Source organism: Heptranchias perlo, chromosome 1 (genome assembly GCF_035084215.1).
Source record: "Heptranchias perlo isolate sHepPer1 chromosome 1, sHepPer1.hap1, whole genome shotgun sequence".
In the NCBI taxonomy this organism is placed as follows: domain Eukaryota; kingdom Metazoa; phylum Chordata; class Chondrichthyes; order Hexanchiformes; family Hexanchidae; genus Heptranchias; species Heptranchias perlo.
In genome coordinates this window covers 118873651-118998021 of record NC_090325.1, presented here as the reverse complement: position 1 = coordinate 118998021, position 124371 = coordinate 118873651, and the positions used below count along the sequence as shown (strand labels likewise).

The 124371-nt window shown below is 43.8% G+C and overlaps 1 protein-coding gene across 1 annotated transcript; it reads right to left on the bottom strand.

The window, feature by feature from the left end:
- Window positions 1–8367: 8367 nt before the first annotated feature.
- On the bottom strand, window positions 8368–116558 carry prkg2 (protein kinase cGMP-dependent 2). The gene is made up of 19 exons (XM_067990614.1): window positions 116471–116558; window positions 107430–107978; window positions 92174–92340; window positions 90338–90451; window positions 88280–88385; window positions 86518–86581; window positions 83807–83884; window positions 79031–79125; window positions 73512–73580; window positions 70760–70858; window positions 56730–56877; window positions 53922–54058; window positions 49315–49404; window positions 49053–49194; window positions 34637–34800; window positions 22517–22639; window positions 21167–21229; window positions 15820–15886; window positions 8368–8571 (listed from the first exon to the last, which is right to left on the bottom strand). The coding sequence occupies exons 2-19, from the start codon at window positions 107963–107965 to the stop codon at window positions 8476–8478; spliced, it is 2358 nt and encodes a 785-aa protein (XP_067846715.1). The 5' UTR covers window positions 107966–107978; window positions 116471–116558; the 3' UTR covers window positions 8368–8475.
- Window positions 116559–124371: the final 7813 nt, after the last annotated feature.

Here is a 124371-nt window from a genome sequence, read left to right as displayed (position 1 = left end):
CAAGGGCAGCAGGTACATGGGAACAACACCACCTGCACGTTCCCCTCCAAGTCACACACCATCCCGACTTGGAAATATATCGCCATTCCTTCATCGTCGCTGGGTCAAAATCCTGGAACTCCCTTCCTAACAGCACTGTGGGAGAACCTTCACCACACGGACTGCAGCGGTTCAAGAAGGCGGCTCACCACCACCTTCTCGAGGGCAATTAGGGATGGGCAATAAATACTGGCCTCGCCAGCAACGCCCACATCCCATGAACAAATTTAAACAAAACTAATTCTGTATGAAGTTCCTCCAGGATTAGAGACCAGAATACAGCTGCTGGTAATTCTAAAATCTCATTTAGATCTAATCACAGGGAACAATTTAATTTAAGTAAGAGAAGCTATGTGGGGCATGTAGTCTGGGCCGGTGGAGTGGGGCGCCCAAAACCAGAATGTGGGCACCAATAATCGAATTTGTATGGGAAATTTATTCTCTAAGTGCCAGCAAGTAAACTCAACAATTTGGTCATTACTGCCAATTAAAGAGTTGATGTCCTGTGGTTTCAAGCGAATCAGCAGAAATCAAAACATTGGCAAGCAGTCAGAGAGCCTCCCCTACACATCCTGAGCCTGCCGATGGAGGATTTTTTCCAAGCCCAGGAGCAGTTTCACCAGGAAGTCCTCCAATTTGTTCACCCTATACACGGGGTGACCAAAAATGAAGAGCCTATGGGACAGGCGAAGCCAGAAATTGAGGAGCAGCCCCTGCAGGTAGTGGACGAGAGGTTGCAACCTCGGGCACTGAGCAGATGTGGAACACAGCTAGGCCGAGGGCAACAGAGTGGGCATACGGCCAAGACATTGGAAAAGTGCCTCAAGTACTGATTTGAGGCCACTGTGCAGTGCAACATGCTCCACTCAAAGATGCCCAGAGGTGCTGAGCAGGATCCCCTGCACAGCGCTTTCCACTGGGTGTGCAACAGCAATGACTACAGGAAATTTCCCCATACAGAAGGAATTCATGTGGGGTATGTAACAAGAATCTTAAAATGCTTCCATGTAAATACCATCATAAGGCCAGCTGGGGTTTGGCAAAAGGCACTGCAAGTTAGGCTGGGCCATGTATATGTCAAGTCCCAGCCTCCTGTGGCAGATACCATTCCACCAATGTTTGACTGAAATCTCTGCCCATCTCAAGCAAGAGCACCAAGTGTATGAAGGGCCATGACTGGGATAAGCTCTGCCAGACTGGGAGTTTCTTCATCCTTGAATTGGAGTATCGGCAGGCCGGGTCAGAGCACGTGTACCAACCTGCTGAATGACAAATGTGGGGCCCACCTAGGATATAGGCATCAGATGTGGCCTGGACCCCTGGAGATCAGCAATACTTTGCCAACATTTTAATCACTCCATCATTGATGGCCTAGGCAGCTGAAGGCATGGCCCAAAGTTTTGACATTCCCTCCCTAAACCTCTCCTCCTTTATGACACTCCTTAAAACCTACATCATTGAACAAGCTTTTGGTCACCTGCCCTAATATCTCCTTATGTGGCTCGGTGTTAAATTTTGTCTGAAAATACTCCTGTGAAGTGCCTTGGAACATTTTACTACATTAAAAAGGAACTATATAAATGCAAGTTGTTGTATGCGTTTGTATGATAATATCACAAAGTGTCACTTCCAGGCTATAAAAGCAGAAAGCATGGCTTTGGGCTCCAGCACAATCTTTCCATTTGCACAGCCCTTTAACTTCCAGTGAGGGGTGTGTCGGCAGATCTTCTGCCTGCCCTCCCTATATCATGGGGATGTCTCTGGGAGAGTTCCCATCCACCTTCCAAAGGGGTCAATGAGTATGTCAGTACTTTGGGGGGCCCAGCAATCCCTGGCTCAGCACTTCACTCAGCATTTTGAGACCTCTGCCCTCTAGCAGGCACCTAACATGTACCCCAAGTAGTGGGAGTGTCTGCCCAATTTTTTAAGGAGAAGGTGTAGCTTCCATTGGGTCCAGCAGGAGGTGGAGCAGGCAGAATTTCTAGGAAGCCTGGGAACTCTCCCAGAGACATCCCCATGATATAGGGAGGGCAGGCAGAAGATCTGCCTACACACCCCTCACTGGAAGTTAAAGGGCTGTGCAAATGGAAAGATTGTGCTGGAGCCCAAAGCCATGCTTTCTGTTTTTATAGCCTGGAAGTGACACCTTGTGATATTATCATACAAACGCATACAACAACTTGCATTTATATAGTTTCTTTTTAATGTAGTAAAATGTTCCAAGGCACTTCACAGGAGTATTTTCAGACAAAATTTAACACCGAGCCACATAAGGAGATATTAGGGCAGGTGACCAAAAGCTTGTTCAATGATGTAGGTTTTAAGGAGTGTCATAAAGGAGGAGAGGTTTAGGGAGGGAATGTCAAAACTTTGGGCCATGCCTTCAGCTGCCTAGGCCATCAATGATGGAGTGATTAAAACCGGGCATGTGCAAGAGGCAGGAATTGGAGGAGCGTGAAGATCTTGGAAGATTGTAGGGCTGGAGGAGGTTACAGAGATAGGGAAGGGCAAGGCCATAGAGGGATTTGAAAACAAGGATGAGAATTTTAAAATTGAAGTCTTCCCAGACCAGGAGCCAATGTAGGTCAGCGAGCACAGGGGTGATGGACTTGGTTTATGGATCTGGGGGTCAGTTTTGATAATATACACAGAATAATTTCCAGGCTTAAATTTTGCATAGTGAAACAACTTTATGAAAAAAAAGTCACAGAAGAAATAAACTATTAACCTCTGGTTAAACTTACTCCTTTAGGGAAATGACTCCTCATATTTTTCTAATTTTTCTCTGATGATCCGAAGGTTAGCTGGCAGTCTAAGTAACACTCATTCACTTCAGTCATAGGTACATGGAATCTACCTGCATTTTATTCATATTCCATTTTTGAAACATGAAAAGTATTCAGTATGGATCCTGATTAAAAATACTAGTCACAATTTTTATTTTTGTATATCTAAAGTTTATTAAAAATATATAAACAAAACTTCCAGTACAAAAGCATCAATTTTCCTTAACACTGACAAGAGGAAATGACTAAATGTGTACTTTATTATGATCTATGAACACCAGCTACAGCTTGTGTGAACAGATTTGTACTTTATTTATAATTTATTTTTGAAATAAAAGCTTTTTTCTAGCAATTTTCATTTGAACATTTGAAAGTAGCACAAAACATCGTGGGGTAGAGTTTCTGTTAGATTGTGCTGCTTTTACCAGCACAAAAGATCACGGAAAATCAAGCACAATTTACGTCAGGTGTAAATTGAGTTTCTGCAATCTTTAACGCTGGTTCAAAAATCATCATGCCCGAAGCCGGCCAAGCCCACAAAACTGGCCATGCCCCCAAACTGAAATAACAAGGATGGTGAATTTCCACCGATTGCGCCAGCCTGCAGCCATTCAAGGAGGGTCTTCAAATTAAACTCTCTTTCCTAAGCGCACAGGCACTAGGAGGCACATTTTAAACATTTTTATATATTAAAAAATATTTAATTCACTAAGAAACTGACCAGTGTACACCAATGAAAGTAGTAAATGTTTCAGTATAGTTTTTTAAGTCATTTTCAGTGATTTTAAAATCAGGTTAGTCACAGGTGGAGGACTAGACACTCATTAAAAATGCTTATTTTTTGTGATAAACACATTTTTAGCTATTAATGAAACTGCACCTGGTTATCACTCTATACATCAATGAATATTTTTTAATGCAAAGAAAAAAAAAACAATTATGTTCTATTATGCTGACCGACTGCGCTGGTTCATGGAAGATTTTACGTTTGTGCAAATGTATTTGTAATTATGCAAATGTGTTTTAACAGAAACTTGAACTGTAACCTGACTAGTGCAATTTCAAGCACCATTTGTGCTCAATTTGACAATTGCGCCGAAAGTGGAAACTCTTACCCATCCCCAATCTCTTTACACTAATTCCATTTTGATTCTTTGTTGATAATCATTTATGTGCACAACTGGAGTTTATTCTAAAAACTCTATCAATGTGAATTCAATAAACACTGGTAATATACTCCATACTGCACCAGTGGATCATTTGCCAACATACTTACACTACGTGGTGTACAACCTTTTTCTTGCTCCATAAAAGTCATGTTTACAAAACACAGAACTTAATGTCTAGGAATCTCTTGTGAACAATATTCATGAACAATATTCTGAAGGTCTGTTATGTCTTTTATACACTGAAAGTAGCTACATAATATAACTGATTGATTGTGGCCCTATAATATCTGAACAAACACACACCTAGTTTGATGAGTTATTGGGAAACAATATGCTGAATGTGCACATGAAGTATCATCATGATATAGTGAATCAATGGTGCTACAACAAGGTAATTTTCATCTTTAATCATAGAAAGGTTACAGCACGGAAGGAGGCCATTCGGTCCATCAAGTCCATGCCGGCTCTATGCAAGAGCAATCCAGCTAGTCCCACTCTCCGGCCCTTTCCCTGTAGCCCTGCAATTTCTTTCCTTTCAAGTACTTATCCAGTTCCCTTTTTGAAGGCCATGATTGAATCTGCCTCCACCACCCCCTCAGGCAGTGCATTCCAGATCCTAACCACTCGCTGTGTCAAAGTTTTTCCTTATGTCACCTTTGGTTCTTTTGCCAATCACCTTTAAATCTATGTCCTCTGGTTCTTGACCCTTCCGCCAATGGGAACAGTTTCTCTCTATCTACTCTGTCTAGAACCTTCATGATTTTAAATACCTCTATCAAATCTCCTCACAACCTTCTCTGTTCCAAGGAGAATAACCACAGCTTCTCCAGTCTATCCATGTAACTAAAGTCCCTCATCCTTGGAATCATTCTAGCAAATCTCTTCTGCACCCTCTCTAAGGCCTTCATATCTTTCCTGAAGTGCAGTGCCCAGAACTGGACACAATACTCCAGTTGTGGCCGAACCAGTGGTTTATAAAGGTTCATCATGACTTCTATACTTTTGTACTCTATGCCTCTATTTATAAAGCCCAGGATCCCGTATGCATTTTTAACTGCTTTCTCCTCCTGCCCTGCCACCTTCGATTTGTGCACATATACCCCCAGATCTCTCTGTTCCTATACCCCTTTTAGAGTTGTGCCCTCTAGTTTATATTGTCTCTCCTCGTTCTTCCTACCGAAATGTATCACTTTGCATTTTTCTGCATTAAATTTCATCTGCCATGTGTCCGCCCATGCCATCAGTCTGTCTGTCCTCTTGAAGTCTATCACTATCCTCCTCATAGTTTACTACACTTCCAAGTTTTGTGTCATCTGCAAATTCTGAAATTGTGCCCTGTACACCCAAGTCCAAGTCATTAATGTATATCAAGAAAAGCAGTGGTCCCAGCACTAATCCCTGGGGAACACCACTGTACACCTCCCTCTGGTCTGAAAAACAACTGTTCACCACTACTCTGTTTCCTGTCCCTTAGCCAATTCTGTATCCATGTTGCTACTGCCCCCTTTATTCCATGGGCCGCAATCTTGATGATAAGCCTACCGTGCGGAACTTTATCAAATGCCTTTTGAAAGTCCACATACACCACATCAACTGCATTGCTCTCATCTACCCTCTCTGTTACCTCATCAAAAAATTCTATCAGGTTTGTTAAACATGATTTGCCTTTTAAAAAATCTGTTCTGGCTTTCCCTAATCAATCCACACTCATCCAAGTGACTGCTAATTCTGTCCCGGATTATCACTTCTAAAAGTTTCCCCACCACTGAGGTTAAATTTACTGGCCTATGGTTGCTGGGTTTATCCTTACACCCATTTTTGAACAAGGGTGTGACATTTGCAATTCTCCAGTCCTCTGGCACCACCCCCGTATCTACGGATGTTTGGAAGATTATGGCCAGTACCTCCGCAATTTGCTCCCGAAAATTGGGGGAGGGTGGATTATGTTCTTGAATTCCTGACATGCGCTCCCAGAATACGAAGCTCTCAAAGATGAAAATTTACCCATGGTTTCGTACTCTTGTATCGTATAAAGCCCCAGGTTCCCTGCCGGGTGCCAGTTTGTTTTTCCCCATTAAAAAGTTATTTGCTCCTCACACCAGATTTCTTGCTGGAACAAAGTCTCCATCCTGTCGAAAGGAGTAGGTTAGAATTGTCAGACATTAGAGTGTCAAATGGTTTCTGGATCAATCCAGGTTTTTGTGGTTTCTTCTTTAGCTTTTGGGGGCTTAGCATATTATTACAGGGTGATGAACCTCCAGAAAATACCACACTGGATTGTGATTATCAGGACAGTCAATAGAAAAGAGAGAATAGCTATTTAGATCAAGGTAATAACAGCAACCAATCCTCTGCTCTTTAGACAACGCCAGTGAGAGCAAATAAAGCGGGAAAGCAAAAGAAAAAGTACATTAGCATACTTCAGGCTAAGACACAAATTGATAGTATTTTATGCTCAGCACAGCTGAACTGTGGTCATATGCTATGCCCTTCAGCACTGACCAATGCAATCCACTGCCTCGGTCAAAACACAAACTAAGTGCCTCCACAGTCGGATCAATATGTCTACATTAGCATCAGCCGAAGGCTTTCAAACCATGCAAATACAATAATCTATTCATGGTCACTGATGTTGATAATTGTTACACAAAATGCTTAGGCTCTGAAAATCCATGGGCCATGATCCCGGTTATTTTGTCAGGATCGATCCTTCCAGTGCTGACCCCACTGGAGTTTGCGGGACCAGAGGACAGACACCTCATTTGCATGGGGCCAGCGGGTGCCCGTGCCTTTACAGGTCCCTATGCCTTTACGAGCACATCTCTGGCACCCACCTGCCGCATGTGGCCTGAAAGTCCAGTACCTGTCCACCATCGAGGTGGGGGGAGGGGGGCGGTGGATGCCCTGGCACCCCACTCCACGAGTCTTCAGCCATCTTCCCTTCACTCACCTGGACTGCCCTCCCACTCTCCCTTCCTCCCCCCCCCCCCATCTCCTGCACCAGAAAGAGCCCACTTGGGTCCATCAGAGGCCAGTATGCCTCATCTCTTAAAAGGGAAGTGAGAAATCCCAGCATAGGGAAGTGCTTTCTCCAGTCCACAGCCCTTTGGTGTTGGCCTTGTAAGGGGTGGACAGAGGCTCCACCCATTACAAGGCTGACCGGGAACTTCTGGAGTTGGTGGGGGCCTGGCGTAACTGGATCCCTGCCTTTTTCCAGTGGGTTCTGTTGAACTCCTGCTGGAGTTACGACTTAGGTGGTTTAAGTGTAACTAATCATTGACCTGTTGACACTAGTTAAACACTGTTAAGAGGTAGCAGAGAATTTGGTTAGACAATGTGAAGTTCTTGCCTATTGGGGTGGTATCTAAGTCCTTGGAATAAATTGAGCAACTAAGAATTTGCGGATGTTTTTTGTAAGTTTTAATTGAAATTCCAGTCTTTATGAAGATTGATTGATTGTTCAGGCTTCCTGAAGTAATGCTTTAACTCTGACAAAGGGAACTACTTAGAGAAGAACTTTAGAACATTTTAGAAAAGTGTGGAGCAATGTTAGAAATGTGATGATGGAAAGAGAAGTGCTGCAAATGTTTAGCTAGAAGTGCTTTGTGTAACATGTGAAAATACAGTTAGCTCAGTAGTATAAGCTGGTAGAAGCTTAAGAGTAAATCATTGAAGAATATGTGGATAGTGTTGGGAAATTATATCTACAGACAAACCAGGAAGGAAGAAGATTGCACACAGCTCACCGCAGACATACCCTGAAGGTGAAATCAGCACCATGCAGAGGAAACCTGAGCAGTCTTGATACAAAGGCTGAACTGCTGCCTGATTGAAGAGGTGATCGTTTGGCAATTTCTGAATGTGTCAATCAGGAGGAAACAGTGCAAGTGCTACTGCTGACTGCACCTACACAGCTGTTTCCTCTGGCTATTCTGGATTTTCCACCTGAGCTCCTATCCACACACTGCAAACACTTCTTCACAGCCTGAACAAGGAGCATGTTGACTTAAAGGGCTTCAGCAGCCATTTAAATAGAAAACTTGTTTTCAGATAAGATAATACTAAAATAAAATGTTATTAAATTTTAAGCTTTTCGAAGTTATTTCCTTTCTCCTTCAGTGTTTACTTTATTCAGTAGATGCTCACACTGACCGATTGATGACAAAGCCACATGTTATAGTATTCATATAACAGGAAATTGTCCACTTCTCACAGGAACATAATTCCCATCAACTATTCTCGCAACTTGGTGCGGCATAAACTGAAATTTAGCTTTCAAATAAAGATTAGAGTGCTGGGCTTTATTTGACTACAGAATTCAGTGGGCAACCATGTACCCAAACAATCAATTTTAAACTGTGTTGTGCTGGTGGTGTACACGGAGAACCTAATCACAAGATAGATCAGATTGCTTTTTGAACATTTAATAAAAATAGCTGCAATTCTTCTTTTCCTCACTCTGTAGATGACTTGTCATTGATCTAGAAATCCTTGTCCCAGCCTGATAGTTCATCTGGGGGAACATCCTTATCAGGAGGATAGGTGTCAAAATATCTATAATCTGTAGGACCTTTAAGCTTAGAAAAAAGAAAAAATGTTATTCAGCTTTTTTCTCCAAAAATACAGGCCTTTAAATTATTAGTTCTGATGAAAGGTCATCAACTTGAAATGTTTCTTTCTCCACACTTGCTGTCTAACCTGCTGAGCATTTCCAGCATTTTCTGTTTTTATTTCAGATTTCCAACATCTGCAGTATTTTGCTTTTGTTAAATTATTACGTTGGTTATGAACGGTTCTCATCAATGACTCATGAGAAAAGTTAGGGTTGCCCACTTGGCCCTTCAGAACTCTTCCCTCTGTTACCTAAACTCTCCCATCACCCCATCGAACTGCAACTTCAACAATCGCAGTGCTTCTGCCTTTACCAAATATGTTGGTCTGTTGCTTAATTCATTTAACTATTACATATTTACAGCACGGAAACAGGCTCAATAGGTCGGTGCCGGTGTTTATGCTCCACACGAGACTCCTCATACACTTCATCACCTTCTATTCCTTTCCCCTGCATGTGCTTATCTAGCTTCCCCTTAAATGCATCTATGCTATTCTGCTATTTGCCTCAACTACTCCATGTGGTAGCAAGTTCCAATTTCTAGCCACTCTCTGGGTAAACAAGTTTCTCCTAAATTCCTTATTAGATTTATTAGTGTCTATCTTATATTTATGACCCCTAGTTTTGGACTTCCCCACATGAACTACAGAAAGGGAGTATGAAAAGAAATTTGCAAGGGATATTGAAATCAACACAAAAAAAATTACAATTATATTAGGAAAAAGAGGGTGGTCAAGAGCAATGTGGGCCCCTTAAAAACTGATAATGGTGATATTGTAAATGAAAATAAGGAAATAGCAAACATGTTAAATCATTATTTTATGTTAGTATTTACTGTAGAAGAAGAGGATAACATGCCAGATGCCTCAAGGAAACTAATTTTGAATCAGAGACCAGGGACTCATCATAATTAACGTAAGCAAATTAACAGTAATGAAGGAAATAACAGCACTAAAGAGTGATAAATCCTCAGGACCAGATGGTTTCCATCACAGGATTTTAAAGGAAGTAGGTGAGAATATTGCAGATGCCCTAACTATAATCTTCCAAAGTTCTCTTGATTCAGGAACCATTCCTTTAGTTTGGAAAATTGCACATGCCACTCTGCTATTTAAAAAAGGTGAGAGGGGGAAACCAGAGAATTATAGACCAGTTAACCTAACATCAGTTGTCAAGAAATGAGTAGAGTCTTTAATTAAGGATAGAGTGACTGAACACCTTGAAAATTTTCAGCTGATCAGAGAGAGCCGGCATGGATTTGTAAAGGGTAGGTCGTGCCTGACAAACCTGATTGAATTTTTTGAAGAGATGGCTAAAGTAGTGGACAGGGGAATGTTGTTATATTGACTTCCAGAAGGCATTCGATAAAGTCTCTCATAAGAGACTGTTAGCTAAAGTTGAAGCTCATGGAATTGAAGGCGAATTATTTACCTGGTTAAGAAATTGGCTGAGTGGCAGGAGACAGAGTAGGGAAAATGGGCAGGTACTCAAATTGGCAGGATGTGACGAGTGGTGGCCCACAGGGATCTGTGTTGGGGCCTCAACTATTCACTGTATTTATTAACGACTTTGATGACGGGATAGAGAACCATATATCCAAGTTTGCCGACGATACAAAGATAGGCAGCATTGTAAGCTGTGTAGATGGAAGCATAAAATTACAGAGAGATATTAATAGATTAAGTGAATGGGCAAAACTGTGGCAAATGGATTTCAATGTAGGCAAGTGTGAGGTCATCCACTTTGGACCTAAAAGGGATAGATCAGAGTACTTTCTAAATGGTGCAAAGCACAAAACAGTGGAGGTCCAAAGAGACTTAGGGGTCCATGTACATAGATCATTAAAATATCATGGACAGGCACAGAAAATAAACAAAAAGGCTAATGGAATGCTGGCCTTTATATCTAGAGGATTAGAATACAAGGGGGTAGAAGTTATGTTACAGCTATACAAAGCCCTGGTTAGACCACACCTGGAGTACTATGATCAGTTCTGGGCATCGTACCTTAGGAAGGATATATTGGCCTTGGAAGGAATGCAGCATAGATTTATTAGAATGATATCTGGACGCCAAGGGATAAATGATGAGATTACACAAACTGGGGTTTGGAAGATTAACTGGAATTTAGAAGATTAAGGGGTGATTTGATCGAAGTTTTCATGATATTAAGGGGAACTGATAGTTTCTTTCTATCTACCCTATTTCTGCTGGTTTGGGAGTCTAGGACTAGGGGACATAGCCTAAAAATTAGAGCCAGGACTTTCAGGAGTGAAGTTAGGAAACACTTCTACACATAAAGGGTGATAGAAGTTTGGAACTCTTCAGCAAACGGCAGTTGATACTAGCTCAATTGTTAATTTTAAATCTGAGATTGATAGATTTTTGTTAACTAAAGGTATTAAGGGATATGGGGCTATGGCGGGTATATGGAATTAGGTCCCAGATCAACCATGAATGGTGGAACAGGCTCGAGGGCCTAAATAGCCCACTCCTGTTGCCATGTTCCTATAAGTGGAAATATCTTCTCTACGTCTATCCTTCATAATTTTAAAGACCTCCATTAGATATGAGTTTAGGGGGATAGACAGGTATCTAGGGGGATAGATAGGTGTTTCTGCAACTGCCGCCAAGAGTTCCCCATGGTGTGTTGCCCCTCTGGTAAAGGACATCACTGAGAGGGTGCAGAACATTTTAAGGGGGGAAGGCGAACAGCCAGAAGTCATGGTCCATGTGGGAACCAATAACATAAGAAGGAAAAGGGTGGAGATCCTGCAGTCAGAGTTTCAGGAGCTAGGGAGGAAGTTAGAAAGCAGGATCTCAAAGGTAGTAATCTCTGGATTAACCCCAGTGCCATGAGCTAGTGGGTATAGGAATAGTAGGATAAGACAGGTTAATGCATGGCTGGTGGAATGGTGCAGGAGGGAGGGCTTCGTATTCCTGGGGCTTTGGGACCAGTTCTGGAGCAGGAGGGATCTGTTCAAGGTGGACAGGTTGCACCTCAGCAGAGCTGGGACCAATGTCCTCGCGGGGAGGTTAACTAGTGCTGTGGGGGAGGGTTTTATCTAATTTGGCAGAGGGATGAGCACCAGGATGAAACATTAGAGAGGAGAAACAAGATGTGCAGGGACAAATAGCACTAGAGTAAAGAATAGGTCAGAAATAGGAGGGATCAGACAAGGGGCAAATGTGAAGCAATCTAAGATCAGTTTAGAGTGCATGTGCGTATATCATAGTCCCATGTGCACAAGTCGCCACATGGAACTATGATATAGTGGCAATAACAGAGACCTGGCTCAAAGAAGGGGAGGATTGGGTATTTAATATTCCTGGCTACAGGGTATTCAGGAATGAAAGGAGGGGGAGGGTGGCAGTATTGATCTAAGAAACTATTATAGCATTGGAATGGGATGATGTGGTTGAGGGGTCAAAGACAGAATCTATTTGGTTAGAATTAAGGAACAACAGAGTAGCTATTACACTACTGGGTATATACCATAGGCCGCCAATAGTGGGAAGGAGATAGAGGAGCTAATCTGCAGGCAAATTACAGAATGATGCAAGAACTATAGAGTAGTGGTAATGGGGGACCTCAATTATCCCAATATAGACTGGGACAGTACAGCTTAAAGGGCAAAGAGGGGGAGGAATTCCTGAAATATGTTCAAGAGAATTTTCTGGAACAGTGTGTTTCTAACCCAACCAGGAAGGAAACAGTGCTGGATCTAGTTCTGGGGAATGAAGTGGGACAGGTGGAGCATGTTTCAATGGGGGAGCATTTGGGGAACAGTAATCATAATATCATTAGGGTTCGAATAGTTATGGAAAAGGACAAGGATCAATAAAATGTGAAAATGCTTAACTGGAGGAGGACAAATTTCACTGAGTTAAAAAAGGATCTTGCCCAGGTGGATTGGAATCAAAAATTGATAGGCAAAACAGTTATTGAACAATGGGAGGCCTTCAAGGAGGAGTTGGTTCAGGAACAGAGTGGACACATACATAATCAGGGAGAAAGGAAGGGCATCCAAAGCTAGAGCTCCCTAGATGACTAAAGATATAGAGATTAAAATGAAACAGAAAAAGGAGGCTTATGACGAATGTAAGGTTCGTAATATCGTAGACAACCAGGCTGAATACAGAAGGTACAGATGAGATCTAAAAAAGGGAATAAGAGGGGCAAAGGGAGAATATGAGAATAGATTGGTGGTTAACATAAAAGGGAACCCAAAAGTCTTTTTAAAAATATATAAATAGTAAAAGGATAGTCAAAGGCAGGGAGGGACTGATTAGGGACAAAAAAGATCTTCTTGTAGAGGCTGAGGGCATGGCTGAGGCACTAAATGAATACTTCGCATCGGTCTGCACGAGAAGAGGATGCTGCCATTGGAGCAGTAAAGGAGGAGGTAGTAGCAATATTGGATAAGATAAAAATAGATAGAGGGGGGTACTTAAAAGGTTGGCAGTACTCAAAGTAGAAAAGTCACTCGGTCCAGGTAGGAAGCATCCTAGGTTACTGAGGGAAGTAAGGATGGAAATTACGGAGGGTCTGACCACAATCTTTCAATCCTTCCTAGATATGGGGGTGGTGCTGGAGGATTGCAAATGTTACACCCCTGTTCAAAAAAAGGGAGAGGGATAAACCCGGCAATTACAGGCCAGTCAGCCTAACATTGGTGGTGGGGAAACTTTTAGACAATAATCCAGGACAAAATCAATTCGCACTTGGAAAAGTATAGGCTAATAAATGGAAGTCAGCACGGATTTGTTAAAGGAAAATCATGTTTGACTAACTTGATTGAGTTCTTTGATGAAGTAACGGAGAGGGTTGATGAGGGTAGTGCGGTTGATGTTGTGTATATGGACTTTCAAAAGGCATTTGATAAGGTACCATATAATAGACTTGTTAGCAAAATTAACGTCATGGGATTAAAGGAACAGTGGCAGCATGGATACAAAATTGGCTAAGGGACAGAAAGCAGAGAGTAGTGGCGAACAGTTGTTTTTCAAACTGGAGGGAAGTATACAGTGGTGTTCCCCAGGGGTCAGTATTAGGACCACTGCTCTTTCTGATATAGATTAATGACCCGGACTTGGGTATAGAGGGTATAATTCAAAGTTTGCATATGAAACTCGGAAGTAAACTATGTGGGGGATAGTAACAGACTTCAGGGGGACATTGACAGATGAAATTTAACGCAGAGAAGTGTGAAGTGATACATTTTGGTAGGAAGAATGAGGAGAGGCAATATAAACTAAATGGTGCAATTTTAAAGGGGGTGCAGGAACAGAGAGACCTGAGAGTGCACATACACTAATCTTTGGTGGCAGGACAAGTTAAAAAGACCTTTAAAAAAGCATATGGGATCCTGGGCTTTATTAATAGAGGTATAGAGTACAAAAGCAAGGAAGTTATTTCAGCTGGAGTATTGTGTTCAATTCTGGGCACAACACTTTAGGAAGGATGTCAAAGCCTTAGAGAGGGTGCAGAAGAGATTTATTAGAATGGTGCCAGAGAGGAGGGACTTCAGTTATATGGAGAGATTGGAGAAGCTGGGGTTGTTCTCCTTAGAACAGAGATAGTTAAGGGGAGATTTGATAGAGGTATTCAAAGTCATGAACGGTTTTGATAGAGTAAATAAGGAGAAACTGTTTCTAGTGGCAGATGGGTCGGTAACCGGAGGACACAGATTTAAGGTGATCGGCAAAAGAGCCAGAGGTGACATGAGGAAACATTTTTTTGCACAGTGAGTTGTGATGATCTGGAATGCACTGCCTGAAAGGGACTAGTAACTTTCAAAAGGGAATTAGTTAAATACTTGAAGGGAAAAAAATTATAGGGCTATGAGGAAAGAGCAGGGAAATGGGACTAATTGGACTGCTCTTCCAAAGGGCCGGCACAGGCACGATGGGCAGAATGGCTTCCTCCAGTGCTGTACCTAATATGATACAATGATACTATTAGGTCACCCCTCAGCCTTCTCTTTTAGTCCCAGCTTGTTCAGTCTTTCCTGATAGTTACAAGCTCTCAGTTCTGGTATCATTCTTGTAAATCTTTTATTACAGTACAATAATTTCAATTTCCAAAGTATTCCCTTCATTGAACAGTATTTTTCAGACAGGTATACATCATTAAAAAATCATTGTACAATTAAACTTTTAATTTGTTTTCTGTAAATTTAAGTGTATATATGTTTGTTTTGGAAAGTCTGAATTTTTGTGTACATCAAAATGGGGGATGTTAGTGTTGAGAATGAGATCTTTTCTACTTTGGCTACCAAGGGGTCGATTTTAACTTGGCCAAATTGGCTTTAATGGGGCAATAACGACCTCAAAATGGGGTCAGTTGACTTACTGCCCTGTTAAAGCTGATGTTTGGCCTCCCCATCCATGTTCGCTCTCCCCCCAAAGACCTGCCTGCGGCATGACATAGCGTCCGAGCCACCTGATATTGTGCTGGTCTAGAACCGGCAAGCTGCAGTGGATTGTTTGTTCGAGGCATGCAGCTCACAAGTGGCATGGAAATGAGGCCAGAGTCATTTCAAGGCAGAAACTGACAGGTGACCATTGCGCTATGCTGATTGGCCACCCAAAGGTTAAAATCGATCTGCAATTGTCGGTATCAGATACTCTCTTGGGTGGTATGTTGCAGCTGGATGAAGAGTAAATCTCTCTCTGCTGTGTTCCAGCAACACACAGTTACCCTGAACCCAACAGATTACCCTCTTATACATCACTGCGAGTTCTCCAATATCCTACGCAAGTCACCATTACAGCTTCTCTGAATGAGAATGCCAATTTCATTAAAAGATAGTGTTGGCAATTTTTCATTTGTGGTTTGGTAGCGAGGAATTTCTGCTACTGCCAGCAATTTTTTTGTTCAATGATGTCAATGGAATTAGAAAACTAACCCCAGCGTACCATTTTTGTATTATCTACCTAAACTGTGGCCAGATTAGACAGCTCATCCCATCACAGGGGTTAACTATCGTTAACAACAGTAGGATAATTCTTCTTTATTATTACCAATATGTTATGGGGTATAGAAAAAAAACATAATTGATTATGAATAGGTAGAAATCTAGTTCTGTATTGAGCTAGAAGCTCCCAATTGAGCACCATTTATTTTGAAGGAAACAGTATAACAGAGCACAATAAACTGCAAAATTATTACATTCTTACATCAGAAGTAAAATAATAACAAGCACAAATACCTCTCTTTTTAATGGTGATGATAATGTTCTGGCTTTCAATCCTTCCCAGTTAAAACCACTGAACCATCTGTAGTTGAGGAAAATTAAGTATTATTTAAATGCATCCTTTACTTAATAGGACTACACAATTTTAGCTCACAAATGAAAGTTTGGGGTATAAAAAAACAGGAACTAAAGTTCAAGGAGGGGTCATTTTCTGAGTATGTGGTGTATAAGAATGGGCAATAGTGCCTATATATGGCTCATTATTATTATTACAATTGTTCTCAGGTATATCAAATTGCCATCCATTTGTATATTGTTATTTTATACAATGTATATGGTTCCATGTATAATGGAGAGCTATCAATCATAGGCTACATATAACCTAGGAGGCTGGTTCTGGTGCGTGGCCATTGCTTTGACTGCTGTGCCTATCAGTTGCACAGTATATGTTTAATCTTTATGACAGTGTCACTATTATAAGTCTGCCTTAGATACGCTGATCACTCCTGTAAGCGGTCCAAACATCTTATGTTCAGGAAAGTGCCTGTACTAACCAATACCTAATTATGTAATAATCTATAATTAGAGGGTGTAACAATATGATCTCCTTATTATCTGAACTGGATATTGTGTCTTTCGCACATGCTCTCAACAAGCACTTTTCCGAAGGTGGACATAAATGCTTTAATGAGACAAGGCCAGATATGAATTGTTAAGCTGCTTTATTTTACAGTCAGCAAGTGAACATACAGAGTAACAGTAAAAGTAAATTCCATTTAATCTCACTCAATAATAACCACATGCTCTGAGCCTTTTGGGAGTTGGTGTACTTGTTTTCGGCATTACCTTTCTTTACAGACAACTTCCAACTGCAAACACTGACCTCCTGCAATTTAACTTTCCGTTCCAGGCCAAAGATTGCAGCTTAGAGTCTCTTGTTAACAGTCTGACTATCCCAGAATATGTATTATCCTCACCACAATGGGTGTGAACATTTGTTGGCCAACTGAGAAGAGATAATGAATTGTTTAATGTCCCTGGTCACTCTGGCTAATAAACCTGGGATGAGACAGCAGACCCTCACTGTATCAATTTGAAATAGACTGCGAGTCATTACATTCCACAAACTGGTTTGTCTGGCTTTAATAGACATGTTCAATGCCTGTGGCCTTTTTTGTTAAACTTGTATGAATTTAAATTTGTTTGAAATCACAATACTTAAAACATAACTCCATCACAAAATCTTTTCTATGGAGGAAAAAAAGAATGAAAATCCCAAAACACGACAATCACAGCAACTTTGTGAATTTCCACAGTTGAGTCATGGATGCGGGCCTTTTGTGTGCTGCCTGGGCTCTGTGGCAAAGTTGTTGATGTTGCAGCCAACTGTTGGCAGTCAGCCAAAAGTGGTTACCAGCTTTAGGAAAATTTCTCCTGGTTCAGCCTAAGTAATTACATTTTTTTTGTACTGGGCTATTTTCCATATTGACTGGGTGAGGGAAGGAGCCCACATGATATCACCTAAGACTATCACTGTCAGACTACAGATATGATGTGGAGATGTCGGTGATGGACTGGGGCGGACAAATGTAAGGAGACACACAACACCCGGTTATAGTCCAACAGCTTTATTTGAAATCACGAGCTTTCGGAGCTTTGCTCCTTCGTCAGGTGAAGTGAACAGATGCATATAGACAGTGCCTATATGCATCTCTTCACTTCACTTGACGAAGGAGCAAAGCTCCGAAAGCTCGTGATTTCAAATAAAGCTGTTGGGCTATAACCGGGTGTTGTGCATCTCCTTACATTAGACTACAGATAGGAAGACATTCAGAAGCTTGCCCATGTCTGCGCCGAGGTGGACTAGTTTGGGGAGGACCAGTAACTTGTCCCTTCAAATGCCATTTGCTAACTGTGTTTCACAATGACTTCTATGTACTGGAGGTTGCGCTAGGTATATTGAAAAAAAAAATGAATGCAGCATTGATACAACCCTGAGAAATATTACAGTTGATTCTAGCCCAAGAATGCAGGAATTAATCCTTAGAGTTTCCAGAGACTCCAGAAAATTGTGTTCTTTTGGCAGGTCATTTTTTACAATGTGGGGCCATGTATCGTGATGCTGAAAAATTGACTTATATTACAATAACAATACCATGAGATGTTACATGTAGCTTTCTTACTGGTACATTAATATATTACTAAAAAACTTCTAAATATTTGAAATAAAAATGAAATGGTAAAATCGTTTGCTCAAATTTCCTCAACTCACTTATTTCATATTCTTCTAAAATTAGTTCAACTCTTTATTTCTGCATTTTTTTCTGAAGTTTAAATAAGATCTGGTTTCCATTGCCTTAGCTATCCTATTATTCCCGGTTGACTTGGGCCCATGTAAATACAACTTGATTCTTGACTGGCTAAAACCTGTCTTTTGAAACTAAGTCAAACAATGATGCAATTTTTGACTTGGCAATTGGCAGATCAAAGTGACATATGTTCCGACTGAGATTTAACAAAAAATAGTGAGTTAAATATTATCTCATTTGTGGCCCTCAAGGGCTAAGTATTCCAGAGCTTTATTTTTGATTAGTGGTAAAAACCATTTGCTGCAAGAAATAACATTCAAATGCAAATTGAAGCAAAATACATTGATGGAATAAATATGTAAAAATTCTTGAGGGAAAGGATTTTACCTAAACATGCCTCTGATTAGTATAAATTTTGTGTGGTGTTTTAAGTTGAGTGACGTTCAGTCACTTACTTTACAACCATTTTTATAGTGATAATGTCACCTGGTCTTGGGTCACGAGGGATCATGGCTGTTGCCAGCAATTAAATTTTCTTTTCTTATTACGGTAACATTCACAGATGCAATAGAAACCATGAAAATAATTCAGTTTATCACATTGGGAAGCACATAACTTGTTTCCTTTTTGAACTTGTTACAGTTTTCTTAAGATACTCAGTAATTATTTAATTGTTCTTGTGTACTCCTCTTACTTATTCCTACATAAAATGGCAGGAAATGATGAAGAAACATTTGTGAATGCAATGATCGATGGAACAATTTTCTAAACGGCATTGTGTTTTCTAGAAAAAAATCCTTTTCATTGCAGCATGCTGACAAGCAGTCTGCATACACAAGTGAAAAACCCCGAAGGAGGGTGGTTGACAGCTAAGCACAACATAGAGCTTTTCATGTTTATGGTCCAACACTGACATAAATCACAAAGATATTGAACCAATGTCACAGCAATAACATCACTGCTGTATCCCACCTAATTTAGTTATCACTCCTCGCAGCTTGAGGTAATCCAAAAAGGGAAGCGTATCAGTACAAAATACATTCTATACTTCTTTATTGTTCAAATAAACTTTTATTCTTTCATCTAATTTTTGCTGTAATTATTTATCTCTCTATCAACTTAATTTTGTATTAACAGCAGAGACCACTCCATTACAAAAGTATTGATTACCACATTGGGTACAAAATGAATGGAACTAGCCTATCGAGGCTGTCAAAATCAATACCTCTGCTGGCTGAAGAAACAAGCAATTTTTCCTCTTGAAGTAACTAGCTGCATTAGTTACCAGTAGGATTATTCTTCATTCTCACTCCCACTGTACAATCTCTACCTTGTACTGTTTTATTGGATTACTTCTCCTTATGAATCTATTGCCTGTGTTTTAATATCCTCCATCCTTAAGAGAAAATTAATGAGAAAAAGTAAATATGACAATGAGAGGGACTGTAGAAATGATTTCCACAAATTATGTACCTTTGTTATAATTGATTTATTGTATAAAAATGGAAAAGGTAAGATTAACTAAGGGAGACAATGCCGGAAGGGACATCTGAGCATCACCTATTTATTTAAGTGCTTAACTTTCAACAGAAAACATAAAAAGCTAGCTGTCCAAAACGAAAGTAGATGACCACTTCCAGTGACGTCGTACACATGATATCCATAAGCTGCAGTTACTATTCCTGCTCAAATAATAATCTTTCAGTTTAGTTTTAGAAAGACACCAGGCGGGGGCTCTGTTCTCTAGAAAAGAGAAAGCTAAGGGGTGACCTGATAGAGGTCTTTAAAATTATGGAGGGGTTTGATAGGATAGAAGTAGAGAACATGTTTCCTTTTGTGGGGGAGTCCAAAACTAGGACAGAAATATAAGAATTTATAGGAATTCAGGAAAAACGACTTTCCCAGAGAGTGGTTAGAATGTGCAACTTGCTATCACATGGAGTAGTTGAGGTGAATAGCGTAGGTGCATTTAAGAAGAAGCTAGATAGGTACACAAGGGAGAAAGGGGTAGAAGGATATGCTGATAAGGTTAGATGACGTAGGATGGGAGGAGGCTCGTGTAGAGCATAAACCAGTTGGGCTGAATGGCCTGTTTCTGTGCTGTAAATACTATATAAGTTCAGAGATTTATCTTCACTAGAAATGGATTCTTGGTTTTTGGTGCAAGGAGCGGTGCTAATTTCAAAGTATGTGCACTGTTTCATTTATACCATCTTGGACCTGGGCACTGCTCTTTTTAATAGTACTTTTCTGAGTTGATCAGCAAAACTGTCAATTTGCAGAGAGAATGGGCATGATTTTGACCCCGAGCCGGGAAGGGGGCTGGGGGGGTCAAACAGCGGACGGGAAACCTGGAAGTACTGGTTTTGACATAAGGACGTCTTTTTATTATTTTTTGGTCAGTTTGCCATCTGACTGACTGGCCTGTTTGACAGGCTGGTCTCAGTCGGACGGAAGAGCAGCCAGGGAGAGGGCATCTTCAGGTAAGTCTTCAGGTAAGTCTTTGATTGTATGGATGGCGGGCCATGGGGGGCACGGGGGAATGGGTGGACACGAGGGCACCGGTGGGCATGGGGGGGGATCGGAGGTCAGTCACCGGGGACCGGGGGGGTGCTGTCAGGATCAGGGGTCCGCAATTGTTGGGTGGGGAGTCGTGGATCGGGGGGAAGGGGGTCCATGATCGTTGGGTGGGGGGATGTTGGAGATCGTTGGGGGGTTGCTGCAGGTAGGCTTGTTGGGCCTGGGGGAAGCACTCCTGCTCCTCTGGGCCCACAAGCTGTGCCAGAAAGGCACTTACCTGTAGTTTTGGACCTTCTCGCCTCCTTTCACGTGGCGTGAAGGTGAAGGCCCAGGAATCCCAGCCCCCAGGGGTTGAAATTGCAAATTCTGCAAAAATGGAGGCCGGCAGCCTCAGTGAAAACTGGAAATGGGCGGGTTGGGAGCGTGTCAGAAATGGTTGCGATTTTGAATGCCCCCAACCCACCCGTTTTTCAATGTTAAGATCATGCCCAATGCCCCTAAAAGCTTGGAAAGCATTAATGGATAAAAGTTACCTGTGCTTCTTTATGTCAGTTATTCCATTTTTCAGATTTCCCAGACGTTCGGTTGGATTTTGTCTGCAGTAAAGAATATCACAGAAAAATAAATATCCAATCTTTTTTCCAATTTTCTCACTTTAATTCCTCTCCCCTGCCCCCCGCGCCCCCCCCCCCCCAAAACAGTGGAGTCCTTCTTTAAATATGCAGATCGGGCTCTGGTGATGTCAGCCAATTTTAATCCAAGGTCAGGGCATGAAAGTTGCTGTGGCTTCCCCGGCAAGCCAACTTGGCAGCAAGAGGAGCTGAGGCCAGAAGAGGCCCACAAAGTTAAATTAGATTATTTTTTTTGTTTCCTTGTGAGCCAGGAACAGCAGGAGTGCTCCTCCAGCCCCATAAAGAAACCTTGGGCCTCCCCTGCTCTAAGCTTCCCTGCCCTCCCCCTGACCGTGCTACCCTCTTGACCCCCTCACAACCACTTATCTGAGGACGGTTCCTTCAGGTCCCCAGCGGTAACCTCCTGCCGCCCAAAATTCCACTCCTGCCTGCCAGCCAGCTAGCACTTCCCACCGGGTTCGAGCGGGAGATTGACGGGCAGGGTACAGATGAGGCCCTGGAGTTAAAATCTCCCTGGCCTCTCACTGCAGAAGGCCTGACATTTTGACGCCCGCCTTACCACCATCCCTTCGCACAACCCCGAGCCGGGAGTTAAAATCGGCCCTCTGATTTGCATGTATCACTGAGTTAGCCCCTAATCCAAAAGTACTGGGAGGTGTATTTACCCAATGAGTGATTAAGGGACTTCATTGTCTTAAAATATGATGAACATAACTGAGGCAAGGCCAGCACTACTTATAACTCTAGCTGGGAAATAACAATGAGTTAAATTTTGAATAAATCCACTGTACCATGGAATAATAGACATGTCCTTAGAGTCCATAATCTGTTTCCATTGAAGTGAACATAGGCATGATTTAATTAACATCGGCATTTTTTTCTCATGTGATACAGAATCAAAGAATCGTACAGCACAGAAGGAGGTCATTCAGCCCATTGTGCCTGTGCTGGCTCATTGAAAGAGCTATCCAATTACTCCCAATCCCCTATTCTTTCCCCATAGACCTGCAAATTGTTCCTTTTCAAGCATATATCCAATTCCCTTTTGAAAATTTCATATTGAGAGTAAAATACAACTGACTGGTTACTTTAATATTACAGTTTATGATAACGACTCAGTGGTTGATAAATAGTACTTTCTGAATTATTAATTTCCTCATTGCTCTTTTATAAAATACACAAGGCTGGAACAAAAGCCGGTTCCATGGGTGCATACAACATGATTTTTTTTTAAAAGATTTTTCTTCCTACTTGCACAGCCTACGAATCACGTCTTCTGGACGCTTTGTTATTTTCTTGGGAAAATCCATTTTTTCTACACCTTTGAGAATCAAGTTGTAGGTCATCATCTGGTCAAAGCCAGAAAATGGAGGGCTGTTAAAGGTAAAAGATAATGTTAGGGCAATGTACCAGTTATATCTTCTGCAGGAATCCATAACTGATGAATTTCCACAAATACCCACTGGCTTTCAATAGCCAGAGAACTTCTAAAATGATCCCCAATAAATAAACCAAAAATATTGAAGTTAAATATTGAAGTATTTGCGATAACAGTTGTGTTTTATATGGCTCTTCATTCAGTGAGTGGGAAATTCAACATTGTTGCGCCTGTTTTTTGGGCATAAAATCAACATGGAGGGAGAAATTTCAGGTCACTATCTCCCCCGGAAGTGCACCCGCTGCCAAATTGGAAGCGACTTCTAGGTGTGCAGGACGTCTACCTGAAACATCATTAGGCATACTACACCAGTTGTAGCAACCAGATTGAAATTGGCCTGAAAAGGGACAGAGCTTGTGTAGCGCACGCTCCACCCAGTTGTTCCAGGTTTTGAGTGAGCTAATTAGCAGTCCTTAAAAGGACCTCTGGAGGCGTCTCAAAAACAGCCAGAACTCTTTTTAAAAGTTACGTTTCTGTGGAGCCAGGAGTACAATGAGAGCCGTGCTGTCACACGGAGCATCAGCAAGCACACCATAGGCGTCCACAAGCAACACTTCCGCTGCCTGGACCGCTCTGGAGCAGCCCGGAGGTACTCAGCTGAGCAGGTATCGTGATTTGTCGTTGTATCCTGCACAACATGGCCATTAATAGGGAGCAGCCCTCGCCACCACCTATCAGGCGACAACCCGAGCAACAGGCAGAGGAAGAGGCGCAGGCGCTGGCGGAGGAGGAAGTGGAGGAGGAGGAAGTGGAGAAAAAGGCAGGGAGGCAACAAGGTAGACAGGCCCTGTCTGCCAGGGCTCTGCGTGATCAGATTATTAATGAGTGATACCAGTAACCTCAATGACACCTCCCCGTTCTCCAACAGTTCCACGCTCGTTACCTTTCCTCTCTCACATGACCATCAAATCATCCTCCTTATGATTACATATTGCTTCCTCCCTTAGCTCATCGCAGAAATGAAAACCACCACCAAATACAAATTGAAAAATACATTTACACATGAAATGATTCAAACAAACTGATACTATTCACCCTTGTACATTCGCTCAGTGTCTGATGTTCGTGTGCCTTTACCTTTCCTAATGTTCCTACGAGGTGCTTCCCCAGTGGCTGGAGCATGGGTGGAGGAAGGCTGCTGACTTTCAATTGAGGACATTGCAGATGGCCTTGGAGGACGATCACGAGCAGCTCTGGGCTGGGAGGACCCGGCTTCAGACTGCACCATCTCGGCCTGGTTTGCAGCCGGCTGGCTGACAAGCAACAGTAAGGGCACTGGTGGAGTGGCAGGGGTGGGAGCAGGAATACTGCTCTCCTGAGAGAGGACAGCAGGTTTGTCTTCCATGGCGCCACTGCCACTCTCCTGGGGTGGCGTCTCAGCAATCCTGATCAGCAGGAGAATGAATTGCTGGAGTGCTGTGACGCCCTGGAAGCCCCGTTCCACAATGGAACCCAGAGCCATGATAGCAGCAGTCTGAGCTCTAAAAGCACCAGTCAGACCTTGGATGGCAGATGTTTGTGCTGCAATGGAAGCTATGACATCAGTCATCAGATGTTGCATCATGGTGGGTTCCACAGGTGTGCTGATGGAGTTGACAACCCTTTCCATATTGGAAAGGATAGACGCCAAGCTCTGTGCAAAGCCCTGTGCCAAGTTGGAGCTGGACTCCTGACATTGTGCAGAGCCTTCCTGGCAGGCTTTTCAGTGCACCAAGCATTTGGTTGTGAACGCCCATCAGCCTTCTCCTGTAGCTTGGCCCATCAAAGTCATCATCTGATTCCTCTGCAGCAGAACTAGTGTGCGATCACGCCCTCCAGTGAGCTGGCACTTGCGGTAAGTCAAATTTGCAATTTTGGTCTTGTTAGCGCCTCCTTCCCATTTAAAAAAATGGGGCAGTTGAGAGACTATAATCAGGGCCACTGAGCAAGAATTAGCTTATTTGCACGCAGGGGAAAAAATGACCAAGGGCAACATTTTCTGAGACCCCTTGCCACAGGCAGAGCCTTGCATGCTGCAGGCAGGCTTTCGGAACATCATGGATGCAGAGCCCCATGGATTCCCATGTCATGATATTAGGATAAGTCATCCACTGCGGGTGAGGCCCTGCACGGGATCTCAGAAAATTTTGGCCGATGAGTGGGTGAATCAGTTAAAGGTGCTGAAACTGAAGGCTGAGCTTGAGGCTGACGAGAAGGATTGTCAGCACTTATGCAAAACTGATGAGAAGGAATGCCAGCATGGACTTGAAGCTGATGAGAGACGGTGGCAACACATAGATGCTCTACACAAATTCGAGCTTCAGGAAAAGAAGCAGCAGTGACGTCACCAGATGGAGGAGGAAGAGAAAGAGCAACAACATGCACTTGAACTATCATAGACAGGCATATTGTCAATGAGGTTGGTAAGTGAGTGTAAGGTTACTCTAGCCCAAACGGAATAATTTTGTTAAATACAGTTTGAAACTAAATTTTAAAGAGGGGAAAAAACAAAGGTGGATTTTTGTGGGTATTTGTGTTATTGGTTAACCACCGCAAGTGGAACAAAGATATCTGGACAGAATAGCTTGTATCATCACTTAGCAGTAAAGTGCTCATAGAATTTTGTAAGAATGGATCCAATAGATAGTGTGTGCTATGAAATAGTAAAGCATACCGTTCTCACCCCTTATGATTTAACATCTGAACCCAACAGACAAATGTTTAGGCAGCTATTGAAAATACCCTATGGAACATACACAGAATAAGTAAGGAGAAGGGGTGGGTTTCTGGAAGCAGTTCATGATGATTTGAGAGTGTGATTTCCTGGACAGGCCTGTGCAGGCAGAGCCACTGCAGCATCAGAAGAGGGGGCTGTGCATTTTAAGGGGCAGAAAAGCCCCAAAGATCAAGGGAACTGCAGCCTTGTAGACCTCAGCAGAGTTTGAGGCCTGCACAGGTAAGTGAATAGGGACCTATATGTTGGAAGAGGAGGCCTCTACCGGGCCCTCTCCCTCCATTCCCTGACCTCAGAGTCATTATTGCTGCTACCCTGGGCTAAACACCATTTTCCATGTAGTGGTCCCGGGCGGCAGGAGGGAAATTGAGGTCTTTGTGGTGATTCAGTGATGGGCCACATCGCCAGATTTTGCCTCATTCTCCGCTATACCTTCCCACTTTGGGGAGGATCATGGAGCAGAATCCAGCCCGCATAGTGAGGGAGAAAAATTACATGAAGTAAAATTTAAAGGACAAAAATTCAGCTAGCTTCTAGACAGCATCTCAACTCATCAGCAGCTTTTGCCAAGCCTCAAAAGGGCAGGTGATTAAGAATTAGGAGGCAAAACAGAACAGAAAGGGAGCCTAAGGTCAGGCGTGCGTCTGTAGACAAGAGGTGGAGTAGCCTAGCGTCCAGCCCTGTGTTGATGCTGCTGAAGCCGAGATGGTGCTACCTGGTGTACTTGTGTGGAGGAATTCCCTCTGTGCCACTCCATGGCACCATCCCCATATGACATCCTTGCGAGCAAAGAGGTGCAGCCAAGTTTCTGGCCACAGCTAACTGTTACGGTCTCTTCATGTACCCGCATAACCTTCCAGCATAACAATTAGTTAGGCACTTGTATCTCAGTGATGCCACTTAACAGGCTGCTGGCACAGTGTCCTTCAGGGAGAAAAGTCTCCATCAGCACAGTGTTCCCAAAACAAGGTCATTTCACCTCCCTCTGCAGATGAAGGGGTAGAGATGATGAAGGGAAGGCATGGAGTACTCCTCAGGCAGTCTGACCTGCCTGATTTCCTCCCTCTGTTCTCCCCTTCCTCCAAACATGGCTCGGTGGTGCCAGTAAAGGCATATGGAGGCAAAAAATAAATCTGTAACAACTCTGTAAAGGCTTGTGAAAGCCTGTCACGAGAAAAAAACCCTCAAAATAAATTAACAAGAAGGGCCATGACAAGACCTAAAAATACTTCAAAATTTGTGGGTCTTTTAAAGGCCCTCCCCGCTGAAAGTCCACACCAACACCCCTTCGTAACAGGTTTGCTGGGCATGTTGGGGACTTGGCAATCAGAATGGGACAGGAAATGGAGCGGTGTCCTTCCCCGCCCTCTTTTGAATAACCTGATTAAGCTCCTGTTTACTATGGATGGGAGCTTCAAATGCCCTTTGCAGGCCAGACCACATAATGGAGCCGAACCCAATTTAGGCAACAATCTTCCAGAGCTGATTTATACTGGAATTCAAGGTCTGGTACATTCTGTTTGTACTTGAAATGAGGTGTTCCAGACACTAAAATGGCCCAAGGTCTTTTAAACACAATAGTCACTTTTTGTTTTAAATTTTCTCCCCCTCTAACCACCCCGCCCGCCCCACTCACACATACACACATACATACATACTCTGCATAAATTTCTTTTGATTGCCTTGGGAAAGATCATCACTGGCAGAAAGGTGATTTTTTTTCCCATTAATTTCTGAGAACCCATTTTAGGATGGCAGTGTAAAAAGTCAGATAGCCAGATGGTGAAAGATAGAACACTAGAACTTTGTGTTTAATTGCTTTCAAGTCTTTATTCACACAGATCATCCTTACACATCCAGCACCCCCGAGATAAGCTCCCTCCTATAAATGGATACGAGAGTCCCCAATTGATACCCACCACCTAAATACAATAAACACTGTGCTATAAATCACATGGATACAATTAACAGGGAGCACCACATAGAATAGTGGTACAAATGGATGAATAGTCTGTTCCAGCATTCAACTGCAGTAGGCATTCTTTGTGTGAGCCTAGACAGTGAATGTCAGCAGGTTATTCGATAGTGGAGGGCACCACAAGCCATAAACAAGCATTTTCCACTCTTGGTTATTGGGCTAGCAATCAGAAGCAGGATAGGAAAATAAGAAGTGCTAAAGGAAAAAAGAATAAGGTCCAATAATAATGGAGTTGTTGACTAATCGTAGCAATCAATCTCTGTCCATTAATCTACAACAAATCCAGAAATAACATGAGGAAAACCCCAGTGGTGGAAAGCTTTGGGAATCTCAAGTCTAAAGTTAACTTTTTCCTCCAAAGTATGCTGCAATTACCACGTCATGTTTCAAATTATTCATATATCATAGAATCATAGAATGATATAGCACAAAAGGGGGCCATTCTTCCCATTGTGCCTGTGCCAGCTCTTTGGAAGAGTTATGCAATTAGTTCCACTTCCCTGCTCTTTCCCCACAGTCCTGCACGTTTTTATCCAATTCCCTTTAGAAACGTATTATTGAATCTGCTTCCACCACTCTTTCAGGCAGTGCATTCCAGATCATAACAACTTGCTGCGTAAAAAAATGTTTTCCTCATGTCGCCTCTGGTTCTTTTGCCAATTATGTTAAGTCTGTGTCGTCTGGTTACCAACCCTTCTGCCACTGGAAACGATATATCCTTATTAACTTAATCAAAACCATTCAAGATTTTGAACACCTCTATCAAATCTTCCTTTAGCCTACTCTGCTATAAGGAGAACAAACCCAGTTTCTCTAGTCTCTATGTAACAAGTCTTTCATCCCTGGTACCATTCTAGTAAATCTCCTCTGCACCCTCTCCGAGGCCTTGATACCCTTCCTAAAGTGTGGTCCCCAGAAATGAACACAATACTCCAGCTGGGGCCTAACCAGTGTTTTATAAAGAATTAGCATAACTACCTTGTTTTTGTGCCCTATATCTCTATTTATAAAGCCAAGGATCCCGTATGCCTTTTTATCGGCCTTCTCAACTTGTCCTGCTACCTTCAAAGTCTTGTGTATGTACACTCCCAGGTCTCTCTGTTCCTACACCCCCTTTAGAATTGTACCATTTAGTTTATATTGCCTCTCCTCATTCTTCCTACCAAAATTATTCACTTCACACTTCTCAACGTTACATTTCATCTGCCCATTTTACCAGTCTGTCTATGTCCTCCTGAAGTCAGTTACTATCCTCCTCACTGTTTACTACATTTCCAAGTTTTGTGCAATCTGCAAAATTTGAAATTATACCCTTTATACCCAAGTCCAGATCATTAATGTATATCAAAAGAACAGTGGTCCCAACACTGATCCCTGGGGAACACCTCTGTACACTTCCCTCCAGTCTGTAAAAAAAAACATTCACCACTACTTTTCTGCTTTCTGTACCATAACCAATTTTATCTTTAATCCTTTAATCCCATGGGCTTCAATTTTGCTCACAAGCTTATTGTGTGGTACTTTATCAAATACCTTTTGAAACTCCATATACACATCAACTACACTACCCTTATCAACCCTCTCCATTACTTCATCAAAGAACTCAATCAAGTTAGTCAAAACATGACGTGCCTTTAATAAATCCGTGCTGGCTTTCATTTATTAACCCATATTTTTCCAAGTGGCAATTAATTGTGTCCCGAATTACATTGTCTCAAAGTTTCCTCATTAGGTCTTTCGACATTAGGCTGACTGGTCTGTAGTTGCCGGGTTTATCCCTCTCCCCTTTTATGAACAGGGGTGTAATATTTGCAATCCTCCAGTCCTCTTGCACCTCCCCCATACCTAAGGAGGATTGGAAGACTGTGGCCAGAGCCTCTGCAATTTCTACCCTTATTTCCCTCAGCAATCTGGGATGCATCCCATCTAGACTGGGTGACTTTTCTACTTTGATCACTGCCAACCTTTTAAGTGCCTCTTTATTTTTATCCTATCCAGTTTCTTTACTACCTGCTCCTTTACTGTGACATTGGCTGCATCCTCTTCTTTAGTGAAAACAACTGCAAAATACTCAGGAAAGAGTAGGGCCTATTAGAGACCAAAAAGATAACTTATGTGTGGAGGCGCAAGCTGTGGGTATGGTGCTTAATGAATACTTTGCGTCTGTCTTCAAAAAAGAGGGGGATGATGCAAAGATTGTAGTTGAGGAGGAGTGTGAAATATTGGATGGGATAAACATAGTGAGAAAGGAAGTATTAAGGGGTTTAGCATCTTTGAAAGTAGATAAATTTCCAGGCTGGATGAAAGGTATGCCAGGCTGTTAAAAGAAGCAAGGGAGGAAATAGCGGAGGCTCTGACCATCATTTTCCAATCCTCCCTGGCTACAGGCGTGGTGCCGGAGGATTGGAGGACTGCTAATATTATACCATTATTTAAAAAAGGGAGAAAAGGATAGACGAGTAATTACAGGCCAGTCAGTCTAACCTCGGTGATGGGCAAATTATTGGAATCAATTTTGAGGGACAGCATAAACCGTCATTTCGAAAGGCGCGGATTAATCAAGGACAGTCAACATGGATTTGTTAAGGGAAGGTCGTATCTGACTAACTTGATTGAATTTTTTAAGGAGGTAACAAGGAGGGTCGATGAGGATAGCGTGCTTGATGTTGTACATGGATTTTAGCAAGGCTTTTGACAAGGTCCCACATGGCAGACTGGTCAAAAAAGTAAAAGCCCATGGGATCCAAGGGCAAGTGGCAAATTGGATCTAAAATTGGCTCAGTGACATGAAGCAAAGGGTAATGTTCGACGGCTGTTTTTGTGAATGGAAGGCTGTTTCCAGTAGGGTTCCGCAGGGCTCAGTACTTGGTCCCTTGCTTTTTGTAGTTTTTTTTTATTCGTTCATGGGATGTGGGCGTCGCTGGCGAGGCCGGCATTTATTGTCCATCGCTAAATGCTCGAGAAGGTGGTGGTGAGCCACCTTCTTGAACCACTGCAGTCCGTGTGGTGAAGGTTCTCCCACAGTGCTGTTAGGAAAGGAGTTCCAGGATTTTGACCCAGCGACAATGAAGGAACGGCGATATATTTCCAAGTCGGGATGGTGTGTGACTTGGAGGGGAACGTGCAGGTGGTGTTGTTCCCATATGCCTGCTGCTCTTGTCTTTCTAGGTGGTAGAGGTCGCGGGTTTGGGAGGTGCTGTCGAAGAAGCCTTGGTGAGTTGCTGCAGTTCATCCTGTGGATGGTACACACTGCAGCCACAGTGTGCCGGTGGTGAAGGGAATGAATGTTTAGGGTGGTGGATGGGGTGCCAATCAAGGGGGCTGCTTTGTCCTGGATGGTGTCGAGCTTCTTGAGTGTTGTTGGAGCTGCACTCATCCAGGCAAATGGAGAGTATTCCATCACACTCCTGACTTGTGCCTTGTAGATGGTGGAAATGCTTTGGGGAGTCAGGAGGTGAGTCACTTGCCACAGAATACCCAGCCTCTGACCTGCTCTTGTAGCCACAGTATTTATATGGCTGGTCCAGTAAGTTTCTGGTCAATGGTGACCCCCAGGATGTTGATGGTGGGGGATTCGGCGATGGTAATGCCATTGAATGTCAAGGAGAGGTGGTTAGACTCTCTCTTGTTGGAGATGGTCATTGCCTGGCACTTGTCTGGTGCAGATGTTACTTGCCACTTATCAGCCCAAGCCTGGATGTTGTCCAGGTCTTGCTGCATGCGGGCTCGGACTGCTTCATTATTTGAGGGGTTGCGAATGGAACTGAACACTGTGCAATCATCAGCGAACATCCCCATTTCTGACCTTATGATGGAGGGAAGGTCATTGATGAAGCAGCTGAAGATGGTTGGGCCTAGGACACTGCCCTGAGGAACTCCTGCAGCAATGTCCTGGGGCTGAGATGATTGGCCTCCAACAACCACTTCCATCTTCCTTTGTGCTAGGTATGGCTTCAGCCACTGGAGAGTTTTCCCCCTGATTCCCATTGACTTCAATTTTACTAGGGCTCCTTGGTGCCACACTCGGTCAAATGCTGCCTTGATGTCAAGGGCAGTCACTCTCACCTCACCTCTGGAATTCAGCTCTTTTGTCCATGTTTGGACCAAGGCTGTAATGAGGTCTGGAGCCGAGTGGTCCTGGCGGAACCCAAACTGAGCATCGGTGAGCAGGTTATTGGCGAGTAAGTGCCGCTTGATAGCACTGTCGACAGCACGTTCCATCACTTTGCTGATGATTGAGAGTAGACTGATGGGGCAGTAATTGGCCGGATTCGATTTGTCCTGCCTTTTGTGGACAGGACATACCTGGGCAATTTTCCACATTGTCGGGTAGATGCCAGTGTTGTAGCTGTACTGGAACAGTTTGGCTCGAGGCGCAGCTAGTTCTGGAGCACAAGTCTTCAGCATTACAGCCGGGATGTTGTCGGGGCCCATCGCCTTTGCTGTATCCAGTGCACTCAGCCATTTCTTGATATCACGTGGAGTGAATCGAATTGGCTGAAGACTGGCTGCTGCGATGGTGGGGATATCGGGAGGAGGCCGAGATGGATCGTCCACTTGGCACTTCTGGCTGAAGATGGTTGCAAATGCTTCAGCCTTGTCTTTTGCACTCACGTGCTGGACTCTGCCATCATTAAGGATAGGGATGTTTGCAGAGCCTCCCCCTCCCCTTAGTTGTTTAATTGTCCACCACCATTCACGATTGGATGTGGCAGGACTGCAGAGCTTTGATCTGATCCGTTGGTTGTGGAATCGCTTAGCTCTGTCTATAGCATGTTGCTTTCACTGTTTAACATGCATGTAGTCCTGAGTTGTAGCTTCACCAGATTGGCACCTCATTTTTAGGTACGCCTGGTGCTGCTCCTGGCATGCTCTTCTACACCCCTAATTGAACCAGCTTTGATCCCCTGGCTTGTTGGTAATCGTAGAGTGAGGAATATGCTGTGCTATGAGGTTACAGTTTGTGCTGGAATACAATTCTGCTGCTGCTGATGGCCCACAGCGCCTCATGGATGCCCAGTTTTGAGCTGCTAGATCTGTTCTGAATCTATCCCATTTAGCACGGTGGTAGTGCCACACAACACGTTGGATGGTATCCTCAGTGCGAAGACGGGACTTCGTCTCCACGAGGACTGTGCGGTGGTCACTCCTACCAATACTGTCATGGACAGATGCAGTTGCGACAGGTAGATTGGTGAGGACGAGGTCAAGTAAGTTTTTCCCTCATGTTGGTTCGCTCACCACCTGCCACAGGCCCAGTCTGGCAGCTATGTCCTTCAGGACTTGGCCAGCTCGGTCAGTCGTGGTGTTACCGAGCCACTCTTGGTGATCGACATTGAAGTCCCCCACCCAGAGTACATTCTGTGCCCTTGCTACCATCAGTGCTTCCTCCAAGTGGTGCTCAACATGGAGGAGGACTGATTCATCAGCTGAGGGAGGGCGGTAGATGGTGATCAGCAGGAGGTTTCCTTGCCCATGTTTGACCTGATGCCATGAGATTTCATGGGGTCCAGAGTCAATGTTGAGGACTCCCAGGACTACTCCCTGCTGACTGTATATCAATGTACCGCCACCTCTGGTCGGTCTGTCCTGCCGGTGGGACAGGACATACCCAGGGATGGTGATGGAAGAGTCTGGGACGTTGGCTGAAAGGTATGATTCTGTGAGTATGGCTATGTCAGGCAGTTGCTTGACTAGTCTGTGGGACAGCTCTCCCAATTTTGGCACAAGTCCCCAGATGTTAGTGAGGAGGACTTTGCAGGATCGACTGGGCTTGGTTTGCCTTTGTTGTGTCCGGTGCCTAGTGGTTTGATGCCGGGTGGTCTGTCCGGTTTTATTCTTATTATGACTTTTTTATTAATGATATTAATGATTTAGACTTAAATGTAGGGGGCATGATTAAGAAGTTTGCAGATGGTACAGAAATTGGCCATGTGCTTAATAGTGAGGAGGAAAGCTGTCGCCTGCAGAAAGATATCAATCGACTGGTCAGGTGGTCAGAAAAGTGGTAAATGGAATTCAATCCGGAGAAGTGTAAGGTAATGCATTTGGGGAGAACAAACAAGGTAAGGGAATACACAATAAATGGGAGGGTTCTGAGGGGTGTAGAGGAAGAGAGGGACCTTGGAGTGTCTGTCCACAGATCTGCGATGCCCACAAGCCATGAACGAATAAAAAAAATCCTATCTTTGAACTCTCAAATACATCATCCCTTTCTAGTGATGTAACAGTATCTTTGATTAATATTGCCACCCCCCATCTTTTTTCCTTCCCTATCTTTCCTGGTATATTGTAGCCAGGAATATGAAGTGCCCATTCCCCCCCCCCCAACTTGTTTGAGCCAAGCCTCCATTATTGCCACTATATCATAATCCCATGTGACTACTTATGCCTGCAGCTCACCAACCTTATTTACCATGTTCTGTGCGTTTACATACATGCACTCAAAACCCATCTTAGTCTGCCTTGTATGTCCCTCCTATCTGATCCCTCCTATTTCTGAACTACTCTTTATTCTAATGCTGTTTGTCTCTCCCAGTCCTCTGTGCACCTTCTATCTCCTCTCTAATGCTTCATCCTGGTGCCCCTCCCCCTGCCAAATTAGTTAAAACCCTCCCCCACAGGACCGGTTAACCTCCTAGCTAAGACATTGGTCCCAGCCCTGTTGAGGTGCAACCCATCCATCTTGTAGAGATCCTTCCTTCTCCGGAACTGGTTCCAATGCCCTAGGAATCTGAAGCCCTCCCTCCTGCACCATTTCTCCAGTCACGCATTAACCTGCCTTATTTTACTGCTCCTATTCTCACTAGCACATGCCACTGGGAGTAATCCAGAGATTAGCACCTTAGAGGTCCTGCCCTTTAACTTCCTCCTTAGCTCCTGAAATACTGACTGCAGGACCTCAACCCTTTTCCTGCCTATGTCCTTGGTTCCATGACCATGACTTCTGGCTGCTCCTCTTCCACCTGCAGAATGTTCTGTACCCATTCCGTGATATCCCAAAATGTTATTTTCTGAAAGAAATCTATCCAAATTTGCATTTGAATGAGCTTTCCTCACACTGGCCCATGGGCACATAGTCAACTATATCACCCAACTGCTATCCTGGCTGAGATCAGCGAACTCAGCACAGACCGAATAGTTTTTAAAGGTTTCTCGTTTTACTTTTTGATTTGTGTTTATCTTGATACCTAGTGATTACTGATAGAATAGGGAAACTTGGTTATACAAAGGGGCATTTACCTTCCAGTGAGAAGCTCAAAGACAAGAATTCCCAGTGACCAGAAATCCACACTGAAGTCATGGCCCGTATTCAGAATGATCTCAGGTGCCACATATTCAGGAGTTCCACAAAATGTCCATGTTTTCTGACCTCTGCCAATCTTCTTAGCAAATCCAAAGTCAACCTGAAAGCAGAGGATCAGTGAAATATATTCTTCCAATTATCTACACTACTTATTCTGAAAATATGATGGCCATGAAAAGACGCAGGCCTGCGATCCCAGCAATTACGCTGAGTTCACATTGGCCAGAAACCTTCACCATTGCCCTCGATGGGCTTTCTGGATTATTTTGCATGGCACTGATAGATGTCCACACCAATAAGGCATATCTGGTACACCCATCATGGAGGAGAGGCCAGGAATTCTGGTGCAACTTGTTGGTTCCTTAAAAAGGGATTGCGGTTAAATAATTTTTTTTTAAATTGCCTGATTTCAAATGGCAGTTGATGCTAGCTCAATTGTGAATTTTAAATCTGAGATTAAATCTGAGTTAACAAAAATCTATCAAAGGTCAGAGATCAGCCATGATCTCATTGAATGGTGGAACAGGCTCGAGGGGCTAAATGGCCTACTCCTGTTCCTATGAAGGGCCCAGGCCAGCATCCTGGCCTGAACCCCAGGTGGGGCCCATGTGCTCTCTTTGGCAGTCTGGTATGCCTGGTCCTATCAAATATACTGCTGTTGATTTGATGCCAGTGACGTGGGAGCCTGGTCCTGCCCCCACCCCCCATGCTGCTGGCCTTCTAAGGGGCAAGCAGAGGCTCTGCCCCTTTCAAGACACCACGGAATCTCCCAGGTAAGGCCAGGACCCAGCATATCTAGATGCCAGCATAATTTCAGCCTGGAATTGGGTTGAGCCTGTACCAGAAGTGCCAAGGAATATTCAGCCTTAACATGTCTAATTATTTTCCACCTACGAAGCAGACTTTGAGAATCCAGAATCATTCCAATAGACCCCCACTGCAACTCCAGCGGAAGCATATTGGAACTGCTGGAAACTAGGCGGGGGCCCAGGTATGTTAGATTTTGGCCTTTATGGCCAAGTTTCCTAGATGGCCAAGTTGGGGCAGAGCTTCCATCCACCCGTTACAAGGCCACTGATTTAAGGGAGGGTAAAGCTGAGGGCCGTGTAAAAAAAAAGGTTCAAAACTAGGAATAGTCAAATATCCCAGCTTGCATAGCGCCAAAACATTTTAGCAAGTGGGAGAATGTTAGAGGGGGCGGAGTTTAGCATCTCTGTGAGAACAAGGACAGCTTACACAGCAAAACATCAGGGAGCCCATAAAATAGATAACATTAACGTCAGAAGGTGGTTTACATCAAACCAAGAGATATGGTTACGACGAAACTGACATTGGTGGGGCCGTCCAAGGCCGACTAGGGGGCTGTTCGCAGATAAGAAAGGCCACGCATTCCTCAAAATGAACAAACAGCCTGTAAACAGAGATGAGGGTTGAGGTCGTTAGCTGTTACGTAAAACAGCTTATCTTGAGTTGCTGACATGGCGTCAGAACGGTTGGATGATTTACGACTAGGAGATAAGACCAGAGATCCTTCTGTGCAGAACAGCGCAGCCGAATTGTATAAAGATACGGCATGCTCCCTCTCAAAAGTTAGAGCTCTTGAGAGGATGGTCGGAAGTCCAGCCCAAGGCAACCTAGGAGGTCAGGCCTGATCAGTTTGAATCTGGAAAACCAGGTTGTGTTGATTGCTTGTCATTTAATGTAATCTGAAGATAGTTGTATACTGTTATGAGTCAATATATTAAAGCTTGTTGTTTAATAACCACTCATGCCCAAATCACACGTGGAAGTTATTGTTGAATGATTAATGACCCTTTTGTAGCAACAGTAATGGGGAAAATCCGCTAACAAATGGTGTCCCTAGGTGGGCCCGAGAATTAAAGGTTTAAAAATAACTAGTGTTAAGAGATTGACTGAGTAATTCCAACGACTCGGAGAAGAGGGATAAGTGGTTGTGACCAAGTGAGCTAAAGGTAGCCACCCACCACCCCCAAAGCAGTGTTTTGATATTGCTGAATTAATATTGGAGTTATTGAGGTTAACCAACCTATCAAATTGTGAAAACCAGACTTTTATTGTGGCCACGGTGAAATTCTGGTTCTTATAAATTTAAATGTGAGAGTCTCAAATTCCGGACGTGCGATTATCACGTGAAAATTGGCATTTTGAGTTTCTTAAATGCTTAATGTGTTGAGTATTGGTGAGCGTGAATTGATATATTTGGAGTTATGTTGAGAATCGGAGAGCATGAATTGATCTGATTGGAGTTCTGATTGGAGTTGTGTTGAGTATTGGTGGGTGTCAATTGATGTGTAAGGAGTTAATGTTGTGTGTATCTGTAAATCGAAGAACGGTGTCTTGTTATCTAGTACAGGGCATCAATTTTGAAAATTTTGAGATAATCATCTTGGTTGTACTGAAATGTGATAGCTGTTAGCTCTGACAGCACCCCTCTCTACCTCGTGATTGGCTGTGGTCAAGAAAAAGTGACCGAGAAAAGAAAAGATTAAATAACGGTTATCTCGTATCTCTAGGACAAGAACTGGGAAATGTCGTGTAGTTGGACTATCTAAGCGTTAATACATTTTGAACACCTTTTAAATAAATGCTAAATGCTTTAACAACAATTGGAATTTAATCTGCAACATTTGTAGATTAAAAGGCCAGGCACAAGCACTCTTTTTAAAAAAAACTGACATTAACGAACTGAAATGCTATCTCCCGACACAAAAGGTTTTTTTAAATTTACATGAAAGCTACATTGAGGTACACTGGGAAGGCTGCGTGCGTCTGATGATATCTGGCTCCGTCATTTTGTTTCTGCAAAGAAGTTAACCCCTTCCAAGCACACCGACATTTGTTTTTAATTCTCATCAAGCAACAACCTTTGCATTTATTTAAAATAATTGGCATAATTTAATTGGATATTTCCCTAAGGTGACAGAATGAAATCATAAAATCATGAATTGACAAATTAACCTCTTGGGCTCTCAAAAAGAGCCACAATGGATTTTCTGTGTTTCTTTTTAAACAGCGGACCATGATTTTCGGGACCGCATGAGTGCAGGATTACTAAGAGTATTTCTTTGACATAAAAATGGTTTCACAAAGTTACGGAGCAACCTATGCTGGAGAAATGTTGGTGCAGGAAACGATCCAGTGCTGTGAAGAATTTAAGACCTTATTTGAAGACATCGGCAGATATCAAGGGGTAAATTTCAACATACCGGTGGGAACTCAGCAGGGGGGGGGGGGGGGGGCAATACGCGCGTGGGAAACCCTGAAAAATTTTGCGTGCGTTGCCTCAAGCAATCGCGGCTAGCCCTTAATGTGACTTGCAGGTTTTGCGTCTCCAAGCTGCGCAGCGGGCCTACTGCACACTCAAATGGTGTGCTGGGAGCTGGAGTATTTAAAGGGACATTGCAACCATGGAATTTGAGGTAGAAAGGAGTGATTTAATGAGATGGAGCAACAAAGGACGAGGCCAGCTCCCCGATTCAGTGACTCTCCTCGAGTTGCTACTAGTCGGTTTGAGGAGCAGGAGGGATACATTGTACCCGGCTGACAGGACGAAATGCCCTGCCTCTGCCACCAAGAAGGCCTGGCTCGAGGTGGCAGAGGAGCTGAACAGAAGGACCACCATCTCAAGGATGTGGGTGTAATGCAGGAAGCGCTTCAATGACCTAACCAGGTCAAGAAAAGTGAGTACAGTTACTGATTTACCTACATCCTGTGATGTACATTACCCCACTCTCACACTATCCTGCCAAACCTACTCCATCACATCACTCCTCACACCCACGTAAGTCACATTATCAACTTACCTTCATCTTCTGTGCACTTCATCATTTCCCCATTTGTGAACCCACTTCTCCCACTAACCCAATCCTGATGCAATGTCATGAATCTGTCTGATACTCACCCTCTGATGCATCTCTTTCATTGGCAGTCTCACGCAAAGCAATGCATCCATTGGGTGACTCTGTCAACCTCACTCACTCACTTGTCTGATCTTTCTCTCCAGGAGGGGGGCCACCACAAATAGTGCCCCTGACAGATGCGGAGGAGGAGGCCTTGGAGCTCAGCTGAATGGTCGAATGCCTGGCTGTCGGAGATGCTGAGACTGGCACCCCCCCAAACGTCTGGTGATAGAACTTTAACATCCCTCATAAATATCATGTGTAAACAATTTTACAACACCAAGTTATAGTCCAGCAATTTTATTTTAAATTCACAAGCTTTCGGAGGCTTCCCCCTTCGTCAGGTGAACGATGTGAAATGAAATCCTCGAAATGAAATCGCATTTATAATTCACAGAACAATGCTTGGTGAGTACAGACAGTTTTTTCAACTGCCCGTTGCCAAGGCAATCAGTGTGCAGACAGACAGGTGTTACCTGCCAGGTCTCACAGAATATACAAATCACCAAAAAAAAACAACAAACAAAAAAAAACAGAGATAGAGAGGTAGAAACATAGAAAAGACAGCAACTGACCCGTTATATTAAAAACAGATAACATTTGTTCGCTGGTGGGGTAACGTGTAGCGTGACATGAACCCAAGATCCCGGTTGAGGCCGTCCTCATGGGTGCGGAACTTGGCTATCAATTTCTGCTCGACGATTTTGCGTTGTCGTGTGTCTCGAAGGCCGCCTTGGAGTACGCTTACCCGAAGGTCGGTGGATGAATGTCCATGACTGCTGAAGTGTTCCCCGACTGGGAGGGAACCCTCCTGTTTGGCGATTGTTGCGCGGTGTCCGTTCATCCGTTGTCGCAGCGTCTGCATGGTCTCGCCAATGTACCATGCTCTGGGGCATCCTTTCCTGCAACGTATGAGGTAGACAACGTTGGCCGAGTCACAGGAGTATGAACCATGCACCTGGTGGGTGGTGTCCTCTCGTGTGATGGTGGTATCTGTGTCGATGATCTGGCATGTCTTGCAGAGGTTACCGTGGCAGGGTTGTGTGGTGTCGTGGACGCTGTTCTCTTGAAAGCTAGGTAATTTGCTGCGAACGATGGTCTGTTTGAGGTTGGGTGGCTGTTTAAAGGCGAGTAGTGGAGGTGTGGGGATGGCCATAGCGAGGTGTTTGTCCTCATTGATGACATGTTGAAGGCTGCGGAGAACATGGCGTAGTTTCTCCGCTCCGGGGAAGTACTGGACGACAAAGGGTACTCTGTTGGTTGCGTCCCGTGTTAGTCTCCTGAGGAGGTCTATGCGATTTTTTGCTGTGGCCCGTCGGAACTGTCGATCGATGAGTCGAGCGTCATATCCCGTTCTTACTAGGGCGTCCACATCATAAATATCATGAAGTGATGTTATCAATAAACTGTTGCACACCTCAGGATGCTCATCGCAAAATAACATCTGCGATGATTCTTAATATTGCTGTATGTTCTCTTCCAGGGTCTTCAAGGATTGCTGAAGGATCACATGACCTGGACGAGAGCGATTCCTCAGAGAAGCTCCAGGCCTCTGAGGGCGCACCGTCATATCATATCAAGCCATGCATCAGCGCAGATACTCACACCTCGGTGAATCCCATCAGAGAATTAGTTGCGTTGTCATCTGGTGATTCACCACACACAAGTGAGCACGAGCAAACACTGGTGGCAGGAGCAGATGTAGAGAGTCTGTGTTGGTGGGCGCACTCGTCTCCAAGTTCTGCTCAGCTGTCCGCAGATGATGAACCCCGGGGACCATCTTTGAGAAGGAGAATGATAGAGGTACAGATGTACCTTTGCAAGGTACTGGAAGACGTGCCATGCACACACTCTACAATAGCTGGGAGGATGGAGGAGTCCACCTCCATCGCTAGTGGTTTGGTGGCGCAGGTAAGTGGGAACGTCTGCGATGGAGAGAATGGCAGCCTCCATTGAGCTTCAAGCACGACTCACAAATGAGTCCATTCAGGCCCTGACAATGGTTATGTCGACTCTGGATGCCAACTTTTCTGCCACCTTAAACAAGCAGACAGATACTTTAGCAGTGGCCTTACAACACATCACAGATGTCCTCCAAGCTGTTGTCCAGCAGAGTGGTAGGAGTGATGTGGCCTTGGCCCTGGAGAAGGATGATGGCGAAAGGGATCATGGAAATGGGGACTCCACTCAAAGCGGTCCCACATCTCACCCGTTCGCCGCCCTCCCCTCCCCCACCCCTCAATCAGTACCCGCAATGCTGCCTCCTCTCCCGATGGCCGAGTCTGCCCCTGCACAGGTGCAGGTGGAGTGGTCTTTGGCGGGCACCTCATGGACACCAACACCCAGAGGGCGTAGGCCAAAAGCATCTCAGCCATCAGGGCAGGGATCTCAGCAACCTGCCACTACCTCTGCTCAAGCCACAGGCAATGCAACATGTAGAAGTTATAGGAAGAGGAAGGCAAAGGTTTTGTAATCTCCAAGGGTATGCACAAGGGTATGTGACAAAATGTCATGTGTTTCATTTCCATTTGTTTTTTGTCACATTCACATTAAGTGTTTTAATTGTCACCATCACTGTCACATTTTGTCCATTCTTGAGTCCCTTTTGTGAAAGTGCCCTTGTATGTCCCTCATCATGAACACCACGACTTGATGCCACCCATTGGGCGCGTTTACAATGGGTGTATTTGTGGTTGTAGGACTGTTATGTGCAAGTGGAGAGTGGGGGCTGGTGTTGGTGTTGGTAGTCATTCCAGGCAGTCTAACTACTTCACTATCTTCAGTTTGCAGATCTCCATATGAGAATCTCAGATACGATTGACTACCTGGCATCACGAGCAGCCATGTCTGCCGCTGCTCTGCCGATGGGTTGCCCATCTTTGTCGTCCTCCTCCACCTCTTCAATGTTGATGGCAGATGCAGATGCTTCACGAGCGCATGGGAGCTCCTCCACTTGTAACCCTCTCTGTTGAGCGATGTTGTGCAGGACGCAACACACGACTATTATTCTGCACACCCTCGCCGGTGAGTATTGAAGGGATCCCTCAGATCGATCCAGGCACCTGAAGCACATCTTGAGCATTCCTATGGCTTGTTCAATGACCTGGTGGTGATGTGACTGTCATTGTGCCTCACTGGTGGGGTTTCTCAGAGGTGCCATGATCCAAGTCTTCAGAGGGTGTCCCTTGTCTCCAAGGAGCCAGCCCTTAAGTCTGTCTTGTGCGTGGAAGAGGGCCGGGATGTTGGACTCGCTCAAAATGAAGGAATTATGGCAGCTGCCGGGAATTTGGCACACACCTGCAGAAACCTCCTCCAGTGGTTACAAACCAGCTGCTCATTGATGGAGTAATATCCCTTTCGGTTGATGAACAGTCCTGGCTCATGTGCAGATCCTCAGATTGCTATGCCTGTGCAATCAATTGCACCCTGTACCTGTGGGAAGCCTGCCACCAGGCCCAACCGGATGCCGAGCTGCATGAAGGAGCGTGCAGATGTCTGCGACCACCTGGCGACTCACTCTGAGCCTTCGTAGGCACTGCTCCTCAAAGAGGTCCAGGAAGCTCAGCCTCTGCCTGTAGACCCTCTCACGTGGGTAGTGCCTCCTGTGACGTCGACCCCTCCGTTGTTCCCATCTCTGCTCTTCTGCAGGTCCTTGTGGCGCACCTCTGTCTTGTGGAGCTGCAAATTCCAGAACTGCATGCGGTGCCCACTGCGGATGGTGATTTTCCTCCTCCTCAGATGTACTGTGGAATTAATCCACTGCATCCCAATGTTGTCAGTTTGAGGGGGTCCAAAATGCAGGTAATTATGTCTGAACACAAGAATTCTGAGTGTGAACCAAGAAATCTCAGTCTAAACACAGAACGCCCAGCCAAAGGTTTGTCCGAGAGAATTGATTAACCTCCTGCAAAAACTTACCTTTTATTCACATGAGTCATTCACTGGTTTAAAGGTCCAAATGAGGGCAGCTGCAACTCGCCTTTGTTTCCATGCCTTGTTTCAGAAGCCATGAGAGACAGGTTCAGGAACAGTTAAATGGCTTGTGTAGGTCAATGCACAAAAAGTTAACAGGTTTAATCACTTTAAATACCTCAATTGGCTATTTAAATATCGTTCTGCTGGCTTTAAGTGCTGGCAGAACTTCTGGATGTCAGAAGTGCATGCGCACCCAATCACATCTGGGTCAAACCTAGAAATTGGAGCCTTGATGCAGTTACTTTTCCTCTTTTGAAAACATTTTGATTTGCTTTAACCCATTTATTTTCCGAGACAGAGTGTTTAAGGGTATGTGGGGGGGGGGGGGGTGCAAACGCCGTGGGCTTAAGATATATCCAAAAGTAATTACAAGCACTTCTGTTACTACTGTAAAACCACGAAGCCTGGACATAATTTGTTTGTGAAATTGGAATTGATAAAATAAGTTGACATGAGTTGAGAAAGGAAAATTTACGTGTAGTTTAAGGGGATAATCAAATTACATTTCAGAATAAAATGCTGTGTATCAAGGAAGAAAGGGTTTTTTTGGTGTGGGGGGGTAATAACATTGACAAGTCCTGTAAGTCCAACAGCACTGCTCTCTGGAATTGGGATAATGAAAAGAGATCCCAGAAGAATTTAAGTAAAATAAACAAAAAATTTAAAGATATTGGACCATAAATGTATTGGACAGTAAAGTGCCTCAAGAGCTTATGAAATGGTAATATAATGGAATGTGTAAAATTGGATGAGAGGAAGTGATCGAGAATATAAGATAGAAACAGGGAAGTTACACCATTAAATGGGAATTTCTTTTAAAAAGTCATCGACCTGGGTGATTATGGGGAAATAAATCACCTGGGCATGATTTACCAAAAATATCAATCTGGTATAAATGTACAATCTAGTGAAAGTCCTTGCCTATACTGAACAATGAGAAAACTACATTTGATAGCCAGGCCACTACCTCAGACATTGGGACCCTGAAGGAGAGATAAGCAAACACCTCCAGACACCCCCTGATGAAAGATAAAAATGTATGTTGCCGTCAATTGGAAACGGAGACCAGGATGAAGAACATGATTACGAAGGCCTATGGCCTGTTGAGCTATTGGAACCACTTTTCAAACAGAGCAGTTGCTCTTACAGGATTGAATCTTACTGGACATATGATGTGTGCCATGGAAAACACATTTGCTAATGAGGAAAGAGAAACTGGCCAACAGAAAGTTAATATTCAAGAATCTTACCTGTGATATGTTGCGTGTGAGGTAACTAGTATGCAGAAATGCCTGAAGGTGCACTGAAGAGTGGGTCTCAGACACAAGACCATAGGAGATAGGAGCATCCTCAATGATGGCAGAGTCCAGCATGTGAGTGCAAAAGACAAGGCTGAAGTGTTTGCAACCATCTTCAGCCAGAAATGCCGAGTGGATGATCCATCTCGGCCTCCTCCCGATATCCCTACCATCACAGAATACAGTCTTCAGCCAATTCGATTCACTCCACGTGACATCAAGAAATGGCTGAGTGCACTGGATACAGCAAAGGCTATGGGCCCCGACAACATGCCGGCTGTAGTGCTGAAGACTTGTGCTCCAGAACTAGCCACGCCTCTGGCCAAGCTGTTCCAGTACAGCTACAACACTAGCATCTACCTGACAATGTGGAAAATTGCCCAGGTATGTCCTGTCCACAAAAGGCAGGACAAATCCAATCCGGCCATTTACCGCCCCATCAGTCTAATCTCAATCATCAGCAAAGTGGATGGAAGGTGTCGTCAACAGTGCTATCAAGCGGCACTTACTAACCAATAACCTGCTCACCGATGCTCAGTTTGGGTTCCGCCAGGACCATTCGGCTCCAGACCTCATTACAGCCTCGGTCAAAACATGGACAAAAGAGCTGAATTCCAGAGGTGAGGTGAGAGTGACTGCCCTTGACATCAAGGCAGCATTTGACCGAGTGTGGCACCAAGGAGCCCTAATAAAATTGAAGTCAATGGGAATCTGGGGGAAAACTCTCCAGTGGCTGGAGTCATACCTAGCACAAAGGAAGATGGTAGTGGTTGTTGGAGGCCAATCATCTCAGCCCCAGGGCAGGAGTTCCTCAGGGCAGTGTCCGAGGCCCAACCATCTTCAGCTGCATCATCATGACCTTCCCTCCATCATAAGGCCAGAAATGGGGATGTTCGCTGATGATTGCGCAGTGTTCAGTTCCATTTGCAACCCCTCAGATAATGAAGCAGTCTGTGCCCACATGCAACAAGACCTGGACAACATCCAGGCTTGGGCTGATAAGTGGCAAGTAACATTCATGCCAGACAAGTGCCAGGCAATGACCATCTCCAACAAGAGAGGGTCGAACCACCTCCCCTTGACATTCAACGGCATTATCATCGCCGAATCCTCCACGATCAACATCCTGGGGGTCACCATTGACCAGAAACTTAACTGGACCAGCCACATAAATACTGTGGCTACGAGAGCAGGTCAGAGGCTGGGTATTCTGTGGCAAGTGACTCACCTCCTGATTCCCCAAAGCCTTTCCACCATCGACAAGGCACAAGTCAGGAGTGTGATAGAATACTCTCCACTTGCCTGGATGAGTGCAGCTCCAACAACACTCAAGAAGCTCGACACCATCCAAGATAAAGCAGCCCGCTTGATTGGCACCCCATCCACCACCCTAAACATTCACTCCCTTCACCACTGGCGCACAGTGGCTGCAGTGTGTACCATCCACAGGATGCACTGCAGCAACTCACCAAGGCTTCTTCGACAGCACCTCCCAAACCTGCGACCTCTACCACCTAGAAAGACAAGGGCAGCAGGTACATGGGAACAACATCACCTGCATGTTCCCCTCCAAGTCACACACCATCCCGACATGAAAATATATCGCTGTTCCTTCATCGTCGCTGGGTCAAAATCCTGGAACTCCCTACCTAACAGCACTGTGGTAGAACCTTCACCACACGGACTGCAGCGGTTCAAGAAGGCAGCTCACCACCACCTTCTCAAGGACAATTAGGGATGAGCAATAAATGCTGGTCTCGCCAGCAACGCCCACGAATAAAAAAAACAGGAGTACGCCATTCGGTCCCTTGAGCCTGCTCCGCCATTTAATGAGATCATGACTGATCTGATTTTTACCTCAACTCCACTTTCCTGCCCTTTCCACATATCCTTTGACTCCCTTGCTGATCAAAAATTTGTCTTTTTTTTATTCGGCTGAGATGATTGGCTTCCAACAACCACTACCATCTTGCTTTGTGCTCGGTATGACTCCAGCCACTGGAGAGTTTCCCCGATTCCCATTGACTGCAATTTTACCAAGGCTCCTTGGTGCCACACTCGGTCAATTGCTGCCTGATGTCAAACTCAGCCTTGAAATTGTTCAATGACTCAGCCTCCACAAATTTTTGGGGTGAAGAATTCCAAAGATTCCGACCCTCTGGGTGAAGAAATTCCTCCTCATTTCTGTCTTAAACGGGCGACCACTTATTCTGAGACTATGCCCCCTAGTTTTAGATTCCCCCATGAGTGGTAACATCCTCTAAGCATCTACCCTATGGAGTCCCCTCAGAATGTTGTATGTTTCAATAAGATCTCCTCTCATTCTCTAAACTCCAATGAGTATAGACCCAACCTATTCAATCTTTCCTCTTGAGACAACCCTTCCATACCCAGAATCAACCAAGACATGCTCAGATACTTGACAACAGCACAACACAAAATAGTTAATGGGGCTCAGGAGAGTGAGAAAACCTTTTAAGCAAGGCACTGACACATGCTCCATAGATAAACTGACTAATTAATGAAATAATCAAAAAACACTGATACCAAAGAGATAATGAAATTAAAGTAAAGAGGGACATAGAAATTTCAATTTCCAAAATTCAGGGTTAGGTTTCTTTCAGTTAATAATGAAATTGGGCTAGGGAGAAATAATACTTAGCAAAAATATCCACAAGATGGATATTAGTAAAAGGAGAGCTGGAGAATCTTTTAAGTCCATGATTTCTTGATAATATGATACACTGTGGGTTTCTGCATTAACTAAATGAATCTTAGAAGCAATATGTATATGTCTATGTGTGCTAATGTAAACCTAATGTTGATAAAAGGTGATCTTAGGCAAGACCAAGAAGAAAGTAGAGGGATAAAGTGAAAATTGAACCAGATTGCATTCACTCAGGTTCAAGAAGAGGGAGATGTGAGAATATGGTTTAAAACTAGGAATAGTCAAATATCTCGGTTCGCATAGCGCCAACACATTTTAGCAAGAGGCTGAATGTTAAAGGGGGGGGCGGAGTTCAGAACCTCTGTGAGAACAAGCACAGCTTACACAGAGCATCAGGGAGGCCATAAAATAGATAACATTAACGTCAGAAGGTGGTTTACACCAAAACAAGAGATGTGGTTGCTATGAAACCGACATTGGAGGGACCATGCAAGGCCGAATAGGGGGCTGTACTCAGATAAGAAAGGCCACACATTCCTCAAAGGAACAAACAGCTTGTAAACAGAGATGAGGGTTGAGGTCAGTATCTACGTTATGTAAAACAGCTTATCTTGAGTTCCTAATGTGGCGTCAGCACAGTGGGATGACTTATGACTAGGAGATAAGACCAGAGATGCTTAGGGGCAGAACAACACAGTCAAATAGTATAAAGATAGGGCATGCTCCTTCCCAAAAGTTAGAGCTTGCAAGAGGATGGTATGAACTCCAGCCCAAAGCAGCCTAGGAGTTCAGACCTTATCAGTTTGAATCTGGAAAACCGGGTTGTGTTGACTGCTTGTCATTTAATGTAATCTGAAGATAGTTGTATTATAACTATAATACTGTTGTGAATCAATCTATTAAAGCTTTTTGTTTAATAACACTCGGGCCCGAATCACATGCAGAGATTATTGTTGAAGGATTAACAACCCTTTTTTAGCGCCAGTAATGGGAAAAATCTGCTAACAGGTGGAGACGCCAAACGTTTGATATCCTATGCCCTGGGCCTACTTTGGGACCTGGCGTATAGTCGGTGCAGCCTTGCCTGGCCAGACCAGATGTCCCAGCTGACACACTGACGATGTGGAGCCCACCTAGGGTCCAGGCCAGGATCAAGGCTTGGTTCACTAAAGATCTGCCCATTTTTTTTTTGTTTTAAATTTTTGAAGCCACCCTTTGTAAGGAAGCTGTGGGAGCACCTACATTCGTCTTCTGGGGGAAATCAATCGAATGAAAATCAAACGGCTTCTATAAAGGGTGTGTGATCTGTCCTGCCACAATATCACCCAGGCGGTGAAGACAAAAATCTACCTACAATGTAATATTCTGTTGCTAAGAAATAAAACTCAATTCTTTTAGGTATTAAGCAATAATATAAATTAAAGTTAAATTTAATCATCACCTATCAATGCCATGGAGTGGAGGGATGCAGGTTTGGTTTCCCACTCCATTGATTCCTCACGCTCAAATGCACTGCTGTTGGGAAACACTAATTGGAGGCCAGCTCCTTTCTCATGGGAAAGGGTTAATCATCAGGCTAGGTACCTATTATGTGCACTTCCTAGTAACTGATTGAAGAATGATATTGTTGGGGACTGGTGTTACTTGCCACTGAGAGAAATAATTGTGGTGCCCTGTGGACTCAGGAAATAGAAGTGTTTCTGCAGTGTGAATGGAAGACTGAGGGGCTGAAAATCTTCAGCCTTAATAGCAGATCCAGCCCACAAGTCAGATGCAGGACTAGGATGACTTGAAAGAAAATAAAGGATTCACACCCTTACTTTAAAACTGCTAAAACTAAATGAAAATGCAAAATGTCATAAATTTTGTTCTTATAATGGATCATTGGTCCAACAAAGTCTAAATATATGGAATAGCAGGTAGAATTGTTAAGAAAAATCACTAAAACTATGACTTGATGCAAAATGGCATTGTGTTAGCCTATATGAATAATTGTGCATAACCTAGCTCTTTGGTGCAATACTGCATTGAAACGTGCATCAGAGACTGAATGAAACGTTTTTTTCAGTATTTTTTTCTTTCAGGACCTGGGTGACACTAGGATTGATTGCCCATCCCTGGTTGCCCTGAAGTGGGTATGGACCTTCTAGTAGTAATTGTTTTTAGAACATAGGGGTCTGATAGGCCAGCCACTTCAGAGGTCATTAAGAATCAACCACATGGTGTGGGACGGGAGTCACAAGTGGGCCAGACTGGATAGGGGTGGCAGGTTCCCTTCCCAAAACAACATAGTGAACCAGTTGAGTTTTTATGCAATCCAGTAGGTTTGATGAACATCCTGGTGCTAGCCCACAAATTCTCAGATTTACTGAAATCAATGGTGGGATTTAAACTCTCCACCTCTGGGTTGCTAGTCCAATACCATAACAATTTCACTAGTGTGTCCAAATGCATTTAGTGCTTGAGAACTAACATAATATTTAACACCTACCAACTTTATGTATCCCTCAGTATCAAGCATCAGGTTCTCTGGTTTCAGATCTCTGTAGATGACTCCAATATGATGCAGATAATCAAATGCTTCAGTCACACAAGAAATGCAAAACTTTGCAGTGAACTCATCAAAGAAACCTCTGCCACAAGAAGAATGTATTGAGACATACAGTCAGTGAGACTTTTACCATCAAAATTCAACACGGCATGCTTTAAAAAGACAATTACAATGTCTGTGCATAGGTATTAGGCCAGCTCACCTATCCCTAAGCATGCTCCAGATCTCTCCTCCAAGGCAGGCCTCCAGCAGCATGTAGACATATTTGTTGTCTTTAAAACTGCAAAACAGTCTATAATATCAGAAAGGGAGAAAACAGGTGACACACTTGTGAAGCTAGCTCAAAATCTTAACAGGAATATAGGGGGAATTTCAACTGCCCCACGATGGGCAGGGGTGGGTCGAGGAGTGGGTTAAATTGGTAAAAATGTGAAACCTGACCCCAACCCGTTGCGAGCGTGCCTACTTCCAATTTAACCGCGGCGAGTTTGGGGGCGTCCGAGTAACCAACTCTGGCGAGGCGGGTCCGTAATTATAATATTTAAATGAGGCTTCGTTCCTCAGATTTTGAGAGCCCTTTGAATTTAACGGCTGTGGGAGGGGTTTCCCAGGGCTCAGGAAATCCGGCAGCTAAAGGGAGGCGGGAGCGGCCAGATCCAGCAGGTAAGTGCTATAGGACTGCTTATGGGCCAGGAGGAGCAGGAATGCTTCCCCCAGCCCCTCAAGCAAATCTTCTGCCATGATCTCTTCCTCCCCCCGATCGGCCAATCCCCCGCGATCTTCAGAATTCCCGCACGACCTGCCGACCCTCCCCCCCCCCCCCCCCAACTACCACAACCTCTCCCTCCCCGTGATCTCTCTCCGCGGTTGGCTGACCCCCCTGCGATCTCTTCCTCCCTCTCTCCCTCCTCGCTGCCATGCTCCGAGCCCCCCCAACGTGCTCCGCTCTTCTCCAATTGCCGGGGACCGACCCCACCGGTCCCCAGCTGCGGCCTTCTACTACTGGCTTTCCCATCCGGCATGTGGCCAGCCTCTCAATCTGGTTGGCTGCCGGACGGGAAACGGAGTAAAAAAAATGCTAATGTGGTCTTGACGTTAAATTCGGCAGGACCTTTGCAATTCCGGTATTTTCGGGTTTCCCGGCCACTAAAAGTCGCCCCGGCTCCCTCCCCGCTTCCCTGTAAATATCGGGGCCATACTGTGGAAAAGCATTAACAAAAATTCAATAGGGTTTGTACATTTGTAATCAGCAAATTAACTAAAGTTAATTGCAAACAGTTGTAACCGTGTCAACAACTGTTGCTAAATTAGCGTGCGGAATTAATATAAAGACAAAGCTAATGGCCCTTTTATACTGGAGGTATTAGTTTGACATATGGTTAAACGTATGTGCAGAGCAATGATCAGAAATTTGGTGACATTTTTAACGTTAGTGAAGAGCTAGGTGTCCTTTAACTATTTACTAATATTGAAAATGTAAAGGCAGTGCAAAAATATAGAGTTGTCCCCTGTGTATCCCACTGAAGTACACCTAAATACTAAAAAATATATTATCAACAAAACAAACATAAAGAATGAGCATTATAAAGACAGTATGGAAGGTTATGAAATTCATTGCACTCATGAGCTTTGTGATTGTTACATTATAATTTCTCATCTATCTGGACTGGTTCATTTGTGTAAATGTATGCTGTATCCAATTGTTGCCCATTGTGTATTCTCAATGTATTTCTTTTTAACGGCTTGGATAATTCCGTTAAAGCAAACACACATTTTTCTTCCTGTTATCTCCCTTCGAAGGTCTCCCGGATATGATAAAAAGAGGCCACAATGATAGGATAGGCCACTGCTAAGCCACTACCAGAGCCACTCTTGGGTTTTCTGCCAGAAGCTAAGTGAGAGGAGGCTGACTGCTGCCTAGTCACTGTGCAGAAGAGTTAGGCAACTCAAAAGGATTCAACTTGATCTCTGCCCTCCTTGATACTGCAAATTAGTGCTCCAAAACACAACGCCACAGTGCTGTTTATGCTCTCTATATATTGAAAGGAGCTGATACTTGTGGATGATCAAACTACTCTATTGTTAGAGCATCCAAGCTCCCAGCCAGCAAATCTATGGCTCATCTGACTTTTTCTGGGCTGCATTTTCCTTTGCTTGCAATTGGGTGGTATAGCAGCAGAGGAAGATGCAAAAGGAGTTGAATGCCAAATGCCACATCCCCGCTCTTGAAAATACTGCCAGATATTTTCTCCCCCTCCCCATTCCATGCTTCCCTGCAAGAATGGAATTCAGTTACCTCCTCCTTAACTGCCCTGCTGCATACCTTGTCACGGAGATGCTGCTGGGAGCCTGCCCTGAATGTTTAATGAATTCCATCCCATCCCAACCCACCTGCAGCAGTGAAACTGCCCCAGAAGGAAACCCTTAAACTCATCTGTTCTCACTGTTTCGAGTTTGCAGGTTTTCTCATTGAACACTAGATGGAACATTGCACAGCAGTAGAGCCGCCCATTGTGGTGGGGGAGTAGAAAACTGCAGCTGACGTCATTTATCACTCTTAAGGGCAGACTTTTAAAATTTATTTTCCCTTAGTATTAAAAGTTCAGATGTTACGCTAGTGATTAAACATGAGTGAATCAATTTCCTACATTAGACTACTGTCACCTCCTTTTCATTCCATAAACTGAACCCTTGACATTTTTAATCACAGGCCACATTCTGCTTTATGTTAGGCTCACAATCATAAGCTCTCTAGCGCTGTAAATTATTAAATAAGGCAGTCCTTAAATGCCAGATGGTACTTTTGAGACAGCAAAGACGCTGGTGAAAAAGCAGGTCTTCAACAATTTTATCAATAATAGTATTTTCATTTACAAAATTAGGAATTATGTTTAACTCTTTGAACACTTCCAAGAAGATGTCCCTTTTGGCATCACACAGTTTCCCAGGTGAGTTACCTTGTTGGCCACTCAGGTCAATTTGGGCTTCTGAAATTCGTCCTGATTTTCACATAACAGTTTGACTTGGTCACTTCAATAACATGACCAGATCAAACTGCAACATGCAGTCTGCTGAATAGCTGAAGTATTCTGGCCTTTGGAGCCAGTTTTTAACTAAATAGTGCCTGATTTAAACTTATGTGGATTCTAGCCAGATCTAAAATGACAGGATGGAGGAGCTGGACAAAACCAGGTAGGACCTTTTTTTAAAAATTGTAAAATAAATGTAAGTAAAATAAAAATTTAAATAGACTTTATTCAATTAATAAATAAGTAGTGTTAAAGTTAAAATAAGGGAAGATGAAGAATAGGCTAGAAAAGGATAGGTGAAAAAGAAGCAAAGACAGGCAGCAGAGCAGAAGTAACATTTTTAAAACATTTTATTTTTATTTAAAATAGTTAATGAATATAAATCATATTAGTTTAACAATAATACAGCAATAAAGTTATTCTCAATAGCTGAATAGCCTTGTTGCAGTAATAGAGATTTTCTTTTCAGTATAACAGTTAAAATCATTTTTTAAAAATGGTTAATAGAGGTGAAGCTCCCAGCAATCTACTAGTTTTTTTTTTATTCGTTCACGGGATGTGGGCGTCGCTGGCAAGGCCAGCATTTATTGCCCATCCCTAATTGCCCTCGAGAATGTGGTGGTGAGCCGCCTTCTTGAACCGCTGCAGTCCATGTGGTGACGGTTCTCCCACAGTGCTGTTAGGAAGGGAGTTCCAGGATTTTGACCCAGCGACAATGAAGGAACGGCGATATATTTCCAAGGAGTTAGGAGGATATAAGGGTCATTTTACGATTCCACACTCTTGCCAAGGAGCATCACCTGCTGGAACTGCACATCAGAATTTCAGACACACAGGCGGTAATTTTGACTTTGTGCGACAGTGTAAAACGGGTGATAGCAAATCGGCAGCCTGTTTTACATCTCTCCTGATTTTCATTGAAGTCAATGGAAGTAAAAATCGGGATAGATGTAAAATGGGCCTCTGATTTGCCAACACAAGTTTTACACTATCGCACAAAGTCAAAATTATCCCACACAGCCCATGATTCAAACGAATGGTCGTGAAAAATCGTGAGAAGTGCATGACGGAATTTCCGATATATGTTCCAGGGAGACAGGGGTTCTAGCAGACTCATAAAATTACCACCACAATGTGGCCATAATTGTATTGCCTTCTGCCCCTTTTCAATGCTTCAATACAGGACATTGAAAAACTAGGATCTGTGAAAGAAATGTTACATTTTATCTACAAGTCAAAAAAAATGTCTGGGAGTAATATTAGTCTGATTTTCTGTTACAAAATGTAAATTGTATTCTTATGCCATTACTGCTGAGTTATAGGAGTGACCCGATTGACATTTTAAATTACCTGTCAAAACAAAACACAAAAGGAGCATTTCCGTTCAAAGTGTAAAAAACACTTCTGATACCATCTGTCAATCAAATTAATAAGAGCCATGAGATGGAAAGAAACTTGCCCTAGAATGTCGGTATACCATTGAAATGAATTTTTACTATATGTCAATAGTGAAATCAGCTGATGAGAGCTGGACTCAGCATCTGGCATTGACATATCATTGCACAATGATACTCCAAAGATCTTTGCAGGAACCAGGTTATGGTTGTGGATTGCTGTTCAAACAGTATACTGATAAAAAGTACAATATCCTAACAAAGGCAAGTTAAAAGTAATTTTTACACATAAGTTACTGTCAGTGCATAAGCGAAGGCTCACAAATACAAATTTTATAAGCCTTCCTTTAAGAATTCCTTTAACTATCCTCCAGAATAGCACCTACCTCACAATAAATGGAGAGCAAGCCTCTTCTAGAATCTTCTTCTCTGAATGTATGTGTTCCTGTTGCCTTGTATCAACAATGTGTTTTTTCTTTATGCACTTCACGGCAAACGTCACATTTTCATTCTTCATTTTAACCTAAATAAAGAGAACCTGTGCTTGCTGTTACAATTCTAGAGATTTGTTTTCAAGGTAGAGAAGGACACAAAAAGGGATAAATTTTCACCTTCATTGCATGTGCGTGGAATGATAATTGAACGGGTTTTATAACAGGCAGGCGATACGCTCCACCAGACTATCGCCCGCGTGGTGAAGATGAAAATTTCCGCCATACTGAGATGTGTTTTTGCCACTAAGTGTCCAAAACAATTATTTTAAATATTTTGATTTTAAAGAGCTACTAGCTATTTTTAAATGAAGAACTAAATCAATGAAAATTTATCCTTCAGCATTACTGTTGAGTGTAATGCAAAAGACTGAAGACCTGATGGTGAAGCAGGCCAAGGTAATGTGGTGTTGGCATTAAATGAGAGATATCTAGTTTCATTGCACTGGACCCCATGCAAGTCATTCCAAGCTAGACAGTGTAAAAATGCACAATATTAGCTGCCATACTTGGTGGCCTGAACAAACTACGTCAGTGGGTAGGTTTATCATTTAAAAAGCCATTCAAAGTTGCTTCAGGTAGCTGTGAAAAATATGCGAAGGTCAGATTACCTTCATTGCAGACGGCACAATGAAGAAAACCACAATAGTTGAAGTGTACCATCAATAGCTTCTGTCATGGAATTCTTAAAAGCCTTATTTATAAAGTCTGGAATCGTGCAGAAACCACCATGAATCATAGTCTAAATCCAGTAAAGACAGCTCTTTGGAGGAATCGTTACGGGGTTCTGCTGAGGAGGATTCTGTTGAGGATTGAGTTGAGTTGTTCTAACTGGACAGTGATGGTGAAGAGTTCTTTGCCTCTGTCCCTGAAGAATGACTGTGCCACAACATACCACTGAGTAAACTTTTGTTGCTATTTTTGCTCCTGCACTGCATGTTAGTGTCTACTGGATAGACCTGTATAATAATAACTTAATAGTGATATCCACCTTCAAAAACCTCCTTAAAACCTGCCACTTTCACCACATGTCGGGTCACTGCCCCTGATTCCTCTCCTACTCCTGCTTGATGACATTTCATGTGATACAGTTTATTTGGATTTCCAAAAAAGACTCCACAGGAAAGCTTTCAAATTAAATTAAAAGCTGTAGGGATCTAGGGTAGAAGTTGGGACTGGATAAGAGGCTAGGAAACAGGGACTAATTGTGAGAGGTATAATGTTAGATTGGGCGCGGGGGAAGCATTGACTGGAGTCAGTGTTTGGATGTCTGCTGTTCCTCATCTACCTGGATTCTGAAACCAAATGTTAAACTTGTCAAATTTGTTGACAAAAATAGTAGAGCAGTAAAGACTGAGATCAATTATACAATTGGGTAGACAAATGACAAATTAAAGTTAACACTGATAAATATAAAGTATTGCACATGGGTTGAAAACATTGGTCATATTTGGATCTGTAATGATTCTCTTCTTGAAATAAAGTTTATACCTTAAAAATAATCTGGGTCCTAAGTATTAAAAGATGGAATAGAATTAGCCGAGGGGGGGACGTAGAAAGGGAGCTAGGAACATAACTTTCAATGCCCGCACATTGCAGGGAAGAAATTAGAAGTGCTAATAGGATGCAGGCCATGTAGAATAGTATGTATGTCTACAGAAGCTGTGCTAAGGCTTCACAATGAACTAGTCAAACCAGACTTAGAGTACTGTGTTCAACTTGACCATCACTCCATTAAAAGATATATATGCTGTGCAAAATGTACAGAAAAGAGCAGTAACTGTAAACGGAGATGAGCTATAAGAAAAGAAACGAGAAGTTCAAACTTTATAGTTTATAATGAAGGTAAAGTACATGAAATATTAAATGATATAGTAAAATAAACTCAAGATTATTACTTCAAAGTATGTGAGGAAAGTAGGAGCAAAGGACATAAATGGAAACCAGTGAAACATACATTTAAAACAGATATCAGGTAGAACTTCATTACTTAAAGAGTGATAAATGTTTGGAATAATCTGTCAGGCTGGGGATGGTACAATGAGTGAGGTAGAATGCTGGAGGGAAGAGCTTTGAAGGTACAAATTGTCTTTCTCGTCTTTGACATTTCTTACGTTTCACTGTTTGCAGTAAAGTTAACAGATTTTAAGATTAAGATAAAGATTAGGATAAGTAAGATAAGCTGCAGGTAGTATAAAGTTATTAAAACTTTTATCTTATTAGTGTATTGTGTTCTGTATTCCAAAAAGAGAGATGCACAGTATAAACAAATTGCATATTATATGCTGCAAGTTTTAGAGAGAAAGGGAAAGTGTACATTACAAGCAAATACAGGACTTTTGTGAAAAATTTGAGTAGTAAAGGATCGATGTGAAACTCTGTTGGACAGTACTGAGCGGAACTCCCGATATCAGGAGGTAAATCTAGTAGTGAGCACGGCTCAGATAGGCAGCATCACCGAAACTGTGATGAAAATGTACGGGAGTGAAATTGGTCTTTGGCAGTAGTGCAAAATGGGCGATAGCAAATCGGCAGGCCCTTTGATACCCGCATTATTTTCTATTCCATTGAATTCAATAGAAAAGAAAATTGACCAGGGTGTAAAATGGGCTGCCGATTCACCATCACCCATTTCACCCCTGTATACTTCAGAACATTACAAAAATGCAATGTCATATTTTCTATAGGAGGAAATCTTCTTACCAGTTCAACTCTCCCAAATCCACCTACCCCCAAGGTGGTGATGATCTCAAGGTCTCTGAATGGGGATGTTGGAGAAAACGCGGCAACCTTCTCCTTCAACTGAATCATCTCCAAAGAGATTGCTCTCCCTCGTACACATGTGGATATTCTATGCAGAATCAGATATTAAAGTAATAAATAATGAGAACGGAGAGAGAAAACAGGGAACTATAAGCCAGTCAGCCTGACATCAGTAGTAAGGAAAATGCTACAACCTATTATTAAGGATGTAGTAACAGGGCACTTAGAAAATCATAATATGATTAGGCATGAGGATGTAACTAGCAGGGTAGATAAAGGGGAACCAGTGGATGTAGTATATTTGGATTTTCAAAAAGCATTCGTTAAGGTGCCACCCAAAAGGTTGATACGTAAGATAAGGGCTCATGGGATTGGGGGTAATATATTAGCATGGATAGGGGATTGGTTAAAGGACAGAAAACAAAGACGAGGAATAAATGGGTCATTTTCCAGTTGGCAGGTTGTAACTAGTGGGGTGCCACAAGGACCTTGGGTGTTTGGGCCTCAGCTGTTTACAATATATATCTATGACATTGATGAGGGGACCGAGTGTAATGTATCCAAGTTTGCTGACAATACAAAGCTAGATGGGAAAGTAAGCTGTGAGGAGGACGCAAAGAGTCTGCAAAGGGATGTAGACAGGTTAAATGAGTGGGCAAGAAGGTGGCAGATGGAGTATAATGTAGGGAAATGTGTAATTATCCACTTTGGTAGGAAGAATAGAAAAGCAGAATTTTTTTTAAAAAGGTGAGAGACTAAGAACTGTTGGTATTCAAAGGGATTTGGGTGTCCCTGTACACGAATCACAGAAAGTTAACGTAGGTACAGCAAGCAATTAGGAAGGCAAACGGTATGTCAGCCTTTATTGCAAAGGGGTTGCAGTATAAGTGTAAGGAGGACTTGCTACAATTATATAGGGCTTTGGTGAGACCAGACCTGGCGTACTGTGTACAGTTTTGGTCTCCTTACCTAAGGAAGGATATACTTGCCTTAGAGGGGGTGCATCAAAGGTTCACAAAATTGATTCTTGTGATGAGAGGGTTGTCCTTTGAGGAGAAATTGAGTAGAATGGGTTTATATTCTCTGGAGTTTAGAAAAATGAGAGGTGGTCTCATTGAAACGTATAATATTTTTAGAGGTCGTGCAGGGTAGGTGCTGAGAGAACGCTTCCCTTGGCTGAAGAGTCTAGAACTAGGGGTCATAATCAAGATAAGGGGTTGGCCATTTCGGACTGAGATTAGGAAAAATTCCTTCACTCAGAGTGTTGTGAATCTTTGGAATTCTCTACCCCAGAGGACTGTGGATGCTCAGTCATTGAGTATATTCAAGACTGAGATCGATAGATATTTGGACACTAAGGGAATCAAGGGATATGGGGATAGGGTAGGAAAGTGGAGTTGAGGTAGAAGACCAGCCAGGATACTCTTGAATGGTGGAGCAGACTCGAGGGGCCATATGGCTTACTCCTGTTTCTATTTCTTACGTTCTTAACACAATCCAACGTTAATTTTAATTCTTTAGGAATAAAAGAAGAGAAGGTAATAAAGAACAGATCAGCAGGAAGAGGGATCAAAAAAATAAGAATGCTGACCGAACAGATATGGGTTTGAGTTGTATGTATTTTTTTTTATTCGTTCATGGGATATGGGCGTCGCTGGCGAGGCCAGCATTTATTGCCCATCCCTAATTGCCCTTGAGAAGGTGGTGGTGAGCCGCCTTCTTGAACCGCTGCAGTCCGTGTGGTGAAGGTTCTCCCACAGTGCTGTTAGGAAGGGAGTTCCAGGATTTTGACCCAGCGACGATGAAGGAACGGCGATATATTTCCAAGTCGGGATGGTGTGTGACTTGGAGGGGAATGTGCAGGCGGTGTTGTTCCGATGTGCCTGCTGCTCTTGTCCTTCTAGGTAGTAGAGGTCGCGGGTTTGGGAGGTGCTGTCGAAGAAGCCTTGGCGAGTTGCTGCAGTGCATCCTGTGGATGGTACACACTGCAGCCACTGTGCGCCGGTGGTGAAGGAAGTGAATGTTTAGGGTGGTGGATGGGGTGCCAATCAAGCCGGCTGCTTTATCTTGGATGGTGTCGAGCTTCTTCAGTGTTGTTGGAGCTGCACTCATCCAGGCAAGTGGAGAGTATTCCATCACACTCCTGACTTGTGCCTTGTAGATGGTGGAAAGGTTTTGGGGAGTCAGGAGGTGAGTCACTCGCCACAGAATACCCAGCCTCTGACCTGCTCTCGTAGCCACAGTATTTATATGGCTGGTCCAGTTAAGTTTCTGGTCAATGGTGACCCCCAGGATGTTGATGGTGGGGGATTCGGCGATGATAATGCCGTTGAATGTCAAGGGAGGTGGTTAGACTCTCTCTTGTTGGAGATGGTCATTGCCTGGCACTTATCTGGCGCGAATGTTACATGCCACTTATCAGCCCAAGCCTGGATGTTGTCCAGGTCTTGCTGCATGCGGGCTCGGACTGCTTCATTATTTGAGGGGTTGCGAATGGAACTGAACACTGTGCAATCATCAGCGAACATCCCCATTTCTGACCTTATGATGGAGGGAAGGTCATTGATGAAGCAGCTGAAGATGGTTGGGCCTAGGACATTGCCCTGAGGAACTCCTGCAGCAATGTCCTGGGGCTGAGATGATTGGCCTCCAACAACCACTACCATCTTCCTTTGTGCTAGGTATGACTCCAGCCACTGGAGAGTTTTCCCCCTGATTCCCATTGACTTCAATTTTACTTGGGCTCCTTGGTTCCACACTCGGTCAAATGCTGCCTTGATGTCAAGGGCAGTCACTCTCACCTCACCTCTGGAATTCAGCTCTTTTGTCCATGTTTGGACCAAGGCTGTAATGAGGTCTGGAGCCAAGTGGTCCTGGCGGAACCCAAACTGAGCATCGGTGAGCAGGTTATTGGTGAGTAAGTGCCGCTTGATAGCACTGTCGACGACACCTTCCATCACTTTGCTGATGATTGAGAGTAGACTGATGGGGCGGTAATTGGCCGGATTGGATTTGTCCTGCTTTTTGTGGACAGGACATACCTGGGCAATTTTCCACATTGTCGGGTAGATGCCAGTGTTGTAGCTGTACTGGAACAGCTTGGCTCGAGGTGAAGCTAGTTCTGGAGCACACGTCTTCAGCACTACAGCTGGGATGTTGTCGGGGCCCATAGCCTTTGCTGTATCCAGTGCACTCAACCATTTCTTGATATCACGTGGAGTGAATCGAATTGGCTGAAGACTGGCTGCTGCGATGGTGGGGATATCGGGAGGAGGTCGAGATGGATCATCCACTCGGCACTTCTGGCTGAAGATGGTTGCAAACGCTTCAGCCTTGTCTTTTGCACTCACGTGCTGGACTCCGCCATCATTGAGGATGGGGATGTTTGCAGAGCCTCCTCCTCCCGTTAGTTGTTTAATTGTCCGCCACCATTCACAACTGGATGTGGCAGGACTGCAGAGCTTTGATCTGATCCGTTGATTGTGGAATCGCTTAGCTCTGTATATAGCATGTTGCTTCCGCTGTTTAGCATGTATGTAGTCCTGAGTTGTAGCTTCACCAGGTTGGCACCTCATTTTTAGGTACGCCTGGTGCTGCTCCTGGCATGCTCTTCTACACTCCTCATTGAACCAGGGTTGATCTCCTTGCTTGTTGGTAATGATAGAGTGAGGAATATGCTGGGCCATGAGGTTACAGATTGTGCTGGAATACAATTCTGCTGCTGCTGATGGCCCACAGCGCCTCATGGATGCCCAGTTTTGAGCTGCTAGATCTGTTCTGAATCTATCCCATTTAGCATGGTGATAGTGCCACACAACACGTTGGATGGTGTCCTCAGTGCGAAGACGGGACTTTGTCTCCACAAGGACTGTGCGGTGGTCACTCCTACCAATACTGTCATGGACAGATGCATTTGCGACAGGTAGATTGGTGAGGACGAGGTCAAGTAAGTTTTTCCCTCGAGTTGGTTCGCTCACCACCTGCCGCAGGCCCAGTCTGGCAGCTATGTCCTTCAGGACTCGGCCAGCTCGGTCAGTAGTGGTGCTACCGAGCCACTCTTGGTGATGGACATTGAAGTCCCCCACCCAGAGTACGTTTTGTGCCCTTGCTACCCTCAGTGCTTCCTCCAAGTAGTGCTCAACATGCAGGAGGACTGATTCATCAGCTGAGGGAGGACGGTAGGTGGTAATCAGCAGGAGATTTCCTTGCCCATGTTTGACCTGATGCCATGAGATTTCATGGGGTCCAGAGTCAATGTTGAGGACTCCCAGGGCCACTCCCTCCTGACTGTATATTACTGTACCGCCACCTCTGGTGGGTCTGTCCTGCCGGTGGGACAGGACATACCCAGGGATGGTGATGGAAGAGTCTGGAATGTTGGCTGTAAGGTATGATTCTGTGAGTATGGCTATGTCAGGTTGTTGCTTGACTAGTCTGTGGGACAGCTCTCCCAATTTTGGCACAAGTCCCCAGATGTTAGTAAGGAGGACCTTGCAGGGTCGACTGGGCTTGGTTTGCCGTTGTCGTGTCCGGTGCCTAGTGGTCCGATGCCGGGTGGTCCGTCCGGTTTTATTCTTCTTATGACTTTTCGTAGCGAGATTTTACAACTGAGTGGCTTGCTAGGCCATTTCAGAGGGCAATTAAGAATCAACCACATTGCTGTGGGTCTGGAATCACATATCGGCCAGACCGGGTAAGGGCGGCAGGTTTCCTTCCCTAAAGGACATTAGTGAACAGTAATTTGAATAATGTTTCTGAGCTACAAGCAGAAATTACTATTGGGAATATAATATAAAGCATGAACAGAAGCATGACTGTGGCTCGGGCAGGACTGGAAGCTAAACATTCCCGATTACAAAATATTCAGTGGGGATAATATATAGAAAAAGGGGTGACAGTATTAATCAAAGATTCCATTATAGCACTTGACTAGAACATAAGGTTGATAGTGAAAAAGCTGAATCTATTTAGTTAGAGTTAAAGAATATGGAGGGAAATTTTACTCTGTTCAGAGTCTACCATAGACCACCGAACAGTTAAAAGAAAAAAGATGAAGAGATATATACTGGGCCCGATATTAGGAGGTAGGTGGGTTGGCAGCGGGGGGTCGACTGGGCGCATGGGTAACGTGCCCAGTAAAATCGGTGGGTTCCCCACGCGATCGTAAGTAAATTGAAGCCACTTACCTTGGCTTCTGGGTTTCCCGCTGGAAAGCTGCGCAGCAGGCGGACTGCGCACCCGCATCATAGGCTGTCAGCTGGAGGAGCCCTATTTAAAGGGGCAGTCCTCCACTGACTGATGCTGCAGAAAGGAGCCAAAATTACAGCATGGAGCAGCCCAGGGGGAAGGCTGCTCCCAGATTTAATGATGCCTCACTCCAGGTCCTACTGGATGGGGTGAGGAGGAGGGGGAGACAGAGATCTTTTCCCCGGCGGACGGGAGGAAGTGGCCTGCCTCTGCCACCAGGAAGGCCCGGCTCGAGGTGGCAGAGCAGGTCACCAGCACCACCAACATATCATGCACCTGCATACAGTGCAGGAGGCGCTGCAATGACCTCAGTAGGTCAGCCAAAGTGAGTACACTTACTCATTCCCCTACACTCCTTCTGCCACATCACCGTCCCCACCCCACGTCTCCTTCTGCACTGCCAACACTACTCTATCACATCACCCCTCACACCCACTCAAAGCTCATCCTCATCCTACCTGCATTTACTCACCTCCCCAGTACTCATCCCGCCACTACCACTCAACCCAATCCTCATACAATCTCATGGCTCTATCTCATACTCACCCTCTGATGCATCTCTTTCACGGTCACCCTCACCCAACCTGCCACTACCTGTGCTGCAGCCACAGGGCATGCATCACATATGTGTAGTAGCAAGTGTAAGACAAACGTGTCGTGATAATGTAGGGGATGCACAAGGGTGTTTGAGGGTTTGTCATGGTTTTTACTTATATTTGATTTCTGATCAACTCACATTACATATTATATTGTCACCACTACTGCCACGTCTTGGCCATTCTTGACCGGTTTGTGCAATAATGCCCTTTCATGAGGTTCTCCATGAGAACCCTTGATGCCACCCATTGGGTCACCCTACAGTGGGTGAATGTGTAGTTGCACGACTACTTTGTGCAGGTACCTGTTGAGCAGCACTGTGTTGTGTAGCTCCATGTGGCGGAGGTGGACGGCGTGCCTGGCGAGGCTGGTGATGTTGCTCGTCCTCCAATGGAATGATGAATGCAGCTATGGACCCCCCCCCCCACCCCCATCCTGACGGTGTGAGTGTGAGGGGGTCCACAAAGTAGGTAAATGTGTTTGGACAGCAGAGTTTAGGTTATGATTTAATAATTTGGAGTGTGGAGACAACGGTGTGGCAGGTAAAACTTTGTCTGAGGTGACAGAGTGCCCTGCTGCAATCAATGAGGGTTTACCTTGCACCTGTTAAATGGACCTTTGCAGCTGCCACTGGCTGCTGGCTGCAACACGTCTGTTTAAACAGGGAGTGTTTCCCCCAGCATGGGAAACATGCTCTGGGTAGTCCAAAATCCGAATCCTCCTAAAATCTCCAACTAATGAGGTCTGTAAACGACCTCTCAAGTACCCAGATAATGGTCTTAAGTGGGATCCAGCCGGCTTTGATTGCCAGTGGGAGTCCCGCATGTGTGCGCACCGATTCACATCATTGGGGAACCCAGAAGTGGGCAGGTTGGAGCCTGGCTCTGGATCCGCTCCAGGAATCCCCAATTTTAGGACCCCCCTACCACAATCGCACCCGCTCGGCCATCCGAAAATTGATCCCACTGTGTTCAATTCTGGGCACCATACTTTAGGAAGGATGTCAAGGCCTTAGAGAAGGTGCAGAAGAGATTTACTAGAATGGTACCAGGGATGAGGGACTTCAGTTATGTGGAGAGACTGGAGAAGCTGGGGTTGTTCTCTTTAGAACAGAGATGGTTAAGAGGAGATTTGATAGAGGTGTTCAAAATCATGAACAGTTTTGATAGATTAAATAAGGAGAAACTGCTTCCAGTGGCAGAGGGGTCGGTAACCAGCGGACACAGATTTAAGGTGATTGGCAAAAGAACCACAGGGGACATGAGGAAAAAAATGTTTATGCAGCGAGTTGTTGTGATCTGAAATGCATTGCCTGAAAGGCTGGTGGAAGAAGATTCAATAGTTATTTTCAAAAGGGAATTAGATAAATACTTGAAGGGAAACAAAATTACAGGGCTATAAGGAACGAGTAGGGGAGTGGGACTAATTGGATAGCTCCACCAAAGAGCGTCTCTTAAAATCTCTTAAAGGTAGCCGGTACCTGTTATTTGCTAAAAATAACAGTCTGCTGTCTGCACGGAGACTGAACGGAGATCAGACATCGCACACGTAAAACACAGATGCAGGTCCCATCCCTATGTTTACAAACTGATTTGTTATGTTAAAGCATTGAATAAATGTTGCGCACTACTAAATCCCACATCCTTCAATCTGCATGCCAGACCTCACCAATCTGAGTTTGTACCATGCCTGCGAGAGTGCATGCACCAAGGTTCTCTGCTGACGCACTAGAGGCCTTGGTGCAAGAGATGGACAGAAGGAGGTGGGGGGGGGGGGCAAGAGGCCCTCTAGACATATCCTCAGGCGATGGGGGGGGGCAAGAGGCCCTCCAGACATATGCCCAAAAGACAGTGGGAGGCAGCAGGGGATGAAGTCAATGCCAGGCACGGGCCACCACGAACATGGATGCAGTGCAGGAAGAAGTTCAATGCTTTGACACAAGTGGTCAAGGTGAGTGAGGTCAACTGTCAAGTGCATCTCCTACCAAATGCACCACTAGCCACATCTACTGCTCCATGCACTACACCCCCCATCATCCGCATACCAACAAACTCTTTCCATCCGTACTCAACTCTTCCAATCAGATGCTTCCTCTCACCCTCACACATTACCACTGTTGCAAGCCGCCCACCCACAACTCACAGGCCACACACACTGGCAGCTATTCAACCATGACAGGCACATCACCCAGACAAACGTCCTACTTTCTTGCAAGAGAAGGTGATGCATAACAGGAGGCAGCAAGTGGCAGTGACATTTAGCCCCTTGAGCTTGTTCCACCATTCAATGAGATCATGGACTGTGACCTAACTCCATATACCCACCTTAGCCCCATATCCTTTAATACCCTTGGTTCACAGAAATCTATCAATCTCAGATTTAGAATTCACAAGTGACCTAACATCAGCTGCCGTCTGCAGAAGAGCGTTCCAAACTTCCCCCACCCTTTGCGTGTAGAAGCATTTCCTAACTTCACTCCTGCAAGTCCTGGCTCTAAATGTTAGGCTATGTCCCCGCGTCCTAGTATTCAAGTCTAGGAGACATCCAAAAGCAGTTACAAATGCATCAGCAGCCAGAAGCAATAATCCAGCAACTAACCTGTAAATCCTGCATGGTCCCTTTAAATAGCACTGGTGGGGGGGTCCTTCAGGCATTCTAAGACTTGTTCAGATGGTCGTGGTTAAGACTGTGAGTTGAGTTGAGCGTTAAGTCCCAAAATGGTTTCTATCTCTTTAAATCAGGCTTGCACACTAATTGTATCCATTTTCTCATTACTTTACATGCTGCCGGCGTTCGGTATTTGTGCATGCGCTAATACCTATACCAAGATGGCGTCCGGCACATGTCACGCTAGAAATGTGCATGTGCAGCCATGTCGCCACCTTGGCACTTTGGGAGGCCGCATCGCGTCGAAACAACGGGCACTACACAGCCCAATTTCTAGCCCCTGGTCTCTACTCAGCACCACCCCACAGTTCTCTTGCTGAGATAAGCAGCACAGTATACGGGACATTCCTACATACTACACCTTTGTAGTATGATGTGTTGCGTCCGCAATATACTATACACTGTGATGCTGTATATCTGGGATTTAAGATGCTTAATAAACGGCAGAAAGTTACTGAAGCATTTTTTTCTTTCCCATGGCAGTGCTAATCTACTATAGAGGCATCACAGATGGTTGTGGAAACAGGATACTGTCCCACAATTACACTAATATACCACCGGCTCTGAGGCTGTGTTGCACAATGCTTGAAAAATAAGGACCAAGGTGCAGAGATTTTGTATAACAAAATCATTGTAACAGAATAACTGTGAGCTACCTCACTGATTGGAATTTGTATCCAATACACAAAATACATATGTTGCAAAGGCAAAGGTTGAATAGGTGCACAGATGCTTTAAGAGACCAACAGATACCAAGCACAACCCTTACTACAAACAAATAAGCTTTGTGAAAATCAATTGAAAGAAAGTCTTTGTACAAGAAAGAAGCACACACACTGTGACTGTTTGATTTCGTTGTCAGGTTTTAGCATTACGTCAATGCTTTAAATGGCCTGGGGCCTCGACCACTGTGATAGTAGACGTTCAAAAATGCCACTACGTCAATTGATAATCATTTGCTCTTTAGGCTGTTAAATGCAATTACCTGTGAAATATTATCCTACACTAAAAATGAAGTACTGTGTTACGTTTAGCAAAGGATTATACAAAGGAGCTCCACCCCAGTGTCAGCAGGTGCATTCACCTCTCACTGTGATACTCAATACACGGATCAGGGTTTGATCTTTGATCTGTGTTGAGTTAGGTAATCTCAGCCAGGAGAATGGTGAGGGCACACAATGGACATTAGCGTCCCTGGGCCACAGAAAAGGAAAATAGACGAGGTTTGCCACTCTTAGGCCTAGAAATTCGATAAGGCTGCACCCACTTTACTACTACTACAACAAACAAACAAACAACAACAACTTGCATTTATACAGAGCCTTTGATGTAGTGAAACGTCCGAAGGTGCTTCACACGAGTGTTATCAAACAAAATTTGACACCGAGCCACAAAAGGAGACATTAGGACAGGTGACCAAAAGCTTGGCCAAAGAGGTAGGTTTTAAGGAGCGCCTTAAAGGAAGAGAAAGAGGTGGAGAGGTTTAGGGAGGGAATTCCAGAGCTTAGGACCTAGGCAGCTGAAGGCACGGCCACCAATGGTGGAGCGATTAAAATCAGGGATGTGCAAGAGGCAAGAATTGGAGAAAGGCAGAGATCTCAGAGGGTTGAAGGGCTGGAGGAGGTTACAGAGATAGGGAGGGTTGAGGCCATGGAGGGATTTGAAAACAACGATGAGAACTGTAAAATCGAGGCGTTGCCAGACCAGGAGCCTATGTAGGTCAGCGAGCACAGGAGTGATGGGTGAACGGGACTTGATGCGAATTAGTTTATGGGCAGCAGAGCTTTGGATGAGCACAAATTTATGGAATATCTGAAGCCAGCCAGGAAAACATTGGAATAGTAAAGTCTAGAGGTAACAAAGGCATGGATGAGGGTATCAGCAGCAGATGAGCTGAGACGGGGTGGAGACAGGCGATGTTACAGAGGTGGAAGTAGGCAGTCCTGGTGATGGAGCTGATATGTGGTCGGAAGCTAATCTCAGGGCCAAATAGGATGCCAAGGTTGCCAACAGTCTGGTTTAGCCTCAGACAGTGGCCAGAGAGAGGGATGGAGTCAGTGGCTTGGGAACGGAGATTACTAGAAGAAAAACGGGTGCAAAAGCATCGAATGTGGCGGGTGGCATGTGCGCGCACATTCTGAGCCAGACGTGTGCACCCGCCATATTGCTACAGGCGTCAAATAAAACGTCCAGGGCTCGCACATGAAAGAGGCGTTAGGTCCTTTGCAAATGCAAATAAGGGGCCTAACACTTCTTTGATGCTGTCCTTACCAATTTGGTTTGCCCTGAACGCAGCCGGAACGGAAAACCAGATTTACATGAGACTTAAACGTAAAAGGACCGCTGCAGGCTACCACCAAAAAAATAAGTTTTAAAAAAAATACTTAGCCCGAATTTGGAGCCAGGAGATGGACGAGTGCTCCACCTGGTTCCACGTTAAAACTACAGACCACTGCCAGCCACCGCTCTCCTCCCTCCTGACCGCTGCCTCCCTCCCTCTCCCAATCGCTGCCTCCCTCCCTCCCTCTCACGATCGCTGCCTCCCTCCCTCCCCCTCCTGATCGATGCCTCCCTCCCTCCCTCTTCCGATCGCTGCCTCCCTCCCTCCCTCCCTCCCTCTCCCGATCGCTGCCTCCCTCCCTCCCTCTCCCGATCGCTGCCTCCCTCCCTCCCTCCCTCTCCCGATCGATGCCTCCCTCCCTCCCTCTCCCGATCGATGCCTCCCTCCCTCCCTCCCTCTCCCGATCGCTGCCTCCCTCCCTCCCTCTCCCGATCGCTGCCTCCCTCCCTCCCTCCCTCTCCCGATCGCTGCCTCCCTCCCTCCCTCCCTCTCCCGATCGCTGCCTCCCTCCCTCCCTCTCCCGATCGCTGCCTCCCTCCCTCCCTCCCTCTCCCTCCCTCCCTCCCTCCCTCTCCCTCCCTCCCTCCCTCCCTCTCCCGATCGCTGCCTCCCTCCCTCCCTCCCTCTCCCTCCCTCCCTCCCTCTCCCGATCGCTGCCTCCCTCCCTCCCTCTTCCGATCGCTGCCTCCCTCCCTCCCTCCCTCTTCCGATCGCTGCCTCCCTCCCTCCCTCCCTCCCTCCCTCTCCCGATCGCTGCCTCCCTCCCTCCCTCTTCCGATCGCTGCCTCCCTCCCTCCCTCCCTCCCTCTCCCTCCCTCCCTCCCTCCTTCTCCCGATCGATGCCTCCCTCCCTCCCTCCCTCCCTCCCTCTTCCGATCGCTGCCTCCCTCCCTCCCTCTTCCGATCGCTGCCTCCCTCCCTCCCTCCCTCCCTCCCTCTCCCTCCCTCCCTCCCTCTCCCGATCGCTGCCTCCCTCCCTCCCTCTTCCGATCGCTGCCTCCCTCCCTCCCTCCCTCTCCCTCCCTCCCTCCCTCCTTCTCCCGATCGATGCCTCCCTCCCTCCCTCCCTCCCTCTCCCTCCCTCCCTCCCTCTTCCGATCGCTGCCTCCCTCCCTCCCTCCCTCCCTCTCCCTCCCTCCCTCCCTCCTTCTCCCGATCGCTGCCTCCCTCCCTCCCTCTCCCGACCGCTGCCTCCCTCCCTCCCTCTCCCGATCGATGCCTCCCTCCCTCCCTCTTCCGATCGCTGCCTCCCTCCCTCCCTCCCTCCCTCTCCCTCCCTCCCTCCCTCCTTCTCCCGACCGCTGCCTCCCTCCCTCCCTCTCCCGATCGATGCCTCCCTCCCTCCCTCTTCCGATCGCTGCCTCCCTCCCTCCCTCCCTCTCCCTCCCTCCCTCCCTCCTTCTCCCGATCGCTGCCTCCCTCCCTCCCTCCCTCCCTCTCCCTCCCTCCCTCCTTCTCCCGATCGCTGCCTCCCTCCCTCCCTCTCCCGATCGCTGCCTCCCTCCCTCCCTCCCTCCCTCTCCCTCCCTCCCTCCCTCCCTCTCCCGATCGCTGCCTCCCTCCCTCCCTCCCTCTCCCGATCGCTGCCTCCCTCCCTCCCTCCTTCTCCCGATCGCTGCCTCCCTCCCTCCCTCTCCCGATCGATGCCTCCCTCCCTCCCTCTCCCGATCGATGCCTCCCTCCCTCCCTACTTCTCCCGATCGCTGTCTCCCTCCCTCTCCCGATCGATGCCTCCCTCCCTCCCTCTTCCGATCGCTGCCTCCCTCCCTCCCTCTCCCGATCGATGCCTCCCTCCCTCCCTGGTTGCTGCCTCCCTCCCTCTCCCGATCGCTGCCTCACTCTTGCCAAACCTACCGGAGGGACGCAGCTGGCGATGCAGTGGCCGAAAATTTAAATCATCTTCCCCAGCAAGCTGCTTGGGGATGCCCAGCAGGTGTCTGCAGCTTGCCTGTCTGATATAAATGAGGCCCGAGGCCCAATATTTGATGGACATTAGACCTACCCGTTCTGGCACAGGGATTGTTCCCTGTGCCCAGTTCGTGCTGGCCTGGGCCAAATTTCTAGGCCAAAATTTCTATTCAACTAGGCAAGATTAGGCTTGGCTACAATACCTGCCCCACTCACCAACACCCTTTATCTAGGCTCATTTATAAACAAATGCTAATTATGGGTGGTCAGAACATCACTGGCACCTGTGGAACTGTACCCAAGAATCAGTCACCACCTTCAGAAGAGGAGAGGCAGAAACGGAGAAAACTGAAGAAAAATAACTATTTAAAAATAAATTATTTACACTCAGCTAAATAATAGCTTAATAAAACAAGGAGAAAAAAATCATATAACTGACAGCTTTATATTAAAACTTAATACCATAGGTTATGGACAAATCAAGACCGAATCCTACTCCACTCAGTTCCTAACCTGAGCCTTGTTGAGTCGGAAAGGCTGTGCCATCCATTAGTAGGAGGGGGGTGTGAACCAAAACAAAGGTCCACGCCTGGCCCTTTCTAGTCACTGGTTGGTTACAGGGGATTTGAGGCAGCCTGGAAGCAGACTACGTGTTTACCATTTTGACTAAACATGTCAAGATGATGAAAGAAAAAGGGGAAAAAAATTCTAGCAAAAAATTAGGCAAAAAGAAAGTAAAAATTAGAAAATGTTTGGAATGTTCATAAATTACTGGATTTGTATGACCTTCTATTTTAACAGAGGGTGTAACCCATTTAGGACAACATAATGAATGCACTGCGTGTTCCTATGCTAACATCACCAATAGTCGTTTCTACGGCCAGTAATTTCCTCGGAGCTGTGTCCACTTGACTACCGCAACTTCACTGGAAGTGCAGTGTACACAGTTTATACACATAAACGGGATTTCCGCCACACATCTGCCAACGATACAGCGGCGGAACGGAAGCAGCTCTGATGAAATTCTCCCCCGAGGTTAATATCTCAATAATTCATACCAACATATTCATCTTCCTCAGGAGGTGGTGTATTCCTGTAAACATGTTGCAATGTGTCAGTCCTAAATACTTCAAAAATGTTGGAATAGTGCTAAATGTTGGTATTTTTACATTTACTATTATATGTATTATTGAAGATAAGTATAACTTACTTGGCATGTCTTTTCTCATCACCTCTAGCCAACTCTGCTACATAGCCCTGAAGGTAGTTCTGGAGTTCTTCAAATGTACCCACCGTTTGATTGAATGTTCTGTCACATGCAACAAGATAAATAAAAGAAACAGCATATAATTGTCTTTAGAAATCATGAATCGTCTCATTGCCCAGAACCTACTTCTGCAGATCAAAATACTCTTCAACTGACAATAAATACAGTAGCTCTGAATTTTTTATGATGCGTTCTGCTGGAACCCAGAGTTAAGATGGGAGACCAGGAGAACTTCAGGGTGCATGGACTTAAAATAAATATATAAAAATAACATCTGTTATTATAAAATATTACAAAAGTAACACTAGTAACAATATGGACCATATTTTCTTTTTCAAAGAAAGGGATTACATTTCACTTATGCCAAAAAATGTTATGACCCACAAACAAAAATTGCAGACATGCACAATTCTGGTACGGCAATTTTATGTCATGGCAGTTCATTGGTAGGAATGAAAGAGAAGTGTCAGTGAAAGGCACACTGAACACGTAAACCACTTGGACCGAAATATTAAATAAAATTATATCACTTTTGATATACCTTGCAGTCCGTCATTTTCTCACCGTTCAGAAAAAGACAGTGACAGTTGTCCAAGGGCAAAGCAAATAGAATTTCTTACCAAAAAATCAGCAAATAAAGCAATTGACATTTCTATGATTGAAAATATGTCCAATAAAAAGTAATGTTAGCTAATTGCCTAGTTCTTCCAGTGAATTCCACAAGGAGACCCTCATGAACCAGCCACCCTAGCTGCAGTGGTTTGTTTGCTGCTGCTCACCATTGAACTACCTGAGTTTACATAGCTTGCTACTTTCTCCTCTCCCAAATCCATGATGAGGCCTCTTTCCATGACAATATTGTGCATCATGCATCATAGTTATAATTTTTCCAACTTTCTCTGGGCAACTCCCCTCTTAACGCAATGATCTGAAGGGATGCCTTAACACGCTAAATTTCTGCTCAGTGAGGGCCCAGGTTGAACTCCCTGCCTCACTGTATCTTTCTTTGCTGGGCTTTGGGGTTGTGCAGAGGCGCCTTCAGCCATGGTTGCACTGTTTAGGTCATACCTCCAAGCAGCCGGCCATCCATTCTTCCTGTCATGTTTGTCTCAGAAAGAAAGCACACCGAGTTCTGCCGAGAAGAATGGATTGTCTTCTGGCTTAGATTGCATATGATTTGTACAATTGTGGAATAATATTCCTTCCTATTTGGGTATGCCATAGAAATGTTGGTAGATATATGAATGGTTGTGTGTTTACTTTCATTTATTTCCTGTATCTTGGAAATACTCCAAATGGGAAAATCTTCGGCTGCCTGTGATGCCGGCAGTATTTATTGAAGTGGATGTAGGTGGTTATAGGGCAAATCGGGTCTTCGGTTTTCTTCTCAGTGTAGCAGCTCACAGAAAAAGCGATTGAATCCTGTGAAGTCCCCTGTGATCTCTAGGTACCTGGAAGAACCTTGTGGTATGAACATTGCTGACCTTCAGCGTCACTGGTAGTACAGAACCGGCGGTTAACTGTGCCTGCAGGTCTTTGCGTATCAGGTGGTGCATTTCAGTCACGACCTCCCTGCTTTGCCTCAGCCTTATCATGCACTGCACCCCTGTCATGGTGAGATAGCTGGCTATATTGTAGTAGACCCGCTGCCTCTGGTAGTTTGATCGGTGAGTAGAGCATCTCCAATGCCTTCTGCATCCTCAGGCCTCCATCTCCTCCTGCACTAAGGGATATCCAGCAACATCTGCTGCTCACGTGTTATATGATTGAAAGCTCCTCTGTAGTATTCAGTTCTGTGATGCTATTTCAAAATTCAGTCTTTTGTTCAATTGGCCTAATCTGGAGTGAAGTTGAAAATTACCCCTCTCCCCAAATCTTGTAGAATTTTTTAATAGATTTAGAGAATCAAATCTGACCTAAAGGAATTGAGTCTGTAAGGACAAGTATCTTGAAAATGGGTTCTTAGAATACTATTGTACAAATGCTTACCACATCCACATCAACTTCCTTTATGCACTATTTTAATATTTAAAATAAACAGGTTAATACCTCTGTTAAATAAAGAACAAAAGAATCTCACAGAAACACAATAATAATCTAATACTAAAAGAGGCCAATTTTAAGACAAACGACTTTTAGAAGTTAACATTCACAGGAAGCAAGGCCACTATTTTCTGTTTTTACAGAAAAATTAGCAGAAAGTGGAATTAATCCCAAAACACTGACAAAATGTAATAAAAATGGAATTTGACTTATTCAGTCACCTTAAATCAATAGCCCCGAAGATAAGACCTTCACATCACAGCCATTAGTGTAAATAAATATTTCCCGTGTAATATTTATGTAAGTTATTTGCCATTATTATGAACAATAATAACTGTGTACATGATTTCTACTGCATTAAATTTACCCACTTACCATCTGCTATATGTAATTTAATTTCAGTTCACTGAAGAAAAGAAAGATTTTTTTTTAATTGATCCTCTGGATGTGGACAACACTGGCAAGATTGGCATTTATTGCCCATCCCTAGTTGCCCTTGAGAAGGTGGTGGTGGTGGGCTTTCTTCTTGAACCGCTGCAGTCCATGTGGTGAAGGTGCTCCCACCTTCATGTAATGTGCAAATGAGGAGTTTACCAAAGTTGCGATCATTCAACTGAAAAGACCACTGTTTTCAAGTAACTGTAACACTTACTCTCTGTCTATGACAAGGCATTCCACATCGTTTTCATCAGCAATTATGTTAGCTGACCTGACATCATCACTGTGAAAGATAAAAGATCAAAAATATTTCAGACACACATCAAACACTGCTTTGAAATACACTGAGATCTAGCATCCTGACAACTCAACTCTTGTGCCTTCAAATAGAATAATGTATGCATCAAGCAAAGGGTTCTCTCACACCCACAGACTTTCTTACCTGATCCAGTTTATTGGCTTGTTAATCAGTTTTTATTCTATGGGATTAATTAATACCTCAGGCCAGCTCCCCATATAAAGTAGAAAGTGATGTATGAATTTATGTGGGTAAATTTACCAACCATGCTCCCAGCAGGAACTGCGTTTGAAAGAAGTTGAAGATAGGGTGATAGCACTTTCCTTGATTCTCAAACACGTGCTTCCTTTGAATGCAGCTCCCTCATGGGAGCGCAGAATCTATGGATTTACATAGAAAAATAGCTGATGAGTACTTTGAGATCTGCAACATCGTTGGGACTGTTACATTTTTGGGTCTCTTCTACCCTTTTCTACCCTAGTGCTTGTAGAGTGTGGTGGTGTTTAAGCTAAAGTTGTCCCAAAATGCCGGCCTCGTCAGCAACGCCCACATCCCATGAACGAATAAAAAAAAAAGCTATCTCAATGGGCCCCGATTTTAACTCCAGGCCAGTTTTGGGCGGGAGAATTAGAAACTCACCAGCTACTCCAGAAACGAGGCTAGTGGTACTTTAACTCCAGGGGCTCATTTAAATCCCGTTCCGGGCAGGAAGTCTGTGGGAAGTGACAGAATATTGCATGGCCTGGAGGCTGCTCACCGAGACCAGGTAAGTGGTGGGATCGGCTGTCAGAGCCGATCGAGAAGGGGGCCGCAAGTCCACTGCAGAGGAGGCCAAAGCTTTCCTGCTGGGGCCCAGAGGAGCACTCTTAGACTCCACAAGGAAAGTAAAAAAAAATCTTAAAAACTTACCTGACATGCATTTGGGAAAATGGATCCCCACTGACTTAGGACGGGCATCTTTGCCGCTTGCTGGTTAAAATCCCAACTGGTTAACTCACAGCGGCTCCAGGGCGGGTGAGTAACCTAGGCGATTTCAATTGCCCACCTGTCCAGTTTCTGCCAGGTAGGTAGGGTTGATGGTGAGGATAGATGAGGCTAGCAGAAAGCATTTCAACAATGTGAGAAGCACTGCTGTCTAAATGCTACTCTTGGAGCTGCCTGAATTTGCAATGTTTATTCTTTATGTCTAGAGCATTCATGCATATAAGTAAGTTCTTGCCAAAACCATTCCATTATCTATTATTCTAGTATCTATTTCAAAACATATTTTTGTTGAAAAGAATGGGATCAATTTTAAACTTGCCACCCAGGTGTAAAACTGGTGTCGCAGATAAGCCGCCCGTTATAGAAACCTCCTGATTTTCATTTCCATCGATTTCGATGAAAATTAGGCAGTTTCGACAACAAGCAGCCATATGCCTGGGTGGCAAGTTGAAAATTTATCCCAATAAAACATGATTACACATGATCCATAGGTAGCTGTTTGATTGATAGCACATAACATCTCCCAGACTGCAGACCAGTCAATTAATGAGAGTAAACTAGCAAGAATTATAAAAACAGATTGTAAGAGCTTCTACAAGTATGCAAAAAGAAAGAGAGTAACAAAAGTAAACATTGGTCCCTTAGAGGCTGAGACAGCAGAAATTATAATGGGGAATAAGGAAATGGCAGAGACGTTTAACAAATATTTTGTATCTGCTTTCACAGTAAAAGACACAAAAAGGATACGAGAAATAGTGGGGAACCAATGGGCAAATGAGAGTGGGGAACTTAAAACAATTAATATCAGAAGAGAAAAAGTACTAGACAAACTAGGGGGACTAAAAGCCGACAAATCCCCTGGACCTGATAACCTATATCCTCGGGTTCTAAAAGATATGGCTGCAGAGATAGTGGATGCATTGATTGTGATCTTCCAAAATTCCCTAGATTCTAGAATGGTCCCAGTGGATTGGAAGGTAGCAAATGTAACACCGCTATTCAAGAAAGAAGGGAGAGAGAAAACAGGGAATTACAGGCCAGTTAGCCTGACATCAGTCATCGGGAAAATGCTGGAATCCATTATTAAGGAAGTGGTAAGACGGCACATAGAATATCATAATATGATTAGGCAGACTCAACATGATTTTATGAAAGGGAAATCATGTTTAACAATTTATTAAGAGTTCTTTGAGGATAGAACTAGCAGGGTAGATAAGAACCAGTGGATGTAGTATATTTGGATTTCCAAAAGGCATTCGATAAGGTACCACATAAAAGGTTGTTACGCAAGGTAAGGGCTCATGGGGTTGGGGGTAACATATTAGCATGGATAGAGGATTGGTTAATGGCCAGAAAACAGAGAGTAGGGATAAACGGGTCATTTTCAGGTTGGCAGGCTGTGACTAGTGGGTTGCCGCAAGGATCAGTGCTTGGGCCTCAGCTATTACAATCTAAATTAATGACTTAGATGAAGGGACCGAGTGTAATGTATCCAAGTTTGCTGAGGATTCAAAGCTGGGTGGGAAAGTAAGCTGTGTGGAAGAAACAAAGAGTCTGCAAAGGGATATAGACAGGTTATGTCAGTGGGCAAGAAGGTGGCAGATGGAGTATAATGTGGGGAAATGTGAGGTTATTCACTTTGGTAGGAAGAATAGAAAAACAGAATATTATTTAAATAGTGAGAAACTATTAAATGTTGGTGTTCAGAGAATTCTGGGTGTCCTTGTACAAGAAACACAGGAAGTTAGCATGCAGGTACATCAAGCAATTAGGAAAGCATATGGCATGTTGGCCTTTATTGCAAGGGGGTTGGAGTACAAGAGTAAGGAAGTCTTGCCACAAATGTACAGGGCTTTGGTGAGACCTCACCTGGAGACTGTGCACAGTTTTGGTCTCCTTATCTAAGGAAATATATACTTGCCTTAGAGGTAGTGCAATGAAGGTTCACTAGATTAATTCCTGGGATGAAAGGGTTGTCTTATGAGGAGAGATTGAGTAAAATGGGCCTATAGTCTCTGGAGTTTAGAAGAATGAGAGGTAATCTCATTGAAACCTATAAGATTCTGAGAGGGCTTGACAGGGTAGATGCTGAGAGGCTGTTTCCCCTGGCTGGAGAGTCTAGAACTAGGTGTCATATTCTCAGGATAAGGAGTCGGCCATTTAAGACTGAGATGAGGAGGAATTTCTTCACTCAGTGGGTTGTGAATCTTTGGAATTCTCTACCCCAGAGGCTGTGGATGCTGAGTCGTTGCTTATATTCAAGGCTGAGATAGACAGATTTTTGGATTTTAGGGGAATCAAAGGATATGGGGATCGGGCGGGAAAGTAGAGTTGAGGTTGAAGATCAATCATGATCTTATTGCAGGCTCGAGGGGCCGTATGGCCTACTCCTGCTCCTAAGTTTTATGTTCTTACATTCCAAAATAATACGATACTTGTTATTAATATTTTTGAAGAGTATAGAGATTGCCGGAGTAGAGTTAAGAGAGAAATCAGGAGGGCAAAAAGGGGATATGAGATTGCTTTGGCAGATCAGGCAAAGGTGAATCCAAAGAGCTTCTACAAATACATAAAGGGCAAAAGGGTAACTAGGGAGAGAGTAGGGCCTCTTAAGGATCAACAAGGTCATCTATGTGCGGAACCACAAGAGATGGGTGAGATCCTGAATGAATATTTCACATCGGTATTTACGGTTGAGAAAGGCATGGATGTTAGGGAACTTGGGGAAATAAATAGTGATGTCTTGAGGAGTGTACATATTACAGAGAGGGAGGTGCTGGAAGTCTTAACGCGCATCAAGGTAGATAAATCTCCGGGACCTGATGAAATGTATCCCAGGACGTTATGGGAGGTTAGGGAGGAAATTGCGGGTCCCCTAGCAGAGATATTTGAATCATCCACCGCTACAGGTGAGGTGCCTGAAGATTGGAGGGTAGCAAATGTTGTGCCTTTGTTTAAGAAGGGCGGCAGGGAAAAGCCTGGGAACTACAGACCAGTGAGCCTGACATCTGTAGTGGGTAAGTTGTTAGAGGGTATTCTGAGGGACAGGATCTACAGGCATTTGGAGAGGCAGGGACTAATTAGGAACAGTCAGCATGGTTTTGTGAGAGGAAAATCATGTCTCACGAATTTGATTGAGTTTTTTGAAGGGGTAACCAAGAAGATAGATGAGGGCTGTGCAGTAGACGTGGTCTACATGGACTTCAGCAAAGCATTTGACAAGGTACCGCATGGTAGGTTGTTACATAAGGTTAAATCTCATGGGATCCAAGGTGAGGTAGCCAATTGGATACAAAATTGGCTTGACGACAGAAGACAGAGGGTGGTTGTCGAGGGTTGTTTTTCAAACTGGATGCCTGTGTCCAGCGGTGTGCCTCAGGGATCGGTGCTGGGTCCGCTGTTATTTGTTATTTATATTAATGATTTGGATGAGAATTTAGGAGGCATGGTTAGTAAGTTTGCAGATGACACCAAGATTGGTAGCATTGTGGACAGTGAAGAAGGTTATCTAGGATTGCAACGGGATCTTGATAAATTGGGCCAGTGGGCCGATGAATGGCAGATGGAGTTTAATTTAGATAAATGTGAGGTGATGCATTTTGGTAGATCGAATCGGGCCAGGACCTACTCCGTTAATGGTAGGGCGTTGGGGAGAGTTATAGAACAAAGAGATCTGGGAGTACAGATTCATAGCTCCTTGAAAGTGGAGTCACAGGTGGATAGGATGGTGAAGAAGGCATTCAGCATGCTTGGTTTCATTGGTCAGAACATTGAATGCAGGAGTTGGGATGTCTTGTTGAAGTTGTACAGGGCATTGGTGAGGCCACACTTGGAGTACTGTGTACAGTTCTGGTCACCCTATTATAGAAAGGATATTATTAAACTAGAAAGAGTGCAGAAAAGATTTACTAGGATGCTACCGGGACTTGATGGTTTGACTTACAGGGAGAGGTTAGACAGACTGGGACTTTTTTCCCTGGAGAGTAGGAGGTTAAGGGGTGATCTTATAGAAGTCTATAAAATAATGAGGGGCACAGATAAGGTCGATAGTCAAAATCTTTTCCCAAAGGTAGGGGAGTCTATAACGAGGGGGCACAGATTTAAGGTGAGAGGGGAGAGATACAAAAGGGTCCAGAGGGGCAATTTTTTCACTCAAAGGGTGGTGAGTGTCTGGAACGAGCTGCCAGAGGCAGTAGTAGAGGCGGGTACAATTTTGTCTTTTAAAAAGCATTTGGACAGTTACATGGGTAAGATGGGTATAGAGGGATATGGGCCAAGTGCAGGCAATTGGGACTAGCTTAGTGGTATAAACTGGGCGACATGGACATGTTGGGCCGAAGGGCCTGTTTCCATGTTGTAACTTCTATGATTCTATGATTCTATAAGACAGTAAGAACTTTTTTACTCAAAAACTGTTGTTGAGTTAGAACAGTTGCTTTCAGTAGACGAACCTGACGAGAGCTTTCTCTCCAAAGTAATCTCCCCTCTGGAGGACTTTGATCAGCTGTGGCTCTATATGGCACTCAGTGCTCTGTGTGACTTTCACCTAAAATCAAAGACAATGGTGGTGCAGATTTAGAAAATCATGCAAACAAACATCATTTGCAAAATCAAAATTAAACAGCCTTTCAAAGACTTTGCATCATCAAACTCCTCAACCACCCTTGTTGTTTAACATTGCAATTTATATGCCGGATGATAATTTTCCTGACTACTTAATATAAAGATTCATTCATTTTTGACATCAAAATGAAGAAATGATTTTGACTCTTAAAGAGGCAGCAGCTTTTAATATGGCTTACCCGAGATTATGAGGCAGATTTTCCTGTTCCTGTGCATGGGGCGGTTGATCACCTGGACACAGCGAATACAGGAAAATCAGGCGGGGAAGAGTACACATCCATAGGGACGCCCACTTAATTTTTCATCCATTAATTGATGTGAGCAGAAAATTAGATAGAACTGTTTGGGGGTAAATGTGACTTTGGGCGATAGTGTAAAACAGGCAATATCGATTCAGCTGCCCTTTATACATCTCTCCCGATTTTCATTTCCATTGAAGCCTTCCTGATTTTCCAGTATTTGCTGTGCTCATCGATCAATAGCCCCAGGCTCGGGAGAGGATAATCTGCCCCTATAATTCAATGGTCAAAAATTAGCATTACCAAAAACAACAATAATTAACTTGTCTTTACATCGGCATAGTCTGTATAATTATATGTACTGAATTTACAAACTAATGTTTGCAAACCACTTACAATAGTTGCTGTTATGCATTATCATTTATGTAAAACACTGATCTTTACTGCAAAAAAAGTGTCAATCGTGGTTGTCGTATTTAACATGAAGTTATACTTTATGTCCATATTACATGGGTCCACAAGATGGATAGACTCTTCAAAAAACACTGTGAGGGGATGTGGTATATTTTTGTTTGTTACCACTGAACTCTTCCACAGCTGCTGAGGGCTACTCATTGAAGTAATTTGTTTAACTGAAGGAAGGTCTTGCTTCCACAATTAATTGGCCTTAGCCCCATTCACATGTAAGCCAACTGGACTGTTTGGTAGCATCACATGTTTCCCTTGGTAATTCTTGTGAAGTAGGTGGCACACTTTCTGTAATAATGCTCCAATAACTGAAGCAGTCAATTTTGTCTGTAGAGCAACGTTAGGGCCAGTTTCAGACTAATACCAGGAGTTGCAGGGCTCGATTCTGTATGTGCAGCGACAGCCTTCTCGTTAAAGAAATGGGATTACTACAAAGAATAATTTTGATTCCTCCTTCAGGTCATATCTTTCGTCCACACACAAACTTTAATGAGGCTTTCAAAACAGCTGTACTGGAGGATTGTTAAATCAAATTGAAGAAATGACAAACTGTAATAGAAGTGGCAACTGCCAACTATCATCCCCCCTGAGCACTGCCTCGCTAAATCCATACATTAGTGCTTACAGAGTGTGTGTAATGGCAATCAGGTGGCCTTACACATTGCCTGAGGAGGAACAGCTGCTAAAGCAGCTTCAAAAAAGGAGGCCCCTCTGATGGAATCGCTTTCAACCCCAAGAGACCAATTATTAGCTAAAGCGCCTGTTTGGTGACAGAGCGACCTAAATGCCCATCCTTATGTAAACTGGAAATTGTTCCCAGTATGCAAATTCTCCCTCTTCTGATGAAAATGAATTATTTGATATTTATCTTTAATCAGGTTTTGTAGAACTACCGAATTGAGTCCCTCGTGTCCTTTTCCAAGTTACTGGCTCTTCCATTTAATTCACCCAACTATCTTTTCTGCTTTGAAGCAATAACAATTTTTTTTATTATCACATTGTTCATGTCCAAACACAAACACAAAATTAGATCATTTACCAATGTTGTCAAAGGAACCTTGAGTTTCTGAAATGGTATGAATTAACTACAAATGTCAGGACTTTTTATGGCTTTGTGGAGCAAGGATATTTCAATAAAGTTTAAAAGACTGCTGACCAGATTCCCCAGATGCTTTTATGAATATCAGGTGGTATCTGTATTTTATCACTGGTGTCATTAAAGGAAAAGTACTTTCATTTTTCAACAATGCCAAGTACATATCTCCGTTGTGGTTTTGTTTTAGGGCAAACGTCCATATACAGGTTGAAATTCTAGATAAATCCCATTAATGATGATGCTGAAACTCCCTACAAACAAGAGAGGAAGGCACTTAAGCCAATATCAGTGTCAGGTTGTTCTGTAAGAAATAGCAGCATCGAGGTGCTGAATGAAATTCTACATAGACAGGACAATATTTACTTGGGTACTCTTGGGTATGATCAGTAAGTTCGCTGATGATACAAAAATTGGTAGGGTGGTAAATAGCGAGGAGGATAGCCTCAGTCTGCAGGACGATATAGATGGGTTGGTCAGATGGGCGGAACAGTGGCAAATGGAATTTAACCCGGAAAAGTGCGAGGTGATGCACTTTGGAGGGACTAACAAGGCAAGGGAATACACAATGAATGGGAGGACCCTAGGCAAGACAGAGGGTCAGAGGGATCTTGGTGTGCAAGTTCACAGATCCCTGAAGGCGGCGGAACAGGTAGATAAGGTGGTAAAGAAGGCATATGGGATACTTGCCTTTATTAGCCGAGGCATAGAATATAAGAGCAAGGAGGTTATGATGGAGCTGTACAAAACACTGGTAAGGCCACAGCTGGAGTACTGTGTGCAGTTCTGGTCGCCGCACTACAGGAAGGATGTGATCGCTTTGGAGAGGGTGCAGAGGAGATTCACCAGGATGTTACCAGGGCTGGAGCGCTTCAGCTATGAAGAGAGACTGGGAAGATTGGGTTTGTTTTCCTTGGAGCAGAGGAGGCTGAGGGGGGACATGATTGAGGTGTACAAAATTATGAGGGGCATAGATAGGATGGATACTAAGGAGCTTTTTCCCTTCGTTGAGGGTTCTATAACAAGGGGGCATAGATTCAAGGTAAAAGGCGGGAGGTTTAGAGGGGATTTGAGAAAGAACTTTTCCACCCAGAGGGTGGTTGGAGTCTGGAACTCACTGCCTGAGAGGGTTGTGGAGGCAGGAACCCTCACAACATTCAAGAAGCATTTGGATGAGCACTTGAAATGCCATAGCATACAAGGCTACGGACCAAATGCTGGAATATGGGATTAGATTAGACTGGGCTTGATGGCCGGCGCGGACACGATGGGCCGAAGGGCCTCTATCCGTGCTGTATGACTCTATGACTCTATGACTCTATCTCAAGGCAGGACACACACAGTTCCTATGTTCTCCCGTGGAGGTGCGCTTTCTGTACTTACGGAGCTAACTGAAATTTTAACAAAATCGGGAGTGGACAGAGTGAACAGATTGAGACCAAGGTGAGACTCACCCTTTTAAACAGGCAAATTTAGCTATTAAAGATAAAGAAGTCTAGATCACTTTTCTCATAAATATGGACTATTATAATATATTAGTGATTTATTAAGAAAAATTTACTTTACCATATGGAAGGTATTTTATTCAACTACAGACATTTGTGACAAACTGCACCAATATGAAGCCAGATAGCATGTAATGAGGCAAAAGGAAATTAACCAATTAATAATGTATCATGCAGGACATTTAATACTTTAAAAACTGCGGCAGGGGTGTAAAACAGGAAATATCGGAAAGGCCGCCTGTTACACATCCTGCCTAATGGAACGGAAAATCAGGCGAAATGCAAAACGGCCGGCCGATTCAATATCACCCATTTTACACCCCCACCGATGTTGAAAGTTCCGACAGGTTTTATGTTTAGTCTGTCCTGTCTCTTTAAGATCAGTGCTCAAGTATTTCCGATGAGGAAGTGGTCTAAATAGGCAAATCCTGACAATTTGTTTCTGTTTGTAAACAAAGGTCAATCAGTGGGCAGTTGGAACTGCATGTAAACTTTTGGTTCCAGGCCAGCAGAACACAGTATAAAATGATTGTCTTTCTTTTTTAAGATTAAGATTATTGACCATGTCCCACACTGCAGGGACGGGGTGATTTACATTGTTAGGTTGAGTGGTCTGTTTCTATGCAGGCTCCCACCCCACTGAGATGCTGGAAAATCAGAGCAGGACCCTACTGCTCCGAGGGAAGGAGCTCGAGGCTCTATTGAGGCCAGGAATGCAAGTGCCAGAAAAAAAGGTTTCAAATTGAATGTTACTTTAAACTGATATCATCAAATGTAGCAATAGGCTAAATGGAATGCTTAAAATATAACCGTTTAAATTGAAATGAGTAAAAATGTTGCAAATGCACAGCAGGCTGTTCAATATCGGAAAGATAAAGGCAGGTTAAGACTTCATGGAGGACCTTTTGTCAGAACACTGTTGTGTTTCAGAGAATGAACTGTTCAAATATAGGAACATAGAACATTTGCACTCTTTACGCCTGAGACTGACAAATTAGTAATTTGGGACCTACTATCCTGTCCATTAAGATTGAGGTAATTCTGTCCATGGAATATAAAAATCCTTTTTCCTTCCTGATTTTAAGAATTCCACCTCTTCACTCATTGATTTTTGAATCTCCTACCAATCAGGCGGACATGAGCTAAAGTGCACACAGGAGACCACTAATCTGAGAATATTTGGTTACCAGATAACTACATTGTCTGACTAACGCTACAGCTTGCGGAAAGTGAGTTTAAAAACATAGGAATAGGATACATTTTCCAATTAAATGCATCTAATAACATTAGATACCTTACCTTTCCCTTTGCCAAGATGAAGAAGGTACTCCCTTCCTCACCTTCCCGGATAATGTAGTCTCCTTTATCATAGTATTCCTGTAAGAAGAAACCCCAAAGCTTTTGTTAGCGGCTCCAGATCTGTCATACTTTCAATTTTCATGTTTTGATGTGAAACTGTAACTTTTGACACAATGGTTGAAATTTTCCCAGACCCTCACACACGCCCAGCAGACCCTCACACACGCCCAGCAGACCCTCACACACGCCCAGCAGACCCTCACACACGCCCAGCAGACCCTCACACACACCTAGCAGACCCTCACACATGCCCAGCAGACCCTTAGCAGAAAATTGAGGGCGCACATGTGATCTTCCAATAAGCCACTTGCTGCAGCGAGTCCCTGTAGGTGATGTGGGATCGCGGCAAGATTTGAAAAATACATTGAAATTGGGTTCACGTTAAAATAACAAAGAAATTTCATGCAGGTGCACCTGGCACTTTATTAATATCACATAGTGCAATTTCAAGAAAAAGTGTTATATTTTTAAGGAGATAAAAATAACTCTTGATGAGATCATTTCTCACGTCTGTATTACCCCAAATCCATATTCCTCTGCTCTCTGCTGATTCAGGAATTAATCTAGCTCTTTTCTGGATGCTTTGGCTGAGTCAGTTTTAACTGCACTTGGTGGTAGTTTACTGATAAATCCAAGTATGAAGAAATTATTCCATAAGGGAAATTTGTTTGATGGTTTATAATCTCGTGTCTGCTCTTTCCTGGATCTTGGTTTTGCACAGAATGGCCTTGAAATTCCGTGGGCCGTGATCGCAGCAGTTATACCAGGATAGCACCGGGTGATGCCCTTCAGTACTGACCCTAATTTAATTTGCAGGGTCAATGGGAGGGCACCTCATTAGCACAGGGCAGATGGGTGCACTTTGAGCACATGTCTTGCTCCCAACTGCCCCTTGCCTATGAAAACTCGGCCATTGCTCCACCAGTGCGGGGGTCAGGGCACCCAGGCCAGCGCACCCCCAAGATCCCGGCAATCATACTGTCAACCCCCTGAACAAGAAGGACGATCTCCAAAAAATTTTACGAAAAGAATCCTGGTGGTGTTCAGGGGTCCAGGCCCTTTGCTGGGCCTGAATCAGATGGCGGTGTCCATATACGCCCTTGTGGAAGCTGGCACTCATACCTCACTCGGCATATTGGCCGCCACACAGATGGTAGTCCCGACTGTGTATCAAGAGTGGGAACTCCCAGCTTATGGAGTTCCCAAACCTGGGCACAGCCATTTCCTGGCATGAGACAGACGGAACACTGAAGGAATGGGGTAGAACTTCCGCCCACTGCTTTGCCAGGCCAGTGGCACCATCGCAAATCCTGGGGACAAGGTCATTTTAATATTGGGGGTGTCCGGCCCACACCTGTAATGATACAACAGAGGCACCACCCTGCGGTGGCAGCGGACAATTGGAGCACCAACACGTTGCTGCAGGGGGCGGGGGGGAACCAAAAGACCTATTGGCTTGAAGATCCAATTAGGATGCAAAGGGGGGCCCAGAAATGGCAATTGGTCATTCCAGGCCTCACTTAAGGCCCACAATGGGACCCATGCTTACTGGCGGCAGACATGGGTTTCACTGAGCCTTTCATGTGGTGAGTTGGGTGAAATTCCACAGTAAGCCAAGAATATTCCACCCCCCACCTCCCCCCACCTAAAGAAAACATTCCTCCAAACTCCTTCTCCAGAGGAAATGGAGAAAAATCAGATAGTGGGGCATGTTGGGCCCCTTTCATATATCAACATTTAATTACACCCCTGTGCCCACCCACAGAGATAGATTAGCAGAGGGCTATAAGCAGCTTCCTTGCCCATCTTCTGGCCTAGAGAATGATACATGGAGTGGGAAGGCCAGAAGAGGGGCAGCAAATACAGGGGCCCATAATTTGGGTGATTGGCGGAACCCCTGGAGAAAAGGCGTATAAGGAGGGAAAAAGTAACATATGGATTTAGTTTTGGTTTCTGGAAGGGGAACTTACTGTTTCCATTTTCTTATGTTTATCACAACATTTCACATAACCATTTCTTTCACAAAACCTACACTAGTGTGTATTTGCCTTTTAGTTTGTTTTTTTTTAAAGAGGAAAATCCATTAATATTAAATTTAAATTGAACAGTCTGTATTCATCCGCTGTTATGTATTTCCTAATCACGATTAGGTTAGTGTAGAACAGCTGACTCTATTCTGTTAAAGCGCTTTTAACTGAGGAGACGGAAATATATTCACAATAAGGTCATGTGTCAATTAGGTCTAACAGGAAAATTGGTTGGGTTTATACTTCCAGACTCCCTTTATATCCTATAGTCAGTGATATTATCACAATTACTACAGTTACAATGGAAGGAAATTAATCTTAGTACTTAAAAATATTAATGTGAAACCTTTTATTTGACATGGTTTTCATGGTATGGGCTTAGTAAACTGCCCACATTTTAAACATTGAAAAATATTTGGGGAAAATATTAAACCCTAGTTTTCCTTTGTTTCAGCCTTTTTGTAAACATATATATGCAGTAATTTCATTTCTAAACACTGATGTGACACAGTTCTAATATCTTTGGGTTATTTAATACTTTGCCCAATATTTTGTGAGAAACAGAGAGGTTTAATGGTGGACTATAAGATATTCCCATTGTTTCCTTTACAACAAATAACCTACCACTTCCAAGCAGTCCACTATCCTCGCAAGTTTATCTTCTGGCAGGTTCTTAAGCAGAGAAACACTAGAAAAAATGTATGAGACATAAATCATTAAACCACATTCTTGTGTCCAATAAATTTGTCAATTATTACTGTATAAAGTTTGATGTAAGCCATTGAGATAATAGTTTGTTTGATTCTGTGAATCCTATGTGTTACTGTTGCATTCAGGATTAATTAAATTGCGTAAAAGAAAATACACTATAGTTGCTAGCATATTCAGAAATACAAAGCAGGGACTGTGTCAGTGCAATGTAATATTTTGGGATGGAGTGCGGGGAAGCAGAGGGGAAATGTGACTTTTATTTCTCTAAGGAAATCTGTTCAGATTCTTTTTGAAAGGGAGAGTTGAGGGAAATACTTACATGCATCACAGAGTGATTGAACAAAACTAAGGCTCATCCCACTGCAACTGAAACACTAAGTTGAAAGGTTGAAAATTATTCAGATGAAATTGTTAGCAGTGACATGTCTGATGTACTGGTTAAAAATGGTGAATGTGCTGATTGTTCCACGTATTTTCTAAATTAACCTTCCGAGTGCAGATATTAGCCCTAAATTTCGATATGGGTTGTCCCGATTCCCCGCCGATGTTAACCAGTAGATTGGGAGAACCCCAATGGGCCACTAAGCTCAGCTTCCTCTCCCAAGTCTACTCCAAAACCATGTTCTCCCACCTCTGCCACATCTCTCCCCTTCTGCTGCTGAAACCCTAGTCAATGCGCTTACCACCTCAAGGCTTGACTTCTCTAATGGCCTTCTAGCTGGCCTCCCCACTTCGACCTTCAACTCATTCAAAACTGTGCAGCCTGTGTCCTCGCCACAGTCTGACATTTCCATCACCTCGCTCCCCGTGCCCCGGCTTGTCAATTTCAACATTCTTATCCTTGTTTTCAAATGCAAACATGGCCTCGCCTCACCCTGCCTTAGTGATTTCCTTCTGCCTTACATCTTTGCAGCTAGCCTCCTCTGGAATTCACTATCCAGTTCCCTCTGCCCTGTCACCTCCTTCCCTACTTTCAACTTCTACTCTGCCTTTGGTTCCTCACTCTTGCCAATGCATTTTTTTCCCCTTTCTCCATACTCAATGAAATGTATCCTTTTCCTTCTTATTGTAGAGTGCTCTGAGACTTCTTGCTGCACATGAGGAGCGTTACATAAATGGAAGTTGTTATTATGTGTGTCAGCCATGGTTCAATGGTAGCACTCTCACCTCTGAGTTAGAAGGGCATGAGTTCAAGTCCCACTCCAGAGACTTGAGCGCATAACCTAGGCTGACACTTCAGTGCACTACTGAGGGAGTGCTGCACTGTCTTTTGGGTGAGGTGTTAAACCAATGCCCTTTCTGCCCCCTCAGGTGGATGTAAAAGATCCCATGGCACTATTTCAAAGAAAAGCAGGGGAATTCTCCCTGGTGTCCTGGCCAATATTTATCTCTCAACCAACACCTAAAATCAGATTATCCGGTCAGTATCACATTGCCATATGTGGGATCTTGCTGTGCGCAAATTGGCTGCCGCTTTTCCTATATTACAACAGTGACTGCACTTCAAAAGTATTTCATTGACTGTAAAGCGCTTTGGGACATCCTGAGGTCATGAAAGGTACTATATAAATGCAAGTCTTTCTTTTTCTTTTTATATCCTCACGTATTAGGGTCAGTATCTCTCTCTCTCTCTCTCTCTCACATGCACACACACACAGCTAACACTGACATTTACCTTCTGAGGAAGTTTCTGTACTGCTCATGTCTGGCTTGAGCTGTTCCCCTCATAATATTCCGAAAGACTTCTCGGTCCAGAGCCCAGGTTTTGACACTGGTTACAGCTTTAAGAGGACAATCACAGTACAAGTAATAATGCATGTAACTACAGTGCTGTTTTTCTAACAGCCTGAATCACCATCTTACTATGGATTTATCTGCTGGCTCAGTGAGTTTGTCTAATGAGTAGCTGAGCTGCATTAGACCCGGAAAGTTTCAAGACTCATCCCTGGTCTGGGCTGGGGTAGCTGATCTTAGCTGGGTTGGCCGTAGAGGGGCTACTATCGGCCACAGCGCTCTGAATTAAGAGCAGAAAATCAGATTGGGTTTCCGCTCCTGATCATCATCCAATGATTCCTTGCTGGAAGTGTGCTTTATGGACATTGGACAAGGACAGAATCACCTTCACTCATGATGCCCCTAGGGGTGGAATAGTTAGCTGATGTCCCTCGTCAAGATTCACATCTGAATAACAGGTGAGATAGTGGAAGAGAAATTGAACCAGACGCTCGCAAGGAGACAACCCCCTCTCTAAGAGGAGGGAAATCAATGAAATTAAGTGAGGGGAAGGAGCAATGGGGAATTTTAACTCCGAGGGTGGTCAGGCGGTAGAAGGTGTGGGCCGCCACCTGAGAGGTGATGCGAGAGGCCTCATTAACATTGATGCAGCAAGCTGCCTGCCCAAAATGACTGTCCAGAGGTCGCTCACCAGGTTCTGGCTGTGAATGTCGGGCAGCCTGGAAGCCGCCCAGCTGGCACTTGAGGTAAGTCCTCAGAGGGGTTCGGGCGAGTTTCGCAAACATGGCAAGCGGGGTGGGGGGAGGAGGAATCCCAGGGTGCCAGCGGCCCAATCTTTCCTTGTGAGGCCTGAAGGAGCAGTCCTGCTATTCCAGGCCCCACAAAAATAACTTTTACATTTACCTGTGAAGGCCTCCATTTCTTGCACCTAGGTTTTACTGAATGAGAGTGCGAGTTCATAAAATCTACCTATGATGTGAACTGAGATTCAGTGCAGCTCATGAATCTAGTCCAGCATCTGCCTAAAATTAACCTTCATCTAAGAACACCGAAATATGAATTTCAATTTTCAGCTAAAATATATGATTGACCAGTTTGGTAAACTAATGCTAATAATATAATGATTTATGTTATTATTATGTTAGTACATCACGCTTGCATGCAAAATATACAGTTCTATACAGAGAACTTGTTAACATAATATACAGCTCTTTTACAGCCAAATCCACTGCAGTAACAGAATGTATATAGGGTAGATATATATATATTTTACCCATTTATCAATTCTAAATCAACTTTTGATAATTTTGCAGTAACCATTTCACATATTCTTTTAATCCAGTAGGATCAATGTTATTGCACATTAGAGGTAAGAGGTGTCAGTGATGTCTGCACAGACAGCTGATGTCATCATGAGAGTTGAATCTACCCCCAATAAACTCTCACATATAATTAAAACAGTAACAACAGACTCCAAAGAGCAATTTCAGGATTGTAATCTAATTTTGGCATCAAACAATGGCTATGAATTGATTTTGCTTTGTTCTCATGGTTTATGACATCATCTGAGTCCGAGGTTAAATTAGTGCCTTTTAGTCAGTTCTAGTTATTCATCATTCTACATTTAAAATTCTTTTGAATTGCCTCAAGAGGCAGTTGTGGGGGAAGAAGTTTCAAATGTCATTTTCAATATGGTTTCGAAATCAATTTCTGAAGTATTGTACCTTCATAAGTAAGCTTCCAGTTAATGGATAAACTGGCAGCACTTATTTATCCCTCTGTGACATTAGCATAATACGAATACACTGATCGATGGATGCTGCTTGCAAAATAAGTGCCATCGGCACAGGCATAATGGGGCCGGATGGCCTCCTTCTCTGATGTATTATTCTATGACAAGTGTATTAATTGGAGGGTTCACAGTATTACACAAAATGCTCGAACATAAGAATAAAAAGACTGAACTGTTATTGCACTTTGAATAATGGAAGAGCTATACCTTTCACAGAGGCTGTCCTTGTGCAGTTATATAAAATAGCAAGTTCACCAAAGGCTGTCCATATACTGATAGATGTTAGAATTTTGTTATTTTGGAAGACCTCCAGTTTGCCCTCTGTCAAAAAGAGACAAAAGAAAGGACATTATACAATAGAAAATATCCTAGCGAGAACAAGAGATGCAGAAAAAGACAGTCCAATGCAGCAGCTTTACCCATGGCAATACATTCGAGGGAATCATCCTTTCCTAAAGATGTTTTGGAACTTTAAATGATCTTAATCGTTTTTTTGGAAATATTGAATAAGACATAATACCTGATCAATGGAAAGTCGGGCGGGGCGTCTAACAGGCGGCTGACGAGCTGCTGCCAGTTTTACTCCACCGCCAAAAGTGAAAATTACCCTCATCGATTGACTGTGACATGTGTTGACAACTAAATATTCCTTATTCAAATGTAGAAGCTATAATATGAATACACTGAATTGCAAAATAAACGCCATTGTACTCAATTGGTAGCACCCTCGCCTCTGGGTCAGAAGGTCATGCGTTTAAGCCACACTCCACTGACTTGAGCACAAAATCTAGGCTGACACTCCAGTGCAGTATTGAGGGTGTGCTGCACTGTCAGAGGTGCCGTTTTTCAAATGAGACATTAAACCAAGGCCCTGTCTACCCAGGACGTAAAATATCCCATGACATTATTCGAAGAAGAGCAGGGGAATTCTCCTGGTGTCCTGGCCAACATTTATCCCTCATACGACATCTAAAATCAAATGATTTATTTCATTGCTGTTTTTGGGAGCTTGCTGTGTTCAAATTGGCTGCCACGTTTGCTACATTACAACAGTAACTACACTTCAAAAAAAAACTTTGTTGGTTGTAAAGCATTTCGGTTCATCCTGAGGTTGTGAAAGCTGCTATAGAAATGCAGGTCCTTTTTTATTTTTTATAAATCTTCAACAGAATAAGGAGATTATTAGTTCTTCACTCCTGATTTTCCTCATGTTAAGTTTACATGATTAGTAAATTGTAGCTCACTGAAAAGAGACACTGTGGAATAATTATTCTATTCATCTTGTGCAGTAAAGCGACTTGTTTACAATTTTGCTACAAACACCGGCCAGATGAAATCCTCAGGGGGAGGTTTTGAGGCCTCCCACCTGGCAGAAATGGGGCAGTAATACGCCAAAAATGATGGGGAATGACTTACTGGCCTGTTCCCGCTGTCTCTGTGGCAATATTCCCCTGGGCCTACCGGTGGGTGGGCGGAGCTCCTGCTTGATGTCAAGTAGTAGGTTCTTTAATATGTAAATCAGAGTCCTATGACATACATGGGACCCCAATTATCATTTTAGGACAGCACTGGGTGGAGTGTGTACGGAAAAGAAGCCCAAAGTTAAGTTTTACATTATTTTTGTGTGGCTAGGAGGAGCAGGAGTGCTTGTCCAGGCTGTATAAAACAAGCCTGGGCCACAGCCACACGGGTTTCACCACCGCCGCCCCCCCCCGACCACTTCTCGAGATCAAACCCCCTCCATGGGCCTACCTTCTTCTTCCCCAGAGGCTGAATGGACCGCCTGATAATGCAATGGCCGAGAGTCGGCAACCTGCCTTTGGGCGCTCGTTTTATGCCTGCAGCCCGCTGACCGACTGCTAATGAGGCCTGGCCCTCAAAATGGACCGGGTCTCCCGCCAGGGCTTACGGTCACTCTGTGGGCTGGTCGCCCAAAGTCTGCCCCTCTGATCTGACTGCATATAGTGACCAGAGCAATTCCCGCCCCACTGTAACTACAAGAATAAATTCAAGATTTTACAAATATTCCAAAATGCAGAGTACCTGCCAGCACGAAAAGATGGTTGCCTGGTTCCCCTTGCTTAATAACATAGTCACCGTGTTGGTAGTTTTTCTCATACATACACTCCGCCATGTCTCTGACATGCTGTGTCTCCATTCGCTTCAGAAACTGATTCTTGTTGAGGGCCTCTGTGATAAGCTTCTTCACCCTGTCATGAAAACAAATAGCCTGTTACAATTGAAAGTGCCCTTCAGTAAACATAATTTATCCTACGATTTTTCTCAGAAAGGCTGAAACAAACTATCGCTCAAGCACTTAAGTTAGGACAAGGACCTCTGAGGCTGAAGGCAGTAGAAAAGCAACCGCATCAGCTGTCATCATCGACTTCAACAACAACAACAACAAAAAGTTATGCAGCATCTTTAACAAAAAGGGGGAGAAATTGGACCTCGTTGAGCCCGTTTTACGGGCATAAAATGGGCACAATGAGGGCCATTTTCAAGGACCAATGTCCTGAGCCCCAAGGATGTCTGAAAGACATCTGACCTGATATTGGGTTGGCCCATTTTTCAGGCATCCCAGGTAGCCATCTAACACAGCTTTAGGACCCTTACATATGTAAATAAGGGGCCTAACTCCTCTTTTAGGTCCCCTGTACAAAATTGGAATGTGATAAGCGGAGCAGGCGCTGGGCCTGCTATCTCTCCACAGCCTTGGATCATCCTCTGCTTCAAATATGTGTTCAATTTACTCTTCTTATAAAAAAACGATTATTTTTTTTAAAAGATGCAAGTAGCACAGTCAGCCCATATGGAACACAAACAAGCAGACTGTGCCACTTAACATTAGAAATATCCCCTCCATAGCTCTCCCCAGCACATTAAACCCTTCCCTTTGCCCCCTCCCCAGCCCCTCCAATCTCTACAGTTGCCTTGCACCCTTAACCCCTTGCTAGTCCTCCTCACAGCCTCACCCCACTCCTGCCTCCCTTGCTTCCTAGCTCCTGCTCGCAGCTTCACCTATTTCTGCTCCTGACTCCCTCCTTAGGCTTCCCTGCCCCCTCGCTAGACTCTCTCACCAACTCTAGTCTCCCTTGCCTCCCACGAAAGCTGGAGGTCAAATTTCAAAAGTTTTACTTAGGTAAAATTCGGGAGGTTTTTTTTCATATTGTGTGTGTGTCGGTGCATGAGTGTTCTGATTTATTCAACTGGTTGTTTTGTGTTCCATAAAATTTAGAAAGTGAAAGTGAGACAAAAGGAGGCTGTGTCTTTCTTCTTGCAATGTTATTAAAATTATCAAAAATTTTGATACTGATAACTTTTTCTACAAAACACAGGTAAGGTAAACAGCTAGTGGCTTACACCTATGAAACAGGAATCTCAATTTCTAACACCTATACACACACACACCTAAATAGAGAGAAAATCAGGAAGCTAGTTTAATTTTTCATTCTAATTTGATTTATTAAAAAAAAGTTGAATTTTGAAAGCAAACAAAGTCTCTTTAAGGGAAACTGATAGAAAGGTAGGGTAGGAGGGGAAGGGAGAAAATTGTGCCAAAGATTTTCTATTATGAATGCCTATATCCACACTTATAGCAGAAACTGCCCAAGTAAACTGCTGTGGGGAGGTTCGCTAGTGCTGTGGGGGTGGGTTTAAACTAATTTGGCAGGGGGTTGGGCACCAGGATTTAGCACTGGAAAGGAGAACCAAGGTGCACAAAGGATTGGGAGAAACAGATAGCACTAGAGTAAGAAACAGTACGGTATTAGGTGGGATCAGATTAAGAGAGAATATGAGAAGGTCTAAGATAGGTTTACAGTGCATGTGTGTAAATGCACGAAGCATAGTAAACAAGGTTGGTGAACTGCAGGCACAAATAGTCACGTGGGAATATGATGTTGTGGCGCTAATGGAGACCTGGCTCAAAAAAGGGCAGGATTGGGTACTAAATATTCCTGGATACAAGGTGTTCAGGAAAGAAAGGGAAGGAAAGAAAGGAGGGGAGTGGCAGTACTGATTTAGGAGAATACTGCAGTGCTAGAGAGAGAGGATGTCCTGGGAGGGTTAAGGACAGAATCTATTTGGTTAGAGTTAAGAAACAATGGAGGTGCCAATATACTACTGGGTGTATTCTATAGGTCACCAACTAGTGGGAAGGATATAGAGGAGCAAATTTGCAGGGAAATTAGAGAGATGCAAGAGCTATAGAGTAGTGATAATGGGAGACTTCAACTATCCTAATATAGACTGGGACAGTAAAAGTGTAAAGGGCAAAGAAAGGGAGGAATTTTTGAAGTGTGTTCAAGAGAACTTTCGTGACTAGTATGTTTCCGGCCCAACAAGGAAGGAGACATTGCTGGATCTGGTTCTGGGGAATGAAGTGGGGGAACATTTAGGGAACAGCGATCATAGTATCATAAGGTTTAGATTACCTATGGAAAAGGACAAGGATCACTCTAAAGTAAAAATACTCAATTGGAGAAGGGCCAATTTCTGTGGGTTAAGAACGGATCTGGTCCAGGTAAACTGGAATCAAACATTGCCAGGCAAAACTGTAACTCAACAATGGGCGGCCTTTAAAGAGATGGTTCGGGTACAGTTTTGGTACATTCCCATGGGGGGAAAGGTAGAGCAACTAAAGCCAGAGTTCCCCAGATGACAAAAGAGATAGAGAATAAGATGAAGCAGAAAAAGATGTCAGGTTGATAACACAACTGAGAACCAGGCTGAATATAGAAAATTCAGAGGGGAAGCGAAAAAGGAAATAAGAGGGGCAAAGAGAGAGTATGAGAATAGACTGGTGGCTAAAATAAAAGGGAGTCCAAAAGTCTTCTATAGGCATGCAAACGGGTAGTAAGAAGAAGGGTGGGGCTGATTAGGGACCGAAAAGGAGATCTACTCATGGAGGCGGAGGGCATGGCTGAGGTACTAAATGAGTACTTTGCATCTGTCTTTACCAAGGAAGATGCTGCCAAAGTCACAGTAAAAGAGGAGGTAGTTAAGATAATGGATGGGCTAAAAATTGAGAAAGAGGAAGTACTAGAAAGGCTAGCTGTACTTAAAATAGATAAGTCACCCGGTCCAGATGGGATGCACCCTAAGTTGCTGAGGTAAAAATTGCAGAGGTACTGGTCATAATCTTCTAATCATCCTTAGATACGGGGGTGGTGCCAGAGGACTGGAGAATTGCAAATGTTACACCCTTGTTCAAAAAAAGGTGTAAGGATAAACCCAGCAACTACAGGCCAGTCAGTTTAACCTCGGTAGTGGGGAAACTTTTAGAAACGATAATCCGGGACAAAATTAATAGTCACTTGGACAAGTGTGGATTAATTAAGGAAAGCCAGTGTGGATTTGTTAAAGGCAAATCATGTTTAACTAACTTGATTGAGTTTTTTGATGAGGTAACAGAGAGGGTTGATGAGGGCAATGCAGTTGATGTGGTGTATATGGACTTTCAAAAGTCGTTTGATAAAGTGCCACATAATCAAAGTTGAAGCCCATGGAATAAAAGGTGCAGTGGCAGAATGGATATAAAATTGGCTAACAGGAAACAGAGAGTAGTGGTGAACGGTTGTTTTTCGGACTGGAGAGGAGTATACAGTGGTGTTCCCCAGGGGTAGGTACTAGGACCACTGCTTTTCTTGATATATATTAATGACTTGGACTTGGGAGTACAGGGCACAATTTCCAAATCTGCAGGTGACACAAAACTTGGAAGCGTAGTGAACAGTGAGGAGGGTAGTGATAGACTTCAAGAGGACATAGACAGGCTGTTGGAATTGGCAGACACGTGGCAGATGAAATTTAACACAGAAAAATGTGAACGTGGAAAGACAATATAAACTAAGGGGGGCAGGAACAGAGAGATCTGGGGTTGTATGTGCACAAATCGTTGAAGGTGGCAGGGCAGGTTGAGAAAGCGGTTAAGAAAGCATACGAGATCCTGGGCTTTATAAATAGAGGCATAGATGAACCTTTATAAAACGTTGGTTTGGTCACAACTGGAGTATTGTGTCCAATTCTGGGCAGCGCACTTTAGGAAGGACGTGAAGACTTTAGAGAGGATGCAGAAGAGATTTACTAGAATGATTCCAGGGATGAGGGACTTCAGTTAAGCGGATAGACTGGGAAGGCTGGGGTTGTTCTCCTTAGAACAGAGAAGGGTGAGAGGAGATTCGATAGAGGTATTCAAAATCATGAAGGGTGTAGATAGAGAGAAACTGTTCCCATTGGCGGAAGGGTCAAGAACCTGAGGACACAGATTTAAGGTGATTGGCAAAAGAACCAAAGACGACATGAGGAACTTTTTTTACACAGCAAGTGGTTATGATCCGGAATGCACTGCTTGAGGGGGTGGTGGTGGCAGATTTAATCATGGCTTTCAAAAGGGAATTGGATAAGTACTTGAAGGGAAAAAAATTGCAGGGCTACGGGGATAGGGCGGGGGAGAGGGATTAGCTGGATTGCTCTTGCAGCAAGCTGGCACAGAATCGATGGGCCGAATGGCTTCCTTCTATGCTGTAACCATTCTATGATTCTATAATTACACCCTCCTGCCAGTGGTGGCAATGTAGTGCCTCAGTTTTACATCTTCCAGCTCAGCCTGTACTGCAGAGAAATTAAAATGCTCCAATCAACTTTACTTCTAAAATCAAAGTATTATATAAAAATAAAGACTGAATACATGACTTTAAAATGGGGGCTGAATTAAGTTGACACGTAATATATTATATTCGGTACATGGGTGACACATTCTATTGAAAAGTTTGATACAAACCCCTTGTTATGGAAAATCCCATTATAAAAATGTCTACATTTCTGTAACCGTTTGCTGTGACTCCACTAGGTGGTGCTGTGATAGAGTTTCCGTGTTAGAGATGTCACCCCTTGCTTGTCATGTCACACACAATATTTTGCAGGGTGCTCATGTCTTTATCCTCACAAATCACTCAAAATGCTTTCTGTCATTTCTGTCAGTAACTGAAATTTCTATGCCCAAAATAAAAGTTTAAACAAAATTCAAATACTAAACAATTACACGTTTCACAATAGCATGATTAAATTTACCCACTGATGATTATGATGACTTTTCCGCCCTGAAATGTTAAACCGTCTTCACTTTCAGCTACTGACCTGCTGAACATTTTTAGCATTTTGTGTTTTAATTTATACTTTTCCAAGTCTTCACCCACTAAATCTCTCAAAATTGTTTCAAAGCTGTTCTCTGCAACCAATATTACACTTACTGGTCTGTAATTTCTAGGATTGTGTCTTGTTCTTTTTTTTCTTTATCAATTTTATCCCCTTCCTTCCCCTCCTCTCCTGATGGTGTTGTCTCCTTTCTCATTTTTGCAATGGAGCTATATGAATTACTTTTTAATTGGCCGGGCATAGAACTTTGTCTATTCTAAGTGAATGTAACCTTTTTGCTACCATATCTGTTGTTATTTGCATACTGTCTAGCAGAATATTGCTAAGTTTCCAGACTGTTATCAATTCTGTGACCTCAGCTTTGGCTGATGTTACAGTCCAGGCTACCAGCTGTTAGAGCTAGATTGCTCTTCTTAGCCATATTAACGTCACTTAGGCATCGTCCCTTGATGTCTTTATTAGGTGAATTTACACACATCCCTGTATAAGTAATAAATAAAACTGAGCCATTAAAAAAACTTTAGACATTGTGTTAATATGGAATTTCCAGTGGTTCTCAACCAATAAAAACCTTTTGTCCTCATAATTTAGTATGTATTTAACAGAATAGAATTTCACAAGAATAAATGGAATAACCTATGATGTACTAAAATTAGGTAAATATTATCCTCAATAAACAGAGTACATTGTGTAAATCTGCTCCTTAATAAACTGCAACACACACTAGCCACATTATTTCCTGCTTTCTTAATACATTTGGAGGTTGAACTTACTGTTTAAATTCAAAAAATGCCTCAACCAAGTGTTAACATTTTCCTACAACTTTTTTTATTCCATAGTATTCCATAATGAGTAATGAACCAGATTTAGTTAACGGCTTAACTGTACGTGAACATCTATCCGATAGCGATCATAACATGATCGAGTTCAACGTAGTGTTTGAAAGGGAAAAATGTGAGTCAGCTGCTAAGATTCTAGACTTGGGTAAGGCCGACTTCAATGGGATGAGACAGAGACTGTCCACAGTAAACTGGGCAAATCTGTTAATGGGTAAAACGACTGATGATCAGTGGGAAATGTTTAAAGAAACGTTTAACGTGATACAGAATCGGTTTATACCCCTGAGGGGCAAGAACTCTACTTGCCAAAAAAAAGCCATGGACAACTAAAGAGGTAAAGGACAGTATAAGACATAAGGAAAGGGCATACAAAAAGGCAAAAAATGGCACAGATCCTGGCGAATGGGAAAGATACAAAGATCAACAAAGGGTCACAAAACAGATAGTAAGAGCGACAAAAAGAGTATGAAAAGACACTTGCAAGGGATATCAAAACCAATACGAAGAACTTTTATAGTTATATTAGGAAAAAGAGGGTGGGGTCAGGAGCAGTGTTGGCCCCTTAAAAACTGAAAGTGGGGATATTGTCATTGACAATGGGGAAATGGCGGACATGTTGAACAGTTACTTTGCGTCAGTATTTACAGTCGAAAAAGAGGATAGCATGCCGGAAATCCCAAGAAAACTTATATTGAATCGGGGACAGGGACTCGATAAAATTAACATAAGTAAAGCAACAGTAATGAAGAAAATAATAGCACTAAAGAGTGACAAATCCCCAGGACCAGATGGTTTCCATCCCAGGGTTTTAAAGGAAGTAGGTGAGCACATTGCAGATGCCCTAACTATAATCTTTCAAAGTTCTCTAGATTCAGGAACTGTCCCTCTAGATTGGAAAATTGCACATGTCACTCCACTTTTTAAGAAAAGAGAGAAAGGGAAACCAGGGAATTATAGACCAGTTAGCCTAACACCTGTTGTGGGGAAAATGCTGGAGTCTATAATTAAGGATAGGGTGACTGAACACCTCGAGAATTTTCAGTTGATCAGAAAGAACCAGCATGGATTTGTGAAAGGTAGGTCGTGCCTGACAAATCTGATTGAATTTTTTGAAGAGGTGACTAAAGTAGTGGACAGGGGAATGTCAATGGATGTTATTTATATGGACTTCCAGAAGGCATTTGATAAGAGACTGTTAGCTAAGATAGAAGCCCATGGAATCGAGGGAAAGGTATGGACTTGGTTAGAAAGTTGGCTGAGCGAAAGGCGACAGAGAGTAGGGATAATGGTTAGGTACTCACATTGGCAAGATGTGACTAGTGGAGTCCCGCAGGGATCTGTCTTGGGGCCTCAATTATTCACAATATTTATTAATGACTTATGGAAGGCATAGAAAGTCTCATATCTAAGTTTGCCGATGACACAAAGATTGGTGGCATTGTAAGCAGTGTAGATGAAAACATAAAATTACAAAGGGATATTGATAGATTAGGTGAATGAGCAAAACTGTGGCAAATGGAATTCAATGTAGACAAATGTGAGGTCATCCACTTTGGATCAAAAAAGGATAGAATAGATTACTTTCTAAATGGTAAAAAGTTAAAAACAGTGGATGTCCAAAGGGACCTAGGGGTTCAGGTACACAGATCATTGAAGTGTCATGAACAGGTGCAGAAAATAATCAAGAAGGCAAATGGAATGCTGGCCTTTATATCTAGAGGACTGGAGTACAAGGGGGCAGAAGTTATGCTGCAGCTATACAAAACCCTGGTTAGACCACACCTGGAGTACTGTGAGCAGTTCTGGGCACCGCACCTTCGGAAGGACATATTGGCCTTGGAGGGAGTGCAGCGTAGGTTTACTAGAAAGATACCCGGACTTCAAGGGTTAAGTTACGAGGAGAGATTACACAAATTGGGGTTGTATTCTCTAGAGTTTCGAAGGTTAAGGGGTGATCCGATTGAAGTTTATAAGGTATTATGGGGAACAGATAGGGTGGAAAGAGAGAAACTATTTTCGCTGGTTGGGGATTCTTGGAGTAGGGGGCAGAGTCTAAAAATTAGAGCCAGACCTTTCAGGAGCGAGATTAGAAAACATTTCTACACACAAAGGGTGGTAGAAGTTTGGAACTCTCTTCCACAAATGGCAATTGATACTAGCTCAATTGCTAAATTTAAATCTAAGATAGATAGCTTTTTGGCAACCAAAGGTATTAAGTGATATGGGCCAAAGGCAGGTATATGGAGTTAGATCACAGATCAGCCATGATCTTATCAAATGGCGGAGCAGGCACAAGGGGCTGAATGGCCTACTCCTGTTCCTATGTTCCTATGTACCTGCAGTAATGCTATTGAGTCAGTTGCTAATGGGTAAATAGTGAAAGATTAGGGTAAATTTTGTCTTTAGCACTCCTGACACGGAGCTTCACATGTCAGGAGCCAAAGACAAAAACTTACCCTATTGTTTTCACTGATCAGTCACAAGGGGGTATTAACCGAGGATTATCAGTAGAAGAATGAAGGGGGAAGATAGAAGTATTTTTCATGCAGAGGGTTATTAGAGTTTGGAATACTTTACCACAAGTGTCTATTGAAGCAGAGACTACAACAGCATTTAAAAGAGAAGTGGGTAAGTATTTGAAAAGGAAGAATATAAAAGGATATGGGATAGGGCAGGGAAATGGGATTAGAGTCGATAGCTCCAGTTGAAGGGCTGGCAGCTCTGGTTGAACAGTTAGTATTGGCACAGGAAAGATGGGTAGAATGGGCTTCTCTGTTCACTTCCAGGGGGTATGCCGGGGTCTCTCCCCAGAAAGAACTTTGAGGTGCTCCCAGCAGCTCCCTTTGTAAGGGGCCTTATTTAAATATTTTTTTTAAATCCCTCCTTTTTGATCAGGGGTTTAGACCACGATCCTAGCCTGGACTACCAGGTGGGGCCCACTACCACCATTTGGCATTGTACTGGCAAACCGCCGCCGATGATATGGTGGGTTCCTTTTCGAGCCGGGAAATGGAAACTCCCTCCTACGCTGCTGGCCTTGTAGGGGTTGGGGAAAGATTCTGCCCCTTGCAAGGCCTACAGAACCTCCGACGTAAGGCAAGGACCTAGCTTATCCAAGTCCCCGCATAATTTCCTCACTTCCGGCACACTCCTCCTAGAATTACAATGGGAGTGGACCAAAAGCACTGCAGATTTTCAGTTTTGAGTAAAAATCTACACCTGAAGGTCAGAGGATGATGGTAAGTTAGAGGGAGGATCACCGGAATGTTTACATGCTGAACTTAGTTTTATTTTCATGGAGCTTAAGGAAGCTAAAGCAGCAGCACCTTTTGCTCAAAGAAAAGATAAATCAGCTGGACGGCTTAAAGTATCCATGCATGGCAAAGTGATGGTAGACCATAACAACTAGGTCACTGAAAGTCTTCAACAAGTCTCTCTTCCTGCTGGTGGGTCCTGCACTTTCTCATCATTTAATCCTCTTTAGATTTGTGCTGCTGCTCAGTTGCACAACTTTGGAGATGCCACCAAGGGCACACAGTAAAGTCCCGCTGAGTAGTGTAAGCATCAAGATCCTGCTTGAGCAGATAAAATTACTTGGGTGGCTTTTTGTAGTTCTGCTCTGCTGGTGTACAGGGACACTGAAGAGGTGTTAAGAGCCACGATTCTAGTGCAGCCTCCAATAAGTCAAACGTACACCTTTTCTTCTCTTTGGGAGAGTTCACGCATACTGTGAATTCTTGAGAATATATGATTCATGCCCACTGCCAATAAACTTGTATTGACATGCATGACTTTTATTCTATTGACAGAGTTCATTTAGACATTGATGGTGTCTCTTCCTATTGATGTGGGCCAATGTATTATATACACAATTCTGAAATTGCAATATGGGTGCAGACAAAGCAGGCTGTACCCCAGCACAGTAATAATTTTAGAAGAAATGCATCTGCTTCTCCATCAGTTGTTGCTACTCCATGGTGAAGTATGTGCAAATTTTAGAGTGCTAAAACAGAACATTGGCTACCTGTTTGATGATCTGGTGCACCACAAACTTACCAATCCTGGGCAGTTCTATAATTTCCTGTAATGACCCTATGCTTAAAAAGGTCATGGCTGTGGTCACTTCCACTGCCTCAGTTAGTGCAGTGCAGGTGAGGACAGTGGCTCCAGTGGTCCAAAGAGGTCTGATTTCTTAGTTAAAGGCTCCCCAGTGAGGCATAGCATTTCAGAGAGAGTTCGACCATGAGGTTCAGGTAACTCTGTTGGGTGATATAGTTGCATCTGGTGGGTGCACCAGCGATGCCTTCTGACCTCCCAGGTTACCCTCCTCTGCCCTAGTTATTCCTCTTCCTTCCAGTCTTCTATAAATATGGCACAAATATTGTGCACATGCTGCTGAACAGAGAAAACAAGATCTGCTTGTGCAGGTTCCTTTCAGCTCAAATAGTACTCAAGAGTCCTAAGCTTGGTTCAGATGCCAGCACTCTCTATTCCAAGTCAGAAGGTTCTGGGTTCAAGCCCCACTCCAGGAAATGAGCACACAAATTAGACTGGCATTTTAGTGCAGTTCTGCATTGTCACAGATGCTGTCGTTCAGATGAGACAACAATAATGCATTTATATAGTGCCTTTAATGTACAAAATACCCAAGGCACTTTACAGAGAGTAAAAGTAATAGATCACCAAGGCAGGGGAGAGTTTAGGAGAATGATTGAAGGTCTGAGTAAAAAATATGATTTTGAGAAGTTTAATAAAGGAGGAGAGAGTAGAGTGGCAGAGGGAGTTCCAATGAACAGGTCCTAAAAGGCAGAAAGCTCTGCCATCAAGCTTTGGTCAGAGGGAGAGTGAGATGCACAGGAGGCTAGAGTCAGAAGACCAAAGGGTATAGGAGGGCAAAGTTGAGTGGAACAAAACCATGGAGGGACTTTAAGACGAGACAGGATATGAACAGCTGCATTTTGGAGAAGTTAGGGTTTATGGAGTGTGGACAAATAAAAGCCAGCAAGGAAAAATTGAGTGTTGAGATGACAAAAACATGGCATGAGATTTTCAACAGTGGTGGGAATAAGATTGAGGAAGTGGAAATAAGCAGTCTTAGCGATAAAGAAAATATAGGGTTTGAAGCTCCGCTCAAAGTCTAACAGGACACCAACATTGCATAGAGTCTTTTTAAACCTAAGTGAGAGGCTTGGAAGAGGAAGGGGATCAGTGTCAAAGGAGCACATTTTGTGGTGAGCATTAAGGTCGATGGCTTTAGTTTTCCCCATGTTCAGCAGAAGGAAGTTGTAACTCATCCAAGACTTGTGAGCCCAACATTTCAGGAGTCAGGGAGGGTGGAAATGTGGTGTAATCCCAGTTAGAGGCAGTGGCTGCATTTTGGGATGGAACCCAGAACTGCGGGTTTCCAGACAATTTGCCCTGCAAATAAAATCCCAATCAGAAAGGGGGGGTCGGGTGTGTCTTCCACCTGCTTCTCCCTGTGTCCCAGTTTGGGGGGGATGGGGGGAGGGTGTTTGGGAAGTGTTCCAGGGCCACCCTGGGAATTCTGCCCAGCTTGCCCATGCTAGGCTCACTGAATCCCAAATCTACTGAGAGCAGACGTGGGTTGCGTTGTGGACTTCTTAAAGGCCCCAACAAAGTTAAGGACCAAAGCTAGCCCCTGCATGGAATTAAGTTTTTTTTCTGCTTCAATCTTCAGTCTTGGGATTATCCCCTCCATATGGCAGGATGCTGCTCTGAGTTTCCGACAACATCACGGGGTGGGTGTCTCTGTTCCACCTCCACAGATGTGGGCCGCCTGCTCCAAGTATGTAATTGGCCCGGCCCTTGCAATTTGGGCTGGGGTCAACAGCAGGGTAAAGCACCAAATGGAAGTCCCTCTTAAGGGGCCATAGAATTTCAGGTCCTTGATTTCGGACAGGCAGTCTGATGGCACATTAATGACTGAGGGAAATAATGCAGAGGTATCATCAGCATACCATATACAAGATGACTTGATGCCTGCGGATGCTGTCACCAAGAGGTAGCATGTGGATCAGGAAAACTTGGGAGACTTCTGAGATAACGGTTCAGGAAAGTGAAGTCATTACCAGAGATGTGCTCAGATAGATATTAGTGGAATTATGCGAAGGCAGTCCCACAGAGCTGGACAACAGAAAGGTGGTGGAAGAGGACAGTATGGTCAACCACTGCAGGAAGGTCGAGGAGGATAATAGTACGGTAATGTAGCGGTTATGTTACTGGACTAGTAATCCAGAAAACATGAGTTCAAATCCTACTATGGCAGGTTGAGAATTTTAATTCAGTTAAAACAAAACCTGAAAATAAAAAGCTGGCATCAGTAAAAAAAAGTGACCATGAGGCCCGATATTAGGTCATTTACAGACCTGATTAAGGGAACATTTCAGGAGGGGTGGGATTTTACAAACAACTGGAACTGTTTCCCGTACTGGGAGAACACTCCCAGTTGAAATGGACATGTTGCAGCTGTGACAGGTTGGGGGGGCGTGAGGGGGAGACTCTCACTGATTACAGGTGGCCACTCTGTCACTTTGGACAAAGTTTGGCCTCCACCACCCTCCTCCTAACAATAAAAGTCACCAACTTGCACACTTACTCCGGGGTCCAGTCACATGTACCTACCTTGCGAACCCCCTCAGATGTACATCTTCCGGATGGGGGCCGCCGTAGCTGCAGTCATGACCTCCTCGGAGGGCGAACAGCATCACCAGCCACGCCATCCACCTCTGACACATGGAGCTCCACAACACAGTGCTGTGACACATCCACCTGCACAGCAGGAGGGAGGGCAACCAGAGAGAGATGCATCGCAGAGGGCACTACCCTCGCCACAGGGTCCACAGACCGAGGCTCAGCTTCCTGGACCTCTCTGAGCAGCAGTGCACACGGAGGCTCAGAGTCACTCGACATGTAGTCATGGACATCTGCAGCCTCCTTCATGCCGAGCTGCTCCCGGCTGGCCCGAGCACCATCTTTTTACCTGTCGCTGTCAAAGTCACCACTGCCCTCAACAACTTCTCCTCTGCATCCTTCCAGGGTGCCACCGGAGGCATCGCTGACGTCTCTCAGTCGTCTGCACAAAAGAGCCCTGCAAATACACCTACACCCACTCTGCAGTGACACAATGGGTGGCATCAAGTATGGGTCTTCATTGTGATCCTCAGGAAAGGGCATTATTGCACAAACCAGACAAGATTCACAAAGACGTGGCAGTAGTGGTGCCAATATAATATGTGATGTGAGTTGGTCAGAAATTAAATAGAAGTAAAAACCATGACAAACCCTCAAACACCCTTGTGCATTCCCTTCATGCTCACAACACGTTTGTCTTACGCTGCCTACTGCACATATGTGATGCATGCCCTGTGGCTGCAGCACAGGTAGTGGCAGGTTGAGTGAGGCTGACTGTGAAAGAGATGCATGAGAGGGTGAGTATGAGATAGATCCATGAGATTGTATGAGGATTGGGTTGAGTGGTAGTGGCGGGATGAGTACTGGCGAGGTGAGTAAGTGCAGGTAAGATGAGGATGAGGTTTGAGTGGGTGTGAGGGGTGATGTGACAGAGTAGTGTTGGCAGTGCAGAAGGAGATGTGGGGTGGGGGCGGTGATGTGGCAGACGGAGTGTAGGGGAATGAGTAAGTGTGCTCACTTTGCCTGACCTATTTAGGTCATTGCAGCGCCTCCTGCACTGTATGCAGGTGGGCGATATGTTGGTGGTGAAGGTGACCTCCTCTGCCACCCTGAACCAGGCCTTCCCGGCGGCAGTGGCAGGCCGCTTCCTCCCATCCGCTGGGGGGAAGATCTCTGTCCTCCCCCTCCTCCTCACCCCATCCAATGATACCTGGAGTGAGGCATCATTAAACTGGGAGCAGCCTTCCCCTGGGCTACTCCATGCTGTAATTTTTCCTATTTCTTGCAGCATGTCAGTGGAGGACTGCCCCTTTAAATAGAGCTCCTCCAGCTGACAGACCTTTCTGCGCATGTGCAGTCTGCCCGACGCGCAGCTCAGCAGCGGGGAACCCGGAAGACCAGGTAAGTGGATCCAATTAGGCTGCAATCGTGTGCGGGGCAGACTGATTTCACCGGGCGCGTTACCCACGCGCCCAATAGACCCCCCGCCGCGAACCCGCAGCCCTCCTAATATCAAGCCCCATGCATGAGTCTATCATATTGTTGTAAAAACCCAACTATCGTCCTTACCTAGTCTGGCCTACAGGTGACTCCAGTGACACATCAACGTGAACTGCCCCGAGTTGTATAAAACTGCTACAAAGTCACACGGACTGTAACCGATTTCAGTCACGGACTTCTACCTTCTCAGGGCAACTAGAAATGGGTTAATAAATGCTGGCCTTGCCAGACGACACCCACATCCTAAGAATGAATATTTAGAAAAAAGGGAGGGATGGCACACTGCAGTCAATGTCAGGGGCTATGACACTAAAGCAAGACCTTATCAGCTTGTTCTGTTGGGTCACGTGCACTATTTGAAGAACAGGGGGCAAATCTTCCTTTGTTGTACTTCAGCATAATTCATTTAAATGGACAGAAAATTCAGCAGGCTGCTTTCCGAGTGTTCAATCCTGCCTAGTTAATTTTCCTCTATTTCCCTCTATACATGCCACTCAGGAATATTTACCTCGAAGTGCAACAGAGGGAAATCTGTCCTAACACGTTAAGCCTGATTTACGTACAGCAACATAGCAACATCAGAGTGTATATTTTCTACGATACACAAGTAGCACATAAAGCTTGCTTAGTTCTTATTAAGAAAAGTTGCTCAGCATTAGTGCTCAATTTGTGCACGCAGTAACTCCAATGCGGTGAATAATTTCAACCAGTTTTGCTATTAATGTCATAATCATTATTTCTTTACTGTGAACATCTCATGCATTAGCACACAGTCCAATGAGTGTCCACATTGATTTGATAGCCATTTCAAAAGCAAGAATCACCTCTAATAACTACAAATAATATATGAAGAAAATATATTATGAAGACAATATGACTTGGACTGATTTTGAAGCTAGAAATGATAATAATCTTGAGGTCAGATAAAAATTACAAACTGTGTGAGCTTCATTCTTGCAGTTTATGATTTCATCTGAATCTCAGAATTAGAATACCACCTAATCGCTCCCTGGTATCGATTCTTCTCCACTCACCTGTTTACGCATATGTGGGATGATGAAAATAATTAAAAAACAGGTTTCATTACTTTGATATGTGCTTATCATGTTGAAAAATATAATACAAAGCGACTGTGAAAGGCATGTCATTACCCTGAATCTTTTCGAACCCTGGCTCTTTCTAAAGAGAATTTTGGCAGTTTGCTGGAGTCATACGTCCTGGTAGTAGGTTCTGCTGACACGCCCTCCTTAGCCCCTCGCCTTCTGATGCCAATGTCTTTGAACAAACCAGTGCACTGATTCAGAATTCTGTTACCAGATCTAAGTGGTGATGGTGATGACTGCAAAAGGACCTCACTCTGAGTCTTAATAACATCCTGCAGTTTGTTCAGTTGAATGCATTTGGCTTGTAATTCCTCCTTGATTTCGGTAATTGTCTGGGCCTGGCTGGTAAGTTGGTCTTCCAGTTCTTGTATCCTGCACTCCTTCTCGTGCAATCGGTCATTTTTGCTTTTATTCTCCAATTCAAGTTCCTGTAATCTGTTCCAGAGGATTTCTGCTGTGGCTTTGACATTTGCACCAGCCCCAGTGTCTCTCCAAAGCTTTGCGTTGTTACTGTTGATAGAAAGGTTGACTATGTGGCTCCCTGGCTCCCTCAGTTGCTTGGGTTTCACTAAGCCATTTCCCATTTTGTCTGGGGATCTGCAAACACACACACACAAATAAAATCTCATGAGCTCTGATTCAGTGCAATCTCAGTGCCTGAACCAACGCATGTAGAGAGGACAGAAGCTGACTCATATTGATCTTACAGCTTTGCCCTTGACAATGGTAATAAGTCAGTTGATAATAACTTAATGTATGTGGCATTAGCACAATAGCATCAAACCATATCCATTGTATACACAAACAAAATAACTTAAAACAATTCTCTATTTTTCATGAAAACACAAGAAATGATAAATACAATTACTGTCTAACTTCAATCTAAGAAAATTGATCCCGTAAAATGCTAAAGGAACAGCAGTGATTCCATATCATAAGATTCAGTTAGCAATAAAAATTCTATACTTCAGAACCACGCTACAAAATACAAGCTTAGTGCCCCAGCTTAAGTCACATGACATGACGAGACAAAAGAATAGCTACAATATGCTGCCCCAGTGAGTCTCATATATGTCAAGTAAAACTAATTTTTTAAAAACATAATTTTGCATGAAAAAATCCTGATTGTTAAATACTTCAATTTGATATTCTCAGCTTATAACATCATCTGAACCCCTATATTCTGCTACATCTTTATAGGATATGGGCAGCATCATCAATCATGAGCAAACATTATTGGAAAGCTCCCTCAAATTGACTCCTGCATCTCGATTTTGTGCCCTCAGCAAAATCAGTGCAAAACCAGCTAAGAGCATACTGAGCTGAATCTATGCAGTCTTGTAGGGTCGAGTCATTTGAATAATTAGCATAAGCTCCCAGCAGAGCTTTGGCCTTGCCCTAGCATCAAGCCTAAAGGGACAGGAAGGAAATCTAGCCAGCAGCTCAAATTTAAAGGGATATGCCTTCTTAATGATAAGTTGCTGCAAATGTGGGCAAATATTGTTTCAGCCTTTATAAGGGTTAAAGATGGATTCAAAATATTTGTCAGTCTTTGCAAGGGTGGCAGTGGAGGTAAAGAAGTGCCAAGCAAAAGTTAAATGAAATCCACTTAGGAGAAAAATTATGGCGTGGTGCAGCACCCAATTTCCTGTTTAACGGCTGGCAAAATGGATGTGCTGCTGAATGAGGTGGGTGCAAGGAGGGTTGCACATCAGAGTACCAACCCCAGAGGGCAGCAGGGCACCATGTTTATCAGGAGGTGGGGGTCAGGCTGAACAGTCTGTGCAGTGTAAGGGTATAACAACAGGAAGAGCCACCCATGTGGGGCAAGTCATCTATACAGAATCATAGAATGGTTTCAGCACAGAAGGAGGCCATTCAGCCCATCAAGCCCATGCTGGCTCTTTGTAAGAGCAATCCAGTTAGTCCCATTCCTCCGCTCTTTCCCCTTAGCCCTGCAAATTTTTTCCCTTCAAGCATTTATCCAGTTCCTTTTTCAAAGCCACAATTGAATCTGCTTCCACCATCCTTTCAGGCAGCGCATTCCAGGTCATAACTACTCACTGCCTATAAAAAGTTTTTCCTCATGTCGCCTTTGGTTCTTTTGCCAATTACTTTAAATCTCTGTCCTCTGGTTCTCGACCATTCCACCAATGTGAACAGTTTCTCTTTATTTACTTTATTTAAACCCTTCATGATTTTGAACACTTCTATCAAACCTCCCCTTAACCTTCTCTGATCTAAGGAGAACAACCCCAGCTTCTCCAGTCTAATCACGTAACTGAAGTCCCTCATCCCTGGAACCATTCGAGTAAATCTTTTCTGCACCCTCTCTAAGTCCTTCACATCCTTCCGAAAGTGCGGTGCCCAGTATAGGGCACAATACTTTAGTTGTGGCCGAACCAGTGTGTTATAAAGGTTCAACATAACTTCCTTGCTTTTGTACTCTATGCCTCTATTTATAAAGTCCAAGATCTCGTATGCTTTTTTTAACCGCTTTCTCAACCTGTCCTGCCGCATTCAAAGATTTGTGCACATATACCCTCAGGTCTCTTTGTTCCTGCACCCCCTGTAGAAATGTACCATTTAGTTTATATTGCCTCTCATTCCTCCTGCCAAAATATATCACCTCACACTTCTCTGCGTTAAATTTCATCTGCCATGTGTCCGCCCATTCCACCAACCTGTCTATAACCTCTTGAAGTCTATCACTATCGTCCTCATTGTTTACTACACTTCCAAGTTTTGTGTCATCTGAAAATTTTGAAATTGTGCCCTGTCCAAATCATTAATATATATCAAAAAAAGCAGTGGTTCTAGTACCAACCCCTGGAGAACACCACTGTATACCTTCCTCCAGTCCGAAAAATAACCGTTCACCACTACTCTCTGTTTCCCGCACCTTAGCCAATTTCGTATCCATGCTGCCACTGCCCCTTTTATGCCATGGGCTTCAATTTTGCTGACAAGCCTATTATGTGGCACTTTATCAAACGTCTTTTGAAAGTCCATTAGACACAACATCAACCACACTGCCCTCATCAACCCTCTCTGTCATCTCATCAAAAAACTCAATCAAGTTAGTTAAATGAGATTTGCCTTTAACAAATCAGTGCTGGCTTTCCTTTATTAATCTACACTTATCCAAGTGACTATTAATTTTGTCCCAGATTATCATTTCTAAAAGCTTCCCCACCACTGAGGTTAAACTGACTGCCCTGTAGTTGCCAGGTTTATCCTTACTTCCTTCTTTGAACAAGGGTGTAAAATTTGCAATTCTCCAGTCCTCTGGCACCACCCCCATATCGAAGGAGCATTGGAAGATTTTTTTTTTATTCGTTCATGGGAAGTGGGCGTCGCTGGCGAGGCCGGCATTTATTGCCCATCCCTAACTGCCCTTGAGAAGGTGGTGGTGAGCCGCCTTATTGAACCGCTGCAATCCGTGTGGTGAAGGTTCTCCCACAGTGCTGTTAGGAAGGGAGTTCCAGGATTTTGACCCAGCGACGATGAAGGAACGGCGATATATTTCCAAGTCGGGATGGTGTGTGACTTCAAGGGGAACGTGCAGGTGGTGTTGTTCCCATGTGCCTGCTGCCCTTGTCTTTCTAGGTGGTAGAGGTCGTGGGTTTGGAAGGTGCTGTCGAAGAAGCCTTGGCGAGTTGCTGCAGTGCATCCTGTGGATGGTACACACTGCAGCCACAGTGCGCCGGTGGTGAAGGGAGTGAATGTTTAGGGTGGTGGATGGGGTGCCAATCAAGCGGGCTGCTTTGTCCTGGATGGTGTCGAGCTTCTTGAGTGTTGTTGGAGCTGCACTCATCCAGGCAAGTGGAGAGTATTCCATCACACTCCTGACTTGTGCCTTGTAGATGGTGGAAAGGCTTTAGGGAGTCAGGAGGTGAGTCACTCGCCGCAGAATACCCAGCCTCTGACCTGCTCTTGTAGCCACAGTATTTATGTGGCTGGTCCAGTTAAGTTTCTGGTCAATGGTGACCCCCAGGATTTTGATGGGGGATTTGGCGATGGTAATGCCGTTGAATGTTAAGGGGAGGTGGTTAGACTCTCTCTTGTTGGAGATGGTCATTGCCTAGCACTTGTCTGGCACGAATGTTACTTGCCACTTATCAGCCCAAGCCTGGATGTTGTCCAGGTCTTACTGCATGCGGGCTCAGACTGCTTCATTATTTGAGGGGTTGCAAATGGAACTGAACACTGTGCAATCATCAGCGAACATCTCCATTTCTGACCTTATGATGGAGGGAAGGTCATTGATGAAGCAGCTGAAGATAGTTGGGCCTAGGACACTGCCCTGAGGAACTCCTGCAGCAATGCCCTGGGGCTGAGATGATTGGCCTCCAAAAACCATTACCATCTTTCTTTGTGCTAGGTATGACTCCAGCCACTGGAGAGTTTTCCCCTGATTCTCATTGACTTCAATTTTACTCGGGCTCCTTGGTGCCACACTCGGTCAAATGCTGCCTTGATGTCAAGAGCAGTCACTCTCACCTCACCTCTGGAATTCAGCTCTTTTGTCCATGTTTGGACCAAGGCTGTAATGAGGTCTGGAGCCGAGTGGTCCTGGCAGAACCCAAACTGAGCATCGGTGAGCAGGTTATTGGTGAGTAAGTGCCGCTTGATAGCACTGTCGACGACACCTTCCATCACTTTGCTGATGATTGAGAGTAGAATGATGGGGTGGTAATTGGCCGGATTGGATTTGTCCTGCTTTTTATGGACAGGACATACCTGGGCAATTTTCCACATTGTTGGGTAAATGCCAGTGTTGTAGCTGTACTGGAACAGCTTGGCTAGAGGCGCAGCTAGTTCTGGAGCACAAGACTTCAGTGCTACAGCCGGGATGTTGTCGGGGCCCATAGCCTTTGCTGTATCCAGTGCACTCAGCACCTCTGCAATTTCCACCCTTACTTCCCTCAGCAACCTAGGATGCATCCCATCCAGACCGGGTGACTTATCTGCTTTAAGTACACCTAGCCTTTCTAATACCTCCTCTTTGTCAATTTTTAGCCCATCCAGTATCTCAACTACCTCCTCTATCATTGTGACTTTGGCAGCATCTTCTTCCTTGGTAAAGACAGATGCAAAGTACTCATTTAGTACCTCAGCCATGTCCTCTGCCTCCATGCGTAGATCTCCTTTTCGGTCCCTAATCAGTCCCACCCCTCCTCTTACTACCCGTTTACTACTTATATGTCTATAGAAGACTTTTGGATTCCCTTTTATGTTAGCCGCCAGTCTATTCTCATACTCTCTTTTCCCCTCTTATTTCCTTTTTCACTTCTCCTCTGTACTTTCTGAATTCAGCCTGGTTCTCAGTTGTATTACCAACCTGTCGTACGCCCCTTTTTTATGCTTCATCTTACTCTCTATCTGTTTCGTCATCAAGGGAGCTCTGACTTTGGTTGCCCTACCTTTCCCCCTCATGGGAATGTACCTAGACTGTACCCAAACCATCTCCTCTTTAAAGCCCACCCATTATTCGATTACACTTTTGCCTGCCGATCTTTGATTCTAATTTACCCAGGCCAGGTCCATTCTCAACCCACTGAAATTGGCCCTCCTCTGATTAAATATTTTTACTCTAGATTGCTCCTTGTCCTTTTCCATAATTAAATCTAAACCTTATGATACTATGATCACTGCTCCCTAAATGTTCCCCCACTGACTCTTGCTCCACTTGACCCACCTCATTCCCCAGGACCAGATCCAGCAATGCCCCCTTCCTCGTTGGACTGGAAACATACTGATCAAGAAAGTTCTCCTGAACATACGTCAGAAATTCCTCCCCTTCTTTTCCCTTTACACTATTGCTATCCCAGTCTATATTCGGATAGTTGAAGTCCCCTATTATCACCACTCTATAGTTCTTGCACCTCTCTGTAATTTCCCTGCAAATTTGCTCCTCTATATCCTTCCCACTAGTTGGTGGCCTATAGAATACACCCAGTAGTTTAATGGCACCTCTATTGTTTCTTAACTCCAACCAAATAGATTCTGTCTTTGACCCCTCAAGGACATCCTCTCTCTCCAGCACTGCAATATTCTCTTTAAATCAATACTGTCACTCCCCCTCCTTTTTTCCCTTCCTTATCTTTCCTGATCACCTTATATCCAGGAATATTTAGAACCCAATCCTGCCCTTTTTTGAGCCAGGTCTCCACCATCACCACTACATCATATTCCCATGTGGCTATTTGCACCTGCAGCTCACCAACCTTATTTACCATGCTTTGTGCATTTACACACATGCTCTCTAAACCTACCTTAGACTTAAGGGTCTGCTTCGCATAGCCAATGGGCTAACAAGATCGATATAACTCTCTTACTTTGTTATCTTATCAATAGCTTCGCTCTTGTTACATGTAATTGCTATTCCACCAAGTGAAACCTTTAATTATAAGTCTGTCTTTGATTCTGTATCATTCGGTACCAGCTGAATTTCCTTTATTCTACAGAAAACCCAATTTAAAAGATAATGTTTACCCAGATGTTTTCCTTTTTTAGGACTAACTAATGTCCTTGCCCCATTAACAATGGTTATAGCTCCCTGAAACTTAAGAACCAGTCTGCAATAGCACATCTGTAATTAAGTTTCCTCAAGTGATTACTCCATGTTGAAACTGACCATTGCTGTAGGGTCTGCCTCAGTTCAAAACATCAGTGGTGACTACTTTTAAAATTGAGTCATACTTCCTTACTTAACAAAGGCTAAAGGCTAGCATTACTACAACACAAAGAAAAATCAATAGCAGTATAACATAGTGGACTTCAGAACAGCCTGATTAACCCTTTCCCTACAAACCCTTCCCTTACAAACCCTTCCTCAAAACACCTGGAAGTAATTAATCTCATTGCACGATTCAGATCACATCATAAACCATAAGAGCAAAGATCAGGTGATTTATAACCATCATCCTCTCCTTTCAAAAGGAGTTTAGTGCCTATTGTTCCCAGGCATTTAAAACCAACTCCTGACTCTTCCAGTGGCCCACTGGATTAAGGCAATGCTCAATGTAGTGCTAAGCCAATTGGTCCAGAAGGTTCCAGATTCAATCCCTGGTCTGATCTCAGCCAGGACAACACTGTGGCTGCTATTATTGGCTGCAGCACCTTTGTGTTATGGTGAGGAGAACAGGCCAGATTCTCACTCATGCTCTTTATCTACTGACCCCTTACTAAAGTCAGGATAAAGCACAGCTATGGTGCTTCCTGTGCTCAAATAGTCTGCAGGCTCTCACAGGGGGTAATTATGACTTTGGGCGATAGTGTAAAACACATGATAGCGAATTGGCCGCCTGTTTTTCATTGACTTCAATGGAAATAAAAATTGGGAGAGATGTAAAACAAGGTGCCGATTCGCTAGCATCCATTTAAAACTTTTGCCCCATGTCAAAATTACCCCCACAACGAGCAAGGCTCACACATCCTTTCAAAGGAAGTTCATGAAAACAAACAAAAAAATAACAGCTTGTTGAGTGAGATATCAGAGGACAGCCATGCTGGTAGAGTCACGCCCCAACAAATTCCCTTCTGTTTTTTTTCTGGTAAATATAACATTTAATTTTCCAATGACATAAGTGAACTACATTTTAAAACTGAAAACGATGACCCCCAATCACAGCTTCTGTCACTTTAAAACTATACTTGATGCATTTCTGTTTTTCCATAACAGGTTCGAGAGAGACAACCGAACAACAAAAAGACATACAGATAAACAAATGGGTACTGTAGATTTAAAAGTTGGACTGATCCAAAATATAAAATATATCTTTTCTCATATCAACTACAATAAACTCAAACCATCTTTTACTAAGGCATCAGTGAGTTAAAAACAGCTCAAGTGCTGGACTCATACAATTAAAGCAGCTAATACACAGGACTTGTCAAGAACACCTCAGATTATTATAGTATCTCAACTTGACAAACATTACCAAAAAGCCTAACAACGTCAACTATTTGAACCTAATGTAATTCTAACTGAATAACAGCCAGGAAATTACAAAGAAAACATATAATACCACCCAAAACACTCTTAAGAAGTGTCCCATTCACAAGATGGAATATTATCCTGGCAAAAGTTTACCTTAGGGATTAGCGCATCTTCTCCTAACAGAATGTGTATGTCACATCCTTACCTCTTACAGGAAACATAGAAACTAGGAACAGGAGTAGGCCATTCGGCCCTTCGAACCTGCTCCGCCATTTCAATGGCTGATCCTCTATCTCAATACCATATTCCCGCTCTCTCCCCATACCCCTTGATGCCTTTTGAGTCTAGAAATCTATCTAGCTCCTTCTTAAATATATTCAGTGACTTGGCCTCCACAGCCTTCTGTGGTAGAGAATTCCACAGGTTCACCACCCTCTGAGTGAAGAAATTTCTCCTCATCTCAGTCTTAAATGTCCTACTCCGTATGTCACTTTAAAACTATACTTGTGCTTGTGAATATGTGCTTTATCCCATATGTACCCATTACTAATTCTGCATATATAGTGGATAGAATCAAATAAATGGCAGTACAGAAACAGGGTATTTGACCCATTGCACCTCTGCTGGAGCTCGCTCTTCAACTGGAGAGTTGTGTACTCTAATCCTACTGCTCCTTTCGCATATACTTCTACATTTTTCTTTTTCAAATATTTATCCAATTCCCTTTTAAATAATATTACTATAGTACCTGCCTCAATGGCCACTTGTGGAAAAGAATTCAATCTTCCAGAATATTATTCCTTCGCATGCCAGTATCTTTTACAGAAGAACGATTCTTACATTTACATTACAATGTGTTCCTTACCTTTTACAGAAGTGTTTCATATAGAGCATTGTATCATACGGAGTACACTAACCCCTAATGAAGAGTGTATCTTACAGAAGAGTATATCTTACCCGCATCTTATTCCACGTGCAACAGTCTACCCTACAGGACAATATCTTATCCAACATTTCAACCTTTACAGAAAATTGTATCTTACATAAGGGTGCCAACCCAAGAGTGTACTTTACCCTCAGAAAGTTACAGAAGAGTGTACATTACAAAAGAGTTTCTTATCCTGTACTGACATATACTCCTTACCCCGGGTACAGATGTTTTCTTTACCCCGGATCCTCTCCACAGGAGCCGTAACTCCTCCCGCACTGAATGCGATTCCCAGCTCCTCCTGTTTCTCCGCTGTGAGTGCCTGCACGGTGCAAAGCTCGGAGCTCTAACCCTATCGCAACGGGAACGCCCAGCCGTAAAACTGCACAGTGATTCTGCGACCAGACAGGGGATCAGCTGGAACCAGGAGTATCAAACCTACCCGAGTGACACCTGTTAGCAGCAGTAAAGTTGCCATGTATCCAGGAGTGGTCAATCAAAGGAAGCGGCTGCACTGAACCACTCTCGCCAACCTGACCTCTGGAGCCCCTTCCAGCAGGAGCAGTTCATGAACTGGCTCCAGATCTTAAATAAGACCAGAAATACGGCGCTTATTTAATATCACTTGCACACGGGCAATGCAAAAACTTTAAGGAACTTCTAAATAATATGGTCCTTGCGCTTCCTACTTTGGTTATTAAAGCTTTCCAATGTAATCATACAGGACGCTGCACTAATGGCAGAGCAGTTTCTTTATGAGATGAGGTGGTTGGTGGTGAAGAGTCTGTGAGCCTGAGCCCCACTCCTGTCAGTGAGCTGAGGGTGACACCAAGTATACTGGGTGCTGCTGTTCTCCTGTCAGGGAGGTGCGGGTGACACCAGGGTACTGGGTACACTATGTGTTTTGGGTGCTGCAGTTCTCCTGTCAGGGAGTTGAGGGTAACACTAATAAGTTAGGTGCTGCCCGTCTTCCTCTGTTGGTTACTTAGGAAGGTTGGTGAAGGCTGGACTACACATATTTGCTGCACATTTTCCTCATAGTTTCAGTGTACTCGTATCTACTGAAACTGCGATACTGTTGCAGTCGTGTAAAAATGATATTTTGTCACATTACTATTGGAAATTCTATTTTTTTCCCTATTTCCACCCAGTTCTCCTCTGTAGACACTGGGAATAATTTCCCCCGAAATGTAGTAGCTTGGGGAATGTCACCCACAAGCAGTGCAAATTGGAAAATCGCAGGCACACTGCCCTAACCCGAATTCCCGATACATGCCATCACTGGCCAAGGTTCCCCACCACCAGCGTGTAGTCAGAAAATTACCACCAGTGATTCTTGCATCCTTCATTACTTTACCCAAGTGGCTATTCTTCATGTGTGAGCTTAGACAATGTGCTGGCAGGCTCTTCCACCATGGTAGTCCAATCCTGATCTTAATCAATGTCCACACATTTCAAAAGATTTTTCTCCTTCCTAGCCCAGGGGCACTGAAGCCAATTGGAGTTCCCCTACCATTGTTCCAGCTTACATTCACTAACAACACAGACCACGCATCCAACATGTGACCCTCTGATCTTTATGTCTACTCTGGATGGTTCCTTTACCCAACAGGCCATTGGGGAATCCACTGTTAAAATTTGGCAACATTAACTGAGAAATTTTAAGAAAAATTAAGCATATGTCTCTATCTTTCAAACTTTTCTAACTTCAGAAGTGAAAGATGTCAATGGCAAGTGAGCTCCATCAGATAGTTTATTTTTAACCAAGTCTTTTGTTGACTTCTTGTTAAGTCATCTCTATAGTCGTAAACTTTTAACCTAAATACTTAAATAAAATAATTAAATGTGTAACTAGTTGACAACAAAAAGTTTGGAGAAATGCAACTCAATTTAAAAATATATTTCTAAGGAATAAAAACTGCCAGGTAAAATGACAAAGGAAGTCATTTTAAATACATGGACGATAGATGAAGGTATGCATTTTTTTTTTATTATTCAATTGATATTAGTGTTCATAGTGCCTGAAAGTTATATTTTGCTGCAGTAAAAATAAAAATAAAAAGTACCCTCTTTTGTTATTAAGATACCTTTAAAAAGTTTTAAAACTCCTTCTACCTGATAGGAAAAGGGGATAAATATATGTGGGGAGCTTGGCAAATACAGTGACCTTGTCAGATGATCAGCCCAGGATTTATGTATCTGACCAGGCACAGCTACTTGGACATATCTGAAGATGCTAAAGGGGAGCGATTCTCCTTTGAGTAACTATCTGTTTTGAGATGGTAAAGAGAGCAGAATGGGTTCTTTAGGGTGACTGAAGGTTGACTCACAAACATAAAGTCGCTTCACACCTATCTGTTTTCACCCCACATACCCTCACAAAGTTCTTCATTCTTCAAGACTTCTGCCATGTCCCTTCATAAAACAGAAGTCTCCATTTCCCTTGCAACTCCCAAAATTTGAAAGCATACACAAAATGAACTCGCAACTTTATGTGATCAAGCCGATTTTACTTTAAACAACATTTACCAGGATGTGCCATAAAAGTCCATTCTCCCTATCTAAACCAACTTCTTAACAACCTGACTCCCTTTTGTGCCAACTAACTTATTTGTTCTAGCTCCTAATCTGCTGCTTCTACAAAGTGCACCCTGAGTGAGATGAGGTGAGCGGTGGATGGTAGGTATAGTTCCCCTGGGAGCCTTAGATACTTGAGATGATGCTTATTTCAGGGTAGTTGCTGCCCGAGAGAGATTATCTTCAGGCAGCCTTTCTCTCACAATGGCAAGGAGTGCCAGGCCCATGTCTGGAGCTCCCTCATGTGAATGTATTGGAGGGGGCTTTAAGGAAGCAGGGTCACTTCCACTTTCCAGAGAGACAGCAATATCGGCTCCCATTCCTTGCAGCTCACTGGTGCAGGCCACAGGCTCAGGGGTGCTACAGGTCAATGCCATCACAGACTAAATGTTCCCAATCAGCTCTTGCAGGCCCTGTGATATTGTCCTGCTGAAATCGTCTATGGGAATGGTGGTGGCTGCTACTCTGAAAGCCACCAGTGTTCGCAGAAGCTCCTCCTGGTATCTTGATGTTTCAGCAATCTCCCAGGCTGTCACTGTCTCCAGGGTGCTCATTTTTACCCATATCCTAAACTTGATTCTTTTTGAGTAAATATATGCAATGCACATTGTTGCATAGAGGCAACATTTTAAAAAACTTATTAAATGCTTGTTAGGCAATAATTAATGTGGAACATATAGATTTGGTATATATTTCCTTCCATCACAGCACATTAAGTCTCCCATTTAAAGCTGGTGTTAAAGTATCAGAAGGATCAATTAATGGATGGAAAATCCTGCCCACTAACCTACATGCACGAATTCCCAATACACGTTACAGCACAAATTTATAAAACCTAACTCATTGACTAAAAGGTGAATCTTGTGAACTTTGCAACATAGGTTTCTCATCAATAGGTTCCTTGTACATGAAAGGTAAAATTTGGTCTGACTCTGCAGCTTGTGCTGTATGCAACTTTTGAACTTGATGTATGTCTGTAAATGCTAGAAGCTTTGGAAGAGGAGGAGGAACAATCAAAGCAGGAGGCCCTAGCCTGGGAGGTTTCAGGCGATAAAAGATGGACTTTCAGGACTTGGTACTGCTTGATGCTGCATGATTACTGATAATGTGTCATCCGACCTGACCTAGGTGAGGAACAGTGTGTAAAGAAGCTACAGCTTCAAAGGATTCAACCCCAGATGGGTGCCAGCTCCTGTAATCAGATCTGCAGCAACATCCAGACTGCACTCTCAGTGCAAATGAACATGATCACACAGTCAACTTTCAAGCCATTGGGTACTTTCAGGCACCCAAAGGAAACCTTGCTCACACAAGGTAAGGTGCAATTCACTTCAGGGTCACTAGGGTAACAGATGTCTTCCCCATCATACATCAAGTTCCACAGTGGCGTGCAGCACAAGTTGCATATTTTACCTGGAATGCATTGATCACCTTCACATCACCATCAACACACCCGCAGGCAATACGCTCTCTTTTGTCAAAAGGCTCCTCCTCTCTCAATATTCAGATGTTATATGATCATGTGTAAAATCTTATTCAAGTTAATATTTGTTTTCCAAGCAGTTCTCATGATGCACATATCTTGATGGAATCAAGGGTTCCCTAGCTGTTTGAGAGGAAAGATAGAATTAATTGGTTCCTTGGGGATATAGATTTTTTGCTCCAAACATGGTTGGTGACGCCTCTAAAGGAACTCCCAGTCCCACAGAAAGGACCTAAAACAATGCAAATTCACAAGACAGAAATGCAATAGAGCAGACCTTTGGATTCTTAGAACAGTGGCCTGGAAATTGGTTATGGCCCATTTTCAGGTGCATAACCAGTGGAAGGCAGACAGCACGCAACCTAACCGGGAGGTGAGAGATTGGGCCTCAGGCCTCATTTACATTCTTTGGATGAGCTGCCAGTGCCTGCCATGCCTTCACAGGCAGATTGCCCATTTTATACTGTTATCGGACCGGAAGGGAGGTGGAGTGTAAATGAGGAGGGGGAATTCCCGAGTACTGTAGAGTCAGGAGGACATACTCCTGCTCCTCCTGACTCCTCAAAAACTTTTTTTTAAATTGTGTTCTTTTAAAAACTTACCTTTTGTTAGAGGTCACTGCTTAGGCCGTAGCAACTGCTTAAGAATCCCAATCCAAATTGGTAGAGGGGCCTAAAATAGGCATAAGGCATTATGCCCTTTATTTATATGTGTTTAAGGCGACCACCAGGGAAGTCCAAAAAATGGTCTGACCCAATATCAGGTCAGACGTCTTTTAAGCATCCTAGGGGCACAGGACGTTGGTCCGCAAAATGGCCCTCGATGTGCCCATTTTACAGGTCAATGAGGTCAAATTTCTCCCCAATGTTTGGATCACTTTGATAGTGCCGTGCAGCATTTGCCAAAGTTGGCAGAATAAATTGTAGTATGTTGTGTTCTGTACAATTCGTTAGTGAAAAAAACACAGGCATGCTTACAAAGAAATGCTGAGTACACAAACTTTGCCAGTTCAGTCTCGTAAAGAATCATCTGTTTCATCGGTGGCTCCATGAGGTTGGAACTATGAAGCAACTGAGGAGGACCAAAGGCCATTCTGTGCATCCACACAGCAGTAGCCAATCCTTCTTCACCTTCTGCCTCTGCCTCTTCCTCACTCACCAACAGTGACTTGTCAAATGCACTAACATCCTCTAAAGTGAGAGTGTCTGGGCTGGGGCCTTCTTCGAGTGATATAGATAGTACAGAGTGCTGAGGTATGAGTGTGTTACAGTCCAGCAGTACTGCCTTCTCCCTCTTGGGTTTGTGGTACTTTCTGTAAAACAAGAAGATGGCACATTTTGTGCACATGGGCATTGTTGTTGTAATGCTTCACGGCCAAGCACAAACACTGCTTTGAACCTGATTAAAGTCAAAATCATTGCCACAAACAAATATATGTGGTTACCATTGTTCAGAACAGGAGCCCTGTCATCTTTAGAACTTCGGTGTTCCCTATACCCTCTGTGACCTCTTAACCTAACATTTCTCTTATGGCAGTTGGCAAAGGATTTGTGAGAAGAAAATGCAAAATATTGTTAGTGCAATGGCAGAGCAATTCCAACTTGGAGGGAGGGGGAGGGGGAGGGGGAGGAGGGGGAGTGGATTTGGAAAATGGAGCGAAACATGGAACCGCTCTGTTCTTACAAATCTAAAAAAAATTGCAAGTTGGGAGGGAGGGAGTGTGGGCACAATCAGATGCTTTTTCTGCTCACCCCACTTACATTTCGGCAGCAGTCTGGGGTATACCTGAGAGCATTCCCTAGCTACACTACCAATCCCGCCAGATGCACTCGGATACGCCCAGGAGTAACTGCATCTGCTGAGAATAGGCAATGGTGCCACTTGGGGCTGCAAATTGGACTTCCAGCAGCATTTATTGAAGTGCCCTGGCTGGCTTCTATGGGAGGCAGGGAAGTTTGTTACCAGCATTGGAGCATTCTTTGAGGGCTTTGGCAGCCTTTTCGGTCTTCAGCCCAAGTGGTTTCTAGATACCCTTATTGGAATGGCACCCTGACTCCAAGGTGCCGATGTCCCCCTTGCGCTGCTGCAGATGTGGACGCCATCCCGTATTATTTGGGACATGGTTGTGACCATGTCATAACAGCGGGGGAGGGGGAGAAGTTTTGCGCCGCTGCACTTCCGGTAATGCAATGGCACTCCTGGAATTTGTACTCTCTTATCTGTCATACATCACTACTCATTCCTCAGAGGCCTGTGTTCATTTGCCAAGAACAATACACGTGGTTTTGCCAAGAAGCAAAGATTGCTCAGTCATGTATATTTCGCCAGGTCCAGTAGAATGAGATGTGAATATGAAATAACTTGTTATATAAGCACTGTCAAATCATACAATCATAAAAATTACAGCACAGATTACAGCCATTACACCTAGCAATATAACGGCAGAGCAGGTATTTTTGTACAGTGAGTTATATCTCTGCATGAGAATAGTAAGTGAACAATCTTTCTTAGCTGCCAGAGAAAATGTTTGCCTTTTCTGGCCTGTTGTAATTAATCAGGAATATCCTCATTACCTCTCTTTTGTACTCCACTTACAGCAAGGTTCAGGTAAAACTCAAGCTAACTATTCTCCTATGTGAAGTTATTCAGACAAGTGTGGCTGACACTTGCAATCTCCTAGGAAAGGCATTACAAAAACGTAATTGGAACAAATACCCATATTTAACAGTGTTAGATTATTGGCAGTGATCCTCGTTGCTTACCTTAGTACTTTTCTTCAAATTAGGCACCATCTTCCACACCTTCTTCTTAGCAAACCAAGTTGTTCAGAGCTCATTAACCTTGCACGTGTTTCCCTCCCACACCTGCTGGATCTTTTGCTTAGGGGTGGATTGCTCTTCTGACTTCCACTGAGTATTTCTCCACTTCTTCTTACCATCTGCAATAATCTGAAGAGCCTGATTTGTAAAGCAGTCCTTTCAATGCACTATTCCTTCCAATTTGCATACCCCACAGTTGGATTGGTACATGAACATTACACTTTCATGTGTATTAAGAAAGTTAACGAGTGATTCAGCACAATTCCCGTAGTTTTTCTCGGTGTGGCTGGTCAGTTCTCAATTAGCAATAACACATCCTAGCTCCAAAAAGGAGATAACCCCTGCACTCCTGCGAAAGTGTGAAAAACTTAGGAGAAAAAAATATTTGCTCTCACTTAACAGCACACAAAAAGCAATTTAAACCCCCTACTAATAAGAAAGAAAGGACTTGCATTGATATAGAGCCTTTCACAACCTCAACACTTTAAAGCTAAAGAAGTACTTTTGAAAAGCAGTCTCTGTTGTAATGTAGGGAAATGTTATGGATTGATGTACTGTACATGCGTTTGAGAAACTGAATTAAATGTTGTACATAATCAAGCACATAAACAGAAACATGGTAATTATTTACATCTTAATGTTTCAGCTAAAATAGTATAGTTTAGCTATAGACATTAGATTGAAAACCATAAATTTTCAAAATAATGGCAGAAAAACAAGAGCCAGGCAGGCTTGATTTTCTATGCCTATATGACGATGATTCTTTTCATTCATATTATAACCACAGATTTGTTAAAGGAAAATCATGTTTGACTAACTTGATTGAGTTGTTTGATGAAGTAACGGAGAGGGTTGATGAGGATAGTATGGTTGATGTTGTGTATATGGACTTTCAAAAGGCAACTGGTAAAGTACCACATAATAGACTTATTAGCAAAATTAAAGTCCATGAGATTAAAGGGACAGTGACAGCATTGGATACAAAATTGCCTAAGGGACAGAAAGCAGAGAGTAGTGGTGAACGGTTGCTTTTCAGACTGGAGGGAAGTATACAGAGGTGTTCCCCAGGGGTCAGTATTGGGACCACAGCTCTTTTTGATATATATTAATGACCTGGATTTAGGTATTCAGGGTATAATTTCAAAGTTTGCAGATGACATGAATTTTGGAAATGTAGTAAACAATGTGGAGGATAGTAACAGACTTCAGGAGGACATAGACAGTCTGGTAAATTGGGC

What these genes read in the sequence shown, in the direction of transcription:
- prkg2 (XM_067990614.1), bottom strand. Translation starts at nt 107,965, where the DNA reads ATGGGAAATGGCTTAGTGAAACCCAAGCAACTGAGGGAGCCAGGGAGC. An exon ending in TACAGAAACTTCCTCAGAAG is followed by an intron (nt 86,582 to 88,279) that starts GTAAATGTCAGT and finishes CATTTTTTCTAG; the next exon opens with TGTTTCTCTGCTTAAGAACC. An exon ending in CTGAGGGATACATAAAGTTG is followed by an intron (nt 34,801 to 49,052) that starts GTAGGTGTTAAA and finishes CTCTGCTTTCAG; the next exon opens with GTTGACTTTGGATTTGCTAA.